Here is a 105,000-nt window from a genome sequence, read left to right on the forward strand (position 1 = left end):
ATGGGACTGAGCTCCTCATAAGGGAGCATGCTGCAGCCAGGAGCATCGCTGCTGTTCTTGTTCCAGACGCTGTTGCTTTCTCTCTGATGGCCGCTCACGCTACTGAACTGTTCGTCTGTATCATTCTGCAGTGAGTCAGAACCAGCCTCTGCATTTTGGCGGAGGGGGAATAAAAAGGAAGATTAGAATGGAAGTGGAATAGAAAGAAGCAATGCATGATTAAGAGCTGTAAAAATGGTACTATCCCTATTCTGGGGCATGCATTTTGTAAAAATATGATGTTCAATGTTTTTTTTTTAATCCCATGATTTTTGTAACACATTTTCTACACCCAGTGGCAATTGTCTAATCATAGTAATCAATGTAACCTTGGCTCTACACTCTCTCTGACAAGCTGGGGAGAGCAACGGACTGACCTCATGCTTCCTTCAATGCATGAGGAGTCCAAGCCGCTTCTTTTTTCACCTGAGAAGGGGGAGTTTACCCGGTTGTACGTAGCATGTGGAAGGAACACGTTATTCCAACCGGTTCCTTTCCCCTCCATCAGTTTAGAGACCAGGATTACTGCATGTTTTTGTGACGCCACACAGAGGCCCTTTTGACAACCCCACCTAGGGTATGGGCACTGATGACGCAGAGGAGAGAACACGCCCTCAGCAAGAATAGAACCCAGGACCTTCTGGCTGTGAGGTGACAGCTCTACCGACTGCGCCACCATGCCCCCATTTTAAATGTATTTCTATACATCAAAGGGACCCTTTGTTCACCTGAGTATCCGGAGTCCTTCTCTGAGTCCCAGTACGACCTCCTACTACTCATGTTCTCCATACCCAACAGGTCCCTGTGAGTGGCACCCTGAGATGCTCGGAGAGTGGCACTGTTACTCTTATCCTTAGCATTCTTTGAGGTGCAGCGGGCAACATGCTCCCCAAACATGCTTACAAACCTTTGAAATAAGAGAGAAGCCAATGTATTTTAAAAATAAAATTAATAACAATAACAATAACAATAATAATAATAATAATAATAATAATAGTAATAATTGATTGAATAATGATCATTCATCCCTATCTATCTTCCAGGATATCACAATTTTAGATACAATTAAAAGCAGTATGACTGTGGAACATTTATCTTAAATGTAGTACATGCACTACGTGCAACACAGATGTGTAAAGTAAACATTAGCACAAATACACAGATAATGACGCTACAGATATAGCATACCTCGCCTCTCCCTGATGTGAGACGTTCTTCTGGGCATGAAGCATCTTCTACTCCTGAATGGCCCTTTCAAGTTCAAGTAGGTACTGTCTTGGAGCAGTAGGTACTGTCTTGGAGCAGTAGGTATACTGTTTTGAAGCAGTCCTCCTCACCTCCTCCTCACCTAATGGAAACGTCAGAGAAGCACATGCAGATATGTCCACCATCACAGACAGAATGCATTGTTCCTCTATACATTATAGAGGAACAGTGGATCCTTCCCCAGCACAGCCTGATAGAGTCTATATGAGAGACAGGGATGCTCTGCTGGAGAAGGATGTGGTCCTTTATAAAAACTCATTGTCGAAGTGCGTCCTACAAGAAAGTCACATAACACATACCGGTAAAACAACCACAACATATAACCATGAGTTTTACTGTATCACATTCACAATGTAACTGCTTTTGTTAACAGTTCAGTGTTTGTATAATATTTGTATAATAATCTGCAAAAGAAACATCCCAGCATAAATGTAGTCTTGCACGTAAATCCAAGTAACCTGTGATTCACGGTTGTTTGTGTAGTGTTGGCTTTTTGCTGCGTATGTGGTCCAATAGTGCAGACTGACTGTGTAAACAGCAGAATGTGCACATGCATGCGGATGAGGCAGCAGTAACCTGATCAAATCATCTGTCTGTGGGAAGATGACTGTTGCTTCCCACCCCCTGCCTATTATGTAATCGTCTGCTCCTGATGCCGGTCCATGGAAATAACAGCCCCGGCAGCTCAAAATTAACTGTACCGTACATGTCTTTAGAACAGTGGTTCTCAATAAAGGACCCTGAGTTTGATATGATGTTTACCTCTGGGGGTCCCAAGTCTACACTGTAAAATACTCAGTGATAAAGGTAAGGCAAGTGGCTTGTCTTTAAAATAAGTGTTAAATAACTCTATATTGTGATCGTAATCATTGCTATAGTGTTTGTTCAACACCATGGGTCTCCCTGTCTCTCCAGCTCTTTAGTAAAAAATCACACCTGTGTGAACCGAGTGGTGCAAATCCCCTCTCCCCCCCCCCCCCCCTCTCTCATTAGCAGGCAACAGTGCAGTACTACAGCGCCCCTATTGGCCCCTACTGGTACATACTGGTGCTCATTAACGTCACATAGGTGAACGACACATAGGTGAACACGGACACACGGACATTGCTGTTCCTTGGAGTGGTTCCACCACTCAAAAACAGAGAATGCATTTTCAGATCAGGACCAATCAGGAGAGAGAACACAGGAAAAACAAGTGAAATTTGAAGCGATGATGATGCAAAGAAACGAGCAGACAAATGGAAATGGAACACTATATAATTGAAGCTCTCTCCTGATTGGCTGAAATTGGCAACCCACCTGAAAGTGAAAATGTAAATTTCTGTTCATTAAAGAGCTGGAGAGGCTGAAAGTCTGCTGTATACTGAACAAACACTATAGCAATGATTACTATCACAGTATAGAGCCATATGAAAACATGAATATGAATCACTTCACCTACCTTTAATTTAACTCTGATAAGACTGATACTAGTGTACCACCAAGCTCCATTTGTACAGGCTGCAACTCCTCAAGGACCCCCTGGGTCACTTTGAGAACCACTGTTTTAGAATGCATGGTAGCCTATATGATACTGATACTAAATCATAAAATGAATAATAAAACAAGAATATATTTTGTGGTTACAGAAAAGTGACTGATGAGAGGCTATAACTTCAGTAAAGCTTGGACAAAGTTACCATTTCATTTCCACCCATATTTATTTGCATGTACATTTGCTTTGGACCCAGCTAGATGTATTTTAATTTTTATTGAGTCTGACTTTTACTTTCGGATATATGCAAACGTCAAAATCGAGCAAATGATAGTCTTAAATTATTCCAAGGCTACAACGTGACAGGTTCTCTCTCACACACACACACACACACACACACACACACGCTGCGCGCGCGCACACACACACACACACACGCGCACACACACACACACACACACACACACACACACACACACACACACACACAGCTGTAGGCAGTGTACAAAACTTAAGTGACATGTATCTGCAAGTGAAAGTGCTTTATACTCACAGCTATATTCCACGAATGTGCTTTATCCTTGCTCTTTTAGATTTGGGCACATCCATAACATATTCGCATCCAGGAGGCGACTCACTGCCAAGCCTATACGAAGTAGGCTATTTAGGTTTTGGTAAGGGTGCCATGCATATTCATCATGAAGCAAACGATTACACTCTATTTCCCTACAAGAAGAGAATAACGACATATGGGTTAACTCAGGACTAAGTGATAGTCGGTGACTCCTTGAGAGGGTATAGTAACGCTGTTGATGAGGATCGAGGTACCTGTGTGCCCTTGAAAGCACTTTTCCCCCCATTTGATGTGCTATAAAACATCCATGGTGGCTATTAGGAGTGGGCACGCCCCCTTATTTAAATAGAATATCGGCATTGACGTAGTCATCACAGACGGCGGTGCCCTGGCCAATACCGTGTGAAAACACGTGTGTGGGCGGAAACACTGTAGAGTCCACGTGAGTGAGTGAGGGTGGAGGGAGGAACAACAAATACACACAGTTGTCAGAGTTGAAGCCAATCATGCAGGGAGGGCAACAGAAGTGCTCATCTGGTCTGCGCAAACTGAGTCACTGACTGCTTAGATGAAATAATAAATTAAATGAATACGAAATAAATAAATACAACAATTGAATGCACATTGCATAGCATAATAGTAGATCTACAAGCTTGAAGGTCATATAAGCCCAAAAGAAGCAACTATTATTAGGCCATGACTCATGAGCACTAAAAGGACCACTTCACCACTTTTCAACCTGTTCATGATAAAATGGCACCATTTATTTCTACTCTGTCTGGAGCCTGAGGGCTATGGGCAGTTCAGAAACCCGTCTTCCAGTGACATTATCGATGGGGAATCTAAGCTAATAGAAACTGCAGGCTTTCTATTCCTGAAAAGTTGCAATGTTAAAATGGAAGCCATTGTTTTCACTTCTCACAATAATACAAATCTATAAAAGGGCCGGTTCTAGGCATAGGCGAACTAGGCGGTCGCCTAGGGCCTCAACCACTGAGGGGCCTCGTCACAGGGAGAAGATTTTTTTTTTTCATGTATCCCCTATCCCTTACATGGGCTACTGGCCACATGTGCCCCCCCACAAAGTGCACCAGATTGAAGCATTTTCATGGCAAATTTGCACACAGGTTGGGAATCACTGCTTTAAGCCACACTATTTGAAAATAGACAATCTGCAAGCTCACAGCGCATTGCGTTAGCTTGTAGCCTAAATCTGTCTTCTATTTCGAAACACAATACGGAATATTTGGAAGATTGTTTTAAACATTCTAACAAAACAAATATGATATGGGGCTCCCTCCCTTGTTATGTTAGTTACAAACAAATAGCCATAGCCTTATTTGGGGGTCCATGACATGAAAATATTTGAGAACCAATTAAAAAAATAAATCATTCAAACTTTTGGACACAAGCCCAACTACAAAAACAAACCTCCCCAAAAAAGAAAAACACCAACAAGCAACTTTACAGAAAATGAAGCCCAAAGTCTCTTATTGCCAAGTCTTTATTATTATTATTGTTATTTATTGCCATGTCTCAGTGGACATGATGGCAACACTCATAGTGACATGTGACATGAATGATGTGAGAAGGGAGGGAACAGAGGCGGGGTCGTTCCCGTCAACAGAGCACGTTTTCACCAGCATTCACGCATGAGGCCCAGGCCATAGATGAGGCCGGCTAGTGGCCGTGCGTCTACTCTTCAGGACGTCATGTCCGCGCCGCACCGCACGCAGTGGCTTCGTGAAGAGTAGCCTACAGATGATTCATTGCCATTGCCTTATCCCTTATGTAATGCATCCGAATTTCTTGGTTACTCCTGCAGCGTCGTGCTCCTGCTAAACAACTAAGAAGACGACTGTATTGAGTTGTAGGCCTACTTGAAATGTAGCCTACTGTAATTCTGCAAACTGTTAATAAATCAATCAATCAATCAGTCAATCAATCAATCAAAAAAGCCTATTGTATTCGCCTGGAGCGTCTACTATAGTCTACAATGCAATTTAAATGCTTCTTCTTCTTCCCGGCTGTTCTCCAAAAAACTACACAAAACTGTTCCTGTAGCCTACTGGTAGTCTAGTATAAACTGTTCCTGTAGCCTACTGGTAGTCTAGTATAAACTGTTCCTGTAGCCTACTGGTAGTCTAGTATAAACTGTCAACACCTACTGAGTGGCAAAAAACTACTTTCTGGCCTTGATAGCTATACATCCAAACAGAAAAGTCCTATCTGATTGCATTAAATAACTTTAAACAACCTTAAATTGACTTTGTCACTCACGCCACTCGATCTGCCAATCACTTGATGCATGCATATCCTCTATTACACAATTATCCCTGCAGGGTCACAATGTATTGTATTCCCTTGCCTGAGGTTATTTGGATGCAAGATAATGTGAATAAAATTGATAAGATTTTTAATTATTTGCTTTTTGACAAATTTCTCCACTGTGGTCATTTCAATATCGGTGTGACACTGACATTTATGGTCTGCAATGCATTACTCAAATACAATGTTAAAAGGGGTTGATGGTTCCAACCTAGGCCTATATAATTTGTATCCCAAAAAACATAAAATTATAGGGAAAATGTGCATATTTGTATGCATACAATTGTGAAGACAGACTTGCAATTAAGACAATTACAGAGATAAAAATGTGTATTCATTCATTGTCTTCCAGAATTACATTCATAGACAAATAGAAATGAATTGTTTGAATAGCATAATGCAATTGAAAAACATACATTTCTTTCAACCATTATGAATTTCCTTAATTTCAGACTATGTATTGAGTTTAAGGGTAAAGGAACACAGGGGAAACAGCAATTTGGAAAATGAAAACAAAAAACATACCAAAAAAAACCCAGAAATCATTTCAAAACAGCATGGAGCAGATGGCTTGATGAGTGTAAAGGAGGTTTAACTGGATGTTCTGTACCTGCCCTTATTATATCACTAGCCAGTCAACAGCCTAGTGCCAGATTCAATGGTGGGTGCATCCTCATCTTTAATCATACAACCCATTATTGAAACTGAAATGGTGCACCGCAGTCATTCATCAATGATGTTCCACTTGTGTGGCCGGTTTTTATAGACGAATGAGAGAACTGAAAATAAAACACACGCACACACACACACAAACAAACAAAACATCCTTGCAAGTCACAATTGCACAGAAACACAAGCTCACAATGGACCGTGTTCACAAAGTATAAGTCAGCCTCGGATAAGATGATTCATTTGTCCTTTCTCCAGCGCCTTCCCACACACAATCCAGCAAGAGCATTTCTGATTCAATGCAAAGTCAAAGTTGGGCACAAAGAAAAGTAAGAAAACAGCACTTTGGTTCCTTTGGAACAACATTGGAAGGATCTGCACACACAGTCAAAGGGTAGGTACAGACAGTATGATAATGTGTCACAATTTGACAAAATGTCAAATTTATTTATTTATTAAGACTAGCAAATTAGACGTTAATAGGGAGTTGTCATCTGAACACTATTTCGTTATTTTAGATGGCAGGAATCTTCTTAAAATATTCTGGCAAGACTGTAAACCATGTAAAGAGAAATATGATCAGACCGAGTCAGTGCACTCTCTGAAGAATGAAACTGAAAATATGAACTGGTATTCTGAATGTAGTGAAAATGTATAGGGTCCAGTTGTTTTTTTAGCAATTCCCAACATTCCAGTGCACCTGCAGGCAACTGGACACCTAGTACAGGTATGAGAAAAGATTAGGACATTAAACCAGGAAGCTGTCAGCTACTGTACACTATGCACATGGTCCATTTGAGAATAACGAGGTCTGCTTTCATTAAGTAACTTTTAAGTGCTCTTTGACCCTCTTTAACATCACATGGCTGGTGTTTCGTTCACTGATTAAAAAATAAAATGTTAGAATTAAAAAACATTTAAAAAAAAACATATACACCTTGTGCATTTAGCTATTCCCAGTTCCCATTCATTGCTGTGTAGCACTTGACATAGATTTATTAACAGAGATCACATTCCGAGACAAGAGCAAACTAATTACACTTTTTTTTTCATTGCATACATTTTAAAAAGGATTTCTCTCTCCATCACTGCACATTTTTTTGCTTTGCGATAGAATTCCATGACATTTGTATTTTGCCATGCTAACCAATTCATAAATTCATGTTGTTGCTGAGGCATAGTGGGCAAGCGTCATCTAAACATGTGTACAACCCACACACAAAACCTCATCCTCTCACACACGCCGTGACTAAAATTATGACATTCGGTTAGCATTCTATGCCCCTTGTTTTCTTGAGAAACACAAAATGTAGAAGAAAAACATAGCGGATAACTTGCCACACTTCATCCTCCCTCATTTAAAGACTAGTCTGTCACCACCACTGGTGACAGTTAGTTCCCGAGAAGAGCACTTGGAAAAGTCATAGAGAAACTGTATGGCTTTTTATAAGACCATAACAAAATGAGACAGTTGCTTTAGAGTGGGGGGAGGGGGGGTATAGTCCAAAGAAGCAGCAGCAGGTATCTATAAGCCATCTGAAGGTACTAGGCTAAGTCCTGATAATGGTGATTTGTGCTGAGGACAATATGAGGTTCTGAAGTCCAGTTTGTTACAGTACAGCCAATGCAGCCAGGCTTTGTCCGTAGTGTGGATAAGGGGGTTCATACAGAACAATATGGCCACCAGGTCTAGGCACTTAAGCCTGATTTATATGCGTCGGTGTCACACACCGAAAACAGCAGATCCACAAGCTAACGGCGCGTCACGCTGTGACAAGTTGTGAGTTTGTAGATCGTCTATTCTCGGTGTGCGACACTGCGCGCAACCAAATATAAATCAGGGGTTATATCTTGCCAGGACCAAAACTCCAGTATCTTGTATGGCAATACTGGTCACTGAAAAGCTGCTTAGGTATGGCCACAGGAGCTGTCTGTGTCCATGTCCTAAGTGTGTGTTTTAGGTTGTATGTGTGTGTATGAGCGTGTGGTTGAGATAGTATCACTCTCTTATGCTAGCTGAATAGGAGAATTGGGGGAAATGTGATTGCTGGCTGGGGTCCTCACAATCCAGACTGTCATCTGTAAAACAAACAAACAAACAAAAACAGGAAATGTCAGTGTGCGCAAACTGTTAGAACTGATTGTAAATCAACCTAACCTGGGTTGAGAACAGTTTATCCCACAAATAAAATGTTAACCCCCCCCCCCCCCCCAACACACCCAATAATACTTACACTTATCTGGAGGTGTGAGTGTGATGGTCTGTGCTGTGAACTCGTCATCAAAGTACCGGGTGTCTGTCTCTGATGTCACTTGCGGCTTGAAGGGCGGGGTAAGCTGAGGTGGGATGGAGCAATGAGCGAGTATAGTTACTTAGTATGAGTGTACACCGATACATATAATCAGTTGCAGATTTAACCTCTAGGACTCATAACAATCTGAGCCAAAGACTGCTAGTACTAAAGTGCAGTGCAATATTGGTGCTGCTTTTAGTGAGTAGCATTTAAATTGAATTTTCAAATAGAACATTTTACATAAACGTATTAAAAATCAATGCCAAAGTTGAATAAAAACGTTCCGTATTTGCCTGTTTTTATGTACGGGTGATTGAAAAACAGCCTTTTGCATGGATGACACAAAGGGAATGGGACAATAGCAAATCATAGTAACCCACAGGTAATTCAAATAGCTAGCTGTAATGTAGATTACAAAATGTGATTTGATCCACACTCTCCTTATGTCTAGAAATAAACTTCAAATCTTTGCATTCTTTCAGCTTTAGTTCCTACCTTCCTCTCCACCACGTCTTGCCAGTTGATGGTGGTGAAGAATTTGTGGGCCATTACTTCTTTGGCATCGTTAGCGCTTCCTCCTAACCTGTCAATGGAAGCATATTGACGTCAAGGCAAAAATATATGATCCCAGAACAAACTGCAGACCAAGGTTATACAGTTTAGAAATTTCATTTGTTTTTATTTTGCTTTTACGTAATTTCAATTTTAATTCATTTTTAAAGGCAGTTTAGCTAGTTGTTGTTTTGTGAAAATACCTTTTGAGTTTATTATAATAAGGGGTAGGTAGTCCGATTCCAAAAGCTCAGAAAAGTGAGCTTAGATACCGACAGACTAAGACAAAAGGACATTTTCTCAATGATTTTGTAAACACAATTTACCGGTAGTTGTCAGTATTTTTTGTAAAGCCTCGCTTTTATTTTCATTATATTTTTTTAATTCTGGTTTTCATTTGTTTTAGTTAAAGATAATAACCCTGACACACACAGCCAGCCAGGGAATGGTACCTCTGTTTGGGGTCCTTCTTGAGTAGGCCAGCCAGCAGGGCCTTGGCCTCAGGGGCTAAATTCCTAGGAAAGCGGATCTCTTCCATGAGGATGAGCTCAAACAGGCGTTCATGGTCCTGATTGTAGAAGGGCAGCCGGCCACACATCATCTCATACATGACCACACCCAGACCCCACCAGTCCACTGCCCGGCCATAGTCATTGTCCTCTAGGACCTAGGAAATGAAGGGTATTTTTAAAAAAAAATCACACTTGTGTGAAGTGAGGAGCGCTCTTATCATCATACATAATCACATTTCGTGCTCAGCGAATCACATCATCACATTCCGTGGTACACAAAGACACACAAAGCTGGGCATAGGATGGGCTAGCACCCCTCAAAAAAAACCACCTCATAAACTTGTGAAGTGATTTAGAAAGGTTTGATGGTCATTAGAGTTAATAACGATAGCGCCGTAGATAGACAGTCAGGCATTTTTGACCTGTAATGAAATGGAATTGGAGCGCTACAAAATGTAGAAAATCAATAAAATACCTCCTTTAATCTGTCCATGTTTTTGAAAAGACGGAGATCTCTGTCCATGGCAGTCAATGTGTTTTAAGAGTCTGTGTGTCCACTGTCCATTGCTAATCTCATGGACCGCTGGACAAATGTCTTGTGCACACTGCCAGAGTGATCTACCTAAGTTAGTACCTCAGTCCCCCACACATTAGTTTTTCAAATATTTCACTTTCATTCTAGAAAACTGATATTATAAGTCAATAAGGCACTGTTTGGGTTGAAACCTGACACAAATGTGGAGTTACGTCCTAGATAATGTACGGTATATGTCATGGACGAGAGACATCAAACGCTGGCCACATGAAGTCCGAGATCCACATTGGAGCCACACCGTTCATGTGGCTTCCAAGATCCACGTGATTAATAATGTGAAGGCGGGGGAGTAAGGAGCATGTAGTCACAACACATGCCATTTCCATTGTCTTAGTTAGCATCAGTGCCTTACCTCAGGTGCTAGGTACTCAGGAGTTCCACAGAAGGTCTTCATGGTAGCATCAGGAGTAATACCCTCCTTACAAAGGCCAAAATCAGTTATTTTGATGTGACCGTCTTTGTCCAGCATCAGATTCTCCAGCTGTAAACAGAATACCAATTTAAATAACGGGGTGGGTGTCATTTATCCACTATGGGAATAATTTACTTCATTAAGGGACCAAGAAGTCACTTTGGTCACTTATTGTTTTTGTGTTTTTTCCTAAAGTAATTCAATTGTAACTTTAGAAATGTGCGGACACCCTGTATACTATAGTTTACACATGAACTGTATGGTTTGGTTACTGTTGAGTGAGAAAACAATGTTGCACATTGAGCTAATCATCTGGGGACCCCCAGAATTATTTGGACACTCCTGGGGTCCTGACCCTCAGTTTGGGAACCACTGTAAACCCCAAGTCTGTACTGCACATCACAGCTAAAAGAACAATGACTAAAAGAACATCTCACCTAAAAGAACATCTCACCTTCAGATCCCTGTAAACGACATCACGTGAATGGAGGTACTCCAGCGCTGACACAATCTCAGCACCGTAGAATCGTGCTCTGTCCTCCGTGAACACCCGTTCCCGTGACAGGTGGAAGAAGAGCTAAAGGAGGGCAGGCAGCGAGGAAGAATAACAACATGTGCATGCCAAACCGCTTATGTCATTTGAAATTGTAGCGTGGTCGGTGCGACATCTGTGTTTGTGCGCGTTTGTGTGTGTGTGTGTGTATGTGTGTGTGTGTGTGCACACCCACCTCGCCTCCATTGGCATATTCCATTACAAAGCACAGCCGATCATGGGTTTGGAAAGCATATTTCAGTGTCTGGAAAACAGGAATTATTGGGAGTTATTATTAATATGTTTTAAATCTTAGTTTGGTTTTAGAAATCAATTTATGCATCTGCTCTTTACAACCTAACCAAAATGCTACTAATGTTACTAAATTAGTGATGAGTGAATGAGTCAATCGCAGAGTGGGCGGCTGGCAGACGGGCACCCATCAACAATACACAGATTGTGTATTCAGAATAGCTCGTTCCGTTTACCTAAACGCTACAGCGAACGGCTGCCTGCTATCTTCGCCGCTGCTGTAAAAATCCAACTGAAGCTGCGTTCGTTTCCCACTGACTCCACTCATTGAGTCCTGAGAGCCAGTTGATGTTGTCCGGAACCCCGGAAATGTTTTGGCTGTTTGTTTTATTCATGGTTTTATTCATCCGTCCAACTGAAGCCCACCACACACCGGCTCTAATCACTAACTATCAACCAGATTTCAAAAGGGTCTTGGAGATAATGTGCAGTAACAGCAGTCTCATTAAAGGTGGGCTGACCCTGAGAGTATTGTATCTGTCACCATATCATACGGTCATGTCATTTGAGCAGAATATCTGTGAATATTCATCAAACTAAATATTTGTGCACTGAAGAGAAGAAATCTGTCAATGCAATTTATTTCATGTGCTTTGCATTTTGTTTTATTAAAAAAAGGGGGGAAAGAATGGTTTTTGTATTTTTGTCTAAATATTTATATTTCTAATACGTTTGTCTTAGTATTTAGGCATTCATAATATAAATCAGTGTTTATCCTGTCAGAAATTGCAATCGTGACAACTGACAAGTGTATTTGTTTAACATATTTTAGTGGTAGATCATGGCTTACAATATTGGATTATTGGTTACCACTGGTATAGGGTATAAAGAAAGTATGCTGTACTCACCGTGAGGAAAGGGTGTCTTGTGTTTTGTAACACTCTACTTTCTGTAACTGTATGGGCCACCTCATCCTGCAACACACACACACACACACACACACACACACACACACACACGATCGATTGTAATAATCATGTAGTAATTGCTGATTGCAAGCATATGGAACCTTGCATCCCTATTTTAGGGGAAAATTCCGATGTTCATTTTTATCCAATTCAGGACCCCCTAGAACCGCCTCGTGGAAACATGGGGGTCCCTGGACAACCTGTTGAAAAGCACTAAATCTCATTGACAAACCATAGCCAATCTACAAGCTCACAACGTGTTGCAATGTTAACTCGTTCTGAGCTTGTAGATCTGCTATTTTTGCTGAATGTTTTTATGGTTATTATGACATGCCCAGAATAAGGTTCACATGGTTAATAATATGGTCTTAACCTATTCTGGGCGGGAACCCCTTTTGGTGTTTTAACCATTATGTTATAATTTAGCTATTTTTGAAAAATCGTAAAAATGTGGCGCAAATCTTTGAATATATATTCTTTCAAAGTGAATGTTTTTAACTCAAGTAAAAATGGGTTAAATGTGCCATCTAACCTTGGCTATGATGACCTCTTTGCGTAGTATCTTCATGGCATAATGTACACCAGTGGACCTCTCTTTGACCAGGATGACTTTCCCAAACGTCCCCTTACCCAGCAGCTTCAGGTACTCAAAGTCACTCATTGTCTGAAAAGCAGAAAAAGGCTGCAATAAAATACCGTACCAATGTTGTGACAAACTTGAATTGTGGAGTTGAACGAGGACTGGGCGATTTGGATGGAATAATATCATATGACATGACATAAATGTTGTCTTTTTCTGGTTTCAATCTTCGCCCAGCCCTAATTCTAATACATTTTGCTTGTTATTATCGCTTGAACTCTCAAAGATGCAAGGCGATCAAGTTTTTTTACCATCATGCTTCAGGTTGAACTCTGTTTGGACACAATACTGTTGTCTCAGTAGTACAGACATATGTAACAACTGGAGGACATTATATTGTATGCCTTTGGTGTGGCAGCATTTTGGATGTCCCACTGCTCGCAAATACAATCACGCGCTTAGTACAGTGCTACATTCCTGAAATTATTCATACATAAATCATTTGCATTCCTAAACATAATGATGTTTCTCACTGCATAATACTAGGGCCTCTCACCACTTTGTTCCGGCTCTTGGACATGGCCACCTCCATCTCCTCTAGGCTGGATTCACTCGGCGAGCCAAACACATCCATGGGTTCCCCTTCCTCGTCCTCCTGCTCACGCATCTTGAGGCCGTTGGCCACAGACTGGATCGCTCGCATCCATTCCTCTCTGTGGCACAAAACATCGCAGATCACCCTTAAACCCCTACTGTACGAGTCCTTAAAGGGGCATGAAACCCTAGGCTGCTTTCGTAGGGGTGATTGTTTTATTTTTATGGCAGGCTAGTAAACAACACAGCTGGAGCTGTGTTGTTCAGTGTGATATGATTCAGGAAGTGGTGGTAAAAGTCTGGAATTCAAAGTGTACTTGGCCCTAAAATACAAAATATTGGCATAAAAGAACCCATTATGGATGCAAATCTTCTTCATAGCTTCGCCCTTTGCCCTCGGATACAAAGATATTGGATTAAGATATTTGAGACGCTCTCTGATATTTTGAGTATTCATATTGACCCCGATCCTGTACTAATAATTCTCGGTTTGTCAGACTCCATGCCTATGTTGACGAAAGCACAGAAACAACTCTTCTCATATGGTCTGATTACAGCGAAAAAACTAATTCTGACACACTGGAAGAAGGAAGAGGCTCCTGCATTTAAGGACTGGTTAAATGAAATGACTAGTACACTTCATCTTGAGAGAATAAGGTATTTCCTGAGAAACAGGGAGAAACAGTTTGATAAGATTTGGCTGCCCCTTGTCCATTACCTGAGTAGAAACGATTAATAGACAGGATACCATTGATATGGTTGACTGTACGCCATTTTCATTTCAGATGTTTTCCACGAGATTTCTATCATCTTATTATATAGTATGCAATGTCACTGAGCAGTATGGGTGGGAGGGTTAAGGGATTTCTTTATCTTTTTTGTCTTTATCTTTTCTTTCATTTTGTTTCATAAAAAAAAATATTTCATATTATAATGTTTGTAATAATTTATCTGTTCAATAAAAACATATTTGACAAAAAAATAAAAGAACCCATTATGCAGAATGCCTCATTTCACAAGTTTTCAAAATTAGCTGCATTTGTGTTGCTTACAACATGCTGTGTTATAGGGTCAGCCTTATGCAGCCTGTTATGTTGTTTTTTTTTTACGATGTTATATCGAATATATATCATTTTTTTTACCTGAACTGTAAAACAAACTATAAACTCAGCCTGGAGTTTCATCCCCCTCTAAATAAGTTAAGACTCCACTACTTTGCATACAGCCTCATTCCGTCAAACTTACATCCACACTGTGGGGAGTCTTGGGACAAGGTGACAGCGGCACAAAACTATACTATTTTCATTCAATGAGAGTCGTGCAACAAATGCTGTTGGACTCCCATGGCCACCATGACAGAAAACATTAACTTGCGGCCCAAGTTCAAATTTGGTTTCAACATTTGACCGTTATTCCCCAAACAATATTGAGATAGCGCATTCTGCAAGCCAGTTTGATAATGAACTGAAATCAGGATTTGAGAACTCTAGTTAAAGTGAGTCATTGTAATGCAAAAGAAACAGAGATGCACTGTAGCTCTACTTAACTACTGTATCATCAATGTAAACCACTTGGTAGCTAAACAGATAGAAAGACATTGCACATCTGATTACATTTGGTAATATTACATTATTTGTGTTTTTCACACCTGACAAAAGACCACTGATATTTGATATTGATGGGGGGGGGGGGGGGGAATGGTTGAAGTGCAATGCATTTGTATGTGACTTTAATATTTAATATGGTCCAAATGTACATTATGATAAGTAGGAGATTTAGTTGGCCCTTGGGTGTTCTCATATTTTGGCCTCCTTTGAACTAGGGTCATCCAGGGATGTACTGTAGCTCTACTTAACTACTCTGATCTGTCTCCTAATCTTTCCCTCTACACCAAATAAATCACTTATTAAGCTCGCAGCGTGTTGCATTTCGTTTCGAGCTAGTAGATCTGCTATTTTCAACTTGAATGTTTACAATTAGCCCTTCACTAAGTCCCTCCCCAACCCATCCTTGTCCAATAGGCACGTTAGCAGCGAAGAGACAGGTAAAGCTGTCCTTCTCACCCATTGAGATGCATGTTAAATGACGGGATTTCGCCATATAAATAATGGATAATTTCAGAAGCAAAACCTTCAAAATGTCTTCTAAATCTAGTCAACCAGGCCTGCAGTAGGCTATGCACTGAGCAAATGTTCATGACATTATTTAAATAAACTAGAAATACGAGGAAATGACAGAGGGAGAAATTAACTTTTAACGACCGCCCGACAGGAGTTTTCATATTGCATTGTAAGACTATGATCATAGTATTATTGCCATCACCTGGTTGGTCAGTCGTGTAACTTTCCCGACGTTAAGACGTGTAAATGTTCAACAACACAGCCATGCAAAATAACATTGACAGCTATGAGGTGGCGAAAGTTTGACCTGCATAGCAACATTTGCTAAACTATTTGGATTGGCATTGGACAATTGCTTTTTGGAGTGGGATTTAGCAACGAGCTAATTATGACATGGCCAGAATAGAGGAGGAACACTAGGGTTCATTGGGTTGAACACAGCGGTGCCGGTGACATAACTCTGTTCTCACCTCTCGTCGTTGCTATCCACATGGAAGGTGCGTTCAATAACTGTGGTCCACTGCAGGCAACGAATGACAAATGTGTTGGGACGGGGGCGTTCAGTCTTCATTAACTGGCATTCTAGTTGTATGCAAAGAACATCAACATTTAGTTAGTTGGTAGAAGGTCATTGGCTTTAGAAATGTATGGGTGAAAAAAGTCAAAGTGATAGCAATAATAGTGCAGAGCAAGCAGCAATGTGCAATGTGCAATTTGTCTGCAGCTGTTTTACGATTTGGGACTGACCTGCCACTGAAAAGTTGTTGAGTGGAGGTAAGCTCTGGTCGGTTAGATCAGGCTTCTCCTTGTAGCCAATGAAGGACCCGTCACTCTTCAAGATGAAGTACCTCGGTCTCCATGTCTTGATGTACTCACCTTGACAAGACAAAATGCATTTTTGAGAAGTCTACATTGTGTAATCATATCCTGCTCTGTGAATATTTTAACCATGAACTCCAATCAAGCGCGGCTACAACTCCATTTCTACTAATGCATAGCATTTTTAGCATAGCAAAAACCTCAATAAAGATTATCTCACCTCGTTTGTGGAGCCAGCCCTCTCTGACTACACTGACTTCATTCATGGTGAAATGGGTTTGTTTCAGAGAGGGTCAGGAACAGGAGGATGGGGGAAGGGGATCTTGTCGTTTTTTTGTCTTGTTGCTGTTCAGCTTTTATTCAGTGTCTTCTTCTAACAGCACCTGTGGATTGAGAGGCAAAACCAACTGAGATTTAATTTCATGCAGCACCGTATTAATGTTGGAAATAGGGGCGCAGCAAGTTAATTGAACTAATTGATTGAATCGATAATTTATGAAAACATAAATAGATAATCGCTAATTTAATCAATCCCGATTTTCATTGTAGGCAAAATACTTCAAATAAAAAGGTAAAAGTATTTAAAATATCCCTACTATGGTCTCAACTCGGCGTGATGATGCGACAGGTTGTGCCTTGTAAATCGGCTATTGTACAGTAACATGACATTGTTGTGTGTCAAAGTACTGTATAATAGAACATTAATGAGCACCGAAACCCTGAGCGGAGTCGCCCAGGGTTCTATACTAGTGTCTTCTGTTTTCCCCCTATATTTAATATCTCTGCAGAAAATAGCCCATCGACAAGCTTGTTGTGACCTTGTCGATCTGCTATTTTCTGTGGTTTTTCCTACAGAATGCTGGGGGTTAATCGATTCATTGATATATACACCGGTATGCATGCATTCAAATATATATGAAGATATCACACTCCTCCATTATTCGATCAATCGAAAAATAGAATATGTGCATAGAAAATAATCAATAGCTGCAGCAGCCCTAGTTGAAACAGTCATCTGGTTGGCAAAAATCACACCAGGACATGAGATTACATTTCAGTTACTGTGACATATACTTTATGTGAGTTAAAAACCTTCAAGTGTGGTACATGGTGCAGTGCAATGACATACATTATACAAGATAGTTAGAAAATAATTTCCGTTTAATCGAGAGCCAGTAATATATTAAGCAAAAAAAAAAGTAACCTTAAACTAAATTAGATTAGCCGTGTTGATGAGTCACAACAAGTGTTAATTTGTAATTTTTTAAAACTCAGGCTGACTGTACAAATAGAACCAATTTAACTCGTACCATATATATATCAGAGTTAAAGTAACACCCAGGATGTACTCTGTACTTGCAGCAGTACAGGTAAACAGAGCACTATTACGTCATTTTTGTCCAGTGAACAAATGACGTATGGTTGTTTCTCATGGACGCCAACAACAACCGAGCATAGCAGCAGTTGACAGCAGCTAGCATCGAGCTAACAAACACCTACAGTAACATAATTTAAAGTATACAATACTTCCACCGCAGTAACGTTTAAGTAACAATAAACAACACACGAACGTTAGACTGGACGAAAAGTCAACAAAGCAGCAGTAATTGAACCGCAACGTGGTACACGTTTACATTTATTAAACTCCACCACTTTATCCTGAATGCCCCAACAAGACAACAATAGCTGCAGTTAACATTATCACACATATTATACACACACTTTGACATGACAGTCTATCCGCAGAATAAACTAATTCATCTCATCCCCTTTTATACCAATATCAACGCACTGAGAACAGCACGACGTTCTGTGGTCTTTAAATCAACACGGAACAAAGGCCTTTGTGACAGTAAACAAACGGTTGTCTTACATTAACGAATAATGCTGGTGGTTGTTGAACTTGCTAGCTTATATTGCTATAGTAGCCAATCGAGGCTCCCTCTCCCAGTCCGTAGCAGCTTTACGTGTCTCGCAGACATGTACCTCTCTCTCTCTCTCTCTCTCTCTCTCTCTCGTGTAGTCTCGCTGTCCCACCACGGAACAGAAAGGTACGGTAAATCTGTTTTAATGGTGTTTTTAAGGCTGCGGTGTGTGTGTGTTTACCCCACGTTGCGGGTGTCTCTGTGTCTCTCAGGGCAGTTTTGACAGGATAAATCCAGAGCAGGCCATCCAATCCACCCGAGAAGGAAAACACCATGGAATCTCTCCTCTCTGAGTAGTCTTCTTCTCACGGACTCTACAACACGGTGTATGGGACTACTTGGAAAAGAGACTCACTGCCCCCTGTAGGCGGTGGTCTACTCTAGTCTAAAGCAGTGCCAAGGACCCCCATAAGGGAAGAATGTTATGGCTCTATAGCAGTGATTCTCAACTCGTTTAATTTCAAGGACCCCCAGTTTGACATGCATTAGTCTACGCCCCACCCCCCCCCATTCAAAATGGCATTTCTATCTCTGGGACCCCATTATTCATTGTAAAACGAAAGCTAATTTAACTCAGAGAGTGTACACTACACTCTCAGAGTTACAGACCCTTAAGGGTCCATTTGGTTCCTAACTATCATTTATCTTGGGACCCCCTGGAACTCCCTCAAGAACCCCTGGGGGTCCCCGGGCCCCACTTTGGGAAACACTGGTCTAAAGCAACCAATTACCGGTACATGTATGGCACCAGGGGGTCATCAATATAGCTCTGTACACAGACAAATATTTGGTCTTGTCCGTGGCAAATTTCTTATCTACTATGAATGACACTATTATATGGCATATTAGGAGTATTAGTGGTTCTCAAATGTTTTATTTGCAAGGACACCCTTAACTCTCAGAGTTACAGACCTGTATGGTCATTCAGGGCTATAATGCCTATGCTGTGTACTAGTACAATGTACTTGTACGTGAATATACAATGTACTTGAAATGTACTAGATATGTATTGTGTACTGCCTGAACTGTAACATACTTTACAGTTAGCTCCTGGAGTGGAGACATATACACAATATGTTCTGTATGTATGTACCGGTAATACACTTTGTGAACGTCTTAGCGTGATACTGTCTGGTGTCATGTTATTGTTCTCCCGGGCCCGTCCGTCTGTCCGCCGCCAGACCAAGGAATGATTCAACCGGGTCACACGCCACCCAGCCTACACACACAAGACTGGTCTGTCAGAACCAGACGAGGGTCCAGTACATAGGATAATACAACATTCATGGGGAGGGATAGTGAAGTGAGTATATCGGTATAGGATGCTGAGGTTGGAACTGAGACGATTTATGGATGTAGTGAAAGAGGACATGAAGTTAGTTGGTGTGAGTGAAGAGGAGGCAGAGGACAGGATGAGATGGAGGCAGATGATTCGCTGTGGTGACCCCTGAAGGGAACGGCCAAAAAGAAAAGGCTGGCATACAATGGAGCATAAATTAGGCAATATTATGTGCTGGGACTGGCATTGGTGCTATTCACCCATATTGAATATGGCATTGTTGCTATTCACCCATATTGAATATGGGAGTGGGCATTGGTGCTATTCACCCATATTTGCAGTCAGGAAAGACCTTTCAATTTTGATATCCAGTGGCAGACAGGTGTTCTACTACCTTTTGTGACTGTATTGTTTTTTATGAAGGAATTATGAAGGAAAAATAATCAGATCAAATAAATCAACGTTAAAACAGTAGTTTCCATTTTGTTCCTCTGTTCTTGCAGTATACAAATACAAAAGTGCAATATTGTTGCACAGCACGTAGTAGAACAAGTGATTTCAACAATCACAATGGGACTCTCCTGATTAAATAAAGGATAAAATCACACATGTGAAGTGAGGGATGCTCTTATCATCATACATTAGCCAATCAAATCATCACATTCCGTGCCACAAACACACACACAAAGCTATGCATAGGAGGGGCTAGCGCCCTTAAAATAAGCATAGCATAATGAAAATCGTACAATATGCAGTTAGCAACAGCCAAAGTTACTAGAGGTAAATAATAATAATAATAATAAGACGAAGAATAAGAAGAAATATATATTTTAATTATATCCATTTTTGGGTCTTTAATTGTGGAATCCTGAATGTTGCCACCTATTTGTCTGCTGGATGACAGCATGTATGTGCAAGTAGATCATTCAACCACTCTCTTTTGCAGTTCTTGAATAAATGCTGGAAGACAGTGAGGAATAACATGCATAGGACATAATTTACATCAGTTGGGCTGCTTCATTTTTACATGATAACACACAAAATCCTTAATACGACACTGAGGAAACTAAAATAATAACTTAATACATAATACTTTTAGTCATGTTAATGACAATCAGGTTGTTATGATGTGTTTTTCCCCCAGATAGACGAAACAGAGAAAAGGTTTTAAATGTTTCAGTCCCAGTCATTATAGACCACTCTGATTCCCGATGTCCAGAAAGAAAACAGTAATAACTGCTTTATGTGGTATTCGAAAGCTAATAATAATGCCTTTAAGTGTGTTATAGTCCGCCTTGGAACTCACCTGTGATGATTTCATCTTTCACTTTTTGAAGCTCCTTTTTCACTTCTTCAAGGATGTCCTTCAAAAAACACACGTCATTAGACAGATAAGCTAGTCGCCTATACAGCATGGAAAAACACAGCAAACCTGTATGCCTTTTGGGTTGGTTTGATCTGATAAAGCTTGTTGCAGTGTGTGAATTGTTAACAGATATCAGAGTAATGGGAGCTGTGAAGTGCCCTGTGCAGAAGCGGTTAGCCAACCTGTTTGAATTGTTCCATGTCAGCTCGGTCACCATCAGAGGACTGGGCCTTGTTTATGTTCATGGGCTTCTTCCTGAGAGATAGAGAGATACAGAGGAGCTGACACATTACACAATAATCATTGATAGACAGCTATTTAAGTGGAAAAAGTCTAACTGCTTTAAAGTCTAACCCAGCTATTCTCAACCTGTGGGCCGGGGCCCACTGGTGGGCCATGAGGATATTGCAATTGGCCTCCAAATAATTGGTAAAAAAAGATTGTATTGATAATAGGCTATAACATTAATATTAAAAGAAAAAATATATAAAAAATGTAATTGTTCATTGAAAATGATGAATTGTCATTGTGATACAGATGAAGTATAGGCTAGTATAAGCTACTGCTTGATCCAAGTCGGAATTAACATGCTCTGAAAATGCACTCTGCCCACCCAAGTAGGCCCTGAACTCTTAAACCGCTGGTCTAAACAGTTCACAAAGGAATGAAAAGTGGCATTCCAATTTAAAATATGTCACATAGGCTATAACTAAGTAACCTCATTTTCACCACCAGTTTATTTTTGGGGCTGCCTGTCACGGCCCAGAAAATAAATTGGTTATACATGTCATGTGTGAGAAATAGGTGATGTCTTCTAATCCTTTTAAATTGGAGTGCAACTTTATTCCTGTGTGGAATATTGAATTTGAGCAATACTTAAGCAGAGCACTCAGCTAAACAACACAACAGCGAACAGAAGAGCATTCTGTACCTCCTCTACATAGCACAAGCTGTACTGTGCAGGGGAGCCAAGTCAAGAACATCTTGAGTGTTAAAAATACTGAATTTCAAGGAGAGTTGTTGGCTAAAAAGTGATACAGCAGTGGGCATTGTGCCGTTTTCGGCAACAGACCGCAATAGGGCAGTAGCTCAGAGTCCACTAATATTGTACTCAATGTACTGTCAAAGAAGTAGATGGCTGACCATACACTAGTCCTTTAGAGCAAATTCCTATTGACAAGGACGGCCTGTTAAGGACACGAAACATGTTCACCAACAGCAACACATCGGCAAGCACTCAATTAGTGCAGTGATGTTATTAAACCATTCTGGTTGACTCCATGCATTATACAGTAAAAAACCTCAATGTTTGTTAATGTATCCATTTGTAACTATATGTGAGCATACAAATGTATACGGTTACATTTCATTTGAACACAAGCAGAGGTTAAAAATCACACCCGTGTGAACTGAGTGGTGCAACTCCCCTCTCCCGCCCCACCCCTCCTCTCCTCTCTCTCTCTCTCTCTCTCTCTCTCTCTCTCATTAGCAGGCAACAGTGCAGCACTATCTCTCTCTCTGTTTCTGGCACAACAGCGCCCCTACTGGTACTAATAGTCATACTGTTGCTCATAGTCACATAGGTGGGTTAACGTCACATAGGCGGGTTAACGTCACATAGGCGAACACATAGGTAGGTGAACACGGACATTGCTGTTCCTTAGAGTGGTTAAAACATAGACACTGATCATTTTTATTGTGTAGCCACAGCCACAGGCTGCCACAGAGCAGAAGGCCCTATGCTTGTGACAAGATAGGGAGTTTATACCATAGTGAAGAAGTGGAATTCGAGGTAGATGAGGAGCCAGGACTGTGGTTGACTTGCTTCGTTGACGAGGTCCTGGGTCTGTTTCAAAACATGCAAAAAACGAAATTAACCACTTTCACTCTGGCTTCCCTATTTTGGGCAATCATTTTAAAAGTAGAAAATAAATAAATAAATAAATAAGTAAATAAAGTAACAGATCTACATCTGTGTCATTCAATAACAGTAGGCTCTGTTCATCATTTTAGTGTGGCATTAGCTTCCACAATACTATAGATTCAAACTGTGAAATATTTGTCATTCATCAAAGTGCTTTGTGGAAATCTATATACTGTATACTGAACTGGTAGTCATTGAAATTGAAAGAAGGAACTGCTATGTATAACTACAATAAAGCTCTGGTGATCTTTGTTTAAAATGAGCTTTTATTGCCAAATATTTTTTTTGATTAGTTACACCAAGTGGAATATTGCTTGGCCCACATCCTTTATGCCCGACCGTTGGGACGTTCTTATTAGTCTAATAATGGCAATCTATTACTATTTTGACACGGTAAAGGTCAGTTCAGTGGATTAACTGGTAAAATGGTAATTTGTACCACTAACCTGTTCCACAGCTACCTAAAAGTTACAGAAAGTATTCCATGTGTTCTCCCTGTTTTAGATACCAGTAACCAAAAGATCTGGTATTCGTTTTTGTGTTCTATTCATCTTTACAGTCAGTGTTGGGTGTATATCATATTCATAGTACTGTATGAAACGTTTGCATTTAACCAGTTTACACATTGATTTTTCTTTTGTAGACTGTATTTAGCGCTACTTTTGTATTCTATACTAAATAATCATTTACATCAAAAAAAATATCTGCAGCTGATTGTTCGGCTGCATCTGCATACTGTACAGCATGAACTAAAGGAATTGAATCTTACATGGTGGAACACTTTTCCTTGGGTTTGTTGGTTTCAGAAATATCCTGTAGATAAAGGAAATGTTAAATTACAAATGTGTTAACATAGTATGTGTCAATTCTATTGTGATCACAAATATGCTGCTGTGGAGACAATTGTCCTGCCCATTGTTTAGTATGGGCAGATTGTTATTTTGATTATTTTTTTTACTACAGTACCTTCAGTACCTGCAATACTATAACATCATCAGGCAATTTGTATGGATTTGAGCATCAACAGAAAGTGACTGATAGGAGACTTACATTGTTGGGTTCCGCCTTCTTTGCAACTGGATCTGAAACCTTCTTTCTATTTAACAGAGAGACGAAACACAAGCATTCAGACAGCTCCAGTGCACAGGTACACATAAAACCTTAGATATCTACTGATCAAACATTGTTTGCTCATCTTTTAAACAATTCCAATGCACCCTCACAATATTTAGTAGTACATTGAGCCCTATCTTGCACCTGGTGCAAAGCGTCACATTTTAAACGTAATTGCGTTCACAATGTTCCTTTCAGGCCATCCTGCATGGCACCCTATAGGCAAGATCACCAACTATTTCTAAGGGTATATAATAGGGCTTAAGTGGTTAAGTTACCGTCTGGCAAGGATGGCACTCATCTCTCCCATCATTCCTCCTCCACCTCCTCCTCCACCTCCTCCACCTCCTCTTCCTCCAGGTGAACCTGAAGAGGAAGCTGCTGGGGCTGGCGTTCCATCCTCATTCTAAGCACACAGAGACATTGCATGAAGCTATTACGTTTCAACGGCTGGTCATGTATTGTGGAACAGTGGTTCTCAACCTGTGGATCAGGACCCCCAAATTGTCAAATAATATAAGAAAGAGGCAAACATTTTGAAAATAACCGAGCTCACAAGTTCACAACGCCTTGCGATGAAGCGGTGTAAGCTTGTAGATCTGCTGTTTTCACAATATTTATCTTGAGCGCTTTTCATGGTTGGGTGTCCCCAGTTCAAATACAATTATTTTGAGTGTTGAAAACCACTGATGTAGAATAACATTTCTGGAAACCCCGGCATACCTTGGCCACTTTGCGGAGTTTAGCCCCGGCCAAAGCCGATGCCAGACCTCCGGCTCCACCAAGCCCTCCTCCTCCCCCACCCCCTCCGCCTCCACCTCCACCCCCTCCGGCCGGGGGTGGAGGTGGGGCTGGTGGGGCCGCGCCTCCCATGGGAGGTGGTGGAGGTGCCGGTGGGGGTCCCCCGGCAGGGGGCGGCGGTGGGCATGGAGGTGGTGGGGGGCCGGCGCTGGGGGGCGGGGGAGCAGGGGGAGCAGCAGCTGCCTGCCTGGCGGCCGCGGCCTGTCGTTCTTTCTCAAGGCGTTCCCGCTCCTGTTCCTCTTGCCTCTCTTGCTCTAGTCTGTGTGAGACGATTGTGTTTATAAACTGCATGTGGCCAGTGAATCTAGAACGGCAATAGCGGTCCGATGAATAGTTAAGGATATTATAAATACCTCCTCTGTTGTTCGATCTCCTCTGGAGTGGGTCCTGGTGGAAAGCAGATGTTAATGGGTCTGTTGTCACTTGTCAAGCCATGTGAGCTATTATATTCTCTACATAATACCGGTAATTATGTCCAAACACTTGCACTAACTGGCTATATGCCACCAGGCCAGGCACCCCTGGCCCCGATGTACCCTGAAAGTTACAAAAATGGCAATTTTTGTCAATCTCAGAGCTTTATTTTATCTTTATCTTTATTTTATGGACTTTTGTCATTGTTAATCATGAAAGCCCCCCTTTCAATGCAAAGAAGTATTTATGTTAATTATGAATGGTGGATTAAGACCCACTTCTCACAAGTCTTAAAATTAAATAAAAATGAATTATTTCAGGCCTGATACTGTGCGCATGTTTATGTTCAGTGTCCCTAATCCCTATACCCAATCCAAACCTATCAGTAAGTATAGTCCAATCCTCACTTTGCTGTACTTACCCAAGTCTGTTCCGCTGACCACCTGTAATGCATGCGTCATAGAGTTGGCAAACAAAGTGGCATCGTCGGTGCTACCAAAGTTCAGCCCCCACACCTGTCTGGCATCACGCCACTGGTGGAAGCTTGGAGTAGCTTGGTTGTACTTCAGCCCTTTAATGATTGCACAGTTGATAACCACCTGGCACAAAAAGAAGAAACAGCAAGAAAAAAAAGACAAGTTGAATTGAGAGGTTGCAGCCTGGAGGCTGTGAATTTCTATTTTTGTGTCACAATAGTTTGTAGTTTGAACTGATTGCAATACGAGTAAAAGCCCACTAGATGGAGCTGAGACTTTTTTGGTCAAAAGTAACACATTTTTCCTCCAGCAAGGGTGTAAATATTGGTGAAGAAAAGTAACACAACCTCACAATGTCACTCCAAAAGTGACATTCCTTACAATTTCAAAGATAGGTCAAGGGCTTTTCTTTTTTTTAAGAAAAGAAACGGGGATAACAGTAGGCCTACCTATGTTATACTTTGCCATACTGTACTACAACATATGTTATACAGTTTGAAAATCTGTGTTTGTACAGCTAAAAGTCTGCCTCACCCCAACATTGAGAAAAGAAAACAACATAGGCCTACACTCATGCCAATATTATACCAATCAGTCAATTACACTTCCTCCACTCGTGATGTCATGAATGTTTCACATTCCATAGAATTCTTTTTTAAAAGAGAATTTTATATTGTTGCCTACATAATATGGTATCCTATAGTATGTAAATATCTGAACTTGTCCCTTATCAGTTGACCTACCTATAAAGGAACGTCACCTTTTTCAACCTTATCTTCGTATAGTGGTCCCCACTAAATGCTCATTATAAGATGGCACCATTTCCATCAGAGTGGGCTCTGTACATGGTCTTGGTTTTCGTCTAGACACCAATCTATGCCGATCTACAAGCTCACAACCCATCACAAATGTGACATGGCCAAAATGTTGGTCAATTCGGAGCCCAGTGTTACGTTAAGATAAGTACACTTTATTTACTTTTGGTGTGCATTTCTACCAGCTGCACTTTAATGAAATATGAACCATCTACGCTTTAAGATTAAGATTAAGGTTCCAAACATAATACACGATGAGGGACTGTGTTGGTAGTAGGAGGAGCAGGAAGCCAAGAAAATACAGTACAACCTCAACTACTAATTTCATACTTTGAAAAGCAGGAAGTTAGACTTAGTCATGGTGCTAGTCATGATGACATCAGACTACTTAACCACTAACCACATTTTTGATTTGATTTATTTAGAAAAGCAATCATAATACAACATTATAATTAGCGATTCAAGGATTACACAGTAAAATACTTATTTCCACTGGGGTCCTCTCACACTGAACAATAATAACACATGTACTTGGTAATGCGCATGCTCCACTACATTGATCTCAGAGGCAAATATTATACTTTTACTTTACTACGATTATTTGAAAACTTTATAGTTACTTTGTAGATTTTTATTATTATTACAAAACTTCACAAAAAACACTATAGTCCTATATACATTTTGGCCATCAGTTATATTACAACTTATCATACAGAAAGCATTTTTAGAAAATGTCTCAAAACAAAAGAAGATTTGCAAAATAGCATGTCTACAAGCTATCTCAGATACTTTCTGTGTTCATCGTACAATAATTATATACAGTAGAGCTGAAGTGTTTAACATGTCTGGAAATCTTCCGTGTAGCGTGCGTACATGCATGCACACATTTGTAGGGGCTAGGGAGTTCAAGAAAAGGTTGGGAACCACTGCTCTGCACCAAGGATTTGCTTTTTCGACAAGGTATTTTGAAACCTACCTCATACTGTAGATCTAGTAGTTCACTGTTCACACTAAGTTAAGAAATATGCAAAGTTGTTTCTTCCCCAAAACTAGCTTGTGAAACACTATGTGGTTTGAGTTCACTTACTGCACTATTGAGATAAGAGATTAGTAAAGACTGAGACCATTTACACTTTAGGTATTTAGCAGACAGTCTTATCCAGAGCGATAATTTATCCAGGCTGGGTATTTTAGTCAGGCTAAATAATCCCATGCAGAAGGAGCAGTGTGGAGCAGTGGTTCTCAAACCTTTTCATGTCAAGGACCCCCAAATTAATATGTAATTGAAAATGTTTTTCCAGGGACCCTCCGAAGAGAAGATTATCAATTTCTTTCAAAATTTGCGGCACAAAGTGACACTCTGTGAGCTTGTAGATCTTCTATTTATGCATAGCTGACGTATAAATGGATTTAGTGGTTAAAAATGGTTGTGATGCTATATTAACCACTGCTGTAGAAGTCTAGCTATATACCAGTTAAACTATGAACTCCTTCTGTTGAGACAAATTATGTCTCTAAACATCAACTGTACATTGAAACTAAATAACCTGGTATCTGTCTAATTAAATAACTGGTATCTGTCTAATTAAAATGCATTTTTGGTCAAGAAAAACAAACTGAAAGAAACAAAACATGAGAATGAGTGACTAAGATATGTCTGCATATAGTAACCATATGGTCAGTTGCTACTAGCATCAATCGAGAGAGAAGGTGGCAAGAAGGGGTCCAGGGATTGTGAAGGGGGACTTCACATTATTAGCCTATTCATATACTCAAGTTGTAGGTGATAAGTTCACCACCTTAGTAAAAATCGAACTCGTGTGAAGTGAGGGGTGATGTTATCGTCATACAGTACATTACTACATCACATTCCATGCTCAGCCAATCGAATCATCTCAAATTTGGTACATACAAACACACAAAGCTGGACATAGGTCAAAAACAGAGAGATGTGTTTGGGTGAGCGGTGAGTTTCTTATCATCGTGCTGTGATGTCATGTTGTAGTTTTCGGTGGTCACCTTATCACCTAAAACTGGAGTATGAATAGGCCTTTAGTCCGACTACGTGGCCCGTTAAAGGCCACCTAACCACCGAAAATCCAGACTATGCATGAGCCTTAAGACTCACCCTGTGGCTTCCACGTGCGGTTAGGATTTGGGATATGGTTAGTATGGATCGGACTAATGAGTGGTCCGAACAAAGACATGTTACCGAGTGAAGTGGTGCGAAATTGAGAGTGAGAGCAGTTCTGACTCCAGTGAGAATTACTAGGGCTGCTTGGTTGATGATATAGGATCACCTACCAAAGCTGTGTTCATATCATAGACTGTAAAAAAATATGGACAAAGCGTTCCGCGGGTCTAACATGAACGTAAAATGAAGCCTGTCAGTCCTTGAATTGTACATCGCCATCTTTCTAGATCCGTTTGGGCCCAGCTGGCCATTGGCCATTGACATTAGAAATGAGACTTTAAACTAGTGACTGGAAGCAGAAAGTATTCATGACCATGTTTATTAAGGTAATACAGTCTAGGTGAAGTTGGGCCCAAATACATGGACTTCTATGGGGCTATGGGGTATTTTGGGCCCAATGACAGCGCCACAACAGGCCATTATATGAACTATCAGGAAATCCCAATTTCCTTAGTAGCTTCACAAAATATCTGTCTGACTGCCCCCCTGGTTCATATGTACGCAACTACACAAAATAATATTGTAACGTTTCACACACCGAGCTGTATGGTTCAAACCCCGGTTTGAACACCAAGAGAAGCATTTCACGGCCATTTCACGGCTTTTGCATGGTCGTTACACTAACCACCTCCTTTCTGAAGCATGCCCTCGCGCTTCTTGCTTCACTTCCCTCATGCACACAATGTAACATTTCGCGCACCGAACTGGAATCGAACCCCGGGTCTCCAGCTCGGCAGGCAACAAGCCACTTCAAGAGAACCTAGCTCCCTTGGATGAATAAGTTACGGCCAGGTCTTTTGCAGGGTCGCTACACTATGCATTTTCAGTTTTCTCTCACACACACACACACACACACACACACACACACACACACACACGCACACGCACACGCACACGCACACAAACACACACACACACACACACACACACACACACACACACACACACACACACACACACACACACACACACACACAAATAAATTAATGCCCGACTTTATATTACAATGCAGCTATTATTAATTATTATATTACAGCTTGTAGATCTGCTACTTTTGGTATTTATGTCTTTGCCTGTAATGACAAATACATACATCAGGCTGAAAGTAGTTAAGTCTGTCTATGTCTGGGCTTTTATAGATATTTAACCAGTCAAATGTTTTAACAAGAAATTGTGACTAAATGATAACTACAACTACTACTGCAATGAAATAAGGTATTTCTTTTCCCATTTCATGAAAAGTAAGCGTTTTCAACAAGGTTTCTGCCCGGTAGTAACTATGCATGGTTAGACCCTACCTGCTGATCGGCCTGCATTTTGCGGCCCACCACCCGGAAAGTATTGGCCACAGGGTTGTGATATATCTGAACACGACTCAAGCCGGCTGGGCCTTCAGATCCTGCTGGTACCCAACGCTTGTTGGTGTCATCATACAGCATGACTGTAGCCCGCACCTGGCAGATACTGGACTCACTGTCACAGGAGATAAAACAGAAAAAACGGATGAAACAGTTGAAAAACAACCAGCCATGTGATCACGTATGACTCTCAGTCCACAATTAGAGTAGGTCTACCCTAGTAATTGATTTTAATCAATTCTTATTCTTCTCCATTTATTTTTTTTTCTCCTTTTACTGTGTTTGAACTGTACTATATGTATTTGTATGCTGTCCACTCATGTCTTGTTACAGGTGTATGTCAGACTACGGATGGAAATTAGTATCGCTGCTAAATCCGAAAAGTGTATTTACACTACATTTATATTTCAGGAGAGGGGGAGAAAATGACCCAAGTATTTGTGATAAAGATTATGATTGCAACAACATTGTTATGATTGTCATATATGATGTAATTTAGCATTTTTATTAAGCTAGCGGATAATTGGATTATGCTCAAAGTGCCATGAATTATGGTAATAAATGTACATTGTGAAACTATCAGTGTGAAAGTGAATTGTAGTCTTGGCAACAAGACAAGGGTTACATTTTTAGACACGAAGCCTTTGTAAGATCTCCACTTCCTCCCCAGAGTTTCTCAGGCTCTGACCACTTCCTGTGTTTTTACCACCACACCGCCTAATATGGTTCTGTGTCCCAGGTAGAGACACAGTATACTGACTGGATAAAACTACACATTGTTACCTTGAGTATACCGTACTCTCATATGGCTGCCTTTGGGTTTTGCTATAGTTAAGATACACACACACACACACACACACACACACACACACACACACACACACACACACACACACACACACACACACACACACACACACACACACACACACACACACACACACACACACACACACACACGTACAGTAGGCCTACATATTGTCACCGTTTGAAAAACATTTACATGTAGGGTTACATCCATATTTAATCTTTTTTTCATAAATAAATGTATGCCTGACTTGTGAGCTTGTAGATCTGCCACTTTTGGTATTTATGTTGAAAATGTGTATCTGTATTGTACTGATTATGTACTGTGTGTATATGTATTATGTATTGTACTGATTATGAATATCAGGTGTATTTTCATGCGCTGCAATGACGAGCACGATGAAGACTGCAGCCACACAGTGTTGCAGATATACTTAACAATCCATGAAGATGGATGCAATACCAACAATGAGGATACATACTTTTTCAACAGCCTTTTCCTGTTTATATGTTCAATTCCAGACAAACAATCTAATTCTTATGAGAAATGCCTGAAGTAATGTTTTACCAGCAACCCCTCTGATAGACTGGAATAGTTGCTGGGCTCATTGACAGATGCTTGTTTCTCCTTTTTCTGGCTGATTTGTGAAGGTTGAATCTAGGCTCAGTAGCTGCCTGGCAAGTTTATAGTATCAGTAAAGACAAAAATATGGGCCATATCGGCAGCTGTACTCACCCCATGTTTGCAATGTGATTGTCTTCTGGCAAATCTAGCTCGACTCAACCATGCATCTACGACTGTCAGTGACTTTTTAAGTTCACTTGCTTCCTCCTTTCCTCGTCAGTTCCCCTTCTGTCGAGCCGAATGCGCTGTCACACTCTGCAACACCTTTCTCTCCCCTTCTCGACCAACACACAACCTCTGACCTTGTCTGCTGCTCACTTCCTAGACTGCTTTTGTTCTCTCTCTCTTCCTCCTGCATTAGTCTCATCTCTACGTGTAGCGCGTTGGCTGCATGATCATTACTGTATGTTCATTTAAGTTGTGTGTTTACAGTACATTTGGTGCCTCTTCCAGATTATGGCCTTCCTGTGTGTGTGTGTGTGTGTGTGTGTGTGTGTGTGTGTGTGTGTGTGTGTGTGTGTGTGTGTGTGTGTGTGTGTGTGTGTATGTGTGTCTCACACCTGCACTGTTGGTCAATGGGTATAAGCTGAGAACCTCAGATAGTGAAATGAGGAACTCAAAAACATTTTGTGTCAGTTTCCTTATTCTCATGTGATACCACCTGCTGGGCAAGCATTGGCACGACATTCAACTTAGCATAACACCACTTAAACCAAACAAATATACCGGTAGTTTATTGTCTGTACACAGGCAACGTTAATGAATACTATTATTATACAATTGACTGAAGTCTGGGTTGAACGTATTAACAGTACGTTTGTATAACATTTGTTGCATACAAATGCATACGAGTAGAAAACAACAATACCTATTTTATACCATATAAAGAACATTGGTATATAGGCTACTGTGTTAGAGTTAGAACACACAGTAAAAAAAAAGGAAAGATCTCTCTATCAAACACTTCCAACAATCGACACTTTATAAAGCATGTAGTGCTCTTGGAAGGTAAGTAGCCAACATATATAGACCCCTATGGGGTAATGTCTTAGAATTTAGATACATTTTTACAAGGGACTAGTTATGATGCTCTTTGATATCATTGATGTTATAATATTCTGATGACAGTTCATTACATTTTGTACAATCTAGTCCTGCAGCATGAAGCAAAAATATCTATTTGATAAGGTAATTTCATGGACATGTACATGTTACATTCCCGTAGGTAGGGGTTGTTAAAGGATGCAATAAGGCTGGAAAGTGAACTGTAGTTTAAGTGAAGGGCGAAGTGAATGACACTGTTATCTTATAGTAAATACAAACATTGTTTGATTATGCTGAATGAGTGTAATCTGTCCACAAAATAATCTGCAACATCCGACCAAAAGGGCACAATAGTCTTTCTTAAAAAAGAAAAGAAAAAGGAGAGCAAATTGAGACATAAAATAATGTGTTATTGTCAGATTAATTGATAATGCAGGTTATTGGTAGACTGAAACTCAACAAGCGGGCTCTTTAAAATGAATACCCAGACTGCTCGCCAAGGGCGAGTGGTCTTGCTACCCTTTAAAATCATCCGGTTGCCCCGCCCCTTTCCCCCCACACCCGTTGTAAACACACAACACAAGTCTCCAACTCTCCATTACAAGCCGAGTGAAGCAGCAAGCTCTATAATATTTGGAGGTAATGAAATAAACAACTACTCGTAATGTAAACATTACAAGTCATGCAGTGGCAGTGCTGTCTGAGAGTGAACTACCGAGGCACAACTGTGACTTAATTCTGTCTGTGACAGTTCCTGACAAACTGCATTGATTGGTGTTTATTCTCCAGGTGAGTTAAACGGGTGTGTGTTTGAGAATTGAAACAAACTTAAATTAACAGACCACGAAGGAGTTCGTTGCTGCGCAACTGTGCATAACATAATGGGAATGCCGTTGAAATGTTTTTGGTTTTTTTTGCAAAATGGCATGCACTGATAGTGATAAACTATAGCCCATCTCGGAACCCCCTGGGTCAGCTCTAGCCCAAATTCTTAGATTCTCGAGGTTTTTTTCGATTCTGACGAAAAAAACCTCAATGTCAGAAACTACCATTGGGTTCTGACTCGCGGGGCTATAGTAATAAACACAATATACATTTCCATAGTCACTCTATGCCCAATGCAGACCGTTGCAGCGGAATTATAAGTATAGGCTACTCACTGTGCAATCATGGTTTGAAAGTTCTGGCAGAAAACGAACGATCCTTCATCGAGCACATGTTGCACAGGTCCTCGGATGGTGCAGGCTAATAATGACACTTGCAAATAATGCAGATAAACTATATTTGTTTGAAATGAAAGCATGCATGACTTTCAAACTTGCAAATGACCAAAAAGAGGACTCGTTTTTAGCAGTGTTTCAGAACTGGAAGCAGAGGCCCTTCACTTAATTGACAATGAAGGATAAGTCACACATTGGCAGAATGTTTAGTTATAAAATCAATCAAAATAAATAGTTGTATTACAGTAATTGCATAATCTTCTCACATTAACAAACTCAACACTAATTAGTAGGATTTACAGGTGTACCTTTCTTCATTCTAATTGGGTACAGTAAGATCAGCAACATGTGCACTGAAGCCAGCATGGCCAAACAAATGATATATATATAATGGGATGAATCTAGAGAATGGCCTGTTGTGGCGCTGTCATTGGGCCCAAAAAACCCCATTGCCCCATAGAAGTCCATGTATTTGGGCCCAACTTCACCAGACTGTATTAATAAACATGGTCATGAATACTTTCTGCTTCCAGTCACTAGTTTAAAGTCTCATTTCTAATGTCATAATATTCTTTTTGGAAAATAATGGTCCCATTTATTAAAAGAATGACCATAAAGTCACGTATGTTCTGAGGGGGTGGCTACCGTTACAGTCTATGATCGGGATTCCCCACCCACTCGAGTCAAAATAAAAACCAACTAAGAAGAAGGGGGGAAGTCCCGCCTCGTTGTCTGGGCCAGCCAATGGGCCAGCTGGGCCCAAACGGATCTAGAAAGATGGCGATTTACAATACAAGGACTGACAGGCTTCATTTTACGTTCATGTTAGACCCGGGGAACGCTTTGTCCATATTTCTTACAGTCTATGATTGCACCAGACTCCCAGCACTAGACACTTCATTCAGGAGTGTTCGAAGTGTTGGAGTTTGGAAGCACTCGTCGAAGTCACTGAAAGTGAACGGCCCTGCGTACCACCCGTTTCGAATTTGCACATAATGGAGGAGGCAGCAGCATGACCCGTTAATAAAAACGAGTGCTTCCAAACTTCTTGACAGATAGTAGCTCATAACATGTCTATGGTGGATTTTTATGAAACAAAAGCTCGGCAGATTGAAAGAGGATCATTCAAGCTTGGCCTAGAGCTGCAATTTTGTTGAGTTTAACGTTGTTTAATACAAGCAGATTGCAAATGGGGAGTCAATGGAGGGTATTGCAACTCTAGATTGCAACTCTAGATCCCATTATAAGTTGCAAATTGCGGCTAGTTCTGATTCTAATTTCTTGAAACAAATACACTTAAGAGTTAAATGCCCTTTGCTGGCACAGTACAAACATTTTAAGACAAAACTAAACAACATAAACTTACAGTCTCATGACTCCTAAGGTCCTTTGTGAGGAGAGTAATTCTGCTGCTGTAAACCAGATTCAGAATGACAATTTACAAAACAGAATGGTATATAACACTTGGAGGAGCTGTGGCCATAAAGCAGTACAGTAGTATTTTGCCCGCTAGAGGAGGAGCTGTGGCCATAAAGCAGTACAGTAGTATTTTGCCCGCTAGAGGGGCTAGGTAGCCATAGGGCAGAACACAATAAATTAGTCAATGTTAGGATTTGTCCATGGCCATCAAATGAAGTCTATGTACTTGAAGACGAGATACAGTCACGTCATATGCCATCTACATTATACATGTACAGTATGTGACTCTTAATCACCTACATTTCTTTCTTTCTTTCAGACTCAAGGCTTATGGTGTTCGTCCCAACCTACTCCATACCCAAGAAACCATATAGGTACAAGAGCAATTGCTATGAATCTCCACACTTCTTCGCTGCATGCAGCCTGATTATGTGCCTGATGTCGGCATCCTGCAAGGAGGAGTAGGATTCAGCTGAGCCCAAACGTTACATCCGGGACCCGGGAGACGGCATCAAAGGAGAATACCTGCCATGCCGGCAATGGACCCTGCTGAACCGACTGCTTACTGGGGTTGGCTGTAGAAGACTGCTCAAGGTAGGAAGTCCTGAACTTTGTTTTTGCTGCTGCTGCTGCCATGCTGCTTGTGTTGTATGTTGAGTGTACAGGTATTCAAATGTGATTCAAGCTGTACTATTGCTTGCTGGTTTGTATGGTGTGTTGTGTTGTGTCTGCCATTATAGGCAGTGAGTTGTAACAGCTAGGGAACAGCATGTGTTCCCTGTGTGTGGCTCTTGGTCATTTTGGACTTTGACGTAACAGGCTAAAAGCCATCAATAATCCCTCCTCTGTCTGTCTATGTAGGACTATTCCTCAGTCATGGCTATATTTATTCTTTGTTTGTTGTTTCTTTCTTTCTTTCTTGTGGTAAATGTAGCTTTTCAGGCCTGTTGCTTATACAAACAGTATCTATACTGTTTGTTCCTCCAAGAGTATGTCAGAGATGTACGGACTGTGTTGTTGGGTTGATGCCCGCGGTGCATTTATGTCTAATGTATTGAAGTTGACGTCACTAGTAAAAACCTTTATTTTTGTTTGTGTCTATAGTGTCACCTCCAATACAAAACAGTACAGTATGGTATAGTAGGTACATTATCATTTTGGCCATTGCTTAGAAAGATCACGTGGCTAAAAATGCAGGGTACCAGTTATGTGTTCATAACTCATGTGTTCATTATATACACACATGATAGTGTGTATATAATAATTTATAATGGGCATGTCGGACCATCGCATTTTCACATTGCATCGCGCTTCGGACCTTTGGTGTGTCCGGACCTTTGGTGTGTCGGATCTGCGTGTGCACCCCGTGTTACCCATCATTTAAATCTGTGATTTAAAATGTGATAATGTGTGGGTTCCAGGGGGCCCAGCTAATTTATTGATGATCAGCAACCACATTTCTCCTTATGGCTCTGTAACTCTGAGAGTGGTCAAATGGTTCCATTTCTGAGGATTGTAAAATGGTATCAAAGTGGGTGTCCACTGTCCGTGGCCTAACGCATGTCAAACTGGGGGGCCTTTAAATTAAAATGTTTGAGGTTTCTATCCTAAGTGGGATTAGAGAGTCATTCTGTTGGCTGTTTTTGATGAGCGTACTGAGCTGATTTATTTGGCCTTTGCCTTTTTACCATTTGATTTCCATGCTGCTGCAGCAGGGGGATGGGACTTTGCATACAGTTAGAGCGCAGCTCCGGACGGCAGCATGACACAGTACAGTCAACAGTCTCTTGTCAGTAGTTGTAGTAATGCCAATGTTAACATCAATTATTTGGGAGGTTTTGGGTTTATATATATATATATACTCTCTCTCTCTCTCTATATATATATATATATATATATATATATATTGGCAAGTATGACAATCCAATATATTGCAGATCCTTCTTGAGTACCTTCATAATTTAATGTACACACACACAGTCACACACACACACACACACACACACACACACACACACACACACACTCGTATACACATGCAAATGTATTACATGATATGTACATACTGTATATATATTACATGCGTGCCTAGTAGTGTACATATTTATAGCATTTCTCATACAGTTTTATGAATTATAAATCAGTATGATTTAAAATGGAATAAAGCATTCAAAGTTCAAACGATTAAAAGCAACAGATAATTTGTACAATAATCTCAAAAATGAGGCAGTGGACACAGGATAAAAGCAATTGCATTCAGCACATGCTGCACTGCATACATGTACTGTATACATAAAACACTAAGCTCAATAGGTATTGTATAATTTGTCTGATGGGTTGGCGACTTGCTGTTCTTGGAGTGACCTCTGTTGGTATTCATTTGCATGATGGGGTTTAGTTGCCGGCTTGCCCCCGGTAGCAGCTGCATTTGCCATGCAGAATCCAGTGAAATAAGACACATGCAGCATGTTCTTCTCTCACTCATTTGCACGCTTTCTTACTTTGCCACACAGATCATTAGACAACTGACAAGGTGGACTGCTTTAAATTTTGATTCTTCAACAGCATTCTTGCCCCCCTCAGACAACGTATTGAGCATGATTAGGCTTTATCAATTTATTTCATATTTAAAAGAGATGCAGTCTGATAAATGTTAAACTGCATTAACCAATGCTGGACATTAGACAGATATGTATTTCGACATTGCACCTGAAGTATCTAGATTGTGTACTCTTAACAGCAGTGTGGGGTGGTGTAGTAACAATCCACGAGGATGGTGAATGCCTTTACTTAGACAATAGAGTAAACAGAGTAAAAAGGTATACGCTTGACATCTTTTCAATGCGTTTGAATGGCCTTTGTCCGCATTTTCTGAAGCTCCTTAATCCCACAGAACAATTAAAACAACAGGAGGTGAAAAAAACTGAAATGGCTGATTTACCTAGCAGTTAAGATTGTGGCTCCTCTGTGTATGCTCCTGTTACTCAGACCGTGCCCTTTGTCTGGGACCAGGGCTTGGCCCGGAGCCCGTATTTGCATGCCGAGGGCCACTTGAATGCGCAGGACCCCGGATTCTCAATGCCTGACATGCAAAACCAGCGGGGGACCAGTTAAAGAGGCACATGCACACAGTCAGCACAGGTGCGCACTAGTCAAAACACCCAACCATCCTCCCCCTGAAATCCATGTCTTCGCCACTCATCGCAGAGAGTGTTATGTAAATGAGCACAGTGATTTTTTTTTGGGTTATCTCGTGGGTTGGTTGCAAGTTGAACTTGGGATGATGTTGAGCTCGAGGAAAGGTGATATCTAGACCGGTCCTTTTTTAAGCTCATCACAAAGTAAAAGTGGTGGAGCATTCGAGCACAGTGTCTCCGATCAGAACCAAGGAAATATAATCTGAAGGTAGAAGTGGAACTGGTCGCAAGGATGCCACGGTCGTTCCTTGTTAAAAAGAAGCAGGCAACTTGTGGAGCGCGGCAATGGAAAGAGCCAGAGCATGCTGAATGGAAGGACGATAATGCAATAGGTGAGATGATCAGTTAAGCTATGTCCATTTTTAACATAATCATAATGTTATCAGTTTGGGACCATATGCCTTGCGATTTTCTGAATAATGTAAATTCATGCAATTTAAATTAGCAACCAAAATTTTAATATTATATTAAACAATTTAAATGGTTTCTTTTTGTGGAAAGCCAATGAGCAGATCATCGCCAACACTGGTGCTCCGAAGCCTGCCTCTCTCACTCAGCCATTAGAGTCTGTGGACTCGGAGACAGCGGGCCTTGAAGGTCCAGAGCCACTGTCAGGACCAGGAGGATCAACAGCAGAAACAAGCCTGGACTGGCCCACCATGCTGCCTCAGGGTCACTTCTACCACCCTAATGCACTAGCACTTGCAACACGAGCTAAGGTATGTTTGTCTAATTGTTGTTTAGGTGGGCTGACTTCTGCTCTCGCTTTTCTGAAAAAGAAAAGTCCAAATCAGTTGCTTGCTAAATTTATACCTGATAAAAAAATTATATATATATATATATCGGTAATCTGACTAATATTTGTTTCAGTTTACAAACACAAATGCATCTTTAAAACATAAATAAAATGCTCAACCTTTATTTCTGTTGCTCCAAATTAAAGAAGCTTAATTTTTTTACTTGCAATAAATAGTTCAATGAAATGTGTTTCATCGCTTTAGTTAAGTGTGCCGATTTAAAACACAGCCACTACTCTCTTTCCCACATCTATAGTCCCGGCCACGCTCGTCCCCTGGCTCCGGAGACTTCCTGTGTGCGGTGTGCCATAAAGTGTTCCCCCTGCAGCGCATGTTGACGCGGCACCTCAAGTGCCACAGCCTCGTCAAGAGACACCCGTGCAGGTTCTGTGGCAAGGGGTTCAACGACACGTTTGACCTCAAGAGGCACATGCGTACGCATACAGGTGAGGGACACACACGGGTTTACTACACAATGTGTTTTGACTGTCATTAATGAACAAAGAGGGTTCTCACTGTGCCTCAAGCTAGGTTTTAAACTGGTCTGGTGCATGTCCCAATAAGACCTGAGGCCGTTTCTACAAAAGCCTTCTAAATCCTTACAGTTTTCTGGAAAACCTATGTTGCTATATTATCAGTGGTTCTCAAACCTTTTTATGGCCCTACATTATCTGCATTTGGCCGGCGGATCTCAAAATATGAGTTTTTTTCTTTTTGATATATTGTTTATTTATATATACCGTATATATATGTATATATATCATTATTATATATATATTTTTAATATGGTATATTCAAAGATTTGCACAAAAAATAGCAGATCTACAAGCTCATAGCACGGCACAAAGTGACATGGTTAAAATCTAAAATCACACAATACAGTATCATTCATAAGCTTGTTCCTGCTCCTGGATTTCAGATATGCAAAGTATCTCTTATTCCTAGAAGCAGAATGCATAGACATTAGACACACATACACACACTGACTAAACCACTCAGAAGTTCTCAAAGTGGCCTCCGGGGACCCCCAGGGGTCCTTGAGGGGGTTCCATGGGGTCCCCATTAAAAGTAGTTAATGTAGCATCACAATCATTTTAACCACTTTATTCATATTTTCTAGGGCTATTCAAAAATTGCAGATACTGTATACAAACGCAACAGGGTTGCACCGAGACTCAAGCCAACTTTAGGCCGCAAACTCAGACAATTAAAGCCTTTTATTCACAGGGTGCAGGCAAAGTTTGAGAACTACTGGCCTAAACAACATTTGTGCTGTTGCAGGTATCCGTCCGTACCGGTGTGAGCTGTGCGACAAGGCCTTCACGCAGCGCTGTTCTTTGGAGTCACACATGAGGAAGATTCACGGCGTGCAGCAGCAGTACGCCTATCGCCAGAGACGCTCCAAGATCTTCGTCTGCGAGGACTGCGGCTTCACCTCCAATCGCCCCGACGAGTACTTCCTCCACATGCGCCAGTGTCACCCGGGAAGCCCGGCCTTACGGCGTTATTACAGACGCCAGGCCCACGAGAACGCCACATCTTTTGTTTCGGCCGACCGTAAACTCAACCCTTATTTGCTCTACTCGACGCCTGGATACTTCATGTGAGACTGAATTTCACATTGTTTTAAGGAGATTGATATTAATAGAGGAATGTGAGTTTTGAGATGAGATATTCTCATGTTTATTGCACTTACTGTTTTTTGTATCATTGTTGCCATCTTTATTTTTAGCCTGTATTAGTATTTTATTAATTCATTATTTTGTAATATAGGTTATGTTAGATTACTCGCATTATTTTAGTTCTTGCTGCTAAGTCGTAAATAGGACACCCCTCAAAGTAAAGAAAATGTAATCGGTGACATTTATTTATTTTCATCTTTATAGCATATTGGTGATATGGACAATACTGTATTCACATTCACAAGGACCCAATAATATCTGTCATCTTCATTTCCATCGTGTCCATCGGAATCAATTAGTTATTTTGGTCGTTCTGGTCTGATGGATAACCTACTTGGGCTACTTTCCTACTCTGCATCCTATTAAATAATCGGCACTTCAGTGCTATCAGTGTCTGCGGCCACTCTTTTGTCTTTTTAGATGTTTCTGCCGTGAGCTGGCACCACTATTAAGACTGGTGTGCATCTAGCATACTCCTTCACAATGATGGATAACCTGCCATCTTATCAAATTAATTTATTCACCAGAGGTGGAGCACATTATATCTCCACCAGGTCCAATCTATGACTTTATGCATGACCATTCAACAACAGAGACAGTATAACCTACGGTATGTTGAAAATATGAAAATATGCATAGACTAGAGGTACTTCCTTGGCCTACTGGCAGCGTCAACAGGAAATTGGTGGTGATTGGTCCAGCGGTTTGCGAGATTAGGCGCAGACAGACAGACAGACGGCTGAGACATAATCCCCCCTGTTGCCTTTGGCCTGGCGGTGATAAGAGCAGCTCAATGAGAACAATAAACAATACATTTCAATAGCAAATAATGTCTCGTGTAAAATATAATGTGATGTGATAAAAGAGCATTTCAGTGACTTGACAATGAAGACAGACATACGGTTCTAAAAGTATTGAAGCTATTTGCAACATTTCCGCCAGAGAAAAATGTGCTGTCAAATAACAGCTTGGTGTTTGGTGGTTGACTTATGAGCTAAATTCAAACATGACTTGCAATGATGTTTAGCTATCAGTGACCATTAATGGGGAAAAGATCTGTTTACGAAATACTGTATACGGCTAAAGATGTTTATATAGGGCTTGTAGCTAAATTGGGATGATAAATGTAGGTGCATTTTCAATCAATTCAAGATATTTCTTTGAAAAACATTAAGGCATTGAATACGGGTCGTTCTTGAATCTACAATTTAATAGTAAAAAATTGCTTTAACCCTTTGCTTGATCGATTCTTACAGTACAATGCGCTCCCCCTGTTTAATTGGAACATATGCAATGTTAAATTACGTTTCAGGGCTTCTAATTAATAGCCTAAAATGTAATGCAATGTATTATAAAACACAAGGTAAAAGGCACAATGTATTCTCTATTACAAATCATGTGTCTCAATAAATGGTGTTGTTACCACATATGACCAATCCTACCAAATACTCAAAAATGTTATACTAATATTTACGTTATACATAAGTATAATGTATCCTCCATTGTGAGTGGATAGGTGTCTTTCAGTGCACTATGTAGAACATCGTTACAGCATCGACCACTCCATATCTATTACATCCATTGACACTGTAAATACATATTCTAAATATTTGTTTCATCCTATTGTTTATTGCCTGATCTTAGGTGGTAACAAGGAGCCATGTGAATAGTGCATGCAGAAATGATCATGGCATCAAAGTCAATAATGAAAATACATTCTCTAGCCATGCTCTGTTTGAGATTCTGAACCAGTGTTTTGCGTTTTTGGGTCTGACCATGTGTTCCTTTAATTACGGCTCACAGCCTCACACATTTAACCCTGAAAGCCATGAACAATACGGCTTTAATTGATATCCAGATCCCTTTAAAAATACCAAGAGAAATACCAATCTCTTGAATACTCAAAACAGGCACAACAAAAACATGCCTATAGTAGTGCAACACACCAAGTACATACAAACCACCCCCAAGGTGCAGAACTGCAGATACAGGATACAAAAGAGAACTCATATTCACTCGAACAACAACTACAATGCACCAGTAATTGGCACCAAAATTGGCTGGTGATAGATGCACAGCTGATGACCTCACAGGCCCATCCCAACTGTATGTCTCTCTTCATACCCTGCATGCAGGGGTCATCGCCATGCATGCTGGATTGTGGTGGACTTTTTCTTTTTGTCAAAATTCAATTTTACAAAAAAAGATGGCAATCATATTACCAGAAACGCATAAAGAGCTAGCCCTGAATGACCATTGCAGGTCTGTAACTCTGATGGTGTTCAAATGGGACCAAATGGACACTTACAGGTCCATGTGGTTCCATTTGTACACTCTCAGAGTTAAGGGTGTCCTTGCAAATAAAACATTTGAGAACCACTGTACTAGTTGGACTATGGAATATGCATAGTGTTGTAGTAAATACGTGTCATACATATTCTGAAAAACTCTGGTGACTTGACAGCAACTAGGTTTCTCAAAATGAGAAATGCTGTGTAAAAAGAAAATCTAATTTTTGCCACGAACTAGACCAAGTCTTTGGCACGGACATATATGTCTGTGTATACGGACATATTGATGACCCCTGCCTGAGCATGTTTGTTGTCTGTAGTATCAACTGAACCTTTGAGGTGTTTTGAGGTGTTTCTCTCCCATGTGACCAGCAGGTGTCACTATAGGAGTTCCTTTGTGGTTCCTTCTTCCCTGTTGATCCATGTCAGCCTGACAATGCCACAGTTCCTGGCTGTTTCAACCCATGTTCCTATTATAGCGTTCACGACACACTCACCAATCTCAAGGGCTGAAGAATTGAGAATATAATGAACGATCATCTCAGACGGTCAGTTCTCATTTGAACTTTCATATCCGTAACGTTCACAATATTTTTTTTATATAATACCCGGTCGCATTCGGTGTTCCTGAAGCCTTGTTTTCTTCTCATGGTTTCCCCATCCTTCTCCCCACTTTGCGGCCTTCTTGAGAGCTTTGGAGGCCTTCTTTGGGTTCCAGGGAGTGAGGGTGAGTGCGATGGTATTGTTCTAATGGGAGAGGGTGATGGAGAGGCCTGGGGGGGGGTGCTCTCAGGAGAGCTCTGTGTAACGCTGTCTCGCCCAGGCTTGGATCTCTCCACCTACTGCACACACCAGCAGGTATGACTCACTCCTCACCTGTGGCAGGCACACCTGCAAGGCCAAGTGAGACGTTAAGAAGATGGGCGAAAGGTACATGGTACCAAGTGGTGGAAAAAGTACTCAAAATGTAAGTAAAAGTATCAATACTGCCATGTAGAAATGGTCTGTTAACAAAGTCTGGAATAAAAACATTACTTGAGTAAAAGTGCAAAAGTAATGGTATCAAAATGTACTTAAAGTACCAAAAGTAGAAAGCACTCATTATGTAGAACATCCTGTTTCACATGTTTTCAAATGTATAAAATGTCTAAAAATCTTGATTTGAGTACCAGATTTACAAGCTCAATGTGTTGCAATTGCGACACATTGTGAGCTTGTAGATCTTTCAAAAGACTCTACACATTTTTGACTGGACATTCTGCACAAGTAGTACTTTTACTTTTGGTATATTTTTATGGCAATACTTTTGTACTATTCCATTTTGATTATCCAGACTTTTGCTTGTTGTAACAGATCTATTTCTGCATTGCAGTATTGATACTTTTACTTAAACCATTAAAGGAGAATTCCATACTAAAAGGATTTCTTACCTTTCTTTGTAGTTGTTACGTCCCCATCAAAGAGGTCCAGGTGTTATTTTGTGCAAAAGCTCCTTATTGGCTATTTCCCCTACCATAAGCCCTAAATGAATTGAATGGGATGTATGGGGTGTTGTGCTAATTTGCTTATTTCCATCGCTCAAAATTATAATTTCTTTGTATATATCCTCTCTTCATAATGTAAATAATAACCCAAGCGGCACACTTTACTACTTATTTCGATGGAAATAAGCGAATTAGCACAACACCCCATACATCCCATTCAATTCAATGGAATTAATTTAGGGTTTATGGTAGGGGAAATAGCCAATAAGGAGCTTTTGCACAAAATAACACCTGGACCTCTTTGATGGGGACGTAACAACTACAAAGAAAGGTAAGAAAGCCTTTTAGTATGGAATTCTCCTTTAAGACCGGGAACACATCTGTGTAACCTCAGCTTTTAACCATTATTTTAAACTTTAGCGGTTGAAAAATAGAAGATCTACAAGCTCACAGCGAGGCACCGAGTGTCGCACTATGAGCTTGGTAGATCTGCTAGCCTATTTTTGAAAAATCGTGAAAACACAAATCTTTGCATATATTTCCCGGCAAACGTTTTTAAATCAAACTTCTGCTTCTGAGGGGTCCCTAGAACAACTTATTCTCAGATGGGGGTCGGCGGTCAATTAGCCTACATATGTTTGGGGTCGTTGACATGAAAAGGTTTGAGCACTGACACAGAAACATATATTACACATCATGTCCATCCATATAGTTCCATACCCTGTGGAACAGGAGCATGTGGCGGTGGAGGGCAGTCACCAGTGGATAATGGCAGGCAGGGGGCGCTCTCTGCTTCTGCAACACAGTTAGGTCAGGCAGGTGAACAATAACAGCCTTTCTGCCAGAATATAAATAGAGGCACAGCCGCACATCACAAGACAAAGGGCTTGTCCTTCATTTTTGCACCTCTATTTTCATGTCTATTTCCATGATAAATTATGACCTGCTTGTGTTCGCCGCTTAGCGAACACGGCGGCAGCTCTTAAAGGAGTAGTTCACCCAAATAAGGCGTGCTTTCTATCAGTTACACACCCCATGAAGCCTTGAGAGAATTCATGGAGATTTTTTTGTTTTGTTTTTGTTGCATTCCTAAGCCAATAATTGACCGGGTCAGTAGGAGACTCGATAGGCGAATCATCAAATTATTGGTGACTAGGCATGTCCGATATTATAGGCCGATATTTGCATACAAATGTAATATTGTAAAATATCGTTATCGGTTTTAATTTATCAGCCCACATTAATGTTTATCTGGAAAACATTACATTTATGAATGCATCCAGCACAATGAAATGAGGCATAATGTGTTAAATCCACGACTGCATATATCGGTATCGGTTGATATCGGAAATTAGGATTTGGACAATATCGGGATATCGGCAAAAAAGTCAATATCGGACATCCTTATTGGCGACAAAAACACCAGAGGTGTCTTGACGATGCATAATTAGCCAGCCAAAGAGGTTTGCATGCCTTCTTTAAAGTGTCTTCTTAAACAAAATCACAAAAGAAGATGAACATGAAAAGTGGAGTGAAGAGTCTTACATCCCCCGGAGAGTCCACACAGTGGGCAGGCAGAGCAAGAGATGCTGGGCAGATACTCAGCTCTGTGAGTGGAGGAGAGAGAGGTGCATCAGAGCCAGTGGCATGGTGGGGCGGCGGCGCTGCCTTGGGTGTGCGGCGCGTCTGGCCAGACCCAAACATTTGTAAACAACACACACACAGAGAGAGAGAGACACAGACACAGAGGACCACAACAACACGGTTTGCGCTGATGGAAGCTTTGCATGGATTTGCAGTGATCGAGCGGGCGTGTGACAGACGCAGGGAAAGAGTGATGAGGGACTCGGTGATGGAAAGTAACTGAGTACATTTGCTTAAGTACTGTACTTGAGTCCAATTTTGAGGCTTTACTCAAGTAATTTCAATTTCTAATACTTTTACTTCTACTCCACTACATCTCTGATCCAAATATAGTACTTGTACTTCACTTCACTACATTTATTTTAAAACTTTAGATGCTATAGTTACTTTGTAGATTTTGATGATTATCACAAAATGTATATTAAGCACTTCAGCCATTTGAAAATAGCAGGTACAGATCTATTTTCAAATGTTTTTTTTATACATTTGAATGAAAACTTGAAATGGGACATTATTACTTTTACTTTTGGTAATGCAAGTACATTTTGATGCCTGCACCTTTGTACTTGTCTTTTACTCAAGTACATTTTGAATTCCAGACTTTTACTTACTTATATCCCCCTTTTTTTACTACTAAAAAAAGATAGCTTTTCCACCACCGTGAGGGAAAAGGGTGTGTTGGAAGGAGGCAGACCATGGCCTCACACATGTTATGTAAAACATGGAGCTGGGGCTTATTAGCATGCTTTCTGCGCATGCTGTTATCGATCAGAGCTGTGGCAAGAAGGCATAATAAATGCCACCCGTCGGTTAACGGACCGGCAGGCTTCAGACGAGACATTTAACATTGCATCTTTAAAAAGCTCACGACACTGTATTGATTTATGGAATTGGGCACACAAGGTCCTTCTTGCATACCAAGGCTATTCTTAGAGTCGATATTTATCCCCCCCTGTTCTAGCCGAGGTCTCCAACATAAGCAGATGCTGCCGGGGCACTGCTGCATGTGGCTCTCTGTTTATTCAGCGTGGCTCATATTGTCTGGAACTTCCATCTTACAGTTGTTGTTCTTAGGTACTGCGGGGGCTGTTAAAGTAGTCCTTAAGTTGTATGGATATCTGTGGGATTAGGTAATATCGCACAAATACCTGGGGCTCTGAAAATAGACCAAGAGTCTCAGAAGTATTTGAATGAGTTGTACAGATACAAACACTATACCTCTAAATGGCCTTTGCAGTTTCACAGATTTTCCATGAATACATGTGGAAAAGCAGTGGTGGAAAGAAGTACATTAACTCAAGTACTGTACTTAAGTACAATTTGATGTATTTTTACTTTACTGGTGTACTTCCAATTTAAATACTTTTACTTCTACTCCACTATATCTCAGAGGCAAATATTGTACTTTGTACAAGTTTTACAAAATATACATTAATCACCTCCCTACATATAGTTTGGCTATTTGAAAATAGCCAATCAAAAAGCTCACAAGGAGTCACTTTGCGACGCGTTGTGAACTTGTAGATGTGCTATTTTCAAATAATTCTTATAGCCTACAGTACGCATTTTAATCATCAGAAAACTTGTGAAATGGGTGGGACAATACTTTTTCCATCACTGTGGAAAAGTGATCAGTGTTTTTAACCACGTGAACCGTTCCTCCCTATTCTGGACATAATCATAATAGGCGGAAATAGTCGAACATTTGCCAAAAACAGCTCATCACAACACAGCACATTGCGAGCTTGTAGTTGCTTGGTTTAGAAGCAGAACATGAGGGGGCGAGGGGAATTGCTAGGTGACCTCGGTCAGTTAAGTGGTTTAATAGTTGTAATAATTTCTTAATAATAATCCCTAATTATTATTTTCTGTTGCATGTGAACTTGTGGTACTCGTCTCTGCTGTGTCGTAATAACGGCTGATTCGATCACAACACTACATAAGTCAATGATTCTGTCAGTGTCATGATACAGTAGGATCACAGATAAATGATGGATTATGGATACAGACTACAGTAGGTGTGAGGATGATGCAGGAAGCGTGGATGATGTTAATTCCTTGCCTGTCTCCTTGGGGGTCCTGCAGTCCTGCATCGCTCCCTTGAGGCTCTCCATCTCCTTTTCCAGCTCACAGTATCTCCTCTCTGCCTCTTGTAACCGTCTGGGGAATTAATAAGGACAGATGGCTAATGGTGGGGTGGGGGCTTTCAAGTAAGAAGGGGATGGGGGGTTGGTATGCAGGTGTGTGTGTTAGCCTCGCATAGCCAGCCTTTATCTGCCTTTTCAATGCATATTGCCCCAGGCAGATTAGACTTCACGGCCGAAGTGGTGACGAGCCAACCGGATTCGTCTGGAACCAGTCAACCAGGCTATAACCAACCAGGGCCCAATATGCAAATAGGGGCGGGACAAAAATTGAATACTGAGAGAGCCGAGAGTCACGAGACTAATACACACAGTGACATTAGTATCGCTACGTGAGGCTAGGTGTGGCCTGTGGGCTTTCAGATTGAGAAGGTACATGCTTTTTTTTTGTCAAGCGGTGGTTCTCAAAGTGGGGTCTCAATGATTGATAGCTGGGAACCAAATGGACCCATACGGTGTATGTAACAACTTAACGAGTTGAACCAAATGGACCCATACGGTGTATGTAACAACTTAACAAGTTGACATTTGTTTCCATTTGTACACTCGGAGTCAGTGGATGCGTACCAAATCCAAGTACTTGAAATTGAAACGTTTGACAACCACTGACGTGGAGGTGTGCATAGTTGAGCTGTGTTTGACCCAATGTTTGCTTTACTAGTTTTTCCATCACCCTCTCTAGTGGACAACTTTGCAGACGGTGACAAAAAGAATACAGATATGAGTGACATAGATGGTCAGACAGCATCATTACATAATTTAGTTTGAACTAAACATGGACACCCAATGATGGCCTTATGTGTTACATGGACTTATGCCTGGCTTGCTTCCTAATGTAGGCCTACTGTACCGTGCATGCAAGTTGTTTTGGGAATAGAGAAGGTACCGGTAACCTTTTTCAAAGGGGGCCATATTAGACATATTAAAACACCCAAGGGCCAACTACATTACCAATATAACCAGACATGCAAGGTAAAAAATGAAATAAAATAGCCTTTCTTTGACTTACTTTGGACACCCCTGGAATATAGAGGGTATGCGTGTGACATCATCATACCTGAAAGTTTTGCGGGAACGCCTACTGAGTGGCAAAAAAACCTCATTTCTGGCCTTGACAGCCATACATCCAAACAAAAGTCCTATCTGATTGCATCTGATTGCATTAAACAACGTTAAACTCACATTTCCATTCACTTAGTTACCACTCGATTTCTTAAGTAATATCATGGTGTCTATTTGTATAATGTAGTATCACCTGTGCAAGTCTTCATCAAGTCCTGATATTTGGTCAGTCTCCTCTTCCTGCTCTTCCTCCTCCTCTGCTGGGGGAGAGTGAGTAGAGGATGCCATACCTTGCTCCAGTGTTAGGGGGCACTCCAGAGAGAGCAGGGCAGGCAGATTGACCCGCACATTTTCTCTAAGCTGCCAGATTTCATTCTGAAGCCCACAAAACACAAAACACACACACACACACACACACACACGACAAGGGCAATGCAGCCGTAATCAGAAACCTAACATCGTGTCTCAGCGCATACCAGTTTGCCAGACATATTACTGTAGTGTGTAGGCTACACCTGTCATATTCAACACAGCATCTGTTCAGGAAGTGTAGCTTCGAAACAGCTGATTGCCACATTTCAGGCTGCTGAGGTCATTTCTGACGGCGGTCTTCAGTTCTCACCTGCTTCTCTGGGGAGTACATCCTCTCACACTCCCTGAGACTCTTGTGGTCGATCTGCATCATGATGTCTCGACTGCGGTCCACGGCACCGGTCAAGCTAAAAGAAGGATAAGCCCAGTTCAGCTATGACCCCCGAAACCCACAGCTCACAATGGCTTGCATGGGTGACATTGTGTGCTTGTAGACAATATTTAAACTAAATTGAATGCCTACATTCCATGTGCTTCAAATATGATTATTTCGGGGTCCCCAATTTAAATGATTATTTTGGGGGGTCCCCAGTTTATGATTTTACAGCCTAGAAAGGTTGAGAACCACGGTCATGTCTGCCTCATTTTGGTGTATGATTATGTAGGCCTATGTCAATATTTTCATAAATTTAAGAGCACCTGGTGGCCGTGTACGAGTAGCCCACAAAAGCCAAGTGTACCCCAATCGGAGCCCGGTCCATGACATCCGATAGCGTCTCCTGTTGGCGACAAACTGCATTTACATTCTAAGAATCCCCAAAAATGATTAACTGAAATGATTTGCTCAGTTTGTAACTCATAACCGACATAAATGCTTGATGTTCATTATTTTTCTATAGATATCTTAAATCCAGTGGAAACAGTACCATGTCACTCAGACAGTCGTCCAGTACGTCAAAGTTGGAGGTGTCGGTTGCGTTGGACACTTCGGGACAGAAAGGGGCAGGTAGTTTATGCAGGGACCTCCAGTCTAGGCCGCGGAAGAAGGCGTGGCTCCTGAAGTCGCTCAGACCCTTGTTTCCCAGACGCTCGTCCCTCTCGCAGATCAGCCCCGTGATGAACGACCGGGCCTCCTCCGACATCTCTGGGCCAGACAGCGGAATCTCAAAGTGATCCTGTACAATGAGAGGGACTGTTTATTTTAGGGAAATGTATTTTGAATAACAATAATCATTATTATCATGGTTATGTAATGTTCATCCCAATTTTCATCTTCGCCAATTCCGTTTAATTCTTTTGTATTTTCCTTGTAGATTTATGGTTGAGTTGAATGTGAGTGGACTCTCAGGATTAGGATTGTGACCGGTTCTGCCCTCTTCGCTAGGAATGCTACACATCATACATCATGTTTTATAGCAGTGATGCACGTGGTGCTGTCATCCCTGACTGTACTGGAATAGGTGAAGCACACGTCCTCTTTCCACAGTAAACAGTAAAAACAACAGTAAAAACTTCACCAAAAGTGTCTGTTTTAGCAACTTGCATCAGAGGTCAGCTGGGTAGTTAAAGTAAATGTGAGTGGAATGAACGGTGCTGTAATTGTCTCCCTCTCAAATCTCTTCCTCCAAATGATGTCATGACTTCACCGTTAAGTAAATATTCTTTCTCTCTCTTTTGCTGGCTAGTGGGCAAACGTTAACTTGCCTGTGAGTGTCACTGGCAAATATTCATAACATTTGTTATGTTACTCAGTCTTCATGTTAAAAATAGTGTTTCTCAGAATACTACTTCTAACTTAAAATAGGTCTAAACCAATTTTAAAGTGTCATCCAAGCTGATATTTATACTAGGCCCCTTGGATACATCCGAATGGAATGTTTATGTTGGGATAAACAAATGTGGATAATGTGGTTCAAATTGGACTCGCATGGACTGTTTCAAGGAACCCCATTAATTGCAATTAAAACCATAAAATAATAAATAAACCATCAAATAAAATCATAAAAGCTTAACTGAAGGGAGTGCCCATTGTGTCTTCAAATAACAGTGGAACACAACTGCGTGTTTGGATATACGTCCGCAGTCAACGAACCTGAAAGTGTATGATCTTGGCGTATGTTTGGGAGATGGACTCTGCGTAGAAGGGCGTGGTCCCCAGCAGCATCTCATAGGCACAGATACCCAGGGCCCACCAGTCACATTCTGAACCATATCCTCCCGCTCCCTCTACCGCCCTCAGAATCTCTGGAGACAGATAGTCAGGAGTTCCCACTGCCAGGGATGAGTTCACCTGCAAAAACACACGCCACGCACACACACATTTGGAGCATGCATTTGGTGACTACGGTATATTGATTGGTAAACTATAGAGGGTATGCGCAGACAAAAAACTACTTTCTGGCCTTGACAGCCCATATACATACAAACAGAAAAGTCCTTTTTGATTGCATTAAACAACGTTAAACTCACTTTGCCACTCACTTTATGCATGTGCATACCCTCTATACCCACCATTTACAGTAGACAATAAATGTGGCACATCCTGGGCCCCCTGCCACCTGGGATCCCGGGCCCCCTAATAATGTCAATAAACAGCTAAACTTCAACTGACACGGACACTTTTTAATGGCCAGGTATGAGTTGTTTTTTTAGCACTATATACTTGAGTACAATATAGTAGTAAATGCAACAATTACAACAATATTTAGAATTGTAGCTTAAATGTATACTGAGCAGGATTTCCACCCTTGAAGTTACAGAAATAAATGCAAAAGTTGTACTCGATAATTACATATAGCAGTTGTTTAACAACTAAGAGTCAATTACAAATGCATCTAGGTTATGGTATTCAAACAGCTGCCCCATCCCTTCTAAATAGTTATGGGATCAATGTTGTTAATAGAAACATGCAGTTGTCCCTTCAGGATATGAGTCTGATGTCACTTGTAAAAACAAGTCTTTGAATTGACTGGCAAACAGTACCAATCTAATACCCCAAAAGGAACAAGGAATTGGCATTTTAGCCTAGTAGTATGTCTGGGTGTTCCAGGGTCCATGTCTGGGTCTCGGCCGTCTAAATCATTCAGTGTTTTACCCCCCTTACCGTGCCCCTGGTTGCTGGATATACATAATTGTCAGTAGCCACATGTAGTGAGATTCCTTAGTGTCCGCTTACTGTTCCATCCTCCAGAAGCCTGAGACAGGAGCCAAAGTCCCCCAGTCTGATGTGTCCATCTGCTGTCAGCAGGATGTTGTCAGGTTTAATGTCTCTGTGGGGGACATGCAAAGATGTTTAGTGTCTAGTCTATATGAGGGACATGCAAAGAGGTCAATTTGGAGCATGCGTAGATTTCACGTGGTTGATAAGAATGGATGGAGGGTGATTTGTATCGAGCTCACTTCATAGCAGCACGGGTGCATATGCATAAGCATCTGCTATCATGATTACAAGCCCCAGAATCACAAGAATGCCTAGTCGACACTATTCTTAGCCCCACTAGCGCAGGGGCTCTAAGGATAGTTATTTCTGTCTGTTGGTCGGTCCATTATTTTGGGCCCAAACAACATACAGTAATGTGAAAAACGAAACGACGTTCGTATTGCCATGGAATTAGCTGTGCATTTCCATGACCCCTGGAGAATACCCCCTATTGATTGAGCTGGCCCAATGGCCTTGGCCTTTTCCCTAAAGCTCACAATGCACCCAAGGTGTCTCAAAATTGCACTTAGCATGCCACCTGCTGAGTGCATTTGCCAAGCATTCTGGATGAGCAGCACTAACCTGAGGGACCACATGACATGGCCACCTTCAGGCCAAATGTCAGCTTTGCATATCTCAGTTTAATTGGCAGATTGCAGGATGAACCCTACTGATTTTGGTGACTCCATGGCCTTTCCGAGTACCCCCCACTAGCCAATTGTTCTGAAATATCCTATTGGCAGAATAATCTGTCTATAATGGGCAGCCCCCCCTCTAAGCATGTCCTCGTTTCAAACCAATGATCCGGTTAGGGATGTCTTGTTTTCTGATGTTGGCCTGATTGTCTACTCTACTGCTTCATACGTCGTCGTATGGTGCTCGTTGAAGACTGATTTTCAACAGAGAAAATAGGATGCAACGCATCACCTGTGCTGCTACCTGTGCACGTAACCGAGTTTGTGGACGGAGTCGATGGCCATGACCATCTCGGCCAAGTAGAACTGAGCCATTTCCTCAGGGATCTGGTCTCCGAACTTGCTGAGCAACGACAACAGGTCACCGCCCACATAGTAGTCCATCACCAAGTACTGGAAGAGAAGTCATTTGCTGCGAGGTTACGGAAGAGCTGTTGCAGGGGCCGTAGAGGGACAAGACATGCTTTGAATTATGCAAAATGAACAGATAAACAATCATCAGTCGTTTGTAAGGTTGGGGTCCTTTAGGATTTTAACGATTCAGGTTCCTTGACGATTCCCTATTAACGCTGCAAGTCCTTAACGGTTCCTATAGGGTTCCAAATGGACCCTAACAGGTCTGTAATTCTGAGTGTATATCTCTTAACTGGTTCAGACCGTACGACGTGTGGGAGCACTTATAAGCAATCCAACCGACGGGTTGGATTGCATTTTAATGATATCAAACGAGAAGAATATTCTGATTATTATTATTATTTTTTTTTTGTCTCTCAAGACCACCATACTCTTTGCTCTTCGTTTATCTGTTCACTTACTAGTTTACCGCTACAGAAAGAATACCTCACGTAGGGCGCTCTCCGTGGTTTTGATCAGATGGTTATACTAAGCTCTTCATTTCTAACTTCTCACCTGCCTCTTGTTCAAAATATGAACGCGAGCGATCATGGAGTGATAATATTGAAACGAGAGAAAGGTAAGCCAGCAAAAATATATGTTAATGACATTTAGAAGATTTAGAACACTTTCCTGGGGGTCTTTATGTGTGTAATATGTGGTTTTAGATATTTTACATCTGCATTCCCCTATCCACAAGGAGGAGCAGTGCACCAAAGCATTATGGGAATTGTAGTCCAGGAAAGAAGTGAGCCCAGTGTCGATGACATCAGAGACACTGGGATCATTGCTAAAATCTAAAATATCTAAAACCACATATTACACACATAAATACCCCCAGGAAACTGGAAAGTGTTCTAAATCTTCTAAACATCAATAACACATATATTCTTTTGCAAAAAGGGTGAAGTGTCCCTTTAAGAGTGTGAAAATGGAAACATTTGTACACTCAGAGTTATGGCGGTCCTTGAAATTTAAATGTTTGAGAACCACCGGTATTGTAATTGTATATCAGACGTTAATGCATATACCAGGTAGTTGTCATCCTGGAAGGCGTAGTGCAACTCTGTGATCCAACGTCTATCGCCCCTCAGCAACACCTCCCTCTCCTCCTGATAGCAGGCTGTCTGCACACACATCCAAACAGAACAACCACAAGACAAAACGGACACAGGTGCACAGATTACAGTGTGTACCGTCCGTAACCATCCATGCAGTACTTAAAACAACAACACAAAGGAATTGCTTTGAATGTGTGTCATTCCGCTGTGGGTCTTTTACCTCTCCTCTGTTCAGCATATCCCACTTATTCATAATCTTGAGAGCATATACTTGCTGGGTGCTGCGCATCCTTGCCACAGCAACCTGCAGAAGAATGATGTGACCACATAAAACCTACAAGTGTCTAGTACTTAATGATTTGACCAGAATAATATAGCTCTAATTTATACTTTGTAGCACGACAGTGTCACAATTACTGATTGCAGTTATTTCAGGAGATGTAATTATATAGATTTTTTCTGTTGCTTACTTAAAACAGAGTGAAGTGTCTGATTGGCTTGGTTTGATTCATCCATTCAGAATCGGCTCTCACCTCACTGAAAGTTCCTCGGCCAATCACCTTCAAGATGTGAAAGTCATCCCGTTTGATGCGGGTTTTCTTCACCTGCCTCACCAGGGGCTCCGCTGTGATTGGAGGGGAGATGAGAGAGACTGTGACTGACAGAAAAGAAAACACATTAAGTTTTTATTACCTCAGTATATCCACCCATAGCTGTGGTTTACCATTAAGCACAGCTTTACACTGCAGCACCGATTAGCTACACCTGGCCTACAGGGCACTGCTCCATGGATTTGTCTATAAGAAAACATGGCAACAAAGTGTTCAGATTCAGACTGCCTCTCCCTCTGCCCATCGAGTGGGAAAAAATTCAAATAATCCTGTCCCCTTTTCAGGGATTATATCGTCTGTTGGGTGGAAACCTCAGAAATCCAGTTTGTGCCGCGTTTCGAGCATGTGGATCTGCTACTTTTATTTTTTTACTTAATTTTTATTTGCAGATTTTCATTCACACGTACAGTCACAGTGCAGGGTTTCATATAACATTTTCAAGCATCATATTCCAGTCCATATATGAAAGTAAATTGTTAGTGGCGTTCTGTATTCAGTCCATTTATCGCATTTTGCGAGGATTAGAGTCTTGCAATCTCATGTTATTTTCTCCATTATATGAAGGAGAGAGAAACTAATTCAGAGCATACACGCACATCGACGGTGGGTGCTGGGCCATATGGAAGAAGATGGGGACCACACACCAGTTTCAGGCAAAGGATTTACTTAATTTCAGGACAGTGTTTTGATAACACGCCGTCGATGTCCGTGTAAATAGGTATGCTCTGAATTACATTACAAATACCTCCTCCACAATGCTCAGCCACCCACTGCTCGCAAATTGAAGCATCTGCTTTGTACCATAGCCTTGTTTTTTTACTAGCTGCCAATAATACTTATAAGTGGATCTGCTACCTTTGATGCTTTTATGTGACGCTGTGGTATGATCAAGTAAGAAAATATGGAGATAAGAGGTTTCTTCCCGCGACAGCAACAATACTGTATGACATGGGGATGGGGCAGATGACAGCTGTGTAGAGGCAACAGGTTCCGGAGTGAGCATGTTGTGGACCTCCATTAAACAACTTCAATAACTCAACATTTGCTTGACGATGTCGACCTCCTTCTACACCAGCGGTGCTCAAACCTTTTGGCTGACGACCCCCGGAAATACTTTGGCCATGTCTCGCGACCCCCCCCCCCCCCCCCCCCCCCCGCCCGGACCTCCTACACAGACGATCTATCTAACCCCACAACCAGTAAATCACTAAATAATCACTGGGTTTAAAAACACCACACTGTAGCCGTCATTTCTTTGCTTGGTGGTCGGGGGACATTTCCATTCCTGAACGTTGGCAGTTTGCCATCGGTGAAGGTCTTGAATAAACACAGGCGTCGGAGCAGGATAGCCTCTACCTAACACAGCACATACTGTACATGTACATCATGGCTGCACACTGCATGCCAAGGCCTCGCATGCTCGCTGGGAGGATACAGCTGCAGGAAGGACATCTACAGAAAGTAAACACTCTTCCTGTGCTCCAACCCTTCCTACCCAGTATACCCGCTCTCTCTACTTTTCACTGGTCATTCAGCATTTTTAATTCATTAAGTCCATGTACTTAAGTACAATTTTGAGGGGTTTTTGTATTACTTTCTTCAGTAGGCTATTTACAATTTCCAATACTTTTACTTCTACCCCACACCCCACTACACCTCAGAGGAAAATATTGGACTTTTACTCCACTACAATTATATGAAAACTTTAGTTACTGCTTTGTAGATTTTTATTATTGTTACAAAACACACTAACCACTTCAGCTCTAAATATATTTTGGCTATTTGAAAATAGCAGATCTACAAGCTCACAATGCTTCCGATTGTAGATTGGCTATTTTCTAAAGATTTTATATACATTTTGAATTAGTTCAAGTCAATGCCAACGTACAGTATCCTTGTCACTAAAAAGGGGGATCGATTAGGCATTGATCACACAGTTACTACTGTAACGGAGTAGTTGTTCGATGATGGGTTTTAGATGGGTAGGTTTCATGCGCGGAAACAATGAAAGTTACATAACTGGAACAAAGTAGAATATTTGCTACAATTGCCGATGTGCTTGTGGTTTTTGGTTGTCCTCGAAATGCCTCAAAAAGGAACTCCATGTCTGTTTTGCTTTGTGAAACATTAATGGTCAAAGACATCTAAGACAAACACAAGACCACACGGCAGCACCCGTCACGGTCTGGTGCCACCACCACGGGACTCCATAATAAGAGGCTATAAAGGATTATAGTCACAGCATTACACTTTGGGAAGCTTTTAAGGTCTGGGTGACTAAATGAGTCTGGGAGTTGCTCTGTACTCCTCCTCTGAAAAACAGTTTACAATATGCCTCTGTCTCACTCGCATTCCACGGTGCAATGGGGAGGTGGAGGAGGGAAAATAAACATGCCTTGCCTTAATTCATGAATGATGGACCTGGTCATGCTATTCTTAGACCTACAGAATACCTTGTAAGTCAGGCATTCTCATTATGTAGAGAAAAGCTGTTACAAGTCTTGCATCATTTATCCATCCAACAAGTATAGAAGTGCATGCGTGCACATGGTCACTGGCGCCAACTGTCTGGAAAAAGGCAAATGGAAATGGATGACCTAGATCTGGAAACCAAAGTGCAACAATACTTTCACATTGTAGGTCTTCGGGGGCTTTGTTATAAGTGCACGTAAAGTGGCCGTGTGCCTCGGTGAGCTACAAGGTCACTCCTTTTCATCAAGTTCATCTAGGTCTCTGAGGTCCCCAAAACATGTCTCTGAAGTCGTGTCATGCATTCTAGAATGCCTCTATACGCAACCACATGTAGCCTTAAAGGCAGGGCAACAGTTAAGGGACAACTTCAGAATATAGACCAGAACATCTTGCTTTTTTCATATAATGATATGGAAATGATCAAGTTCTGAACATGCAACTGTACAGTTCAAAAGGCATAGTAATGATTAAGTTGCTATTGACTGTACTTACAGTATGTAAATGTCTAGAAAAAAGACAGCTGTATTTGTAGTGCTCTCTCTGGAAGCCTCCCACTGTTTAATATAAAAGTAAAGTGTAAAGTATTTGTAAAGTGGAGCTTGACTTAATTGACTTGAGCTATTTCTGCAGGAACAGGGCTGGCAATCACAACCTGACCGACTCTGTTTTGGGCAGTCTTCTTCGGCTATGGGACCATGTCAGTCTGCTTGTTTTTGCGTTGTTCCCCTGATCTGTTTTGGCACCTGCACGTTTCTCTTCCCCTGTGGATTTTAGCTGATTCAGTTCTTAATCTTGACATCATTATCTGATCCACCATATTTGCTGACTATACGGTCTGTCTCTTTGATGTTTTCTCCCTGTAGGTGGAATGGGAGTTCCTATTATTTAATCAAATAGCATCTGTAGTCTTCACATTGATGTACAGGCCGGTCTGTGCTGCCTCTTCAGAGAGTTGGCTTTGGTTGTGCAAAAATGTGCATGTTGTTGTTTGTGGGAATATTGCCCCTGGCAGTATTAGAACATCTCAATTTTGACTGAGGGCGAGAAGCAACCTCGCCCTATTTAAAGGGCGAGGTCGCGTGCACATACAGTATATGGAGCATGTCTTGAGTGTACAGGGTTTGATGAGATCAGATCAACATAATGGAACGTCAGAACAGGTCAGCTCCATATATGGAGATCTAAGGGTGGCAGTGGTGGCAGTGTCTTGAGTGTACATGGTTTGATGAGGGTCCAGGTAGGGCCGGGTCTTCATTTTCGGGCCTGTTGAGAACTCTAGTTTTTGCCGGCTGCCGAGCACGGCTGCACAAATAACTTTGGATGGATGGGGAAGGATACACATATGGAATGTCAGAACAGGTTATGACATACTAATATTGATGACATCAGGGATCTCCATATGGGCTTAATTGTGACACGAGGTCGCATTTACTATGATATGATCCCTGATTTACTATCATCCCTGATGATGTCATAGTGATGTCACGAGGCCTATGTCATAGCGATGTCACGAGACCTGGGTACAATATATGGGGGCTTTCCCCATGTATGGGTATTGTACGTGACATGAAAAAAAAACGCAAGGTTTCATAGTTAACTGCGACCTTCGTCGCAATAATTGATTTTTGGTCCCCCAAAATAATCATAACTGAACTGGGAACCCCCAAATTAATCATTTCTGAAGTGGGGAACCCCAAAATAATCATATCTGAACTGGGGACCCAGTAAACCACTACCCCTTGAAAAAACAAAACTAAATCATCTTTCCACGGAAATTCCAATTGTTTCTACAAGCTCATGTGTGAGCTTGACCTTGTAGATCCGCTATTTTCTTTTTTACTCTTTCTTGTTTGACCAGTTCTTGATAGTGTAGTTTGTTGATGACTTTTAACACAGTAAAGGTCTTTTTAGTTTTTCACTCTATTGTCATCTGGGCCCTGGGAACACCCTTTTTTCTTCAATGACTTAATCAATTGCATTTATCTTTGTGCCAACGTAATTCAATTGCTACTACAATATACCAGAGACCAAAGGCCTACTCCAAATTATCTGTGATGGACACATCCTAAACACGCTTCTGAGTTATATAGTACAAAATTAAATAATGTTACCACCGTGCTGAACACCAACCGTATAAACTGTCAACAGTATTGGCACGATTTATTTGTGTTCAAAACACAGCAGAGTGGAAAAACAGCCAGAGTCACGGCTTGTTCCTGTGAATGTTGACTCTGGCCTTGTCCTCATCGACTGCTTGTCCTGTTTGGAAAGCCATGTAGGGAGTGACCAGACCATAATACACACACAGGGAGATACCGACTGATTGAAAGGTACCATGTAGGCCTACACCCAGACTATATGAACACTCACCGACTCATAGAGGGAAGGAAAGAGTTACTAAAAGACAGTGACCATGCAGAACATGGCCACAGACTCATTCCGACAGACAATGACCAGACCCTATAAACGCAGACTCATAGACGCAGGGAGATACCGACAGACTGAAAGATTGCATGAATACCAGTCCATAAACACCCAGAGTCATACAGGAGATACAGACAGACTGAACCGTATCATGAATACCAATTCCAAATTCCATATGCTGTACATCCAGAGTCATACAGTAGATGGAGTACCGAATACCAGTCCATATACACCCAGAATCATAGATGGAGGGCGATACAGATTGAAAGGTAGCTTGAGAAACAACATGACTGAGACAGATATGATGGGAAGCCTATTTGTCGACATGATCTATTGACACGTTCAACACAGTCATCTTGGATGTTTTCCCATATAGTCTTGTCCATCTCAGCTCATAATTTGGCGATGGAATTATAATCTAAACAACATGAATACACCTCCGTTACAGACTTCCACAATAGAAATAATTTTCACCCAACTTTATTTTTATTTTTTATACTACTAAACCATGGAAAACGTCAGTCTGATTTATAGGCTACTTGGTGGCGTGCTAGTGATGCACACCGAACGACGTAGCAGATGATCTACAAACTAGACAAGACATAACCCCTGTGATGTTGTCTTGAGCCTTGCTCTTTACAGCAGGATGTCCGTCTGGCTGAAGCCAAATAGGAACCTGCCTCATCATCATGGGTCAGCCAGCCAACCGTGACACCGGAGCCTCATCTCCACACACATGCTGCAGTTAAAAATGGAACAACGGACATATGATACCCCTCCCCCGGTCACTGGACAAGATGCACGGTCACAATGTACGAATAACTATTATGGGGTCGGAGAGAACAAGAGTGAGACAGAGAGGGTAGGGGAGACGAGCACAAAGAGAATGAGAGAGAGTATATAAACAAACATGGAGGGATAGAGAGAGATTAAGAGAACACGGGGATGGATTGTGGGAGTTGAGATGTGACAGGTGACAGCGGAGGAACAGTAAGCCTGCCGTGGACAACAGTTCTGAGCCATCGCGGGTGTGTGTGCGTGCGTGCGTGTTTGCGAGTACATTATGTTTGTCAGGATGTCCCCTGGGACACTGTGTGGTTGTGTATACTGTGCTGTATGTGACTCCATACAGTTGGCTTGTGTGTGTGAAGGGCTTTAGTCCAGACTGAGTAAATTGGTTGCATGTTGAAGTGTCCCAGGAGTTTTGGACTGCATGACCTTGTTTTTTTCCAGCGTTATCTAATGTATTCCTATTAGAAAACGGTGTTCTTGGCTATAGGTCATGATCCAGTATAATCTATGGCTTTCCCAATGTCTGGGTCAACATTTTGTACCCATTAGTAGGCTAAACAATTTGTTTACGACTAAGACTGTACCTTATCTGTTAAATTCACCTGGGATTCCTACATTTTAATCTAATCTAATTTGGATTAATATGATATTTTTAGTAATAACATATTATTATTATTATTATTATTATTATTATTATATAAAAAGGGGGAATAATATTACAGATTCTTAAAACATAGCATATGGCAGATAATCAGAACATGTGTGCCACACTGTTGGAGATGTCAACACATGTACTGTTGCCTAGGCTACATTGAATGACCACTTATAGTCTCACCAGACGGAAAATAGGCAGCAGATAAACAAATGAAGACGTCTAAAAATGGCTTACTTATTTATATCAACATTTTCAAAGCCGTTGTTAGGTGTTTCAACTGAAAGAGTGGAAGCATAACAAAAGTCACATGCCGTGTTTAATGCAATTCAGTTCTTGTTTAGTTTTTTTCATATTAATGAAAAATAGGTCAATAGTTTAAAACAATTTTCTCTCTCTCTAACATGCTCACACAGAAACTCGTGTACTCTGTTGTCGTATGCTGTCCGTCGCGTGCCAAAAATAGCAAAAATTCACAAGCGACACCTCCGTACGACAAAGCATATACTAACATAACAGCCATCAGGCATTAGTTCAGAAGTGGTGAGCACTCACTCACCCCACTGCAGGAAGCCTGACACGTACTTCTCCCCGGAGAGGGGCGAGGAGCAGAACTCCTGGTAGACCCCCACCAGAAGGTCCAGCAGGGTCTGCAGCCCCACCGGCCCCGTGGACAGCTGCATGCCCGCGGCCATGCCCACGACCAGGCCTGGCGGGTCCCTGACGCGTCCGGGACCGGGGCCTAGTGTCGACATGACGCCCGGCAGGGTGAGGGCCTTCTCCGCCTGTGTGTTCAGTAGTGCTGCTGCTGGGAATCCCTGCTGGCGTCCATGAGTCCTGGGTGTGTGTTTGTGTGTGTGTGTGACTCAGTGACTGTGTGTGTGTGTGTGTGTGTGTGTGTGTGTGTGTGTGTGTGTGTGTGTGTGTGTGTGTGTGTGTGTGGAGCTGGGTGCAATGTCTCTGCAACGCCTACTGGCGCTAAGCTGCACCTTTGACTCACTAGTTGCGCTGCGCTTGATATCAGTCACCCACTGTCCCTCTCTCTCTTGACTTCACACTTACAGTAATAGCTCCCCCTGTCACTATCTTTTTGGACTTCTCTCTCTCTCTCTCTCTCTCTCTCTCTCTGGGCAATCCCCCTGACCTCTCTCTTCTTCCTATCTACTGTATGCCGTTCTGTGTTCTCTATGGGAGTGTGTGTCCTATGATGCACACATCCTCTTTCAACATTTTATTGTTCCCCTTCTTTCTACCACTTTGTTCCCTTTGCTTATTTTGTTCTCTTCTTTTTAGTTCATCTAATTCTATTTGTCTTTATATGTCTCTCTCTTTTGTCTTTCTCTCTCTCTCTCTCCCTCCTTATTTTTCTCTCCCCATGGCTGTGCAGCATCTGTCAAGCCTGCAATTCTTTCCAGCTCTGACTCCAGACCTTTTTTGGTGTGTCCTCTCTCTCTCTCTCTCTCTCTCTCTCTCTCTCTCTCTCTCTCTGTTGCCCCACTCCCTTGATTCAAAGCGCTCCAAAACGTTGCACCTCAGCAACAACTGACAGACAACCTTTGTGCATCCACATTACAATAATCTATGAAGTTCCTCGCAGTCGCTGACTCGTTAATGATTGGCTGTCATTACCTTGTCGTGTTGTTGTTCTTCATTTACTAGCTTCCCTGTCCGCAGAGTAAACAGGAACCACTGACCTGAATCACTGGGAGCGCCTTACCCTCTACGTGTGTTTGGAAGAGTGCAAATCTGTCAACTGTCCAAACTCTCTCACTCGGGTGTCTCAATTTTTTGTGTGTGGCCCCGCTGGCGGCATCTCACCCCTTTCTCTTCTCCTCTCTCACTTGTGTGTCAACCTCGGCCTTGAATTCCTCCACTGTAGTGTGCATCTCTCTCTGTCTTTCTTTTTCACACTCTCTCTTTCTCCCTCTCACACGCTCACTCTTCTGGTGCAGCAGTGATCTCTCTCCCTCCCACCAGTTCACAGGTTAACCTCCACTTCTGTGCCCCTTCATCCGTTCATTGTGTCTGTCTGTCCCTCTCCTCTTCCCCTGGGGCGGTCCAGTGTGTGTCTGTCTGTCCCTCTCCTCTTCCCCTGGGGCGGTCCAGTGTGTGTCTGTCTGTCCCTCTCCTCTTCCCCTGGGGCGGTCCAGTGTGTGTCTGTCTCAACTGTCTCGCTCGCTGACTCTGTATCCCTCCCGCTCTTCCTCCCTCCAAACTTTTCTGTTGTGACTTCTTTGGGTGACCTGCCTCCTTCCTCTCCTGCTCTCTGTTCAGCTATTACCACAGTGGTCACAGTGCAGACTCTGCTCCAATATTGCTTTTGTCAGCCACTCCGTTTCAAGGCTGTACATTGTCATTCGTTTTTTAACTTTTTTCCCTTGGGCTGAACTTGTGTTACAAGCAGTGGTGGAAAGTAAAACGTAACTAAGTACATGTACTGTCTCAAGTACTGTATACTTAAGTACAATTCTGAGGTATTTGTACTTGAGTATTTCCGATTTCCAATACAATAATCACTACATACATTTTGGCCATTTGAAAATTGCCGATCTACAAGCTCACAACGATGCATTGTGAGCTTATGGATCGGCAATTTTCTAAAGATTTGTATCCATTTGGAAATGTAAAATGCTTTTGTACTTTTACTTGAGTACAAATGGAATTCCACCACTGGTTACGTGCTTGTTTTATTGTGTTTTTCCAAGCCTGCAATAGAGGCCGAGGGTGCACTCACTCACTCACTCACATGGAACATAAACATCACGTGTGTTTTGTGCATTTGAGCTTTTTTTGGCTATGGGGAGAAGTATCATATTACCAGAACAATATTATTGTAATATATTCACAAGCATTTGTAAGGACAGTTACATGTTATTACAATGTTACCCGTGTGAAATGAGGGGCGCTCTTGTCATCGTACATCAATTCATGTTAGCGGACATTTGACATTGCTACATAAGGTACATAAGGTGGTCCCTTATTGGTCAAGCGCTCCCACCAACATGTGATTGGTTAGCCCATTTGCTCGTTTACATAGGATTTGATGTTTTGTTTTGATGTTTAATTTACTTCAAATTTAGCGGAATTATCAGCTCTCATCATCATACATCATCATGCATCATCTCATACTGGCCAATCAGAATGCCTGTTGCCTGTGATTGGTTAGCTGATTTGCTTGTTTACATATGATGTAAATCTTCCTTTCAATGGCGTTTAATGTTTTGATGTTTAATTTACGTCGTATTTAGTGGAATTCTGAAGTAATTTCTTTGTTCATTGTCGATGGCAAATATTGAGACGGGTGGGGACAAAAGCTTTTTCACAACTTTCTTTAGTTTTAGACGATTCAATGACTACTCTATAATAAAACTGACCTGATTCCTATTCAAATGGAATCCCATAGGTTGAAAATGGTCTTGCGTATTTGTTCGTCAAGTATGAATGATTTGCATATACACCATTTTAATCTCAAATCTTGGAAGATACTTGACTTATTTCTACTGTAGTTCTTGTGTACTTGTTCGGGACTTGACCAGGGGCCAGTTGTGTGAACCATACATATAAAAGAAGCACTATACGTTCACTATTATGTATTGTAGGCATTTCTCTAATAACTGCAGGTTTAAGTTTCACTTTGGCATTGCTTCCAAGGACACATCTAGATCTATCTATACTGTAGGTTTGAAATACACTGTTGTGTCCGTTTGTTTCAGGTTAATCAAAGAGGATGCAAACTTCCAAACAATGTTACGGTTGTGATTTGTGAGTTATACAAAATCAGTCATCCTGTTAATGTGTCCTATTCAGTACAGAATCATAGTTCTAGTGCCCCAAACCTGTTAGTGCCTCCTTGTGGTTGGGACAGAAAATTACTTGCCACACCTTCATTGTTCCCTAACAAGCACTCTACAGTCCCAGGATTAGCAGAACAATAATTCACTTTCAGTGTAGGTAGAGGACATGGAAAGGTTAAAAACACATATAAATAAAACTGAAATACACAAACACACTTTTAGGGACACTTCATTAGCTGCCAGCATCAACAACTAGGGTCATAGACGCATGGTTTAGGAAGAGCCTGTGGCTATAGCGGCTTGGTTATGATGTACAGTAACCAAGTTGTAAAATATGGAATGGGTCCATCCCTCGGAGAGTTCACCATAATCTGTGTGCCCGGCTGCGTTGTTGTGCACTCACTCCACCCACCGCTTGGTTAATAATTGGATCTGACGCTAAGCCGGTTGGTTGGTAAAGCTGGCTTGCGTGTTCATCAGTACAGTATTTGCAGTCGTGTGCGTCACCGAATGAGACATTGCCGGACGGAGGGGAAAGGACAAGCAGAAAGAAAGAATGAGGCCCGATAGAGCACCTTGCATAGCTTTTTGAGGGAAAGTGATTTCTTACAGGAGTACAGGAGTGGACCGTTGTCTCCCTATTTCATCCTTATTTTCGGCCCAGCGAAGATGAGTTGTATTCCTGCATCACACAGGTAAGGATTACACTGTATGAAGTAGCTAACGAGGCCGGGTCTGTTACCCCTGCGACACGACCTGAATACGTGTAGGCCTCCAAGACCACACTGGAAACAAGCCCTTGGGGCTTATTTTGCGTTATCCTTTTAGCATTAGTGTAACTCTGTGCTTTAAGCAAACTGTTAATAAAGTGTAGTATAGCCCCAATATGAGCACTTTAATATAATATTACAGTATACTCGTAATTGGATTTACACCTGCCATATAAATGCAGTGATTGCCTTGTTCAATACCCATGACGGGTCCGTCCATGTTCTCTGCATACCAGTGGCCTGGCCCATTGACTATAACTCATCACATGCTTTATATAGAGAGAAAATATTTATTTACAAACAGAATTCTGCCACTTTCGGTAAAATGGTTAATTTGTATGAACTATATTCTACCCCATCATCGTACTGTCTCTTCCCTTCCTCCTCCATTATTAGAAGATGAGTCACTAGTTCCTCAAGTCTATTATCTCATTAAGTTCTTACTTGCGGATTAGTGCTTTGTTGAAACTCTTGCCTGCTCCCTAAATTGAACCCCCTTTGCGTTAACATGTGCTTGAGCACGTCTTGGCTTAACCTCAGTTACCTCACACACAGCCTTCCACAGAATCTGTGGAAAGCTGGGATTTTATCTACTGTTCAGTAGACTACTCCTATATCCAGTCCAGAGCCTGTCTATAATATGTGTTCATTTTATCTACTGTTCAGTAGACTACTCCTATGTATATCCAGTCCAGAGCCTGTCTATAATATGTGTTCATTTTATCTACTGTTCAGTAGACTACTTCTATATCCAGTCCAGAGCCTGTCTATAATATGTGGTCATTTTCACATGCACACACTGAGACCGTTACTTTCCAATACTAGTTTTGGTGCATTGTTTTATAGGCTTGGTTTGTAATCCCTCTTGAGAGGTTTCTCTCTAGTCACGTAATTTTACAAGCCTTTCTTTTACATCTGTGAATTTGGCAAGGTTGTACAATCGGTAAGCTCTAAGCTAGAGAGTGCAATCGGTTACAGCGTTACATTGTAATGGAGGAACATGCGACACGTGACACATTTAATTTGTCCTTGCAGTGGGATCACAGCTCTGAACCCAGCCGACTCAGCCATGGAAGAGAATCCAAGAAGAGGGAGCAGAGTCTACCAGGTGCATTATTAACGAACACGTCCATTTTGCACGAATGCACACTACTCTGTCCCACTGAGATGCATGCGTGGTGAGCTCGCACGGACATTTGGCTTAACTCATACTGACCTGCGGACCAGGGGTCATCCCCCTGCTATGTGGTGGTGGTCAAAATATTTTCTTTTGCCATGGCCATACAACATAAGTGGACAATAAAATATGTGTACCTATGTTGCTATATATATGCGTACGTATGTTGATATATATATATATATATATATATATACATACAGTATATACCAGCCGAATTCTTTCCTTTATGACGCACTTGTTTATAGCCAAAATCTAGAATGATATAGATACTATTAACTCCTTCTGGTCTGGGGTCACATCCCCCTGTCAGTGTCATCATCAATGACTATCATTTCACGCCACTTCATCGTCCATTAATCACCTCTCTCCTCCTTCCATCCAGCTCTTCCCTGAGACCCCGACGGAGAAGGACTCGGACAGCCCGTTCAGCGAGGACATCTTGTACCACCGGGCCCGCTTGCCCTCAATCGTGCTGGAGCCCACCGATCAGCACGAGGGCGAGGACCCCCGGTGGCCCTCGCAGGTCCACATGGAGGCCGAGGGGTCCTCAGAGCAGACCCCAGACTCTCCAGCGAGGGAACAGCTGGGCCAGGCGGGAGGGGATCAAAGGTATAAGAACCTCACAGCAAAATCATCATGAGTGCACAAGCTATGCAAGGGTCACAGTGAGATTGAGTGGGATTATTTTTATATATTAAATTCAATTGTATTAAAGTGCCAAATCACATGGGGCGCCCGCTGGCCTAGTGGTCCAGGCACATGCCACATATAGGCTTTGGTCTGACAGCACGTCATGTGTTCGAGTCCCGGTCATGACGACCTTTGCTGCATGTCTCTCCCCTTCTCTTTCACCCTCTTTCCTGTCCGTCTTCACTGTAACTATCAATAAAGACACAAAAGCAAAAAAAAAAAGAATACAGAAAGTGTCAAATCACAAGACTTTACCTGTATTTGGAACCCCAAATGTGATGATTCAAATGACTAAAGGCCGACATCCAAGTCCTGAGTGAACTATCGGGCAAACGGCAGATAATAATCAAGGGTTTGCAGCCAATATTCGTTACATTAGTAGGCCCTTACAAGGGCACTAAATGGCTGTGTACAATTTGAACCAATACAGGGCATACTATTATTGTTGGGGCTCGGATAACATGACATTTTTCTCCCTGAGGGGAAAGCCATTTGGTTTGGGTTAATGTTGGTTTGTAATTGTACACGTGTTTCTATGGACCATGAGTCTGCAAAACAAAGACATTCATTCATGCATTCGTTAATTCATAGAAGTACAAAACAAAAGCTACAGTCTGCATTTACAGTACAGTACTCTTGAGATGCATTTTGCTATGTGAGTAGGCCTAATAAATGGTGCATTTATATAGCGCCTTCCTTTATCCAAGGCGCTTTACATAGATTGTGCATTACATTCACCCATTCATACACCGATGGCGGCGGAAACCAACCAGCACATCAGGAGCAATTAGGGGTTCAGTGTCTTGCTCAAGGACACTTAGACACTGACTCTGGGGAAGCCCGGGTTCGAACTGGCAACCTTGCGGTTACCATCCAGCCACTCTACCCCTGGTGGCGGTTCAACATGAACATATTTATTCAGAGAACTATGCTCGGCAGTTCCGTTGGAGCGTTACATTGTCCATGCCGGCTGAGCATGTACTGTATGCAGTGTGTAGGCTAATCTGTACTGTACAGGTACTGTATCTCAACATGTCTTTTGTCCTGCTTCAGGAAGGGTTCTCTGGGCCCAGCAGCACAGAAACAGCTGCCATTCGTACGGCTGACTCCACCTCCTTCTCCAAAGCACGTGGAGTCTGCCCCGCCTTGGAGTTCGGAGCTGAGATGAGCTGAGCTGAGCCGAGACAAGTACAGCATGGGACCGTATCTCTGTCTAAAGCCTGATTTATACTTGACTTGGTTAGTGTGCTTGCGTCGTGCTCGGTGAATAAATAGCAGATCTACAAGCTCACAACGCGGCACGAATGTGACACGTTGTGAGCTTGTGTGTCTGCTGTTCACGGCATGCAACAGCGGCATACAACTAAGTGTTAATCAGGCTTATAAACCGTTTCATATCGGACTATGCCAAAGAAATGACAGAGAGCGTATAGAAACATGACATTTGCACAGGAAAATAATGATCAGGAAGTCTAACAAATCATTATTTTCTGTCCCTTTCTTTAAAGAAAAGTGCTTCATTATAACAAACTGTTATTTTCTGTTTGTTTCTTTAAATAAATGGCTGTATTATTTTTTATCTGTTTGTCAAAAGGAAATCAAATGTGGTGATTCAACCTATTACTTCTCAAAGTACAGATGTACGGACAACATGGAAAAACTAAAGAGGTGTACTGTAAAAGACCATGAATTCTTTCCTTTATGACGCACTTGTTGCCCCTTAACAAACGAACATTGATGAACGAGAACCGGGCCCCAGTTTACTAAACAGGGGCATTTGAGTCTGGCCTGAGACCAAAATATCTGTTATGGCTATTAGCTTAATGCTAGTCCCTTCTGTGTCATGGAACACGAAGGTCACAATGTTACTGGGCTCACAGAGAGAGTGAGAGAGAGAGAGAGAGAGATGTTCAAGTTGTGGTTTGCTTAAGACAAAGGGAATGAATAATTTGTTAGGAGGACACTTTGTATACGATGGGATATTGTAAGCCATGGGACCGTTTACACTTATAGTGAACATCAATGTTGATTGGTGCCTGCAGCCATTTAAAAAATGTCTGAGCGAGCACAGTTGTTTGAAACGCTAAATTATAGGATGATGCCTTTGGCAGGGAGAAGAAAAGGGATAAATCAGCACACTAATATTTTTGTGGTCCTCTCAAAAAGCATAAATAGTATACTATGAACAATTATTTCCCCTTACAAATGTGTTATATTATTTTTTTAATGTGACAGCAATAATTTCAAACATATAAAGCATCAGCATTTTGATAATTGAGAATAGTAAGAGCTATAGACCAATCTATGTAAATGAAAGTTATCAGCATTGTGTTAAAACTGGTAAAACATGCACCTTGTTTGAAAATTGTTATTTCAATGTTGAAATTCAGTCAGATTGGATGAGTTATGCTCATCTTAAAGAATAAAGCTATAATTCCTTCCACTGCACTCTGATCTGTCAACTTGCTAATCCCTGTTTTTTGACTGCCTCACTTCCTGAGTAGCGCGCGCACGCACTCACTCACACACACACACACACACACACACACACACACACACACACACACACACACACACACACACACAGAGATGTATTTCTTACATTAAACTGCAACATACTGTAAGGCATATTTTGGCATATTGTGAAGGCATATTTTGAGTAGGAACTGAATTCAAGCTTATTTTTGGCTGTCTGGGCTATTTTTGTACCGCTTTCAACATCAGATTTATTAACTTGTAAAATAATTAAACTTTTTTAAATTACCAGTGTTTTGGCATTAATCGCAGTTGAGACGAATAACAGTTTAAGTCCACACTAATTATCCATAATGTATAAATGATGGATATGGGGTCAGGACAGCTAGGCCTTTTCTTGGATGGGTTAGAATACAATTTGGACTTACTGTTATTCGTCTCAACTGCTCGACAGAGTAGACTTGTGATATTTAACACTGTAATCATCCCTGAAACTGGAACACTTTTTGGACTATTGACTTGGCTCACTTCTCTTGTTTGTGGTGATTGATGGCTTGACATGTCCAACAAGTCCGTGGCTATTAATTCCAGTGAGGCCTTAAACGATGTAGCTATAAACTAACACAGAAATGGCATATCGGGTTACTTGTAATTACAGTCCACGTCCTCCAGGGAGCAGAATGATCAAACACAGCACCACTCAACTGTGTGAAGGAGTTTGGCTTCATGTTTCATCATGGCACTTTTTGGTGGCATTTCTTTCTTAAGCTTTCTGGTTGTTGATCAATCCATTAGATGAGTTACAGTCATAAGTTAATTCATTTGACTGATGTACTTTTCCACTATTATCTGAAAACATTAGTTAGTAGTTCCTTTTTAGATTTAGATTTAAAACAAATACAAAACATGCATTATCCAATTTAGTCATATATACTTCTCGACCTACAATCTTGCGACGCGTGTGAGCTTGTAGATCTGCTATTTTCAAAAGATTCCTACAAAATATTCCTACAAGCTCACAACATGTTGCTTTGAGCAGCGTTGTGAGCTTGTAGATCGGCTATTTTCACTACTACCTAACACATTAGTTTTCAAATTTATGGAATTCCTTAGATTTTTCTTTGATTTCTTTATTTCTTCATGCAATTACTGAGAAAAAGCATCTTCGGATTTTTTTGTAAAACTATATATCTATTTATGTTTTGAAATGATAATTAACAACAGAATGTTAGAATAAGAAATAAAGGCACCCATAAAAATGGGTCACGACCCGGAGTTTGGGAAGCGGTGCTGTAAAGGCCCTCAGTGTGGGCAGCTGTCAGGGAGTGGAGTGATGTTTCCCAGGGACTCTGTCTGTCTGTCGGTTCCATTACTCCTCCCCAGCTTTCCATTAATCAAATGTTCACAATAATTCGCTCCGTCTCATGATGAATGGACAGAGTAAACTATACATTGCTGATTGCTGTGCTCAAGTTAAGGTTTAAATATGGAAATGTTGTTTATGCCACTAAGCAAGGTATTTAAAACTAAGATTAGGTATTGATTTAAATCAGTGGTTTTCAACCAGTCGTCCGGGAACCACCAGTGGTCCTTGAGGGGGTTCCAGGTGGTCCCCGGCTAAATGATGGAGAGTTGGTAACCCAATGGACCCATATATCTTTACGGGTCCATTTGGTTTCATTTTATTCTCTCAAGAGTTAAACTATTGTTAAACAAGAAGACTACACAATTAGGGAATGTAGAAGAATTGTCATTTTGATCGTTGATCTCCTACCTAGAGCATGAAATTGTGGACAAAATCATATCCAACGACAACAAAATAAGTTTTGGGTCTGCAATGCTGAATCTCATCAAAGGTCCATGGCCCAAATGCCGAATAAAAACTGGGTCTTGATATGAAAAGAGTTGAAAACCACTGATTTAAATCAATAACCACCTTAACCGACTCTTTGAGTCCACGCCAGTCATCAAATAATTGCTTAGGAATGTGACAAAAACAAAAAACAAAAATCTCCCATGAATTCAAGGCTTCAGGGGGTGTGTAATTGATAGAACATAAGTCATCTTTTGGGTGAACTACTTCTTTGAGATCACAATCAAGCTTGCACTGCAGTTAATAAGCGTGGTATTATTTAGTTTATTGATTTGGCTGTTACATTAATAAGATAATGCTAGTCAGTATGATAAACTATACTGAGAAGTAATGCAATTGCAACAGGCCATAATATTCCCAAGCTAGCAATCAAGATGAGCACAGCTGTCCTCGTAAATAACGTTGTGCCGTCTTATCTATATTATAACCATGAATGCCCTTTGAAGTCTTTTGAAGACTCCGTTGCTGATGTTTCTTAGAAATGAATGCACTAGGAAACTACTTTGGTGTTATGAGGACATGGGCATATCATGTTATTCTAGGATTGGCTGATAAAGTCATCAAATTACAGCAATCTTTATTCTTTACGCAGACTGATGTATGGATAGACAGACAGCCTCTGACTGGAAGCTACCAGAAGTGTACTTTATGTCCTGTAGTCTCTATACTGTACATACAGTACATACCAGTGGTAGAAAAAGTACTCACATTTTTTACTTGAGTAAAAGTATCAATACTGTAATGTAGAAAAATACTAAATGGACCAGTACGGGTCCATTTAGTTTCATTTTACGCTCTCGAGAGTTACATTATTGTTAAACATCTGCATTACTTAATTTTCAAGAAGTCTGCACAATCAGAGAATGTATAGAAGAATTGTTTATTTTTATCAACGTTTGCCAACAGCATGGAATTGTGTCATGTGTCAACGATGACAACATATTCTTTAGTTTTGGGTCTGAGAGGCTACGTGTCATCAAATGGTGGTCTCACGTGGCTCAAATGCCCAATAAATAATGGGCCTTGATATGAAAATGGTATGAGAAGTGGACAGTGTTAGACTTGGAAGCCGTGGAACAAAGAGAAAGAGAGCAGCCAGAAAAATGTATAAGGGGAACATAGCGCGGCCGCGCCTATACAAGGCCTGCTGCTTTGTGAGGACACACGAGTGAAAGGGCAGGGTGCATCCAAAGAGGAGGAATGTGAGGGGAAACTGAGTCCCGATAAAAAATAAATAAATAAAAACATATCATAGAAGACGGAGGGGGAACAAAATAGGGCAATCACTGTATATCCCCCAAGTGCCAAAAATAAAAGCTCCTCTGTCTCCCCTCTCAGCCTGCTTCTCTCAACATCACCGTCCGGCTCCCTCGTTCTAATCAAAGCCAGATGTGTGTGCACGAGGCCTTCATTCAGCCTGCTTTTTTCATTTTTTTCCATTTTTTTTTTACCCCCTCTCAGTCGATTCTCTGTTTCTCTTTCTCGGTGCGGGTTTCCTCGTTGGCTTCTCTGAGACCCCCCTCCCCTTCTCTCTCTCCTCCTCTCTCCCACTCTCCTCTCTTCTCTTTCTTTCCTGAGCTCGCCAGCAAGCAGGAAATACTCTAGGTTCCTGGCCCTGAAGCCAACATGTTTCTTTCTAACTGCTAACAGATGGAGGGATGAGGACGGAGGGAGTGGATGGAGGCTAGGGAAATGCGCACACACACACACACACACACACACACACACACACACACACACACACACACACACACACACACACACACACACACACACACACACACGCGCGCACACACACACACACACACACACAAAGAAAAGAAGAAAAGGAAAGAGACAGAAAAGTATAACTATGAAAGAGACTTCTTTCTTCACATGCATTGCTCTCTCTCTCGCTCTTTCTCTTTCTTTCTCTCTCTCTCTCTCTCTCTCTCTCTCTCTCTCTCTCTCTCTCTCTCTCTCTCTGTCTCTCTCTCTCTCTCTCTCTCTCTATCAATAGAGGTCACAAAGGCCCAGACAGTAAGGCGGCTGGTGTGGATCTCATCCTTCAAGCCTTCTTTTTAAACGTGTCTCACATAATAATCCATTCATACTCTCCTTTTCTGCTCTTTTCTTATTTTTGTTCTCTCTTCCTTGCACAGTGACCTAATCTCAAATATCAACCATGTCTCATACTCGTCTCATGCAGGCCCACTTGTGGGTCAGTTTCTAGATGTACTTTTGGCATGGCGAAACCGAGTCCTCGCGCTCACTTGGAGCATATGGTCTGTTCATTAACTGGCTGAACCACAAGGCAGACCTATTATTATTACTTTTATTGTTATTACTAGTGGTATTGCAGGCCAAGAGAAATACGAGGGTGTATATAGAACCTGCAGATTCAGACCAATGAATTGCTCATTTGTTTTTCTTTGGTATCTTCTCCATAACTATGTAACCACCGTTTGTAATTCATGACCCTGGCACTGATTTCCTCTGAGAAAGCAGTTCACAAGTGGTGTAACGTAACTAAGTACATTTACTTAAGTACTGTACAATTTTGAGGTATTTGTGCTTTCTAAGCTCACAAGCTTGTTTAGATCTGATATTTTCTAAATGTTTTATACATTGAGAAAGCAGTTCACACACACGCATGCATGCACGCGCACAGCCACATGCACGCACGCACGCACGCACGCACGCAATGACTAAACCAACAGAATATGCAGCTGATGGTGAATTTTAACCACTATAAGCTCTGTTTATGCATTGTCATCCAGGGGTGCTTTGTAAAAACCTGCAAGCTCACAACATATTGCGACACGTGAGCTTTTATTTTCACAACTTGTGAAAATCTTGAAAAATGTAACTTTTTTTACTTTTTGTAAATGCATTTTGAAAACCTTTGCCAATGAAGACATACTACCAGGTTGAACGTATAAATGTGATGCATGGCTCAGGGTAGTGGTGGCTGCCTCATGGTGACATTACATAATATGTCCGGAACGGATCTGACTGTGACAACATGGCTGTAATCCCTCGTCCTCGTATTGAAAAAGAGAAAAACATACGTATAGGACAAGACAAAGAAGACTAGACTAGGACAACAGAACTCGGTCACACGGTCAGTCTGTCTGTCTGTCTGTCTGTCAGTCAGTCACAAGGGATTAGAAACTAACACACACACATCCCCTCATACCCGAAACTCTTGCTGCCATACTTCTCAATCACTCACCGCCATCATCAACACTTGTAGCTGCTGCTGTGTCACCATGTGTGTGGTCTCTCTGGTGGTGTGTGGGGAGTCGGGACAGCACATGGGCTTGCCTTTTGGTAACACCTTGGATGGCATATATATATATATATATATATATACACATACATACATACAGTTTCTCATTCGCAGCATCTGCCATGTGGTTGCAAAATGGACCCTCTGACAGTGTAAGGATGGAACCAAAATGGTTAACCCTGAGGACTTACGTCTTCTACAGTACAGATTGGCTTCCCAGAAATAGAATAATAAAAAAGCTAACAAATGGTTGTCTAAATGCATGAGTGTCTAAATGCATATCGAAATGGGGGTTTGAAATGAGAAATGAGAAACTCTGGCATTCGTATAAAGCACTTTCCTCCATTACATGGTAGATTGCCAACTTACACAGGCCCCTACATTTAACAGGAAAGTAAGATGGTAATCAAAAGTATTTACTAGTAAAGTACCCTTAAACCCTATACTTATTTGATCAGATTACCAAGGGCTCTATACTGGGTTGTCATTTATAGGAAAGGCACTTTAAGAACAACAAGTCTTTGGCATTTTTATTGAATCAAAACATTGTATGCTGCATTTGGACAGGCAAAACTTGTATAAAAGAGAAGCTAACTGTAAGGTTGGCTTGTGCACCGTAATACTGTCAGTTAATGAAAGTGACCATGTACAAATTAAATAAACTCTTTAAACAAGTAATTACTTCCACACATGTGTACAGTATTACAAACATAAAAACAAAACAAAGAAACAGTGGGGGGGAACTGTAATTTGTGGAATAACTGTCTATATACTATATACACTCAAGTCCATTGTGTGTATGTTGTGACCTTTCCACCCATGTTAAAGAATGGTATGAATTCTGCTATGTATAATCACATCTTTTGCTGAAGCTTTTACTAGAAAAACACCAAACGTTTCCTCATGTGAAACCACGTGAAAACCATGTTTTCTGGCAACATTTAAACCCTGATTATTATTTTTTTGAAAACCTCATCAAAGTTGGTGTTGTGATATTGTCAATTACTTCCATGAGACAGGGAGAGGTGGTGGAGTTAGCTGCTTTAGCAGACAGTTTGACGGTCCAATGGAGTTAAGAGCTTGTCCAAAGCACTTTTTACTACTTTTCATTGATTCAATATTTTCGAAAGAACACACAGACGTAAAGGTTATTCAATAGCACTGATTTATGCTGCGAACTTGTACAACTTGTACAAATGCAACAACTTGTTGCATTTTGTAAAATCAGTTTATTTTGTTCAATAGTAATAGATTAGACTGGGATTGTCCATTAGATGGTTCAATTGATCACTGTCTTTTAAAGGTGACAACCTTTAACCTTTTAACAAGTATACATAAGCCAATAAAATAGGGAGTCACAGTTCACAGTAACATTAACCACTTAAGTCCTAATAGGCCTATACTTCATCATACGATGAATAGCAAAGCATTTTTTTTGGGGGGGGGGGGGATTTCCCTTATGACCAAAATTGAGATTGACAGGAGAGAGGGGCTATAAAAAAAAGTTAAGCAAGCTCACTTTGTGCTGCGAGCTTGTACATCTGTTATTTTTCAACCCACATCTTCTCTTCTGGGGGTCCCTGTCACGAAATATTTTCAGACGGAGCCAAGCGAGGTCCGCAGTCGAACACATATCATTTTGGGGGGTCCTTGGCACAAAAATGTTTGTTTGAGAGGAACTGATTTATGTAGAAGGCATTTTGTAGAATTGGCCTCAGGTCTTATAATGGACAAATTATGTCAAAAGAAAGGGTTCCGGCATGCCTCAGGTGAAGGCCGGTGCGACACAGAAGCGGGACACACAACAGCATCCAATCTAGAAGAACACACACACACACACACACACACACACACACACACACACACACACACGAGCAGCTGGGCACGGGTCATCGTCTTGCTTGTGGTGGACATTATTGTCAAAATTAAATTTTTGCCACGGACACAAAATGAGTATTACCAGAAACAAATAAAGAGATGGCACTGAATGTTCATAACAGGCCTGGAACAATGAGAGTGTACAAATATAAAATTTGCCATGGCCAAGCCCAAGTCTTTGCCACGGTCACATTTGTCCATGTACGGACATATTGATGACCCTGCCCTGAGCTGGTGAATTGTACAGACATATTGATGACCCTGCCCTGAGCTGGTGAATTGTACAGACATATTGATGACCCTGCCCAGAGCTGGTGAATTGTACAGACATATTGATGACCCTGCCCTGAGCTGGTGAATTGTACAGACATATTGATGACCCTGCCCAGAGCTGGTGAATTGTACAGACATATTGATGACCCTGCCCTGAGCTGGTGAATTGTACAGACATATTGATGACCCTGCCCAGAGCTGGTGAATTGTACAGACATATTGATGACCCTGCCCTGAGCTGGTGAATTGTACAGACATATTGATGACCCTGCCCAGAGCTGGTGAATTGTAAGCCTCTTTATGAAGGTGCTAAGTAAGCAGTAAGACGGACGTTTCGATGCTACTGCATCTTCCTCCAGAGGAAGACATGCAGTTGCATGGATTGGAAACGTCCCTCTTACTTCTTGGCACCTTAAACAAAGAGGCTTATTGTCCCGTGTGTGTGTGTGTGTGTGTGTGTTCCTCTTCTGACGATGATGTCATACGGGCAGTTGTGGAAAGTAAGATTAAGTAACATACTAGTTACTCAAGTACTGTACTTAAGTAACCCTATTAAAGTACTTTTAATATTTGAGATTTTTTTCTTTTGTCTTTGTGTCTAGAGGCAAATATTGTATATTTTACTCTATTGCAATTATTTGAAAACTATAGTTACTATAGCTACTGGACTCGATTTTTATTACACATTAACCACTTCAGCCCTTATATATATTTTGGCTATTCGAAAATAGACAATCTACAAGCTCACTGTGATCTTGTAGATTGTCTATTTTTTTATTTAAAAAAATGAATACTTGTGGTACTTTAAGTAGGCTATATTTTGATACCAATACGTTTGTACTTTTACTCAGGTAAATTTTGAATACAGAACTTTTACTTTAACTTTAATTGAAGTACTTCTTCCACCGCTGCGTTAGGGTCTGGGAGATTTCGATGAATTGAGTATGAAAGACCCCAATGGAAACGAGTCATAGGCCTTCTTGGGTTTAAAACCTCTTAGCAGCCCTTCTATTGAATTGTACATTACTGTACTTTCTCCTGCAAACTTTTAATAAAGTAAACCTAGCAGGTTGAGAGGTGTGAAATGGAGGGGGGGGGGGGGGGGGGGGCGTGTAGCTAATACTGACAATGAGGACACTTCAATAACACTTCAAGAATGCCATTTCATAGGGGACCTCCTGCCAAAATATAGCAGTAATCAATGTGGTACCTTTAGCTTCAATCATTACCGTGTGTGTACATTATTATTATTATCATTATATAGTATTATTTCACCACAACATCAAAGTTTTACCATAACCAGCAAAAAAGGCTTCCATTTACGGACACATCGTCCTGGGAACACTGTAGACTTGGATCATAGTATTTACTGCATATGTACAAATTATTTTATATACAAATAGCATTCACTGTTCACTGTAGTCTACTACTCATTACAGCAGCTGCACTACTTGTCCATGATGTAAGCCATTTAGAATGGGGCCCACAAAAGCAATTACAACCCATAATCCTTTCGTCATTCGTACCGTCTCCGGTCGTACCAATTGATACAGTACCGATTGAACTTCTACACAGTGGTCATTACTTTCAGGGAGCCAGTGCGAAAGCGCAGGATCTTCTTTTTGAGGGCATGCGAGGCCTTAATCTTGACAAAAGCCTTGGGTTGCAGGGGGGCCCCGGCGGCTTGGGACGGGGGCGTAGGAGGGGAGAGCTGGGGAGGCAGCTGCTGGGGCCAGACGAGGCCCCCGCTCTCGTCCGAGTCACTGGACAAGGAGCTGGAATCTGGGGAGTCGGCCTCGCTCAGGCTGGACTCGGACTCGCCCTGTCCGAGGTGGGCGTAGCTGTTGTCTGGCTGGCACAGCGGCGCCTGCTCCCTCTCCAGCTGGTACTCGATGTGCTGGTGGTAGTGAGGGTGGTGGTGGTGGTTGCCGTGTGGGGCGTAGGCATACGCCGGAGGCGGCGCAGGCCGAGATTTGCGCGTACGGCGGGCGCCACCATGGTCCCTTTGGGCGGGAGCCACGGTTGGCGGCGGTTGAGCCTGCACAGGTTGCTGGTCGGCCTCGTCTTGGCTGAGCTCCAGGGTTGACCTCCAGCGGCGGTAGCTGCCGCTTCCCTGCGGTGGCTTCTTCCCCCTGGGCTGACTCCCTCGGGTTCCCCCTCCACCGCTGCCACTCCCGCCGCCGTCTCTCTCCACCGTGTTGTACTTCCGCTCCGGGACTCTCTGGAGGCTGTTCTCCGACTGGGAGCGACAGGCCTTCTTCCCCGGCTTCCTGGCGGCGCCCCCTCTGTCATCGCTGGCGCGACATTTCTTGGGGCCCCCCCTGGATCTGGAGTGCTGGACCTGTGCGGCTGCGGGCGGCTGCTGCTGCTGCTGATCGTGATGGTGGCCGGCCCTTTCTGGGGAGTACGTGCTTCTGCTCGGGCTGGGCTTGAGCCCAGCGGAGCCCCTGAGGGAGTTGGAATGGGGATGGGCGGACGATCTGGTGGAGGCCCGGCATGGCTGGGCGGGGATGTACTCGGCGTTGACCAGCTGCTCTTCAGAGGACGGCGGTGTGTATGGCAGTGGATGCGGCGGGGGTGAAGGGTACAGGTGGAAGTGCTGGGGAGAGTCTGGCTCACTGTTGCTGGAATCCTGCAGGACTCTACACGACGGATAGTCCAGGGGGGTTGAGCATTGAGTGCTAGCCATGGAAGGCTGCCTGGGTCTCGGGTAGAGGCCCTGCTGATGCTGAACATGGTGGTAGGGCACAGGGGGCTCCTCAGGAAAACCTGTCCCCAGATAACGCTCCTGATCCAGGCTATGGCAAGCCTGAAGGAGGGGTGCTTCCGAACCTTGGGGTGCAGCGTGCAGCTCAGGCATCGCTTGGCTGGACGCCTGCACGGGTGTATGCTGGTCCGGATCCTTGCGGCATAAGCTGCTCTGCCTGGTCACGTTGATGGCTCGGGTGTCGTGCGCCAGGCTGGTGCGCGGCTTAGAGGGGCGTTGGGGTGCGGGGCGGCGATGGACTAAACCAGATATATACACTTCTATCCGGTGGGCTTGCTGATAGTCCTCCTCGGTGGGTTCTGCGCTTTCGGCGTCTCCCAGTTTTGCTTTGCCGTCGGCCGTCAAGTTAGCGTCCCAGGGCAAGGTTTCCCCTGCCTTGGTGTCCCCTGCTGCTGCAGCGATGACCTCTGGGGAGCGGCAGGTGTTTCTAAAGGTTTCCCCTGCCTTGGTGTCCCCTGCTGCTGCAGCCATGACCTCTGGGGAGCGGCAGGTGGCTGGCGGTGAACGAGGAAGCGCCGAGCGGTGACAGGTTTCAGGAGCTCCATCTCGCCTGGACACACAGTCCTCTGGAAGATGAAGAACGTGATTAGTATGATTTAAAGAACGTCAAAAATAACTGTTCACGTTTTATACAAATATATGAATGGCTGCTCTAGTGAAGAAGCTAAGCCTTATATTATTGGTGTAGCCGTCTGATACTTAGGTGGTCTTGTGCTATTCAAGGAGTGCATCAAACCACTGCAATGATTTTTGTTAAGAGTGTGAGGCGTTGTAAGCTTGTAGTTCGCTATTCCAAGTCCCCACAAATATGATTATTTTGGGGGGTCGCGCGGAACCCTTGCTCTAGAACAGTTAAGTACCGGCTGCAAATGATTGGTCGCCTACTACTGTGCCAACACAAGCTTACTTTGTCTGCTTATATTCAAGTATAACTACAGGCTACAGTATACCACACGATTCACTTACTTCATTATTTATTTAACATGTTCATGATTATGTACCACATAGGGTTTTTTTGCTGCCTTCTTTTGTGGCTGTATCTCACAGACAGAGCTGTGTTTACAGACTGTGTATTCCTTAGGACCCTACACCAAGAAAAGGTTCACTACACTACAGAAATGGTTAATTGAGCACATTGTCTACTAAACAATGAACTAGACATTGACATGAATGACAGGATGAACTATCCTTAAGGATCACTTAACCACGCTATACAGCTTCATTGACCAGGGTCTATAGCGGGGTTCTCAACGTTTTTGGCTGGGGACCCCCGGAAATGCTTTGGCCATGTCTCTCACTCCAGAGGGCCGCATTGTATATTACTGTTGTAGCAAAAATAGACGATCTACAAGCTCAAAATGTGTCTCACTGCTACGTGTTTTGATCTTGTAGATCGGCTTTTTTATTATTTTTTATCCTGATTATTTTTGGCTATTTTTAAATTGGAATCCTGAAAAGTCAACATTTATTTAATTTCAAAAGCATTTAGTTATAATATGTTAACTTTATGAAGAAGTATTTTATAGAAGTCATTAAGCTGTTTGCATGTTTGAAATTGTAACAGCTGAAATCAATAATATATCAGTATTCTAAGAATACTGAGAATACCCTTATGGATCTATTTTGTTCCATTCGAACACTCTGAGTTAAGGGGGTTCTTTGCAAATAAAACATTTGAGAACCACTAGTACTAGGCTACTAGTGGACTTTGTGTGCCATAGTTATTGTCATACATATTCTGAAGAAAACCTGGGTGGGTTTTATGATCAAAATAAGAACATTGTAATGGTGTGTAAAACAAAATCAAACATTTGCCACGGACAAGACCAAGTCTTTGTCACGGACACATTTGTCCGTGTACGGAGATGTTGGTGACCCCTGGTTCCAACCTCCAGCTGGTCTATACTATGCCCCCTACTTTTTACCTCTACACACCAAATATCTTTGCCAAAAGCTCACATCTACTATTTTCGACAAATGTTCGGCTATTAGGACATGCCCAGAATGGGGACAGTGGGTTCACGTGGTTAAAGTGGTACATTTGTATCTCTATTCCTGCCGTGGAGTCCCGTCAAAAGATCAAACCGTTCTAGTGGAAAGGAATGTGGAGAGTGGCGTTTTGGCACGACGGTGAAGTCAACTCAAATGGCATTGCTTGTAAATACAGTGAAACATGCTATGGATGATATTCATCATAAATCAATGTGCCACCAGGAAAGCCAGCTTGAAAAAGACAGTTGTCTTTGCTACCCAGCTGCCACCTCCTCACAATGTAAACAGTCGCGCGTGTGTGTGTGTGTGTGTGTGTGTGTGTGTGTGTGTGTGTGTGTGTGTGTGTGTGTGCGTGTGTGTGCATGTCTGCACACAATGGGGAATGTGGTCAGGAGACGGAGGGACTGCAATAAATGCGACCTACCATGATGTCATAGTAAATGCGATGTGCTGTCGCAATTAAGCCCATATATGGAGATCTCTGATATCATCAATATTGGCCAGCAATTCCACATCTGACCTCAAACCCTTAGATGTCAGAACCTGTTCTGACATATATACACAATAACATTCCATATGTTGATCATCTTCCTTTTTGTATTTCAGTACGAATTTGGTATTTGGACAAAACGGCAAATATCACTGAACTCGGTTCTTTCTCTTTCCCCCCAGAAGAATGTCATTAAAAGGGGATTTATATGGAATGGAATGTTTGGGGGCTGACATTTTGGCAGATATCCTAGAATGAACACTTGGCACCTATAAGCCTGATTCATACTTGTTTGCACGACAGTGTCGCACGCCGACAAATCACCGACCTACAAGTTCACCCCACCTTGCGGTGGTCTTTCCAATGGTTTTGGTATCACGCAGATATCTCAGATACAAACACAACATTTGTTTGGTTAAAGCCCACTCATGATTCAAAGCTTACAGTACACCAGTGGTTCTCAACCTTTTCAGGCCGTCACCCCCAAAATAATCATATTGGAACTGGAGACCGCCCACCCTGACAAGCAATTGGAATTGTAGGAGTTGAGTTGTGAGCTTGTGGATCGGCTATTTTCACAATGGTTGGCTCTTTCTCATATTATTTGAACTTCCTGAATGTTCGATCAGTTTTTATAGTATATCGTTTGTTGATTACTTTTGATGCAGTAATGGACTTTTTTCATTATCATTTTTTTCTTACTGATTAAAAGTCCTTAAATTATCACTTTAATGTCATCTGGGGACCCCCCAAAAATCATGTGGGGACCCCCACAGGTTGAGATGTAGCCTGGCAGGGCCAGACTCTTACTGCACCGTGGCATGAGGTTTAGTTATGGCCATGCGACATCTTACTGCACCGTGGCATGAGGTTTATTTATCGCCATGCGACATTTCAGTGCATCATCTGCATTGGGTTCTGTCAGTTCTGTGGCATGATGATTGGTTGATCTTTTGCCTATAGCAGAGAGGCACCGGTTAACAATCTGCGATAACTCTACAGCTTCAAATATTTCTAGTAAACCTCCTCCAGTGCGTGTGCGTGAAAAATGTTATACTGTCTTGACAAGGCGTACCATTTTGTGCCTCGGCTGCAACATAAACGTGAAGTATGGGCTGGGAAAGGATAAGACTTGTATTAAACTGCAGAGCTTGCAGTGATAAAGAGGGCTCTTTGGCCATTATTAAAGACATAGAGTGAATTTATTTCACTGCTTTCGCTCCTGCCAGGCACCAAACCACATCCCCGCTGATCTAAAAACAATGTTTTGGTCTTCATAGCAACTGAGTCAGATGGCTTAGCGTTTGGGTGCAACTGAAGCATAGGATCACTGTGGCTCCCTCCTCGGTCTCTAGGGGTGGACACCGCATTCCGTGTTCACAAATGCATTAGTACAATTATTATACGGCTCTGATAGGTCAGTTGAGGCACTCTGCGGTCTGTCATTTCTGAACAACAGACTGCTGCTCTTAACAGACGACCGCCCTGCCTAGTCTGTCGACGTTGTTATGGCAGCAGAAGCTTGTATCTCAAACCTCTAAGCTAATAAAAAATGTATTATGAATATTTTGTTTCAAAATATTGACTTTTGTGAGCAGCAATGTAATAAGCGTGATATTACAGTGAGCCGGTCATTATTGGAAAATAAAGCCCTTCGGGGGCCGTAACAGGAACTCTGCTCCTACATCACCACGTTAGCTTTTATGTTGCAATAATGAACAGCTCACTGGACAACATCCCTTACTTAGTGTCGATCAAGACAAAGCAATGCAATGCTGCTCATAGATAAGGCAGAGGAGGCGGAGGAAGAGGAGGATGTATTAAAAAACACATTCAAAAATACAAGGTCAAATTTCTGATTAAGAGGGTAAATGTAGGTGTTTTTTAGTAACAAAAATTGCCCCAAAAAAACCCCTGAATCTCGGGATCCACATGGGAACAGAGTGTATTTTAGACGTGAGGTGGAGGGATCAGAGTGTATTTTAGAAAAAGTGTACTTTTTATTTTTTACTGACGACGAGAGGCTGTGCAGCCTGTGAAGCGTTCGCAGAGGCTCGAAAGTCCCCTAGCGTTAAGGAGAAGTCCTTCCAATGCTAGTATGGACCAGATCTATAGGTTTCAGCCAATTCCGACCCCAATTGACTTCTGTTAAATAATTCTGTTAAAATGTCTGATTGTGTTTTCAATATTATGTCCGGGGGGTGTAAACGTGGGGCTGAGCCTGAGATATACAAAGGATCCACTTTAAGTACTTAAGCTCTCTATACTTCCGTTGACCGGGGGACCCCTCCTTTCCCCCCCCCCCCCCCCACTCTCAAATCCCCAAACTGAAAATAGCTGCTCTACAAGATGGGCTACTTTCACTGAATGTTGTTCACCTGCAGGCTGAGGCTGACCTGAACCGAGGTGACAGTCGACTGGTTCCGCAGGACTCTCCACTGGCTTGGTTTCTGCTTGGTTCACCCTCAGCTCTGACACCTTGGTTTCTGCTTGGTTCACCCTCAGCTCTGACACCTTGGTTTCTGCTTGGTTCACCCTCAGCTCTGACACCTGCTGCTCCAAGGAGGCTAGTAGCCCCCAGGGGGTACACTGGAGACTGCCCTGGAAGAGAGAGAGAGAGACAGAGAGACATTAGAATATCTTGTGGTTCCCAAACTTTTTAGCCCGTGACCCAAAACGAATGTCTTGATGTCTTGATGTCTCACCCGGGAGTCGAGACCCAAACTAGTGAAAATAGCAAATCTACAAGCTCACAATTAAGCTAATATTAAAGAAGAAAGATTCAGTATAAACGTATCAATTAACCACCTCAATAAACACAAAAATACATACAATATAAAAACGAGTTTACATATCGTCTCTGTCGGGCCCAAACCTCTTATCTCCATATATATATTTTTTCCCCGTAAATGAATTCCCTACTTTATCATACCACAGCCACAGCACACCCAAAGCATCCAACGTAGTAGATCTGTAAGCTCTACACGCAGCGCAAAGCAACGCTTTTTCAGCTTGTCCATCTGCTACTTTTGCTATTATTTCGAATCCTGAAAAGTTACAGTTTTCATGCGAGGTAATAATAGGTATACAAAGTTCCACATGGGCAAATATGGCAAAATGTTCCTGCTGAAAATGGCTTCTAAAACAGCTCGTCCTGCTGGGACCAGGGAGCAGACACGGAGACTAACAACCTTCACATTCACAGACACATACGACCACAAGCACTTATTAACAAAACACTGCAACAATAACATACCATTCCTCCCACACATGCATGCACGCACGCGCACACACACACGCACACACACACACACACACACACACACACACACACACACACACACACACACACACACACACACACACACACACACACACACACAGACATTTGATTTGATTTGAATAGCATTTCATGAAAATTGTTCAAAATTAATGAGCAAAATAAATTGTACAAAGACCACAGTACACACCAAATACCAAAGTGATATTAAAACCACTAATCATAATAATAAGTAAAATACAAAATGGAGAATAAGCTAGGGAGAGTTTGAGCTGTGTGAACATCAAGCCATACCCTCATCACACTGAATATTCAAATTAGGAAAAGCCTTTAAACCCTCACTATGTATCTTTTTAATGAATATATTCTCATCTTGTCCAATCTGTATGGTAGAGTTTTCTAATAAAATATAACGTATATAATTGGGGTGGTTGTATAACTTGTATGTTCTCTCCCCTGCTCTTCTATTGAGATATTTAGATCGTGTCAAAGGTCATGTCTCACCTAGACACAAGATCTGACACAAATTTTGACCTGAAGGTCAAGATTCAATTTATCCCCTGAGCAAGCACTGGCAAGCTCTATTAGAATGTCAGCACTTGAGCAGGAAACCGGGGTCAAATCCGGGGTAGAAGAGGAACGTTACATAGTGCTGCTGCTTTGACAGGAGGAGATCAAAGTAGATTTAAAGTGAATCCTTCCCCGTTCCCGATCCAATTGTTCCATCCATGAAACCAAGAATGCAACACTAATAGACCAACAAAATGGACTGAATTACAGAGAGAATCTGACAGAAAAATGTGAAGAATATCAGAAATGCCCAGACAGACTGCATGCCATCATCTGTAGTGACAGACGGTGGGTCAGATGATTTCTACAGAACAGCTCACATGTTTCACATTTCAGCAACAGAGTGCCGAGGCTCTCCCTGAATGCCTCTTACGCCCGAGTTATACTTGGTTGCGTGACGGTGTCGTACACCAAACATAGCTGATCTACAAACTCTTAACAGTTGTTCTTGTACAGCAGTTGTACTTGCAGTGTGCTTGTAGATCGGCTATCTTCAGTGCACGAACAAGGATAAATCAGGCTCTTAACACGGTTAGTCACAAACTCTCATATGTCTGGACATAGCCATGGACTATTATTAGATAGTAGGGTTGCCATTAGTAACGAGTTGGACATAATTTACCGGCTTTGCTTCAAGCTGTAGTTGTCATTATAACGTAGCCTATTTGTAAACCTATATGCATGCAAGTATGAATATGTGGAATTACAAAAGATATAACCTGTGGGGGGAAATGGCAGGATTGGGTCTGGCATTTTAACTACGAAGGTTTGGCACGCAAGTCTGATTCACAAAATGTGCCCAAACATGGAGAAGGGGAAGGTGGAGGGCTGTTTCTTTTCACAGATGAGACCTACTTACTTACATGACTGTAGGAGAACAGACAAAAGCTTGATGGAAAGCCAGCAGAACCTGGATCTAATTAGGGTATCGTCGCTGCCGGGCAGAAACCTCCCATCTCCATGTTTTAGCTTTTTGTGTGTTATTGTAAATTAATGCCCCTCTTGGCATCATGGTGTGACACTCCAGCATCATACCACATTATCAAAAGGTCGAAGCGCGGCGTGGTGAGTGGTGAGTTTTGAGGGTTATCCAGGTTTTGATTCTTTTTAATTTGAAACCTGAAAAGTAACAGTTTTGGACATATGAGGTTTCCACCTGAAAGAGACTGTATTATCTAAAATGGACTGTCTCTCTTGGGTCGGGGGGAAGAGGGGGGGTCTTTCTTTGTTGTGGTTTTGGACTGATTCCACCATTTTTATTCAAAGTGTTTTTGCCAAATTATTCTCAAAATAATTCCCTTTTATGTTCATGTCAACCGGGCCAGGCAACACATACTGTATCAATGACTTATACACTATGCTGTTCACACACTCTGGGGCATGTTTGTCTCGTTAATCACCTTTTTTTTTTAATGTCAAGTCGCTGCACATTAGCCTAGTTGCACATCACCAACGATGTTTAATTAATACAGCATGGCAGATGACATTTAGTTGTTGTACAACTCTTCCGGAAACCCATCCCAACTCTTTTTTACTGGACTACTGATGGCTAATGATTTCACTCGGATCCTTTACAACAGCTAGTTTGTGTGACCACTGTTATTGTATAGTAGAAAATGAGCTTTGGCTAACAAAGCCTTGTGGTCTTAGCCTGGTAGGCCATCCCGGTGGCAGAATGAACTGTGAGTTCTACGGTCTACCAGGCTATTGTGGGCTATGCTCCTTTTTCAAAGGGTAGAATCTGCTTTCTTACATACAGAACTATAACACATAACGAGAAGATGAGCAAATTCATACTTAGACATTATACGTCTGCATCTATTCAGGTTTTTGGGTGCATCCCAGACAGTATACTGTAAGTTGCTTGATTCCACGCCACTGCAATAGTCTACCCACCCAGCTGAATTCATCTGACATCTGGACTCTGTCTAAATGTGACCTTTACTTCTCCCTATCTTCTTGTAACAATGACTTAGTCAGAGTATTCCATCCTCCCACTTGGATCCAGATCTGAATATACAGTCATCCATGGATGTGCGTTGGTGCAGAACACTGGAAAATATGTCATGCTGTGTCATGCTACTGACCATTCCACAGGGTCTGACTTTTAGACGGACCAGTGAACACTTTGAAAAAGACTCTGTGGCAGTCCCTGTGTGGAATAATTTTCCTTTTTCGAGGACATGGATACAGCGTTTTGTTCTACATTGAGTGATTCTACTGTACAAGTGATGCAGAGGGAGAATGGTCTATGAGACAGAGACGTATATGTGGGGTTCAATCTGTAAAACCAACCATCTTAACAATCATCTTAACCACTCTTAAAGAAATAGCAGATATACAAGCTCACAGCTCGTCACTTTGTGCTATGGCCAAATACATGTATCAATTTGGGGGTCCTTGAGTCTGTTTGAGAATGTAGAAAGTTTGCTAAACATGATCAACTGCGTCAACATGGCAGGCAGCTGGTGGTCCGCTAAGCCATTTCCTACATCAGTGGTTTTCAACTCTTTTCATATCAAGGTCCATTATTTATTCAGCATGAGCCACAGACCACCATTTAATGACATTTAGCCTCTCAGACCCAAGACTCTGAATATGTTGTTGTCATTGGAAGATTTTGTCCACAATTCCATGCTGTATTGATGTTGGTACCAAACATTGATCAAAATAACAATTGTTCTACATTCTGTAATTGTGTAGACTTCTTGTAAATTAAGTAGGCCTAATGCTCATCATGTAGGACAGTGTATTAATACATTAATTTAACTGTTGAGAGCATAAAATGAAACCAAATGGACCCATAACGGTTTTCAATACAATAATTTAACTGTTGAGAGCATAAAATGGAACGAAATGGACCCATAATGGTTTTCAATAAAATATTATTTTTAAAACCACTGTCCTACATGATCATGAGGTATCACAAGACACACGAGCAACAAACACAACACAGGCGAACAAACACAAGACACTGACAACGCAAGCACAAACAGACACATGCTAGAAGGAGAGGGTGTGTGTGTGGGCTGTGGGACATTGTGCGTGCAAGGATCCCATCCACATTTTAGTCTAAGTTTAATTTGTTGACGAAATTGTCAATATATTTTGTCTTAGTTTTAGTCATCATAGCTTAGCTTTTATTTCGTTTTTGTTGGGGAAAAAGGTAGTCGACGAACATTTTTCATCATAGTTTTAGTTGACGAAACCAACACAAAATAGTGTTGCGCCAAACATTAATCTATTATCATACACATCTTAACCAATTATCTAAAATAAAATATTAGCATACTATAAAGGCCTCTGCACAGTTGGCCTCAATTGCCAGGCATTTGCTTGCTACTAGAACATTCTTCTTTCTGCTTCAAAGGAATGGTCATGGAGTGTGTTCCATCTTGGCCACGTTCCACGTAATCATAATTCTACGGGGTGCTTCTGTACAGAGCTACTGATTGGCTGATGTTTTCAGCACATTAACTCTACAAAAGGGAGAAATCAGTTTTTATTATTATTATAAAATATAAATGTGTGAAATCTCTGTGCGTCTGTCTTCTATCTAGACCACTTTGGGTCTGGGTCGGGACCCACTTGTGGGTAGTGGACACATTTCTATGGATTCCTTTATTTTTGGTATCCTACATTTGTTTTTAATTATTAGAATTATTAGTCACTTGTTTCAAAACATTGCACGGGGGGTGAGCTGCCCGGAATCGTGTAGAAACAAGTGCTTCGTAGCTGCGCGGGGTTAACTTGTGCTGCAGTGCATGCACGGGCAAAAGAATGTCCGCCTGCAGTTCCAGCTTTGACCGGTAGTAGGGCCAGCCACTCTGGGGGCTTGGGCCTGTGTCTGTGACCTCAAACACATATGAGGTCAGTCTTTTCCCCCAATGGCGTTCACTGCCAAGGATAACTTTAATGACTTTTTCCTTTGGTTCTTATTTCTAGATGGCGCTCTTGGCTGACCTGTGATCCACATCATTTTTCTAACCGACATCAACACAAGGTGATCACCTAAAAGTGCGGTATGCGTCCAGCTTTAGTCTCCTCTCCCTTCACGACAGTCCATTTGCGAACCTGCACTGTTTGAGCACCTGACTAAAGCCCTCACAGAGCGTGTAGTCGGTTTGACTCAAAGCACACTCAGCGAACTGCTGGAGCTCATAGGAGCACGCGGCCTGTTGCGCCTGCTGCTGCTGCTGGTACGCGGGCTGGGCCTGGTGAGGCTCCTGGTAGGTGACGTCAGATTGTTCCCCTCCTCCTCCACTGAATGCTCCAGTCATGGCATGGCCGATGCCGTGGCCCACACTGGAGCCCAGTGCCACGCCAGCAGCTGTAGTCGCCATCTGGGCAAACAGGCCGAGCTGCCGTGTGGGCGCTGCACCGGGGGGGGCCAGGCCTGACTGAGGGCCCTGGGTCGTGGCTGGGGCACGGGTTGGAGGGGGTGCCGTCTGCCTGGCTGGACGGGGGGACATCCTGGATGCGTGGCTTCTGCCTCCTCTCGGCATTATTGATGTTAGTATAGTATTAATAATCCGTGATAATAATATTATGTTGGGTTAAGTTTACCGTGAACTGTGTAAATACCTGGGGCAGGGTGCTTATACAGTATGGCGTTGACAGAAATGAGATCATGAGATGACATCATAGAAGAGTTGATTACATGGATGAATGGGTCTCAAGATGGGTCTCAAGAGAGAAAGGAATCACACTTGTGTGAAGTGAGTGTCGCCTTTTATTTTGGATGGTCATGATGATGGTATGATGATGAAGCCATCAAGTGTCATCAATGTTCTACGTCATAGTTCATCTACTTTGTTCACTTGGTCGTCTCCCTTTTGTCCCGTCGAGCCCAAATATCTCCACAGAAAATAGCCAATCTAGAGCGGCTATTTTTATCTAGGGTTCAAGACATGGTTGAACCTAGAATGAGAACGATTGGTTGAAGTACACTTCAGCCTTGAGGGCAGCTTTGCATTGAAAGTAAGTCATGTTGAAAGGATATGCCAATAATGCCACGGCAACCCGGCTTTGTTTAGCTCGCGTGTGCCGCTGTGATTCTAAAGTAACACAAATAGCTGAATAGAAGCATTTCATGGCTACGTGCCTCCCTAAAGTCTGTATTTATCAGCGCTGAATGTATGTTCAAACTCAATTGGAATGATAGTCAACAAATGTCTCTTTCCTCTGCTGTATTATGCAACATCTGCAGAAAGACTCTTGGGAAAAGGCATGCAAAGCCTGGCCTTATTATTGAGTGTGTGTGTATGTGTGTGTGTGTGTGTGTGTGTGTGTGTGTGTGTGTGTGTGTGTGTGTGTGCATGTGGGTGTGCAGTGATCCTTGTGTGTGTCTGAAGCTGAACTTGGCTAATGTCAAGCCTGCGCTGGATGAAAGGGTCTGTGTGTGGGTTTAGGGGCTACTTATGTGAGACCACACCGCCTGAATGATGGCTTGTTTCCCCTACACATAAACACGCAAACACACACACGCACGCACACACACACACGCACAGACACACACACACACACACACACACACACACACACACACACACACACACACACACACACACACACACACACACACACACACACACACACACACTTAAATACAAGTATCAATAGAATAGACCTACTACTGCCAGTCCAGAATTCAAAATTTACTTGAGTAAAAGTACCTCAAAGTTATACTTAAATAAATGCAGTACACACACACACACACACACACACACACACACACGTGTCGTGCACAGTGACATACATGTAGACTTGCACGCCTTCGTGAATCCACGCATCATACACAAGCTCACAGTACACATGCACATAGTGATTTAGTGTACACACACACACACACACACACACACACACACACACACACACACACACACACACACGTATACTGTATAAAACTGTAGCATTGAGGCCCTATAGGTGGTACAGTACAGTATCACACCCTGAAATCAGCCTTCATACTGTACAATCAGAGCTTCTGTAGGGATCAGTCTACAAAGGCCATGCATCTAGTGTACATAACCCACGTAATAAACACCCTCAGCTGATCTGCTCACAAGACCACCGCAGGGCCCTCATTTGGGGCATCAGGGGATGGCAATTGCCACCCCCTAGTGTTCACATGTAACCTTATATTCAGTTATTTTATATGCATATTGTGATTGTCTCCGACTCTGAAATTTGTTTTGCAGATTAATCTGATTTTGTCGCAATCGATGCCCTTCCATCTACATGTGACACGTGTTATAATTTAGATTTTATTTATTTTATTGTATGCTATCATTCCACTTTCAATGTGGGCATCCCTATTTCTTCTCTTTTTGCTATTTTAGAAATGGTAACTTATTTTTTGCCTCCCCCTAGTTCTTGAAATTACGCTTCTGTACCACCGACAAGTTTGACTCAACTCAACATCTGGCTAGGAGTCTGTACTGTAGGATGTACTGTACTGTCTGTACTGTTGGATGAACTTCAACCATGAGAGACTAGCTGAGACCGATGCTACAACTGCCTTCTAAATCACTAGTTCAACCATGAGAGACTAGCTGAGGCCGATGCTACAACTGCCTTCTAAATCACTAGTTCAACCATGAGAGACTAGCTGAGGCCGATGCTACAACTGCCTTCTAAATCACTAGTTCAACCATGAGAGACTAGCTGAGGCCGATGCTACAACTGCCTTCTAAATCACTAGTTCTCACACTTTTCAACATTTGGAAGAAAAAATAAATCCCCAAAAATAGCAGCGTGGCACAAAGCAGCCTGAAAAGTACCTGAGCTTTTCATGGACTGGAGGGGAAGATTCAAAGGAGCATTGGAGACCGACGCCAGTTCCCTATTGGTTAACCAATCTATGTGCCTTCCCGCCCCCCCTCCTCCCCTCCCCGGGAGAATACAGCAGAGAACACGTCACCAAATTTGGACCGACGCCCCTCTGCACTCTGATTGGTTAGGAAAATACAAGGTTTACTCCCACTCCTATGCCACATTTCCTGGGTACTTTGCCCAGGCTTTTTATTGAGGCTATATCCAGCTTTTGGTGTGTGCGCACAAACTTTGTCCTACACAAACATTAAATGCCATTGAAAATGAATGGACAATTTTGAGTGTTCATGTAAAGAGAAGAAATTACATAACGTAGATCTCCTATTTTTGACATGCTGTGAGCTTGTAGATCTGCTATTTCTTAATAGCCAACACAGATGCTTTTCCCGGTTTTAATCTGAGAGAGAGAGAGAATAAAAAAAAAAATGATAGGGCACAAACATAAAAAGAAACATATTTTTTCAGGGTGGTGCTTAGTGCTGCCCATAACTAAAGGGCAATTCTCCCTTGTGGGCTGACAAAGATAATATTCACTCCGGTTTGAACTGCCCGAGGCGATGATATGCAGGCCTGGAATGAAACGGACACTCTGAATGACACTCGGACTGACACTGTGTACATTCAACGATGACAATGGGACACCATGACCCTGGTTCTCACACACAGGCTGTATTGACTGAGGCGCATTCCCGTCAACAAACACAGACTCTCTCTAACTTCATTTTGTTGCATAATTATATCTTGGACCATAATCAGTTTCTTGTACCAGTGGATTTAATTTCTCTGCCTCTCAGTCGGCACCACCAGTTGCACATTCTGTGAAATGAGGCCTGCGAGGATAAACTGATTGCGGCATGACGGCACTGCATTTGCAGCTGGGTGTGGAAACACATGCTTTGATTCAGCACAAATGGATTTGCTCTTTTGTGTTATTGAAACGTTTTATCCCTCAATGAAACTGGCTTTGTGTTTGCACAGACTGATTTTAATCTATGGTGGAGCCACGGACTGGAGACATGAGTGCTTCTGTTTACTTCCAGTTGTAAATATGTGATATGTGTACTAGCGGCTTGTCCGTATTGGTTAATAGACATTTTCACTGTTGTGCCTTTTCTGCATTATGCAAACATACATTTCTGAGACATTTGGGAATACAGAAGAGTGGAGAGGATGGATGGGAAATGAGTGATACAGGGTTAGACAGGAGAGAGTTTGGAAAGCATGGAGAACATACTACCAAGACATACGAGTACACTTTGAAATTATTGAAAACTACATCGATTGAAGGTAAGAGCTTAGAGCTTTGCCTTTATTTCCTGCAATCAGTTATTTAACCCATTACCTGCTCTCTCTCACACACACACACACACACACACACACACACACACACACCCTGTCACTCGCTCACAATTACGCACACACAAATACATTTCAATTGCAATACTTGTGACATCAACAACTTATTATAGCATTGAAAATGGCTGAAAATAGCCTCAATAGGCTACACAGTGCAACATGCAAGCTTGTAGATTCGCTAGTTTTCCGTGTGTGACAGTGTAAAATAGGAAAACTATAACCCTTACCTCTAAGCCCTAACCCCAAACTGAATCTTTTCCTAACTGTAAATCTAACTCCCCAAACCATTTAGTTTTAACCACAAAACAACCATATGACCAGGGAAATTGTCCTCGCAATGTCTATTTCTCAAATTTTACTATACTTGTGTTGTGTGGACATTTGGCCCTCGCAATTACAATACAAGTGTGCACGCACACGCGTCGCACGCACACCCGCACGCACGCGCACACGGCCCTCCAGACGGCAGCCTCTGCCAGACTTGACTGGGACTGTACACTTGGCCAAGTATGGTTCCCTGTGTGGCTCTGCGTGCATTGCAATGTGAGTGCTGCCCTTGATGTTGCGCCTTCTGATGATGACCTGTCATAAAACTACACGTCTACAGAGCGCCTGCTTGGGTTTCACCCTGAGGTTATGGAGGCTTTGCACAGCTGTTACTGTACGTGGCACTGCAAATTTCAAAAATGTTCAAACATTTTCCCCAAAAAGCTGAATAATGCGCAATAATGCAAAGCATTGTGAGCTGGTTTGGCTATTTTGTGGTTTGTTTGTTTTTTGTGGCATATCAGTCAGGCTCAGGCTCCATTTGCAGACAGTGGTTTATCTCTGAGGCCAGTCGAGTATTCATTTGGTAGAGAGATTAGCCTCAGATTTCACCAATGTAGGGCTCTGCCTCTATCAATTATAGAAGGAATGATCCTTCTCCAAAAGATATATTGATTTGTACAATAGAAGTGCTCATGACGTTCCCCCAGGAATAGACCGGAGGGAGATCATTTTGCTGCCTGATGACCTGTTACAGTTGAATTCCCACAAATTAATAACTGGGAGAGGGCATGTCTGGCACTGTCTGGCAGACACGGGATGAACCAATAACTGGCAAGATGACGCATACTGACAGAGTGTTGTAAACATCAGCGGCTGTGGCAGAAACAAATCACAGGGGTTTAAAGGGTTTAATACTGATCCTATCGGGCTTTCTGTTCTTCTGCTTTTATTTGTCTTATCTGTGTGTCCTCTTAGTCCTGCTTTTAGCTCATACTCCTCATTCCTTTCATTCGTACTTGTATTGTTAATCCATCTGCTTCAAATGGAAAGCAGTTTGCACTCATGTTCTCTTTAAACATTAAATATATATATAATATAAATAAAAGCGACTTGACAGTTAAAGAGCCTTTCAAACGGGAAGCGAGGAACGCAACGACAGGTCTCCTCCAGGTCTGCTCAAGAGGGCAACAATGCAATTGTAAAAATATAAAGCTAAGGGTCGATTCATACTCCTATTTTAGAGCCAAATTTGACGTCATTTGAGGTTCGGGGGGGCGGGTACCGTCCTAAAGTCGGCTCTTCGGTGCTACTGAAATTTTCTGACGAGCCGAAATCATTTCGGCACTACAGTGCCGAAACAGGAGTATGAATCGGCCCTAAACCGAATCCAGTTCTGGTGAGTCGCCGGCGTGTGCACGGAATGAGCACGCACGCAACAAATTCACAGGACCGCGCTCACGTAAATACGCTTGCGTTGTCGCAACCGCGACTGCTCCCCAGTGCTCCGCGCTAAAACGCAGGTCGCATTGAAAACTAAATATAGGCGCGTTAAAACGTTTCACGTTTGAAAGGCCCTTAAGGCCTATTTTCTTTTCTTTTTTTAATAAATTAGGTAGTAAAAACACAGACTTCCTTTCTTTGGCCCTGATTGAATTTTTTTGGCTGGACCAGCCGGCCAGTTATAAACTTAGGGTAACTGTAAATATTGTTGACAAGAAAACTGCTAAATACATTAGCCACATTCTAATTGTGGACGTCATGTATTTCATATTCATTTAACTGAACTGACCTCAGGGACCTGCGGTTCAGCTGATGGAGATGTTCGGTTTTGTGGGAACACAAAATTCAATTCAATTCCTCATAAATTCCTCGTAGACCAAGCTTACTTTTTATTGGCAATAGTTACATTAAGCGTGACTATAATTATAGATAATTTCATATTTTACCCCATTACACTGACATTATCCACAACTTATGACAGCGAGGCAAAAATGTGTACTGTTCAGCAGCAGCAAAAATGTTGACCTGGACCTCATTCTCCAATTTGTTTACCAAACTCTAATGTGTGAGTGCTGGGGATGTGCATTGGTAACTCACAATATGATATGTTGTATTATACATATACCAATACAATATCTTTGTCCAATTTGACACACATGACTAAATTGCCACAAGATAAAGCCAAAACCATGTATGGGCTTTGAGACTGTGGCAATGTGGCTATCAAATATTAAATATTTTTAAGACAGTATAAATGCACAATCCGACAGAAATGTCAAATGTCACAAAAAAGAGGCACATTTTGCTTTAAGGTCATGGAAACATCATCATTCATCATGGATATATTGTCACATGAACACATTCGGTCTCAGTCATTATTCTCCGTTGTCAGAATATATATCAACCAATGAGTTGTTGACTGTTCTATGGATGTATTAATTATGTTGTCACTATGAATTCATTGCTCGTAAAGCCCTATCCGGACTAGATTATTATTCCTGGTGAATGTCTATGTTCACTGGTATAATTATGTGATTTTAGTACTGTGCAGGTCCACATAATCTGTGATTATATGAATTAGAAATATTTCTTTGGTCAAATGGCCAAAATATATTGGTGTTATATTAGTTCTACCTTGCATTTCTAGTACTGTATGTCATTTTTAAACAAACATATATAGCGTCACCTTGTCACGTGATACTTCAGTACACTGTAACACTAAATATTATTGGGGAAAATTGCAGATGAACATTTCATATTGAGGGATTTACAATGTGCACATTGCCTGTACACGTTCCAGCTAGAGACTGACACAGGAGTGGATTCCCGCCCTATCCCACTCCCACAGAAAAAATCCCATCCCATCCCGTCCCAATCCCGGGCCAGAGTAAAAATAAATCCCATCCCATCCCACTCCTGGTAGGATGACTCCTGTCGGCCGGTAGCCTGAGTCTGGCAGGGTTCAACTCTCGATCCCGACGGCCTTTACGGCATGTCACCCCCCATCTCTCTCCATTTCCTGTCAGCCTACTGACTGTCCCTCTATAAAAAATATAAAATTAAATAAAAACATTTAAAAAAAAGTACTCCCATTCCGCTCCTGTTGCTTTTTTGTTTTGTTTTTTGTTAATAAATTATTCATTAGGAAAGGCAATAGATTTTGCGTTCTTTTTAGATTACTGTATTTCATTGTCTTTAATTCAAAAGACATGGTACTCGGAACAGTTAATCTGTGGTACTATAATGAGGCTAATTGATGTCATTGTCATTCCCGCTCCCGCCAGCTCCCGTTGACTTTTCATTCCTGTCCTGTCCCAATCCCAGGATTAATGAAATTTTAATCCCATCCCGCGGGAATCCAGAAATTATGTCATCCTCTAGTTCCAGCCATATGCTAGCTTTCATCTATTCTAGCCTGTTAATGTTGCTCTTGGCACAGTGGACATCCTTTTGAATCGTGTTACAAGCGAAATTCAATATAGACCTCTATTGAATTTTGCCTTTAACTATTTTTAAAAGCTTCCGCTGTCTGATCCGCTACAGTACATAAAATGTAATGTCTTTTAGTTCTACTCAATCTACTGAACCGCTTCTCCACTGGTCACTCCCTAACGTTATAGTCTATAGTTTATATTTGTTAACGAAGTTGTCAATATATTTAGTCTCAGTCTTTAGTTTTGTCGTCAGTGCTAAAGGGTAGTCGACAGACCTTTTTCGTCATGGTTTTAGCCGATGGAATGGCCACTGCCTCAGTGCTGCCCACAGAGGGTTAAAGTGGTTAAAGAGTTGTGTGTACTGTAGCTCTGTGGGACTTCAGACAAACAGCAAGAGGAGGAGGAGGGTCTTTTGGAGACTATGGCGTCTGTCTGTTCTGTTGTCACTGCTGTGTGTTTACAAACAAATAAACACGCCTTTTCACTTTCGTCCCAGTTTCCAATGGGTGACTAAGTGAATTTATATTCTTCAGACCCCTATCACCACAACATGACAACACTGCTCAGCACTGAAAAGAAGAAACCTTTTTAGTTGTTCACTATCATTTGTGCCCAGGACCAGGAGATGCCACAGACCCCACAGGGGGCGAACGTCAACAAAGCCCCTCTCCTCTTCCTCCTGCTAGGTCTTTACACACACACTAGGGCTATGAACACACTGGAGTGTTTACACAACACAATGAGGTGTGAGGCACAAGGGAGACATACATTAGAGTTGTTGCCCCCCTCTCTCTGTATAAGTGTGTTCTTGCATGCATGCGTGTGTCCGTGCGTGTGTACACGCACACATGCGTCCGTGTGCGTATACTGCTGGGCTGGTGACACATCATGGTTATACACAGCTGCAAAGATCTCCTTTTGGGGGCTTTTGCAGTACAAAGCTATGGATAGCGTACGCACGCAGACACACACACACACACACACACACACACACACACACACACACACACACACACACACACACACACACACTCTCTGTCTCTCAGATGTCATCCTGTGTGTCCTCAGAGACACTCGTCAATCTGCCCTGCCTGTTTCTCTCGTTGCGTGTCACTAGTGATAAACAGCATCCACTGGCCTCAATGACCTTTGCATCACATTCACAGATGGCACTACAAGCAATCACTAATAAGGATAGGTTAAAACCACAATACCATTATGATGATGGCGATTATTATTATTATTAGTTATTATTATGTTGTTTCTTTTTTTCTTTCCTTCCTTTTATTGATAGTATCTAGCGAAGACTGACAGGAAAGAGGGAGATATAAGGGGAGAGACACGCAGCAAAGGTCGTCATGACCGGGACTCAAACACGCAACGTGCTGTCAGGCCAAAGCCTATTATGTGGCATGCGCCTGGACCACTTGGCCAGCGGGCGCCCCCAGGTGAAATCCTTGTATGCCGAACACACACAAAGGATCCAATGTAGTTATTTAGTCACAAGCTCATCTTCGTGCTCTCTTTGGAGCCTGCAGATCTGCTACTTTTGATGCTTTCGTGCGACGACGTAGTGTGATCAAGCGGGGTGTTAATTTACACAAAAAGTTAGAATAAATTATGGAGATAATCGAGGTCAAGAAGAGGTCAGAGGTTTCTGCCCGACGACAGCATGGATTATGCATTTTTAACGTAATGAATGCGTCAGTCAGACGACAGGGGAGCAGACAGACTGGACTGGAGTGCTGCTCCAGCTGCTATCTGCTGTCACATGGCTGTCAGCCGCGCTGCAGCAACTAGCAAATAAACACTCTCTCTCTCTCTCTCTCTCTCTGTCTATTTAACTCTCTGTGTCTGGCTCTCTCACTCATGTAAACACACAGACAGACCGAGTTAATCACACACACACACACACACACACACACACGCACACACAGTCACACTCTCCTAGAAAGCCTATGTCACTTTCTCTTGACTTTTGCAACACAAGAACACAGTTTGTAAGTGAACAAGCATGCATGCATACAAGCGAGCACACGCAGGCACGCACGCAGACACATAGACACACACACCCAACACACACACACACACACACACACACACACACTAGGATAGATTGTGGCCTATTTGCAGTTTTAACCAGCTGTGCTGTTCAACACACACACTTATAAACAATAGTAGTGTACTTGCAACGCACACAGCCTGTGTCTTAAACCCAGGCAAGCTGCAGCTGTTCTCAATAGTCTGCCAAGGATAGAGTCTGCAGCTACTGCAGCGCAGGTTTCTGAAGTCCCCGGGGTCCCCCGGGGGGCCTCCAGGGGTCCCCTGCCAAAATGAATAGTTTGATATAGTAATCTGGTTATCAAACTTCTTCATGTCAAGGACCCCCAAAGGAATTATGCATATGGTGTTTGGCCGTGGAGTGGAACCCTATCTTAAAATGTTTTGAGGGAGGGACAATTTGAGTTGTTAAAATGTTTTGAAACAAGATATTGCAACTGGCAATGGGGTTAAATTGAACAGTGAACTGCTAGTATTAACTAATGTTGCTGGGGAACCTCTGGAACCCCCTCAGAGACCACTGGGGTAGGGGGGGGGGTCCCTGGAACAGTTTCCGTTTAATTAAACTAACGTTTTGACCATTTATACTTAATGGGCGGGCTATTGGCCAATCGCCTAATGACATTAGTTGGTCCAATCCATGATGACAAGACAAAGTTTTCAAACCCCTCACTACTGAATAATGCAAAATGCATGCTGGCAGAGTGCACGTATGTGTGTGTGTGTGTGTGTGTGTGTGTGTGTGTGTGTGTGTGTGTGTGTGTGTGTGTGTGTGTGTGTGTGTGTGTGTGTGTGTGTGTGTGTGTGTGCGCGTGCGTTGTCATTGCTGGTGGCAAGGACGTTTAGGAATGTCACAAACTGCTGAAGTTAAGTCCCTGATTCAGAATTCAAGGGTCAGCAGCAATCAGCTTTGGGGTGTCATGTTTCAAATAGATCGGGCGTTTAGGCCTCAAACCTGTTGGACATGATCACAACATAAACGTTCACTTCAGTGCAGCCAATTTGGCTTGTGCCTTGTGGTGGTGGTGAGAGTGTGAACCCTGAGCTTACAGTAAGCCTACTGTACTCACTGTTCATACATTCAACGTTTGCCTGGATTCCCTCGATTTCCCTAGAATCGTATAAATAAGCCCCGAATTCACCAAAACGTTGCCTTGTGTTTTTTTTTTAAATAGAACAACACTCCGTGTGCACACGGTTTACTTTTAAATGAACGCAACAGTGTTTATTTTGTTTTGTTTTGTATCTGTAAACTCAAGCGGTACAGAATAACAACTCAACATCTACATTTTTAAAACATGCACAAGGGCGCTCACAACAAGCCCACTGTACCCAATCTTGGAGCGCATGGTTGTCTACCAAATTGTCCAAATAAAATACTTAAGAAAGAACCAAACATATTGGCGATCTACGGCTATTTTCCACAATTTGCAGTTCAGTCAAAATGTAATTCCAAGTGCTTGTCAAGGTGGGTGGAGGGCTCCCCAGTTAAAAAATATGATAAATAGTTTTGGGGGATCGCGTTTCTTTGGGAACCCTCAGTCTAGACTCTGCTACAACATTGTATCAATTCCTTGCGCTTTCTCTTCTTACCGGCTGACGCCTGCTGATGAGACCGTTCTCGTCCGTCGCAGACGCGCCGCCACTCGGTGCGTCCGGAGCGCAGCGCCCCGTGACGCTCCGCAGCTCTCCCCAGACGGCGGACGGGTGGTCCCCCCCGAGCCCGAGGCGGCAGCTGAGCTCTCCCCACGCCGTGCAGCCTGGCGAGCCGGTCATCATCCCCGTGGGCCCGCCGTGCATGGAGGAGTAGTCCCCGAGGCACAGCGCGCCCAGCACCAGACATTCCTGCCTCTGTTTCAGGAGCTCCAGCTCACAGAGGCCGGCCAAGCTCGCCTCCAGGCGCTCCTTGGTCCGACTGCGCTCCGCTTTGATTGGCAATGCGAGCGCACGAAACATTATTCTCTTAATAATATATTTTTTAAAGTTATTATTTTGGTTCTTATTCTTAATAGTGCTGTTTTTGAGTTGCCTCTTTGTTTTCTTTTTACGATTTAAAACAGAGGTAGGCCTAAGTGTCGCTATTCAATCCTATCAGCCTGTTCTTCGGGTATCCATAGCGGCAGCAGCGGCTCTTCAGCTGTGAAGCAGCCCAACATTCTAGTCGGACCCATTCCTGAACGACTGGAGAGACTGCAGCCTCTCTCTCTCACGCAAACACAGCTGTTGGTTGCCTTCTCTCTCCCGGTGCGCCCATGTAGTAATAATGGCATCCGCTGTGCGTGTCGTGATCGGGGAATTTTCTCCCAGACCCAGAGAAAGAAAGAAAGAACCCCCTGCAAATAAAAAAGTCCTTTGAAGAAAATCTAAATGCAGGACTTGGGGTGTGGGCCTGGTGTGGGCACTGTCTGCGTCCCGAGTCCCGACTGATAAGACAGTCTTGAGGAAACAATGTTACAGCAGGCTGTATAGATTTATTGTTTGATACACCGATGCTTAGCCTACGGGTCAATGCGCCACCTGGTGGTTGTGATTGGAAAGAAGAATGGGGAAAATACTAGCTTTAGGAGAGGCACATCCCTTTCATTTTCAGCAAAGAATGAAGCCATATTTTTCTGTACCACAAATAAAACGATATGAATGTCAATAGCAATGTTTTAAACCCCAAATGAACCTTTATTTAGAATAGAATACATTTGTTTTAATCAGTGGTGGAAATGAACTAATGTATCTTGTAGGCTATAACTTCTTTGGATACAATTGTGAGGTATCTTTTTACTTTACTGGAGTATTTCAAAATGTCTGTACATTTCTACTACACAACATCTCAGAGGCAAATATTATACTTTGAATCCACTATACAATTGTTTGAAAACTTTAGTTGGGCCTACATTAACTAATTCAGCCCTATATACAGTACAGCCACTTGAAAATAGCCGATCTCACAAAGTGATGCGATGTGACGCATTGTGAGCTTGTAGATCTGCTATTTTCTTGAAATACTTTATACTTTTGGTACTTTAGTAGACTACATTTTGGTAGACAGTCTCACTTGCAAGTGCTTTGCAAGTCCATGACCTCCCTATGAAGCTTGCCCAGAGCTAAGTTCTTGACCACTTTATGACACAGAACAAAGGCACCATCTTTGAGCAACATCAGCGGATGGCAACATGTTATAGTGTGTGTTGGTATAACAGATGGAAAAGAAACATGTTATAGTGTGTGTTGGTATAACAGATGGAAAAGCAACATGTTATAGTTTGTTGTTATAACAGATGGAAACATGTTATAGTGTGTGTTGGTATAACAGATGGAAAAGCAACATGTTATAGTGTGTGTTGGTATAACAGATGGAAAAGCAACATGTTATAGTGTGTGTTGGTATAACAGATGGAAACATGTTATAGTCTAGTGTGTTGGTATAACAGATGGAAACATGTTATAGTGTGTGTTGGTATAACAGATGGAAAAGC

General features: G+C 42.1%; 8 protein-coding genes across 24 annotated transcripts in view; 2 read left to right on the plus strand and 6 right to left on the minus strand.

Annotated features, from left to right (window-relative positions):
- LOC308327172 (uncharacterized protein) overlaps nt 1-1,587 on the minus strand; it is a 3,973-nt gene extending 2,386 nt beyond the window's left edge. Inside the window, exons 1-3 of one of the 2 annotated variants that reach the window (XM_080780387.1) lie at nt 1,228-1,587; nt 768-946; nt 1-148 (exon numbers count right to left, since the gene is read on the minus strand). The exon at nt 1-148 is cut by the window's left edge and continues 31 nt beyond it. In XM_080780387.1, the coding sequence (XP_080636513.1) occupies nt 1-148; nt 768-946; nt 1,228-1,271 (371 nt within the window). In that variant the 5' untranslated portion in view covers nt 1,272-1,587. Of the gene's footprint in view, nt 149-465; nt 592-767; nt 947-1,227 lie in introns of those variants that run through there. The other variant, XM_080780388.1, reaches the window with a different exon arrangement.
- A 4,406-nt stretch (nt 1,588-5,993) lies between these two features.
- On the minus strand, nt 5,994-18,810 carry LOC308326748 (RAC-beta serine/threonine-protein kinase-like). Of its 2 annotated transcripts, none has more exons than XM_080779765.1 (14): nt 18,687-18,810; nt 16,801-16,963; nt 16,509-16,637; nt 16,232-16,343; nt 13,604-13,760; nt 13,000-13,131; nt 12,408-12,473; nt 11,444-11,512; nt 11,170-11,292; nt 10,656-10,784; nt 9,649-9,863; nt 9,140-9,227; nt 8,585-8,687; nt 5,994-8,429 (listed from the first exon to the last, which is right to left on the minus strand). In XM_080779765.1, exons 2-14 carry the CDS (start codon nt 16,844-16,846, stop codon nt 8,350-8,352), a joined length of 1,449 nt encoding a protein of 482 aa, XP_080635891.1. In that variant the 5' UTR covers nt 16,847-16,963; nt 18,687-18,810; the 3' UTR covers nt 5,994-8,349. The 2 variants fall into 2 exon arrangements, with proteins under 2 accessions (XP_080635891.1, XP_080635892.1); XM_080779766.1 differs by lacking the exon at nt 18,687-18,810 and adding an exon at nt 18,454-18,636.
- Nucleotides 18,811-20,632: 1,822 nt separating this feature from the next.
- Nucleotides 20,633-31,940, minus strand: LOC308326746 (uncharacterized protein). The gene is made up of 12 exons (XM_080779756.1): nt 31,789-31,940; nt 30,186-30,360; nt 25,824-26,001; nt 25,342-25,375; nt 24,911-25,247; nt 24,466-24,593; nt 24,125-24,170; nt 23,844-23,887; nt 22,919-22,996; nt 21,333-21,405; nt 21,091-21,148; nt 20,633-20,744 (listed from the first exon to the last, which is right to left on the minus strand). The coding sequence occupies exons 1-12, from the start codon at nt 31,791-31,793 to the stop codon at nt 20,707-20,709; spliced, it is 1,194 nt and encodes a 397-aa protein (XP_080635882.1). The 5' UTR covers nt 31,794-31,940; the 3' UTR covers nt 20,633-20,706.
- A 6,847-nt stretch (nt 31,941-38,787) lies between these two features.
- On the plus strand, nt 38,788-42,104 carry LOC308327393 (putative transcription factor Ovo-like 1). Its single transcript, XM_080780788.1, has 5 exons — nt 38,788-38,889; nt 39,059-39,276; nt 39,611-39,800; nt 40,636-41,172; nt 41,241-42,104. The coding sequence occupies exons 1-4, from the start codon at nt 38,790-38,792 to the stop codon at nt 40,959-40,961; spliced, it is 834 nt and encodes a 277-aa protein (XP_080636914.1). The 5' UTR covers nt 38,788-38,789; the 3' UTR covers nt 40,962-41,172; nt 41,241-42,104.
- Nucleotides 42,105-42,225: 121 nt separating this feature from the next.
- dmpk (DM1 protein kinase) lies at nt 42,226-64,658 on the minus strand. Of its 5 annotated transcripts, none has more exons than XM_080780786.1 (15): nt 62,832-64,658; nt 55,855-55,946; nt 55,542-55,625; nt 55,292-55,387; nt 54,112-54,260; nt 53,149-53,242; nt 52,066-52,263; nt 50,900-51,148; nt 50,673-50,752; nt 50,284-50,380; nt 49,855-50,036; nt 48,518-48,615; nt 46,357-46,418; nt 45,532-45,600; nt 42,226-44,218 (listed from the first exon to the last, which is right to left on the minus strand). In XM_080780786.1, the coding sequence occupies exons 1-15, from the start codon at nt 63,025-63,027 to the stop codon at nt 44,117-44,119; spliced, it is 1,848 nt and encodes a 615-aa protein (XP_080636912.1). In that variant the 5' UTR covers nt 63,028-64,658; the 3' UTR covers nt 42,226-44,116. The 5 variants fall into 5 exon arrangements, 3 of the variants coding, with proteins under 3 accessions (XP_080636912.1, XP_080636911.1, XP_080636913.1); XM_080780785.1 differs by having other exon boundaries at nt 45,532-45,606; nt 62,832-64,657; XM_080780787.1 differs by lacking the exon at nt 62,832-64,658 and having other exon boundaries at nt 45,532-45,606; nt 55,792-55,916.
- On the plus strand, nt 61,752-71,076 carry LOC308327394 (uncharacterized protein). Of its 7 annotated transcripts, none has more exons than XM_080780794.1 (4): nt 61,752-61,818; nt 67,872-67,944; nt 68,399-68,625; nt 69,760-71,076. In XM_080780794.1, exons 2-4 carry the CDS (start codon nt 67,906-67,908, stop codon nt 69,872-69,874), a joined length of 381 nt encoding a protein of 126 aa, XP_080636920.1. In that variant the 5' UTR covers nt 61,752-61,818; nt 67,872-67,905; the 3' UTR covers nt 69,875-71,076. The 7 variants fall into 7 exon arrangements, with proteins under 7 accessions (XP_080636920.1, XP_080636919.1, XP_080636921.1 ...); XM_080780793.1 differs by having other exon boundaries at nt 61,781-61,856; XM_080780795.1 differs by having other exon boundaries at nt 61,793-61,862.
- Nucleotides 71,077-76,840: 5,764 nt separating this feature from the next.
- On the minus strand, nt 76,841-104,198 carry LOC308327391 (uncharacterized protein). 5 transcript variants are annotated; one of them, XR_013965190.1, is made up of 4 exons: nt 103,124-104,197; nt 86,104-86,326; nt 78,172-81,809; nt 76,841-78,141 (listed from the first exon to the last, which is right to left on the minus strand). XR_013965190.1 is itself a non-coding variant. In XM_080780783.1 (4 exons), the coding sequence occupies exons 1-4, from the start codon at nt 103,484-103,486 to the stop codon at nt 80,044-80,046; spliced, it is 2,316 nt and encodes a 771-aa protein (XP_080636909.1). In that variant the 5' UTR covers nt 103,487-104,198; the 3' UTR covers nt 76,841-80,043. The 5 variants fall into 5 exon arrangements, 4 of the variants coding, with proteins under 4 accessions (XP_080636909.1, XP_080636910.1, XP_080636908.1 ...); XM_080780783.1 differs by having other exon boundaries at nt 76,841-81,809; nt 86,104-86,167; nt 86,204-86,326; nt 103,124-104,198; XM_080780784.1 differs by having other exon boundaries at nt 76,841-81,648; nt 81,718-81,809; nt 103,124-104,198.
- Nucleotides 91,628-92,047, minus strand: LOC308327048 (coiled-coil-helix-coiled-coil-helix domain-containing protein 2-like; the record flags this gene model as incomplete). Its single annotated transcript, XM_080780183.1, has 1 exon — nt 91,628-92,047. The coding sequence occupies one exon, from the start codon at nt 92,045-92,047 to the stop codon at nt 91,628-91,630; it is 420 nt and encodes a 139-aa protein (XP_080636309.1).
- Nucleotides 104,199-105,000: the final 802 nt, after the last annotated feature.

The sequence above is a fragment of the Protomyctophum bolini genome (genome assembly GCF_963924005.1).
Source record: "Protomyctophum bolini genome assembly, chromosome: 13".
Lineage (NCBI taxonomy): Eukaryota > Metazoa > Chordata > Actinopteri > Myctophiformes > Myctophidae > Protomyctophum > Protomyctophum bolini.

What these genes read in the sequence shown, in the direction of transcription:
- LOC308326748 (XM_080779765.1), bottom strand. Translation starts at nt 16,846, where the DNA reads ATGAATGAAGTCAGTGTAGTCAGAGAGGGCTGGCTCCACAAACGAG. An exon ending in AATATGCCAATGGAGGCGAG is followed by an intron (nt 11,293 to 11,443) that starts GTGGGTGTGCAC and finishes GCCCTCCTTTAG; the next exon opens with CTCTTCTTCCACCTGTCACG. An exon ending in ACTCACACCTCCAGATAAGT is followed by an intron (nt 8,430 to 8,584) that starts GTAAGTATTATT and finishes TTTGTTTTACAG; the next exon opens with ATGACAGTCTGGATTGTGAG.
- LOC308326746 (XM_080779756.1), bottom strand. An exon ending in GGTCAGCGGAACAGACTTGG is followed by an intron (nt 25,376 to 25,823) that starts GTAAGTACAGCA and finishes GCTTTCCACCAG; the next exon opens with GACCCACTCCAGAGGAGATC. An exon ending in AGTGCCATCCTTGCCAGACG is followed by an intron (nt 24,171 to 24,465) that starts GTAACTTAACCA and finishes TCTGTTAAATAG; the next exon opens with AAAGAAGGTTTCAGATCCAG.
- LOC308327393 (XM_080780788.1), top strand. Translation starts at nt 38,790, where the DNA reads ATGCCACGGTCGTTCCTTGTTAAAAAGAAGCAGGCAACTTGTGGAGCG. An exon ending in CACTTGCAACACGAGCTAAG is followed by an intron (nt 39,277 to 39,610) that starts GTATGTTTGTCT and finishes CCACATCTATAG; the next exon opens with TCCCGGCCACGCTCGTCCCC. An exon ending in GCACATGCGTACGCATACAG is followed by an intron (nt 39,801 to 40,635) that starts GTGAGGGACACA and finishes GTGCTGTTGCAG; the next exon opens with GTATCCGTCCGTACCGGTGT.
- dmpk (XM_080780785.1), bottom strand. Translation starts at nt 63,027, where the DNA reads ATGTCGACACTAGGCCCCGGTCCCGGACGCGTCAGGGACCCGCCAGGC. An exon ending in CCAAGATCATACACTTTCAG is followed by an intron (nt 51,149 to 52,065) that starts GTTCGTTGACTG and finishes CTCATTGTACAG; the next exon opens with GATCACTTTGAGATTCCGCT. An exon ending in ACGACTGTCTGAGTGACATG is followed by an intron (nt 50,753 to 50,899) that starts GTACTGTTTCCA and finishes TGTCGCCAACAG; the next exon opens with GAGACGCTATCGGATGTCAT.
- LOC308327394 (XM_080780789.1), top strand. Translation starts at nt 66,000, where the DNA reads ATGCAAACTTCCAAACAATGTTACGGTTGTGATTT. An exon ending in CAATGTTACGGTTGTGATTT is followed by an intron (nt 66,035 to 67,871) that starts GTGAGTTATACA and finishes TTGTCCTTGCAG; the next exon opens with TGGGATCACAGCTCTGAACC. An exon ending in GAGGGAGCAGAGTCTACCAG is followed by an intron (nt 67,945 to 68,398) that starts GTGCATTATTAA and finishes CCTTCCATCCAG; the next exon opens with CTCTTCCCTGAGACCCCGAC.
- LOC308327391 (XM_080780781.1), bottom strand. Translation starts at nt 103,486, where the DNA reads ATGTTTCGTGCGCTCGCATTGCCAATCAAAGCGGAGCGCAGTCGGACC. An exon ending in TCATCAGCAGGCGTCAGCCG is followed by an intron (nt 86,327 to 103,123) that starts GTAAGAAGAGAA and finishes TCTCTCTTCCAG; the next exon opens with GGCAGTCTCCAGTGTACCCC. An exon ending in AGGTCAGCCTCAGCCTGCAG is followed by an intron (nt 81,810 to 86,103) that starts GTGAACAACATT and finishes TTCATCTTCCAG; the next exon opens with AGGACTGTGTGTCCAGGCGA.